At 33.9% G+C, this 144179-nt stretch overlaps 3 protein-coding genes and 3 non-coding genes across 6 annotated transcripts; 4 read left to right on the forward strand and 2 right to left on the reverse strand.

The window, feature by feature from the left end:
* Window positions 1-9586: 9586 nt before the first annotated feature.
* LOC149409574 (uncharacterized) lies at window positions 9587-21170 on the reverse strand. The gene is made up of 9 exons (XM_089649448.1): window positions 20603-21170; window positions 19082-19320; window positions 18230-18406; window positions 16603-16660; window positions 16053-16277; window positions 13512-13670; window positions 11667-11817; window positions 11042-11213; window positions 9587-10186 (listed from the first exon to the last, which is right to left on the reverse strand). The coding sequence occupies exons 1-9, from the start codon at window positions 21168-21170 to the stop codon at window positions 9587-9589; spliced, it is 2349 nt and encodes a 782-aa protein (XP_089505574.1).
* Window positions 21171-22853: 1683 nt separating this feature from the next.
* Window positions 22854-28729, forward strand: LOC149409575 (uncharacterized). The gene is made up of 6 exons (XM_089649613.1): window positions 22854-22994; window positions 23844-23949; window positions 24227-24345; window positions 25217-25371; window positions 27331-27478; window positions 28091-28729. The coding sequence occupies exons 1-6, from the start codon at window positions 22928-22930 to the stop codon at window positions 28246-28248; spliced, it is 753 nt and encodes a 250-aa protein (XP_089505739.1). The 5' UTR covers window positions 22854-22927; the 3' UTR covers window positions 28249-28729.
* Window positions 28730-32934: 4205 nt separating this feature from the next.
* On the reverse strand, window positions 32935-76460 carry LOC149409576 (uncharacterized). Its single transcript, XM_089649730.1, has 6 exons — window positions 76439-76460; window positions 75414-75469; window positions 45844-45981; window positions 34516-34554; window positions 33634-33858; window positions 32935-33214 (listed from the first exon to the last, which is right to left on the reverse strand). The coding sequence occupies exons 2-6, from the start codon at window positions 75426-75428 to the stop codon at window positions 33119-33121; spliced, it is 513 nt and encodes a 170-aa protein (XP_089505856.1). The 5' UTR covers window positions 75429-75469; window positions 76439-76460; the 3' UTR covers window positions 32935-33118.
* A 12240-nt stretch (window positions 76461-88700) lies between these two features.
* LOC149409577 (5S ribosomal RNA) lies at window positions 88701-88819 on the forward strand. The gene has a single exon (XR_016305153.1). It is a non-coding gene; the product is annotated as a 5S ribosomal RNA (ribosomal RNA).
* A 323-nt stretch (window positions 88820-89142) lies between these two features.
* LOC149409578 (5S ribosomal RNA) lies at window positions 89143-89261 on the forward strand. Its single transcript, XR_016305154.1, has one exon. It is a non-coding gene; the product is annotated as a 5S ribosomal RNA (ribosomal RNA).
* Window positions 89262-89584: 323 nt separating this feature from the next.
* LOC149409579 (5S ribosomal RNA) lies at window positions 89585-89703 on the forward strand. The gene has a single exon (XR_016305155.1). It is a non-coding gene; the product is annotated as a 5S ribosomal RNA (ribosomal RNA).
* The last annotated feature ends 54476 nt before the right edge of the window (window positions 89704-144179 follow it).

Here is a 144179-nt window from a genome sequence, read left to right on the forward strand (position 1 = left end):
TGTAGGTTTTCTCATGTAACATGCTTATTGTAGGTTATTATGTGATGTATGTAATTTAAAAAATAAAAAGTTTTTATAAAAAAAAATATTTTTTATTTTTAATATTAACATTTTGTAATTTAAAAAAAATTATATTTTCACAGAAATTCGGATATAACATTGTCATCAACTAATCGGCGCCATTTTAAAAATTTTCTTCTAATAACAATATTATTTGTTAAAAAGCTGAAAATGACCTAAAATCTGTGGAACTTTTTAGTGTAAAAAAACAAAATGGCACTGATTGGCTAAATAGACGACAATGTTACATTTGAATTTCTGTGGAACAACTCAACCCCACCAGTTTCATTGACCCATTCACAGATAAAAAAACGTACAGCATTTTTATTTTTCGCAGATGACAGCTTTTTTCTTATCATCTGTTATTTATTTATTCATTTTTGGGAAATCGACAGTTTACATTTAATCAGTTTGTACATAAGTATTATATAGCCAAAATAAAACCAATTATGGATTTCCTCCTTGTGACTTTACCTTTACTGAGACAGCATAATATGGAATTAGTTATTTAAATTTGTGAGAAAGGAATATGAATTAAAAAATTTATACAAAACAAAAGATTATATAAAACGAAAAATTTACAAAACAATACATTTATAGCCATGGAGAGAGGTTGTAGATATAAATCAAATCACAATAGAGATATAAACAATAGAGACATAAACATTATTCACAAACCATCAGAGAAATATTCTTTTATGGACCTCTTCTATTTGGTAAGTTCGCAACTGAAAATATCAACCTTATATCTGTCTTACTTTGCAGATTTAGATGTTGGGAACTCTGTCAAAAAGTAAGAGGTTCTACTTATAATTGTGTTTATTTACGTTACAAATAAATAGGTTATGTTCCTGCAAATCAACCACTTGCCGTTCCTGCAATCAACCACTTGCCATTGTGCAATCAACCACTTGCCGTTGTGCAATCAACTACTTGCCATTGTGCAATCAACTACTTGCCATTGTGCAATCAACCACTTGCCGTTGTGCAATCAACTACTTGCCATTGTGCAATCAACTACTTGCCATTGTGCAATCAACCACTTGCCATTGTGCAATCAACCACTTGCCATTTGTACAAATCAAATTATTCAGTTTTATTATTGCTGTTCAGACGCAAAAAATTGTCATTACAAAGAAATTTAAATTTAAAGAGTTTTACCGAAATTCACTGTAAAATTTTGGTACCTCGAAGTGGCGAAGTGTAAGAGCTTGCATTGTGCATTATTTAATTCACACTTAACCAACTCATAATAATCCAAAACTAATATTTGAATACGCCAAGTGTCAAACAATTTAGTATTTTTATTGTTAACTTTGTGGGTATCTACCTATACCGAAGCCGCAGTGAGTAGTGTATTGGCCAGTATAGTACCTACTAACATATTGGTTCCGAGTGCGCTGAGATATCTAGGCTGTCCCATTAGCCACATCTGCAAGTAAATAATTACAACTTTTTCTTTCCAAAAACCATTCTTAATATGGATGCTCAGGCATATATTTGTCTCGCAAAGGACGCAGTGAACTTACTGACCAACATGATTATGGATCCCAATAATAAATTCACGAAAGAACATATCGCTAAAATTATTCCTAGAACCAATGACATATTAGGAACAATTGGCCAAATGGCTGTTAAAATGGCGAATCTTGAGGGTGAATTAACAGCTCTTAAAACTGCAACCCCTAATGTGTGCACCCCCTCAGTTTCACAAACTCAGAGTGTCTGTGATATCCTCGCCGAAATCAAAGAACAAAGTTACAGAGATAAAAATTTGATTATTCACAATATTCCGGAGAATACATCGTTATCTCAGACTGAATCAATAAATAGCGACATAGTGTCAGTGAAAAAAATAATTTCAGATTTAGATATGTCAACATTAAATCTTGACTTGAAAATCTACAGATTGGGTCAAAGGCGTGCCGATAAACCAAGAGGAATTAAAATCGAGTTTCCGGAAGCTAAATGGCCGAAAATACTATTAAGCAAGAAACACGCATTAAAAAATAATATACGTATTTACCAAGATCAGTCATTTATGCAGCGGAAACAATTGAGTGACCTAAGAAAAGAATTGGAAAATAGAAAATCTTCTGGTGAAACGGATATCACGATAAAATACATAAATAATAATCCGTCGATAGTCAAATCGAACCCAAAAAACTAAATTCTAAAATAAAAATATTTTATCAAAACGTACGTGGACTAAGAACAAAATTACAGGACCTGAAATCAACCTTACCTACTCTGGATTACGATTCTTACGCTTTCACTGAGACATGGCTGAACAAAAACATTGATACTACGGAATTGGGTTTCTTTGAACACACAGTGTACAGACAAGATAGAAGCAATAGCAATAAAACTAGAGGAGGTGGTGTGTTAATATCCGTAAATAAGAAATTCAACTCAAGAAAACTCAAATGCATCTACACTCATCTGGAACAACTATTCATCATGGTGTCTACCAATAAGGAAAAAATTATTGTTGGCTGCTTATATATACCCCCTTCTTCTGATGCTCAATTATACAAAGACCACTACCTCGAAGCTGAAACAATACGAAGAAAATTTCCAGATGCCACTTTGATATTAACAGGAGACTACAATCTACCTAATGTAACATGGGACACAGAAAACAATAAAACTTCATGCACGGACAACATCAATCATGGTTCCCATGATATAATCGAGATGTCAAATTTTTTAAGTCTCCGGCAGTTAAACTATGTCTACAATGTTAACGCTCGTCTTCTCGATCTAGTGTTTTCCAATTCTTCTTCTGTAAAAGTATCCGCATCTGCTGAAGATATTCTCCCAATCGACAAGTATCACCCTCCTTTAACGATCGAATGCTACAGTTCAAAAATAGAAAAAAATCCATCTCCATCAACAAAATTAAACTTTTTCAAAGCTGATTTTAAGCAAATCACAAATCTTCTATTGTCTACTGACTGGAACTTTCTTGACTTTGAAGAAAACCTAAATGTAATGGTAGACAAATTTTACTTAATTTTAAATAATGCAATTGAATTGTTTGTACCCGTCACTAAAATCACTGTGCACAACTACCCAAAATGGTTTAGCAACGACCTTATTAAAATAATTAGAGACAAAAAAATTGCTCATAAAGTTTATAAATCGTCACGTGATCCTAAAGATTATGTAAAATTTTGTGAACTAAGAAAGACAACTAAAAATATGTCCAAGTTATGTTACAAAAGGTGTATCGAAAACTGCGAAGAATTGGCAGCAGCTAATCCTCAGAACATTTATAAATTTGCGAACATGCTCAATAATAATGACTCTAGTATTCCGTCAAACATGTATTTAGATAATAAAATGGCCGATACCCCCCAAGAAGTCGTCAATCTGTTTGCTGAATTTTTCAGCAAAGTCTATGATACTGCAAACAACTCTCCATTATTCGATACAACTACAGCTAACAATGACAACAAGATCGATTTTAGCCAATGTATATTCAAAGAAAGCGATATTAGAACTAAATTAAAATCCCTTGATATCAATAAATCGGCTGGTCCCGATAACATTCCTCCAATTTTCTTATCAAAATGCTTATCAGTTTTAACATTACCTCTAACTAAACTTTTTAACTTGTCTCTAAAAATTGGTACCTTTCCACAAAAATGGAAAACCAGTTTTCTATTTCCAATCTTTAAGAAAGGAAATAGATCAGATATCTCTAACTATAGACCTATATGTATCCAATCGTCAATCCCTAAACTATTTGAATCTGCTCTGCTTTCTAAACTCTCGCCTGAGATTAACAAAGTTATTTCACATCGTCAACATGGTTTCATGGCAAAAAGATCTACTTTTACAAACTTGATGATCTATCAGGAATACCTATTTAATACAATGCAAAAGCGTCTTCAAACAGACGTAGTGTATACTGACTTTAGTAAGGCATTCGACAAAGTCTCACATAAAATTCTCATACATAAACTTAGTGCCCTTGGAATAACAGGGAATATTTTGAGATGGTTTGAGAGTTATCTGCATAAAAGAAAAATATGTGTTAAACTCAACTCACACTATTCACACCAGTTCGAAGTCTTTACCGGCGTCCCACAGGGGTCTCATTTAGGACCAGTACTATTTTTATTGTTTATCAATGATATAACTACGGTTTTTGATGGAGTCATGATTCTCTTATTTGCAGATGCAGACGCACAGTGTGCGACTTAGTATCTCTTTTCAAAATTTCGAATGGCAGACTGGACGCCATTGATTTGACGAGTCTTATATCGCTCCGTGTACCTACGCGCGACACTCGACAGACCGCTCTATATAATGTTCCCATATCTGCTAACAATTATTTTCAAAACTCACCTATTCAAATACTTCACATACTCGGTAATAAGTATAACTCAATTGATGTTTATCATCACCAATCAGTATACAAACTAAAATACAGTATACTAGAATGTTTGTAACAGATTCATAATTTTTTTTCAAACGCATATTTTATTGTTTCATTAACTAAGCTTTGTTTTGTAAAATTCCCAATCGGGCAAAATAAAGATTGATGATTACAAAGATGGTTTACAACAAACTGTAGTGTTTATCTTTATAATAATAATAACAAACTTACTTGTCTTGTGTGTATTACCTACTTACATTATTGTACTCTTGTAACTACACTATATTTATATAAAATTATCGAACTCATTATCCAAATTCCAATAACACCGTAACTATATACTTGAATTGTATCTACTTAACTACCTACCTATATCTGTTATATTTTTCTCAAGTTTATGTATTAGTTTAACCTATGTTCTGTAAAATATTCAACCGACGTACTTTGTACAATAAACTTTGCTTGCTTATGTTTATAAAATAATAACACCATAACAATAACCCTACACATTGTTATGTAAGTTCATACTCAATTTATTATGCTATGTAATTAAAATATTTTATAATGCTACTGAACAACAAAACCCATAACATGTATATGTAAAAGCCTTCTAGGCGTTAATAAAATGAAATAAATAAAAATCAACTACTTGCCGTTGTGCAATCAACTACTGGCCGTTGTACAAATCAACCACTTGCCAATGCGCAAACTCAACATAATAGCCATCACACGCATCAATCATCAATCAACTTACTGGTATTACCCCATGTTATTACCAACTTCATTTCACCTTGACAACCACTGCTCCACCACATCAGCATAATGGAATTCACGCTGGTACAACAACAGAACCCGGATACTTCTGGCCCTCAACATCACCATCTCTCAACCACAACCAAGAAGCACAGTTCAATTTCTATGGCCCTAGTGATACTTGAGTGCAATCTCAAATGGGTCAAGTTACAGTGAAAGTGTAACTTTAATAACTTCAGTGAAATTACGTCCACTTGGTACTCTACGAAAACACTACGCTCTTCAAACTTAGCTTACAGACCAATGAAATTTTAGAGTCCTTGTCTTTTCATCACTGCATAACCTTGTATGCTTGTCTTTTCATCACCGCATAACCTTGTATGTTTGTCTTTTCATCACTGCATAACCTTGTATGTTTGTCTTTTCATCACTGCATAACCTTGTATGTTTGTCTTTTCATCACTGCATAACCTTGTATGTTTGTCTTTTCATCACTGCATAACCTTGTATGTTTGTCTTTTCATCACTGCATAACCTTGTATGTTTGTCTTTTCATCACTGCATAGCCATATATTTTTTCTTTGTTTTTTTGTTAAATCAACACTGCTTTTCTCTCTCTACTTCCCTCACGACAAGGTGAAGAGGATTTTTTGCGCCTAAAGCTTCATTACCACGTTGCCTTTTACTGGCGGAGGGGAATGTGTTACGTAATACAAGTCACCCTACATAAAAAGGATGCTCACTTTAACCCCACTTCCCCATGCAAACGGTCGCGGCATACGTGACGGACCACCCACAGAGTCCACGGCTCGAGACCCATCGCTGCCCGCCGAGCCGCCAGTCTAATTTTGACCCCGGTCCCCTCAACAGCGTGGCCGCTCGCGGAACAAATTCAGCAATGCTCGCATTGATTGCCGCGCAAATTATGCATTATTAGAAACAGACGTGATCTTGTTCTAGTTTATAATTAATATCACACACCCAAGTCACAAACATGTGCCGACATCTCCACTCCAGCTTCACCGTCGGAGCCTTGCTTCCGGTAAATTCCAAGTGTGACGCAATAACGATTGACCGTTGCGTACCCCGGAGACGCAGTACATCTACGACTCGACACGCCATGTCGCTACCCATCATCAGAACCTGGAAACCTGTAAGCTTCCGTTACACCTCTTTCTTGTGTTCAAATCATTAATACATGTGAAATCCTCGTTTCATCCGGTCGTTACAGAGAGAGAAGGGAGTAGAGATCCAATTCAACCCTGTGTTTTATTTAGAAGATGATTAATATACCTTGTGCCTTTTACTCATGTGTTATTATTGTGATGGCCTTTTCCAAACTCCTGACCGACGGACGAACTAATGAATAAAGGAGTTCCTCACCCCTGATTGTATCCGAGTTCTCATCTGCTTACCCTTTCACTGAGCTAGCCAATTTACAACACGGGTTCAAGTCCCGATGGGTTATAACCATATTATAGCACTGAGCTCTGTGTATTATAGCAAAGTATAAATTAATTAATGTGTCAGTTTTATATTTTAAATACAGTACTAATCCGCAACCTCAAAAACCAGCCAATTGTCCAATTAGTGAAAGTGGCGGATAAGTGCATGCATACTAAATATGCTAAAAATTAAAACAGGTATTTCTTAAAAACCAAAAACACCACTATCGATCTTTCGTAAAGTTAACATTTTTTGGTTTGTGACATTTACGCTTGCAAAAGACTCCATTTTTTAAACATATTCAAACAAAAAATGTGAGAATGAAACAAACAAACGCATGAGACAGTTGCAAGAATACAAAGAAGATTTAACGAAATGTCCTAAAACAACAATTATGAACCCTGGTTAGTGGTAAAATGGTCAGCTCTAATAATAATAATAACTGGATGACTTGTATAGTGCCGTTTTTGTGCAAAATCACCTCAAGGGCGCTGTACAAATTTATAATACATTTCTACAGTGATCTATTTTATTACTAACTATTTATGGAGATAATATACAGTACAATACTTACCTGGTAGGTCACTTGAGATTAACACTTAATTAACATTAACTAATTGTTTATTAGCGAAATTTAGATACAGGATTTAAGACATAATTGGAAAATTGAATATAACTGGACTTTCTCTCAGGAATGGTATATTTAATTTAAGGGTATGACAGCTCTAGCAATATAGACGGAGGTATAGAAACTATATAGCCATAGACATATTGTTCAATGTCAATGCCAAACTATAGACGGAGATATAGTAACTACATATATAGCCATAGACATATTGTTTAATGTCAATGCCAAACTATAGACGGAGATATTTATTTATTTATTAATCTTAAGTTAGCTCACATCTTCGTGTGTGCTAATAGTTTTATAAACATATAAACATGTACATTGTTTGGCAAACATAATCTTTCTTTAAATATTTCAATAAAGTCACAAATAAAGAAACATTAATAATTGAGATAGACATATTTTCTTAATTCATTTTTGAACTTATTAATATTTTCTATCACAGCAATTTCCTTCGGGATTTTGTTATAGAGTTGAACGGCCTGGTACATCAGAGATTTTTGGGTGCTTGTTTTTTTTCTTGTTGGCAATCTAATTTGCTTAGAATTTCTCGTCCCGTGTCCGTGTATCTCGTTATTGTAATTTATTTTTCTTTTCAGTTCCTTAGACATCATCCCTAAGTAAATTTTATGTATAAAAATAAGTACATTCAAATACACAGTTTGCTTCACCGTCAAAATATTCAGCTCCTTTAACATGTCTCTATAGTAACTATATAGCCATAGACATATTGTTCAATGTCAATGCCAAACTATAGATGGAGATATAGTAACTATATAGCCATAGACATATTGTTCAATGTCAATATCAAACTATAGAAAAGTCACAAAGCATAAAATATCTCGGGGTAGTAATTGATGAAAATCTTAGATGGAACCTACATTTTAAAAGTTTCACAGAAAAACTTACAAAACTATGTATGTATACATATTTCTTTAAAAATCTAATAAATGTGCTAAATAAAACGGACATGAAAAAAATCTATTACGCTTTATGTCATTCTCGTATTGAATGTGGAATTATAGGATGGGGATCTGCTGTACCTAAGTATATACATAACCTGAACACAATTCAAAAAGGAATCATAAAGGCCATACTGAAAGTACCCATAAGAACGCCTTCGATTGAAATTTTCAATAGTTTTGATGTACCAAATGTACAACAAATATATGGTAAAAAATATACTATTGAAACTATTCAAAAATACAGAATTCAATGATATAAACAATATTCCAGGTCATAAAACCACATTCGGGCAAAGAAATTATATTTATCTTGCGACGAAACTCCACTACATCCTTCCCCTGATAATAATAATAATAATAACATGGCATTTAAATAGCGCAGTTTTGTGTCATTTCACTTCAAGTGCGCTTAAATATAACAAACTTAAAAACGGTAATTCAGTATTAGTGGTCATGTTTTCAAAATTATTCCTACAGTGTGCCTTACCCAATACAGATCTAATATTATAACACCAAATACACTGTTTATACAAAGTGATGACAAAACTTAGAATAACAATAACAGCAGGACAGGACAAAACAAGAATATTAAAACTAAAACATAATATAAAGCAGGAAGCAGTTTGTGCTCAGAAATGAAAATCTTCTGAGCAGACATTTTAAAAAGATACAATAAGAAAACAAACGAAACCAAAACGAAACAAACAATTACCGGAAGTTTTAGAAAATGGCTTATTATAAAATATTATGTATAAAATATTATGAAAATGATATGAAGCGAATAGAAAATTTGAATGATTACAAATCAAGAATAAAAATCTGGCTGAAAGAGATTAATGAAAAAACTCTGAAAAAAACATTAAAAACGACATAGAAAACTATAAAAAACAGAAATTTGACAATTCCAATTAGTAAAAATAACGACGAGTTATTTAGTTGTTGTATTGAATGGTGGATTACTGAGAGAAACTGTATTAGCCAGTATATATTTATGCAGTTTTCGTGTATTTAAAAGTAGATACATATTGATATACCTAAGAAACTAATAATAATCGGTATTAAATTAATTTATTTAATATCATCTATGGAAATATATAAACATTACTATTTTTTGTGAGTTCCACACAAGAGAACCAACTTCTCTCGAGTATCGAGAGCTAGGGGAAATATGACATCACCAATTGTAGTATGTTGATAGGCTGAAGGGTGTGGGGAATCAAAGAAGATGAGGAAGTACTTGGCTATTCAGATATGGTTACCAAACACGGCTAAGTCCATTTCAAGCAACATTTCGATTCTAAATGATGATCTTTCAACAGGGTCATAATGAAAGCATCTACAACTCTGCTAACATATTTCATTTCCATCATACACGGTAACTCCATCATGAGTTTTTATATGTGCTGACAATTTATTTAAACTATCGCAAGAATAACCACAAATGTTACAAACTTTTTTTTCCTTATCGTGCCGTCTTAGATGCACCTTTAAATTAAAATTAGTAGTTGTTCGGTATTCACAAATCGGACAAGCGTAATTCCGTTCACGCGAATGTATCTTTTTGTGGATACTTAGACGCGTAGAGGTGACGCACTGATAAGGACACATATCGCACTTGTGGGGTTTTTGTCCGGTATGATAACGTATGTGCGATTTTAGATACGATTTACAAGAAGACTTATAATCGCAGAACGTGCATTGAAATGGACGGTCTCCGGAATGCGTTTTTAAATGTTGTGTCAAACGACTGGATTTTAAAGCCACGTACGAACATTCATTGCACGAATATGATTTTTTCACATGTTCAAGATTTTTATGCTTTTTTAACGCTTGGGCACTGTTGGCGATATGATTACACGAATCGCAAGTGATATTTGTGTTAATTGTTGACTCTGAAGACATTTTTGAAATGTCATGAGGTTTCTTGCCGTGTGTTGCGATGTGTATCTGAAAAAAAAAAAAATCTTAAGCAAAAAAGAAAAACATTTTCAGATTTGGAAATCTCCAAATACCAACATTATAATTGGAAAATGTTGCTTGTGCAATGATGGAGGACTTAGCCAGCAGAGGAATTGAACCCACAAAGCTTGGTCAAACCAGTCACGATAAATTATTTTGTGATATTTTTAAGACAGTGTGAAGGTTGACAAATGAAGGAGATGGCAGAAGAAGTTATAAGATGATGTGACCATATCTAATAGGTGAAACCCATAGGCCTGTCATCCTGCAGGTTTACAGAAAACCATTTTTCTTTAAATTCACACTATGATTTTCAAAACATAGGACTCTTCAAGATTCAGTTTCACTTCTTCCTCTCCTTACTTAAAAAAATAATCCAGACAGCATCCCAAAAGATGACACTGCCATGTAAGAATTGTGTTGGGTAAATATAAAAAATAAGACGATTCCCTGTTTTTACTCTCCTATATAGCAATATGCAGAAAAAAAAGCTATGTCCTTCAAATTACCAATGTCCATCTTTCAATTTTTTCATCAGAAGCTTTATGGCATCCAGCTTTGGACATAGACCTTCCTCAAATGTCTTTAGTTTTTCCGATCATCGATTGCATAAAGTGTTCCTACACACAGCACAACCAGAGAAAACGTTGGCTTTTTTAGTTGTTGCCTCATTACTGAGGATTGTGACTCCAACTCCATTAGCCTTGATGAACCAGCATCCTCAACTCCTCACGGTCCTGCGACGCATAGACATCCAATGACTCCAACGCATTGGTGATCTTCCTTATAATGTGGGATTAATATAAAAATAAAAAGTTTTTAAAACAGGTCCAAGTAGTGTACCTTGAGGTATCCCCGGCGCCTGCATTTGTAGGGACAATGTGGGCAGCTAAAGCGCGCTTCTGCATGCCCAAGCCGGTGCTGGGATAGGCCAGACAGGGAGGTGAGACAGGCTCCACACTCCTCACACATGAAGGACTGCTTTCTGAACTTCTTGGGCGGGGGGCGCTTCAATCTGAAGAACATAATCGTTTAATTTTTTTTTTTTGTCTAATGATGTTTTTTTTTATTCACTAGATCGAGCCAGGTCTTCCTCGGGCATCCTCAAATTCTTCAACCATTCATAATATATTCTTCTTACACTCCTTTTTTCATTCATTCGCTTTACATGCCCAAACCATGTCGCTTTCTTAATCTTATTCATGACACTTATACCAGTCTTGCATTCTTTCTGGAACTCCACATTTTTAGCAAAGCCATACATGGTTTCACATACATGCCTCAGGTGTCACTTCCATTCTGTTATCAATGAGCATTTAAAATAAAAATATGACCGGATTCCAAAATTTTGTTTACATTTTTTGCTCCAAATATTGTCAGGAATCACTGGTTAAAGTAAGTCAAGTACATCCTTTAACACCCTGTATATGAATTAATTTTTTGAATAATAAATTGATTTAAATGTTACCTGTGTCTTCCATCAAAGTGTCCAGACTTCAGAAACTTCATATTGCAGACATTGCATGGAGTTAATTTGGTACCATCTTTGTATGCTTTCTTATGCCGAGAAATAAAATCAGTCCACGATGAATCATATCCACATTCTGGACACAGACCAACTGAAAAAAAATAATTAAGAAATTTTGTTATCAATAACAATTATTTGAGTCCGTCTGGCTCCAGACGGTTGGGAGCGATGTGGCGTTCCCCTCCGTTTTTCTCCCTCCCAGTATTTACTTTCCCTGCAGGCAGTTTATTAGAGAAATCTCTTTAGTTGTCGACTGTCTTCCATTGTTGCCCAGTAAAGCTTTAATTTAAAAAATAAATAAATAAAAGATTGACAAATGAAGACAGTGTACTAGTTCCTGTGAGCACATAGGCCATGGGCCCATTGTACTATCTCCTATTTCACATCATTCTTTTGGTAGTAACCCGGTCCCTTTAACCCATTGGCCTCAAACGACGCCGTCCCGGCGTGTGTACGGCGATGTGTCTTAAAATCAAACGACTGAGGGTCTGATGTCTGTCGGCTTAAAAACGAAAAAGGGATACATTATTGACATCTGTGTAAAAATTTTAAATGCCAATCGCTCTGTTGATAATTAAGCATTTATTTCGTAGTAATTGGCAGGACTCCGTTGGTACATTTTTTTCCTGATATTTACGATTGAAATTTTGTTATATTTCAGCTTCATTGAATTTTTTCAAAATGGCATGTGGTTCGGGAATTGACAAGCTTGTTCGTAAAACGCATGGTGGGCGGCTAACAAGAGCCCAAATGACAAAAAAATATATATTATGGTAATAAGTATGAATAATGTACAACTTTTCTTAATCCAATTATAAAAAAATGAAGAAAAAAAAATGGTTTTTGAAAAAAAAAAAATTTCATATCCTCGTTTAATCATATTATTATTTTTTTTAAACAGTGCATATATTTTTTACATACCTTGATTCAATGCACAAGTAAATTAAAAAAGATTGTTTCGTTTGCATGTTTAGTTTAAAAGTTATGTAAGATTTAGTACAACACTGCACTTAAAACTTTTAGTACAAAATTAATTCGGATGTGAAGGCCAATTTTTTAGCCAAACAATTCGGAGGCCAATGGGTTAATATAGTTCACCAGGATTGTCATATTTGGATTTTGATTGTCATTGTGGATATTTGGCTCTTCCTGGTTCCACAATGTGTCTTTCCGGATAGCTCAGCCTTGTTCCCATCAGGGCGGGACATTGGCACCATAGGTGAATTAGAGTCTCTTCATCCTAATCACATTCCTGCATCCATTGGTGTTTTCAACTGCCAACAGCTGCATGTGTCTCCTGAGGTGGCAGTGTCCTGATAATTCCCTCAGTGAATGCACTGTCCATATTAAATAGTTGCCTAGTGGGAAATGTCCATCTCATACAGGATCCCACCGAGAGTCAGCCTGGGTTCTCATTGCCTCGCAAAATCTGGTCCGCCATCAATAGGTTAAGGTGCTCCCATAGCCGCTGTGCCCACATGATGCACAGATGGGGCCTTAAAGAGTCGGCGATGTGTGAATGTGGTGCGGTGCAGACCACCGAACGTGTGGTCAACGAATGACCGCTCCATTCATTTCCCGGCGGGATTGATGCGGTCCACATGGCTACGCCTGAGGCCCTAGACTGGCTCGCAGACCTAGATGTCCCCCTCTGACCCCCCACTATACGAAAGAAGAAGAAGTTGCCTAGTTCGTCTAGGGCCTGCTGCGTTTATGAGTACTTTGAATTATCTCTTTCCAGCTAATAAATAATTAAAATGAAATTATGATTGTTAAATTACATACCAGCATCATTTTCCTGGTCATCTTTTATATCATCTTTTAGAATTGTTCCATCTTCATCAATGTGTTCATTGCAAGAGTCGTCTTGATGGAAATCATCCGCTTGCCAATTATCATCCTCATATTCATCTTTACATTCATGTTTTATTGGGAATTCCGATTCTGTAAAAACCACAATTATCATAAAATATGTAGGAGTTAGTCTACAGGGTTAATAGTATTCCCTGAGGAAAATAATTATCATCTCTGTCATCTCTAGGGATGTTTTTGAGGAAAGAAAGGGGTGAACATGGGTCTGGAGAGAAATACTTCGACAGCCGAGCTGTTGAACTAGAAACGACCCGTTCTCATGTTTCCTCGCTATAACGCCCATGTTGTCCGCAGTAACGTTATGAATTTTATTTCATGTTATCCGCATCCATTACAGCCACAGTCGCTGTGCATACATGATGCACAAATGGAGCCTCAAGGATTCTTAATTATGTGAAAGTGGAAAAATTCAAACAACAAAACAAATTGTAAACGTTCCCTTTGTCACTTTCTCGGAGGCACATCGGTGCTGAACCAAAAGACTCCCGATGCTGTTAACTGACTGAAGATGATATGAAGAAGAAGAAGTTATGATATTACTTTTTACTCCTACACCAAACTCAAGAGCTAGTTCTTTTCATTGGTGTAGAAATACTGAAAAACATATATTTCACTATTTGTTCTTATGCCATTTACTATGTATTACTGTAACAATATTATAAATTAAAATATTTTATAAAAAAATGATGTTATAATATTATGGTATTTATTTATTGGATGATTTCATAGACATATGAATATTAGTAGACCTGCCCTAAGTGATTAAAAGCGTATTATTCCCCACTCCCCATACCGGTTCTATTGGAGCCGGCTGTGCTCCCATATGGCCTCAAGTGAATTTAGAAAACGTGACGTCATCATTCTTGTGCGAACTATGGTCGAGGCATCATCGGTTCATTTTACGAAATAACACGGCAAAATGGTGGCTTGTGCTATGAAAACTTGTAAAAATAGATGTGAAAAAGAGAATAAACCCAATTGTCGTATTACATTCCATATATAAGCATTATTTTACTTTATTTTAAGCATATTCACATCGTATAATATGGATCAGTTGTAGAAACATATACTATCACATCGAGATACGTCTGGACGCGAAACACAAAGCTGGTTGGTTGCTGGGAAGTAAATTATGAAAATTTATAAAAGTATCTTAACTAAATACGTAAACGAAATATTCGACTCTGAAAATAGAAGAAATTTATTTTGCCGAATTTGGACTTCGCAAATTTGTTCATAACGTGGCGAGTAATTTGCGCTCCCATGTAAAAATGTCTATTCATTCAAAAGCAGATTTTACTTTTAAGAACTAAATGGTGATATTATAATGCGAGATGCCTATTTACTGTCAGATTGATTTATTGACGAATCACAGTCAGCTTTCCTCTCTGCGTCCCGCAACTCTTGTTTTAACCCCTCGTCCTTAACTTCTCGTCTATTAATATTCATATGTCTGTGGATGATTTGTATAGCGCCGCTTTTGTGAGATATCACCTCAAGGGCGCTTACATGAGACTGGTTCATGAGAATGAATAAACTATTATTAGTTTATTCATTTTATTTTATTATTTATTTTATTGATGAAATGTTTTATGTATGACTACCACAACATGGGCATTAGCCTAATGTGATAGTCAAAAGAAAATGTTCTGCATCATCTAAATATTTATTAAATAAAAAAATTACCCGCCTTAGAACCAGAGGCGACCCGTGACTGAAAAAAAGCATTTCACTTTTAAAATGTACCTAGTGTGTAATTTAGGTGGAGCAAATTATTTGTAAAATAATTGATTAAATAAAACTGCTATGTCAGCGTTCCCAAAATCATTTTGCGAGTAAAGGATACACAATTTATCATTGAAAATAAAGCGAAACCGTTTTAATTCACCGCGCACGAGTGTGTGACGGTCGCTAACATTGTACATTAGTATTTCTAAGCGAATACATTCTGAATTGGATTACGAATGATCAAAGTGTTGTAAAATTCACTCCCCGTCAAGGCGCTTCGATAATGCACAGGATGAGTTATATATCAGCACTGCTCTAACACATGATTTGACGTTAAGAGTGTTATCTGTCTCTCTCATGTCACCGTTTCAGCTAGGTCGGGCTGTCTCGATACCGTTTCAGTAGTAAAACATGGTTCTGTGCATATCGGGATATGCACGGCCCGCTTACTCTTGTGCGGGAGTCTTGTAATAGAAGATAACTCAAATGGAGCGTACTTTCGTACATAGATGACTGGGGCACAGATAAGTTGTTATGTGAAGACTGAAGACAAGCAGTGCAATGCACAAATGCATGTACCAAGGAACCTCCTCTGCTCAGAACAGACTTTGCCTAGTGAGGCAGGCAAAGAACACCTTGTAATAATAATTAAAAAAAATAAAATAAACGCCCGGGTTGCCAGCAACAAAACTGAAACGAATGAAAATAGAAGCATATTATACTAACCTTCGTTTTTTATTATAATTGCTTTATCTTCAATGTACAATTTTATAACTTCTTCCTTTTCATTTTTCGTAGCATCTCTTTTCCCATCTTCTCTTGATTGAGTGACCATTTTATTCCAATCGCTATTGCAGTAATTCTCATCTGATGGAGGATTTACAAAACTGTCTTTATAATCACCAGCCATCAGAAGGCCTTTATCATCATCAAAATCATAATTAAATGGACCTGAAAATAAGACAATCCATAATGGATCATGTCAAGAGTACTACAAGGCTTTCATTTGGGACCCGTTTTGAATTAAATTTTTTGAAAAACCGTTTCGAAAGCTGTGAGGCTATCATCAACCATAACAATTATTGACATTTTTACAAACAAATAAAATAATAATAAAAAATACCTGTTTTCGGTCTGCTTTTATACAAGAAATCGTTAGTATCTGTCATGGAGTTTGTATCAGCATAATTTTTTATTGCATCTGATAATGATTTCATAAGGTTTTGATCAGGTTTAAAATATTCGCGACATTCTGGAGTGATGTCAACTAAATTGCCTTTCCAAAATGGCATTGGGTTTATTTCAGTTGTGTTGAATTCTGTGTCGTTGAAGTCCTAGACAAAAAACATAAAATTTATTGTTAATATACTACTATATTGTGCTATTTTTTTTGTTCATGTTATTATTTTCAATAATCATATGAATGGCAGCTACGATGCCAATTATCGCAGGTTTAAATGTTCTGGGGTGCAATTTGGTCTCCGCTATAAATGTTCTACACGGACTGTGGTCTCGCCATTGCCTCAGAACATCAGACTTTCCCGTCCTGCTCCAGTCCTTTTCCACGCAGTCTATCCATCTCTTCCTCGGTCTGCCTATGGATTTCTTCCACTGAGGAACCCATTTAGTCAATACTTTCGGTGCCCTATCATCCTTTCCACATTACCAGCCCATCACTGTATTTTGACCTATAGAATCTTATAATGGTTTTTGATCATATTAGCTAATAATGGCAGTAAATACAAGTAGTTTTTAACTAATTATTCATCACGCCCTTTCTTCGCACGGGTACGCAGAGAGGACGGACTGCCAAACAACTTAGTCTTCGCACACACTCTTTGCCTCATTCATATTCATACATCGTCTCATACAAACTCTCCTATTATTTTGACTCTTGACATGGCCCGACTCAAGTATCTAATTCACTTTATCATGCCATGTCTTCCTCGGGCATCCCTGACTTCTGTTACCATTCACATTTGCGTTATATATTCTCCTTACACTTCTTTCTTCGCTCATTTGCTCTACATACCAAAACCATCGAAGCGTCCCTTTCTTAATCTTACTCATAATGCTTACATCAGCCTTGCATTCTTTGCGGATCTCCACATTTCTCACACGATCATACATGGTTCTACCGCACATACGCCTCAAGTATTTCATTTCTACAGCATTCAGTCTACTTTCATCCCTTCTCTGCCAGTTCCATGCCTCACTTAACATACACACATCAGGGTAGGTACCAGCACTCCATTCTGGACTGCTAGCTTCACTTCTTTGGACAATTTGTTTTTAGCACCAACTGCGTTCAGTCCTCTATCAATGGAGTTACCCGAATTTACCCTTCTTTCAATATCTCTGTCAGCCTTCCCATCTCTCGAAAACATATTTTCTAAATACATAAACTCATCCACCTTCTCCAAGATTCTAAAGACGGAAAACCAGTACTGTGACACATGTCCTAATTGGTTCCCCTTCTACCACCTTTTACTGCTCCTTTCGAGCAGACCACACAATCTCGCTTGGGACCTTTTCTTAAAATGTGGAGTTTTCCATTGAGCCTGGTCTCTGATGGAGTGAGAATATTTATTGCCAAGTAGAAGATATTCAAATAAAATGAATGCGTAGTTATTATTATGTATGAAAAACAGAGCAAAAAGCACAACCAATCGTAAGTGGGTACAGTATACAACTGAATAGAATCAAGTGTATACCTGTAAATGGATGCTTTTATTTTTTTAACAATAAATGTATACCTATTGTTTATGTTGCCGCAGCGGCACCATCAGAGTTGATATTTATCAAAAATACATTAATCAAAACAGTATCATTTGACTGCTTACTTTAGGTATAATGTTGTGTATTCGAGAATATAAATATCAAAGGCATCATTAGGCACTTACCTTCCAAAAAGCAGGTTCAGTGAAAGCAAATTCTTCTAGTCTTCGATACAAGTCTTTGTTACTTTCTAAAGGTGTTTTAGAATAATCAACTTCTTCCAAATGTTTCTTTAAAACTTCAATAAGGCCTGCAGTGCTACCAATTTCAGGAATCAATTGGTTTTTCAGGTATCCTTCCAACTGTAAACCAATGTAATAATAATTGAGGTAACTGCAAATGTTCGGGTATATAGTCGATTGTTAACTCTAATAGTTTACTTCCTACCTTCCCGTCCCATAACCTTTGTCACCTGGAGACGGGAAGTATCTTTAGTACCATTTCTGCCGCGCAACTGATCACAGGTTGCTAGGTTGCAATTGATCCAATAAAATTGAATATAAATGAAATAGATCATAGAATCATAGTGTCTGTATGAATGAGTGTAAGTGCAAGCGAGATAGCATGATTGCAGGATGCTATAAAAGGTGATGCATACTAGGATCGTGTCTCTTTTGTTACAAGCAGCTCCCCAATAAATACCAGTACATAGATTACCAAGAGTATCATTATTGTGAACGAACTTCACCCGCTACAATACTCCATACATCACATTTGATGATGGGAACCCAGCATTATAATAGCAGGTGTCCGAACGCTAGTGGTACAAAAGAGAAACTGAAGCTAATTTTTTTTTATCGAAATTCTCAGATCAGAGAAGTAGATTCACCAGTTTCCCACTAGTTAACAGACACCATGTACTGCTTAGATCTTGATTGAATTATAGATTTTGCAGAACTTTTACAAGCATTTGAATGCTAGTGTGGAGAATTGTTAAGCACATCACAGTAAACATCTAACAAAATAAGTTTGTTTACCTGTAAGTCCATAATTTCAGCTTTCAGTCTTTTGATTTCAACTCGCAATTTTAACCTCTCTTTTAATTTGATTTCGTCTATTCTAGAACGTTCTTTCATGAGGCAAATATTTTCTAATTTAATATCTTTGATCTGTTCTTCTAAATCTTCAATTGAAAGTTCTGGGTTTAGTTTCACTTTTCTTTTTGTCTTACTCTCATCAAAGTAAATATATTTTTCAAAATCTGAACTCTCAGAATCTGAAAAATAAAAAAAATACAGTTATTTTTAAACCAAATATAATTTGTAAATAATTTTTAATTTAAATTATTGTATGACAGATTAATCATCCAACAATATTTCTTATTTTAACATTCAAATTTTTATTTAAAGAGAGATTAAATGTGTAACGGCATTCCACGAGAATAATGCATGGCGCAATCTAGAACTTACGAGCTCTTCTGTACATATCGTACCTACTGGAATAAAACGAAGGCGCCATGTATCTATTCGCTACTGCCGGAATGTTCTCGGCTCTACAAGACGCGTGTGTCCTATATAAAAGCCGCGCTATGTCCAGGGCAAGTCAGTTCCATACAAGCATTCATCACTAACTGCGAGGGGTGACAAAACTGTGCCTTGCGTGTCCGCCTAGAAGTGAGGCTACAATCAGCGACTGACTCCACGGTAATTTACAGCTGCACCTAGGCCTTGCGACATCTTCCCTGGCCTACGCCACCGCGCTGAGAGCCCATTCACGATTGCATCATCTGCTGACTAGGTCCACCACACCTTTGGCTCTCTTCACACTGGAAGACCCATGGTTTTCACCACCAATTTACAGGTCCGGTCTCCACCGCAAGCTACCGACATCATCGTCGCAACCACCCCACCACCGTCCATATCCGCTTCTACGGTGTTGACCATCTGGATGATTCGCCGTCAACTACATTCACCAACGCGGTGTCGTGCTTCGGCCTGGGGAATTCGCCACCGATCATGTACACCAACAGCATCGGTCAGGAGTCATCTCTTCAACTTCACTTCAACACTGTGATACTACACACACCTCTTTCATTCGTTTCACATTACCATCCTCAAAAATGTATCTACTGTTTTAGAAATTTCATTCAATAGCGCCATTCCTCTTGTCAAGCCATGAAAACATCTGTTCTCCCGTATGGTATCTTGCAAAATGACTTTGTTGCCCCAAACAACGTGTATATATCCCCTCATAAACAGGAGTTATTCTCAATTATGGAGGTATTAATAAACAGCTTGGAACATATGCTATATACTTACCCTTTTGCAGATCATTTGGGTTAATTTCAACTTCCAAGATTCCATTTAATTCGTTAATTAATTTAATCATGAAAAAAAACTGAATTTCAAAAAGACGTATTTAAAAATATCTTTTTTCAATTTCAATGGAATTTTAATTTCTAAAGTCAAATAATAAGTTTAAAGCAAGTTATTTGTGTCAAGTCTTTCTGCGACACTATAAAAAATAGTTGAGCTAGAAAATTTAAAAAAAATTCTTACCTGATTTGCAAAACACCTTTTTGCCATTTTTATATTCATACGATTTCTTTTTATTCTTTCTTTGTTTCGTCATCAAAACTGTCAACTCCGAATTTCTCAAAATCTTCCTTAATTTTTGCTCTCTTTTCAATTTACGTCTTTCCCTCCTGTCGTGCCTTGATAGTCCAGACCTCTTCAATTTTTTGTCCACTTTTAAATTTTGTAATAATTCTATATCAAGTACTTCAATGTTGCCACTTTTTGAATTATTGTCGAATTCTGAAACGGCAACACTTTTTCCATTTTTGAAATTTGATAATGGAACATCATCTTCACTACTTGATTCAGATTTGATGTAAATTTTGTTAAGCATTTGCAATTTTTTCTTTTTGTGAAATTCATTTCCATCTTGACCGTGCCCTTGCCCTTCTTCATCTTCGCAAGTAACTTCCATCTCAAATGGCTCAAAGTCGTCATTATCTCTGTTAGATTTAGTAGTGTTTTCAATTTTCAAATCTTCACTAACTACTCTTTCTATGGTGCATTTTTCTCTGAAATCTGATTCTTTTTCAGAGCATAATCTAGGCATTATGATTTAGTATTTGCGTTTCTTAGCCAAAAGAAAATAACAGCATCTGCCTGTAACAAAAGGAGTTAACATTATAAAATTACTACGATCCCACGCAACAACTATGGGCCGAACACCCACACGCATGAAATAACCGATGTTTGAATCACTAATGACATTAGCGAACAGTTTACACACTAAATGACAGAGCATAGATTTGATGATATTGAAAAGTATACCAAGATAGTAGAAAACAAATTGAAGGGTGTAATTTGTAACCTAGGAAAATTTGTCTCACTTACAAAAATAAAAGCTTTGGCAGAAATAGTTAAGACAAAAACCAAAAAGCATCTAGCTTTTATAATTTGAGTGACTTCTATCGCTAGAATATATTACACAATTCAAAGAACGGTAAATATTTACCTACGACTACCGTTTTTACTACTACAAAAAATTGCCCCTTTAATAACGCCTGCTCGCGTCCCCTTTAGAGTTATATACCAGTTTTCAAGTAGTTTGTGGGCTACGCTAGGTTTGTATAGACTGGTTTGTGATTTAATTCTACCTAATCCAACCTAACCTAACATGTACGGAATATTTTCTCAAACGGTAGTCGTAGGTAAATAATTACCCAAAGAACAACATAGCGATAGGTTATGTTTTGAATATTTCATTTTCAAAATAATAACAGCGATGTTAGTAAGATAGGAAGTAAAAATAGCACAATGTTTCAAGTAGTTTATTTGTGTAAGATTAAAAAAAGGGTAAATTTTGGATAGGGCCTGACACGCTTATTACGAATAATTTTTAGAAAAAAACTTTATATTCGCCTTAATTACTATAAAAGAAAACTTTTTGCATTTCGGGCGGCGGAAAATTATGCATTTTGATTTTCAATTGCATAAAACCAAAATTCACTTCGCGAATCGATGTGGCGACAACGCGCCGCCATTAGGAACGCACTGTTATGTTGGTATCACTGATGCATTAACAAGAGCTAAATACGACCGTTGCTATCTTCGTGGGATGCCGAGGTTTGTGTAATATGGTTTGTGATACAAAGGAAAGTGCCCCTTAATAACGCCTGCTCGCGTCAAGGCAAGAAAAACATCCCAGTTTTCAACTAGTTTACCGGCTACGCTAGGTTTGTGTAACATGGTTTGTGATACAAATCAATGTATCAGGGATACCAACATAACAGTGACGTACCTAATGGCAGCTGATTGCCGCCGCATCGATTCGCGAAGTGAATTTTGGTTAACGCAATTGAAAATTTAAATTCATAATTTTCCGCCGCCCGAAATGCAAAAAGTTTTCTTTTATAGTAATTAAGGCGAATATAAAGTTTTTTTCTAAAAAATATTCGTAATAAGCGTGTCAGGCCCTATCCAAAAATTACCAAAAAAAGTTTCAAATACCTGGCATTGCTGGAAGTATTACAAAATCTAAAAGAGTTTGAGTTCCAATGTTTTATAAACAACAATTTTTGACGTATGAATCCATAGAGAGATTCATGAGAGATTATAAATGTTGCTATAATAAAATAATAATTATAAAATTTCTTCTATGGTTATCTCATATCAAATGTCAAATGTGTCAAACGTCAAAACAAAACATTCGAAAGTTTACGAACTTTAAATTTAATCCTTTCGTTTGGCGAACATATTAATTATAATATATCTGGTAGTCAGTTACCTTTTAACATATTATTGAGTTATTATTTCATCTTTATAGTAGGTTTAATGATATTTGGTTTTAATCTAGCATTATAGTTTATAATGGAAGTATTAGAAAAAACAATAGAAGAAACCATTTTTTCAAAGAATCCATTCTTACACACCGATGGTAAGTTGTCTGTTACCTTAATACAATGACTATTTGTTTTTTTTGTTATAAATAAAAGAACAGGAAAATAATGGGGTGTTACACATTTCTCAAATGTATCAAATAAAATAAGACTCAGTTTAATAAACTTTAAAATTACATTTTTTTTATCTACAAAAAGGTACCTAACCGCCGCTCTTTCTAGGCGCAGATTATGAAATATGAATGGATACTTAATTACCACAAGAAACAAATATTTAGTTCCATTTTTAAATACTTCCATCTATTTGAATTTATCTTTTGTTTTCTTAAATGAATCTATGAATGAAGTGGAAATTAACCCACTTCCCGACATTCGATCGAGCGGAAACTCGTTAGATGGACTCATCGATGACAATGCATTCTGTCAAATTTTGGTTGCAATCACGCATACACACACAAACATATACGGAATTCTCAGAAATTGGATGATATTACAGCAGTACTACACAATTGTCGGTCCCACCTAATTGGGATTTGGCTCTGTTTTTAGCGCGCTTGACTTCAGTCCCTGGGGTTCAATCCTGAGGTTCAATCCTTAGTCAAACAATTTTTTTTTTAATTACTTCTAAAAATCCCTTGTGAAAAGATCTTGTGCAGTCGCTTTCGATTTTTTAGTACCTATGTTGTGACGACGGCGAAAGGTTTCGTTTCAATCTAAATTTGGACAAATTATTTAAATAACCTACTTTTACCATTTCTCCAAATAAAATGAAAGGAAGTGTAATTTCTTATTTGGGCATTGATAATTTACATGATCTGTGTCTATTAAAAATGCGGCGGTTAGGTAAATATTTGCATACTTTGCATTGTGCTATATTTTGATTCCAGACAAACCTTTTAAAAGAAAACCAGGCCGACCAAAACTTTTTAAAATTAAAAATGAAACTGAACCGAAGCGACCTGTTGGCAGACCCAAATCGAATATATCAAAAGAGTAAGTTTGTCCAAGTCTTATTGCTTATAGTGGGAACAATCAGTACATCCAAGGGTGGGATTTGACCTTCTCCACAAATGCTCTCCATTAGCTGCGAACCCTTGGCATTCACCTTCAGTTCTCCGTTCTTCCCGTCTTGCTCGAATCTTCTTCCACTCAGTCCATCCACCTCTTTCTTAGTCTGCCTTGGGTTGCTTCCACTGGGGCACTCACACATTAGTATTTATCTTACGTAGTATCAGAAAAAACAATTTTAATTTAACATTTGCATTTTAAGGTTATCTGAGTTTTCCTGCGATGTTTGCACCAAGACGTTCTCCTTCAGATCTCAGATTATTCGACACATTCGAAGCCATACCAATGAGAGACCGTATAAATGTACTCTATGCGAAAATGGTATGTATTTAAAAAAAAATCATAACAAATAATTACTCTAAACTCTCAATAAGTACTCTCTCAATCAAGTACGCAAAAATTAAAACAAACACTGTTATCAATCTTTCGATAGAACAAAACTGAGGATAAGTTTTTTCAGAAAATTTGACAATTCATCAAATTTAGAAGTTAGTTTTCAAATTCTATCCTAGTTCTGTTATTATATCATTATAGAAAAATTGCTTCACAGAACTGATATAATAACAGAACTTGAAAATTAACTTTGAAATTTGACGTTGCTAGATTACACAGAGGACTAACAGAAATGACCTAACTAACTAACTAACCATCACACCGTTTCTCCACAGGGGTAGGCAGAGAGGATGGACTGCCAAAAAAACTCGGTCTTGGCACACACTTCTTGCCTCATTCACATTCATACATCGTCTCATACATACTATTCTATTATTCTGACTCTTGACACGGCCCGACTCAAGTATCTGATTCACTTGATCGTGTTATGTCTTCCTCGGGCGTCCCCGACTTCTGCTACCATTCACATTTGCGTGATATATATCTCCTTACACTCCTTTCTTCGCTCATTCGGTCTACATGTCCAAACCATTTAAGCGTCCCTTTCATAATCTTACTCATTACGCTTACATCAGCCTTACGCTCTTTGCGGATCTCCACATTTCTCACACAATCATACATGGTTTTATCACAAATACGCCTCAGGTATCTCATTTCTACAGCATTCAGTCTACTTTCATCTTTCATCTGCCAGTTCCATGCCTCACTTCCATAAATAAGGCCAGCCCTACAGCGAAATGCCTTTATGGTTAGTTTTAACATTAACCGGAGTTTCTAATTACATTTGTTTTTCATTCAGCATTTTTCGATGCCCATCTCCTTAAGAGACACATCCTCAGCCACACGCACAAACTGCCCCATCCTTGTCACCTGTGCGCCAAGCAGTTCTACACCAAGTCAGATTTGGACAAGCACATACAAGTCCACAACGGAGAAAAACCCTATAAATGTTTAGTAAGTATTTTTCTTATTAACACACTTTGGCCGGGAAAGGTAGTTCTACCCGTTCGATCGATTGATGCTTAAGGCCAGGAAGGGTAGTTCTACCTTTTGCGCCGGCCTCATTTCAATGTCAGAAAAGACGGAATTATTCAATGTTTTTACATGAATATTATATACCAATCTCTTTGTAAAGGTCCCAACTATATATACATAATTATGGAATCGTAATGCAAGTCCTGGAATGAGAATCGATTCGAATCTCTTTCTCCATCCGCACCCACTCAACTCCTATGTGCAAGCGAGCGAGAGATGTCGGGCGTATTTAAAGAAAGCGGGTATGGGCAAATACCGATAAGCGGATCGTTATAAACATATTACAAGGTTAATTCAGTTGTATTTCAAATAATATTCGATTATCGTTAAGTACTTTTATAGTTTGGGTATGCAGAGTTACTATGTAGAAATTTTTATTAAAATATTGTAATTATTTTCGAAGATATATCGAGTTAAGGCAACTCGCAATGTCCTTTCAGTATCCGGTGTTCAAAAATAAAATCTGCTTACAAAAAATTAGTCCTTTTTACAATGGCGCTCAAATTGTTTGCTGCGTAAAAAACTTAACCACAAATCCGAAATCCTGTTTCCGACGTTGAATGTTTTGTTAAATTATTTAGTTAGATACTTTACGAATGCGTTATAATTCACTATTTGTGGATGGTTCGGTTAAAAATGAACATTCGGACACTGCAAAGAAAAGTCCCTTAAGGCGATGCACTACGTAGTAATGCAAAATCATGTGTTTTTGGTTTGATAATTTGTTCGCCTAGAAATGTTTCAGATGCTTTAATTAATTACTGCGAGTAGAATACATCTTGGCCTTTGAAATAATCGAGTATTTTTTAGATAAGTCTTTTTATAAGCCTAGAAAAAAAGAATGTATAAGGCCTATGAAAACTGCTTTAAAGTTCAAAATCTCCTACTTACGAACCCATTTTCGATTATGGTTTTATTGTATAATGTGGCAAATTAAGTTATTTATAAAATGATCTGAAAAAAATTAAATATTTATGCCTGAACATCTACAAAATAAAATAAAAGGCACTTTTTGGCCATGTTTTTTTCTTGCATAAATCAAAACAGGCGGATGGTGTTAAGCAGGAATTTAAACCTTATCACCATCTACGTAAGGGGTGTTATTGATAGCGGCTCGATTTAAAATATTACACGACATAGTGCATCGCCTTAATGGACCATATTTTACAGTTACCTTACTTTAGCGAACATTACTTTTATGCGCAGGGTACGGTTATTTCAATGTGGACTCTTCGGCAGTCAGCGTACAAATGATGTTGTAGTTTATTCAAAGCATTATCGAACTCTCCTGGTGTCAAAAAAATTGTCTTGTATTTGCCTCTAGTTGGTCGAAATGATACCCAGATTTTTCGTTAGGGCAAGTCTGTTCTATTGTATTGTCTATGATTTTAACTGTGCTCCAGCTATGAAAGCAGTGATGTATTATACTAGATTAGCCCTGTCTAGTTAAATTCATTTTAAAAATAACGCCACGTAGCGTACGTCACAAATATGGAGATGAACTTAACAACCCAACTCTGTTTAAAATCCTTGTACAAGCGTTCAAACTCGTAAGAGAAACCACAGAGAATTTGTTGTCAGAGGTGTTGTAATATGGACATAATTCAAATTTAAATATTTGGAACTGGGTTATTTTTGTGATTGGAAAAATGAACTTGCCCATCATAGCTGAGAAGCAAAGTAGCTTACTCTAGACCTCTAGACCAACAAAAGGTAAAATGCAATGCACAGTGCCCATTTCGCATTGCGACACAATGCGTGGGCCTTTTCATAAATGTGCACGTGAACCAAACCAAAATTGTGTTGGGGTTATTTTTAAATGAATATGCCGTGTCTAGTCTAATTTAGTCCATGTATGAAAGTGAATTTTTTTTCTAGGTTTGCGAAGAGGGTTTTACACACAGCAAGTCTCTGTTACGCCATAAAAAGGTAGTCCACAGCGGTCTAAATCCTTACCCGTGTGAAGTGTGCGACGATTCCTTTCCACAGCTCGTGGAATTAACACAACACATCAAAACGCATGCAGGTTCGATTAATTCTTAATTAATAAACTTAACCTAACATAACCTAACCTTACCTATCTTAATCTTACCTAACCTTACATTGGACTGTAAAATTTTCTGCAGCTTGTCTGACCTTTATATGCAAACTGAATTTATAATATTAATTTACTATTATTTTTAAAATATGAATACTGCACAAGAGTACCAACTGATCAAAACCATTGGGTCGATGAAATTCCCGATTGGGGTATATTGTGAAACTCAAGAGAAGGTTGGGAAGTATCTGGCTATTCAAGTCAGGTCACCAAATATGTTCGCATATGTTGAACGTTCCAGAGCGGAAGATGCTCTCATTATCGTCCTGGTGAAAGACTACCATTCAGACCAGATAATAGCCAGGTACTTCCCCACCTTCCTCTTCCCATCTCCTTCCTCTCCCCATTACCTTCAGCCTCACATCATACCCCTATTGGGGATGTCATAGTCTCACAAGCGCTAGACCGTTGGGACTCTTGTGCAGAAATCACATAAACAATGACTATTAAAAAAAATAATAATATTTATTTATTGCCTGGAAGGGCTGTCTGCGTTGTCTGTTTTTAGAATACAACCGGTCTGCGTTTGTCTGTTTTTAGAATATAAGCCATTCCAGTGTGAGATATGTGATAAGAAATTTGCCAAATCAAGAAGTCTGAGGGAACACTACGGACTCCATACCGGACTCAAACTCTACAATTGCAAGCTTTGTGGAAAAGGATTTGGATACCCTGGATCATTGAGGAAACATCACTGATAGTCATTAATTCATCTCCATCGTCCATCACCAGTGAGAAACAATAAAGTCAGGTGTTTGACCTCTTCAGTATAGAGCGAGACAAATATATTATGGTAGTATAAAAGCCCATGTATTAGCTTTATCTCTCTCTCTCTCTCTCTCTCACATCCCAGCTCGCTATGTATAAGATTTTCTCACAAGAGTCAATTTATCTTTCTCTGATTCTCTTGAGGAAAATCTTTGGGGATGATGTGTGGAGGGTCTTTTCGAGGAGAGGAATAAGTCAACATGTTGTAGGAGGGAAGAAACACAGAGGCTGGCAAATTGTTCCACAGTTGAGCTGTTGAACTTAAGAACGAGTCGTAGAAACTACCGGTTCTCATGTGACAAACGTCAACAGTGTACAAATGTAGGGCACACGTTTTGCATGATTCCCGATTATGAACCGGTGTCGAAGAGTTCAATGATGCTAGTTCCTCGGAGTATCTTCCGGTGAAAGATATAAGTCGGGCCATGTCAAGAGTCAGTATAATAGTAGAGTATGTATGAGACGATGTATTAATGTGAATGAGGCAAGAAGTGTGTCTCTGCCTACCCCTGCGGAAAATGGCGGGATGGTTTGTTAGTATGACAGCCTTGAAATTTTCGCCTAATAAATAAAATTATATGTACTGACAAGAGATACAAAACAAAATACTACCTTTTTCAATTAAAATCAAAATCTATCAGGTTTACACACCTATAGATGGACTGCATAATTTTACTTATAGATTTGGAAATGTCGATAAATTTAGAAAATCCGTATTATTATTAACCTTTCCCTTACTGTGCTAAAAAAATCCACGCGTTCCGGTGCTGTGTAGTCAATACACATCTAAAAATAAGTGATTTAATATCGGAAAAATATGAATATTCATAGCTAATTGCTTATGTTTATTGTATTTTATATGAAAAGTGATAATAATTGTAACTTAATTGCTGAAAACATGAAAAAACCATCGGCAGATGCTAAAAATACGTGCGAGGGGTCCACATCTAACGACGGTCCGCGACCGACTGGCTGGCGGCTAGCACACACACAGCTATGCGGTCGTTGGTATCGATGGTCTAAATCAAAATACACTGCGGACGTATGGATTTCTCATCTTCCCGCATAGCGAACTAAAGCGGGACATCAATAGCGTGTCATTTCCTCGCACACTCTTCGCGTAGCAGTGTCACGCGGTTGATTGTATTGGTGTATTTATTTCCGATTTTTAACAAAAATCTCTGATTTTTAATTGAATTTGAAAACCATGTAAAATTTTATTTTTTAATTCAGTGCATAAATGTATAGCGGAGGAATACCTAAAATCTAAACCCAGAATTTATTATATTTATAGAGTTATTAAAGTTATTAGAAGCAATGTGTAGTAAATACACACCACAGATAAGGAAAAGTTAATGAAACTAATTCTTAATAAATACTTTGCTGAAATGGTAGAATTTACCACACCATTGTGATTAAATATATTTTTCTATGTTTCTCTATTTTGAAGTGAAACTTCTTTAGGCGCGTAATGGATTAATTATTCGGGGACGGAGTAAAACCGAGTCAGGATCGACACGAAAATGCGGGTACCCCCACCACCGCTCACCGTTCACTGTCCCTCTCTCACCATATGCGCTTGTTGAGGTGGGGGAGCCGCTCACGAACGTTCTCTCTCTTCTCTTCTTTCCTCTCTCTCAGACACCAGCGAACTGCGCCACGCCAAGCATCAGCTGCTTGGTTAGTATACTGCGTCGTGAGTGTAATACGAGTGAAATACGTAATTGATTGTGGTTCATACGGTTTGGTACAGAATTTCAGTGTTAAAAATGAGTAGTGACGAGATAGAGGTGATGAACACATCAGTGGCACAAGAGGAAATATCCCCTGAGAATCACCAAAGAAGAGGAGAGTCTGATTCACACAGTGATGACATTAACATAAGGTAAATATAACCTATAAGAGTTGATAAATATTTCACAATATAGTAGTATTGTTGGAATAGGATTGTTTAATATATTGGCGAGATTATATTAACAGTGAAATATGATGTAGGAATGTCGTTACAATCAAAGCAATGGCCAACAGGCGGTACAGACAGCGGAAAAAAGAATTAAAGCCTCCCAAACCTCAAGCTAAAACGGCAGCAGAACGTTGTAAAGCATACAGAGACCGTCAAAAACTTCGGCAATCTGCGGTAGCTGAAGCTATAACACCTGCTCCAGTTCCATCAAAAAAACGGAAAATCGTTCCAAATTCTACGTGTACTGCGAATTTATATATCGCACTTTAGTTACCATAACCCAATTATCACGACATTAGGAAATGATATTCATGAAATTGACAATGAAAATGGCACATGATTGGTAAATTGTCATTGTAATTTCTTTGTAATTTTTAATTGTAATATTGTTATTTATGTAATATTGTATACTTGTGAATAAATTGAAAATTTTTGGAACTATACATTAATCGAACGTCATTCATCTATAAGAAAATATTAGAAAAAGCAAATCCATGCTTCGTCGTTGAATTATTTAACCTCTAATTTTCAAACTAACCTAAGAGAGAAAATAGAGATGATGAAATGAAAATAGAGAGAGAGGAATACTAGAAGTTTCACTTCTGTCTTGCGTAGGCTTGACACACCCACTTTTTTTTTAAATATTTTCTACTGGTTGCATATTTAATTTGCTTATATTATTTCTTACTTAAAAGAAGTATGTTTTCCATATGTTAAACCACCGTCATCTTTATTCATGCACGGCTGACATAGAAAATGAAGTGACAGTTAAAGAGACCGGTTTTCAGACGTTTGCACTAAGTTTAGCAGGGTAAATTACTAATCCCTGCTACTAACCTATATGTACTACTGTATATACTGACTCAGTGAAAAAGTCCGAATACAGGTCTCTAACTGTGTTTTTATAAAGATGGCGGTGGTTAAAATAATTTGTTATGCTTTGTGACTTTACATTATAGAAATCAATACCATATAGGTACTTGCTATACCATTGTTACTATCGACAACAAATAGTTAACACAACTATATTACATACATTAATTTCACGCAAAAAAAGCACATTAGATAAATAAACAAACAATTTTTCACAAAATAATTTATTTTTTATTTTTGTACGAGTGATGATATACACTTTTTACAATAATTCATTTGCAAATACAATAATATTGTACAGGACACTAATACAATACCTGATTCACTGAACCAAATTTCAAAGACATTGTCTTTCGAAGTAGAAAAATATAAATAATTATTACATTTAAAAATTAAATTACATTTTCAAATAAGTGATTTTTGAGAGGGAGTTATCGTGGATAATACAACATGTTCATAAAAAATATTAGTGCATGAAATGAGCAAAAAAATATTGGACCAAACAAAGCACGGGAGGGGATGGAAAAAAGGCTGTTTGAATATACCAGCGGTCTTAAAAAAGACCCATGTTAACCTGTTGTACGCGGATGTCACAGAAGTTAGGTGGCGAACGGCCGTGCCTCTTACATGGACGTCACAACAGTTGTCTTGCGAACACATATAAATGAAAAAGTGGAAGCTTATATCGAAACGTCGAGTTAAAGGACGGAGGAAACATAAAAGCCAGCAAGTCATTACTCGAGCGAACTGTTAAATACAGTGAGTTTTATAAACGACATATTCGTTACAGAAAAGACATCTGTCGACAAATATATTTAGCTTGTTTCACTGGGATCAATGGCGCTAGTTCTTTAGAGCAAAATATTAAAAAAAACATACATATGTATTTAAATTATTATTTTCTTAAAATAAATAATGATTTCTGAAATCAAAAGTGCAAATTAATGTTCACATTGTATATTGTGATACTTCCTCTAAATCACTTACTTAAAATATTTTAAATATCTCAGAAATATCTTATTGCGAAATTTAAACAAAAAATACTCATAAACTAACATGGCGAAAAAAATCAATGATTGACAGAACACAACATACACCATTTAAATTAAATTATAGATACACATGGATATGATATTCTTATTGTGTTTGGAATATTTGGTTGGTTAAGTTTGCTAGGAACAAACTTTACAACACAAATTCTACTTTATGCAACGCTTGTGTAACTATATATTGAAAACAATATGTTCAATTTAAAATCTGAAGGTGTACAAGGCGTAAGGAAATGTACTAAAAAGGACACTATGTATTCAGTTTGGATGATATATTCTGAGGGAAAAGGTGAGGGAGCTAGTAGGAATATTGATTAACAGGATGGTCTAACACCAATGACAAAACTGGTAAACTTCATTTAAGCGAGTGGGTTACTGTCAAAGTAATAAGGTAAAACATGTTCTGACACTAATGACAGAACTGGGGAACTTTATTAAAGGGACTGGGCTACTATCAAAGGAATAAGGTGTAACATGGTCAGCCACATTGGGGAACCAAGGGACATGGTCTAACACCAATGACAAAGCTGTTGAACTTCATTTAAGGGAGTGGGTTACTGTCAAATCAATAAGTTGAAATATGGTCAGCCACATCGGGGAACCAAGAGGCATGGTCTAACACCAATGACAAAGCTGGTGAACTTTATTAAAGGGACTGGGATACTGTCAAAGGGATAAAGTGAAACCAGGGAGGTGAAAAGGATTAAACACCAAATCTTGGTGAACTTATATAAAAGGACTGGGTTACTGTCAAAGGAATTTGATGAAACCTCTGACCTAGCACAATATGCTTTTAGTCTGAGTGTTTACAAGGGTAATACAGAACATCTCAATAATTCTAATAATAATAATGGGTGCTAAGATATTTCATGAGTGTTCTCCGTTTTTCATGGTCGATAGTTTAGTGTCAAGTGTTTAGTATTTGTAGCCTCCTGTTGGGGGTGAACCGTAGTTGGTGTTTGGCTGTTTGGGCTGCTCTTCGGGGAACTTGGCTTCTCCTTCATATGTAACCTGAAAAAAACACATCAACATTATTAGAAAAACACTGACACAAGGCTTGGTCTAATGATTAATAACTCCAGAAATGTCCTCATTATAGAGTTCAGGTTTGAGTATCGAAGCACTTTGGGAGGAAAATATTGGCTGAAAAGATCTTACAGATGGTTCAGTTGTCCGTTTTTGAACTAGACTGCTGGGACAACTATCTTGGAAATTTCTCAACTTCACTGACTTTCTTTGGGTGACGGCTAGACGGCTTGTTTTATGGCCACCTTTGCGGTTTGAAGCTGTTATTCCAATAAACATCTAGCACTTGTATTAACGGTGGCTTGAGAGAAACTCTCCATCTATGCTGTAGGGGCACCCTAATTTATTTGTCACTGAAATACATCCAGGATGAGAGTATTCTTGGATTTCATTATTATGCTCACCTCTGCGTTGAAACCGTTCTTCCAGTCGGCCGTGTACTTCACGATCTGCAGGCGACCGTCGGGAAGCTGTACCCTGTACTCTCCGCGAGTGATGTCTCCGTCAGAGACAGCGTTGTGGCTGTAGTCATTTCCGTATTCCTGTTCCTTGACTGCGTAGTTGAAGTCGAAGGGCATTCCGGGCTCGTGGTGGTGGTGATCGTCATGATGTTCATGGTGATCATGATTCTGAGGAACAACGAATGTTTACAATTTGACTAAGGTTGGGGAGTTTCGCGAAAATTCTATTGTAACATTATACATACCATGAGACATTATTATTATTATTTTATAGAGCAGATCCTCGAAAAATCGCGGAATTGACTGAATTTTTGACAAATTAGTTCCAATTTTGACCAATGACAATCATCATCACAATTTTCTGTTCAAAATATCATATTAAAGGTTTAACCGTTTCGCTTGTCTGAATAATTCTTCAAGCAAACAGTAGTTCCAATTTTGAAAATGCGCTCTTAAATCACCGCCGGTCTTTAACTGTCAGTGCATTTTCTACAGAACGGCCTTTATTAATAAAAAAACTAGCAGATAAAAACCCGTTACCGCGGGTTTCAACGGTTATTTTTGAAAATAACAGAGGGCACCACTTCCGTTTACAATAATCCCAAACTGTACAGTTATTACAATAATAATATTATCAGATGGCGGTGCGTAAATTCAATGCAAAATCCCTGTTCTGGCGTTCATTGATCCAGAGCTACAGATATACACGACTGAATTAAGTAATAAAATAAATGGTTGGTATTTGTATTTGATCATTAAAATACCTAGGTACTATTTATTATTACTAAATGTAATAAATTATATATTTAATTCAGAAAAACTTACATTAGTAGAAGGTTGAGACGGGGTGTTTGGGTAGGGCACCTGTTGAAAAAGGAAAACAAAAACATTACATAAAAATTGTAGACGCAAAATAAAAATAATGTGCTAGAGAGAGAGGTTCGTAGAAAATGTATAAGGCGATGCACGACGTAGTAATGCAAAATCATGTCTTTTTGGTTTTAAAATTTGTTCGCCTAGAAATGTTTCAGATGCTTTAATTAAATACTGCGAGTAGAATACATCTTGGCCTTTGAAATGATCGAGTATTTTTTAGATAAGTCTTTTTATAAGCTCAGAAAAAAAGAATGTATAAGACCTATGAAAACTGCTTTAAAGTTCAAAATCTCCTACTTAAAAACCCATTTTCGGTTATGATTTTATTGTATAATGTGGCAAATTAAGTTATTTATAAAATGATCGGAAAAAAATTAAATATTTATGCCTGAACATCCACAAAATAAAATAAAAGGCACTTTTTGGCCATGTTTTTTTCTTGCATAAATCAAAACAGGCTGATGGTGTTAAGCGGGAATTTAAACCTTATCGCCATCTACATAAGGTGTGTTATTGATAGCGGCTCGATTAAAAATATTACACGACGTAGTGCATCGCCTTAACAAAGTTGGCTCATACAGGCACATTTCGGAAAATAAGCTCGTGACGTAGGTCGGAGTCCAGTTGGAGTTCGAAAGGAACTTACACTTTTCACTAGGTATAAAATATTATATTTTGTAAATGTAAGTTAATTTCCTCGCATTTATGTTTGTACATACGAGTCGAAATGTTGTTAAAACGGTAAACCTTTATCTATCTAAATAGTATAAAATAAAGTGGCTCTCCAAGTCTGATTCCTTGCTTAGTTTAGAAGAACTAAGCGCACAAACAGACAGACGCGGATAGCGACTTTGTTTTATACTGGTTTGTAAATATATATTTTTTAAATTTTTATTTTTTTATTATACAACATTTGAATATAAACAAATATAAACAAGATAGTATTTCATATTGTAACTTTAAACATTTTTACAATGAGCATAACATTTCTTTTTTAATACATTTATTCTTCAGACTTTCAGGCATTTCATCATACATCTTTAGTCCTTTGTACATTAGGCAGTTCTGTGATTTTGATTTCTTCATATGTGGCAATCTAATTCTATTTACATTTATGGTTTCGTAATTATGAACATCTCTATTAAAAACAATTTCATCTTTAAAATATTTTGGCATTTGGTTGTTCATGACTTTATGCACAAAAATTAACACATTAAATAACAGTCTCTTTTTTATTGGAATCCAATTTAGCTGCTCAATCATTTGATTAATGCTTGCTTATTTGCCTTTTCCCAGTATACATCTCATAACTCTATTCTGTATAACATCTAGTTTGTTCAAATTTCCTTCATTGGCCAAATATAACATAGTAGAGCAATAATCTAAATGTGGAGCAACTATAGTTTTATAAATGAGCTCTGTAGTGTTTCCATTTAGTTTATTTTTTAATCTGCATCTAATATATACTATAGATAAAGATAATTAATGATTAATAATGAGATTAACTAATGGTTGAGTGGTTTAAGACGCCTGTCCCGGCAAGACAAGAGATCCTGGGTTTGATTGATAGTTGTCACAGTTATCTTTTTATTTTTCTGTGTCTTATTCTGTTTCGTGTTACGCTTAGATTTATTATTATCATATTCTCTTCAATAATAACTAAGACTTCAGGTCTCGTTATTTAATTGCAATGTTAATCAAATTACGTACCTATTAGTATTTTCCTAAATTGTGTTAGTTTTTTAATAGGTTAACTTTTTATTAATTTTCTACTTTTAAATCTCTCTTAAAATATTCTATATACCTTTCAATCACACAAATAAATTCATCAACTCTCCTAGTAATTAACAAACCAGTTTTCGTTCTGATATCTACAAATAAAGTGTTGTATACTATATTGAACATTCAAACATTATCATTGACATATTATCCGATAGAAACCTTCTCGCCACATAAAGTATGTAGACTTACATAGTATGATTCGAATCGAGAGCTGTTACTCGTGAAAGATATAACCTTTTACGATACTAAAATTATAATGTATTGCGGTGAGACGACCTTCGATATAGAGCGGTATGTTCCTTGGCACCGGGCCAAGAGGTCGCGGGTTCAAAACCCAGCGTAGCGCATATAAAAACAAATCACATTGACATGAGTTTTTCACATGTACAGTTCAAAAATTAGATTTCATTGCAGAGTGGAACCTGTATGCAGTTTACAGTATCGCCCTCGTAAAATACTGCATAACTATAACTATTTTAATCTACCTCATTAACTTTTACCTAACTTATCTTTCGAAGTCTTTTGGGGGTGATAATCGCAAAAGCTATTTTCAGTGGCGTTCTACAGGGGTTCCCTTTGGAACCAGTGTTATTTTTAGAAACTAATAGTAATAAATTTGGCAGTGTCATAATCCGAAAAGCTATTATCATATTTTCGGTGGCATTCCACAAGGGTCTTATTTGGGACCAGTTTTGATTTTAGAAACTAACTAACCATCACTCTTCTGGTGAAATGGCGTGATAGTTAGTAAGATATTCAGTACACTTTATTATAAAGTAATTTAATTTGATTAAAAGACCCCTGAAGAATATGGACTAGTCTGAATTCTTGATAAATTACTTTCTATTTCAGAAATATTATATTAACATAAAATAATTGCGTCATTATTTTCTGTTGACGAAATAATGACGCAAATGCAAATGGTAGCAGAAGTCTGAGACGCCCGAGTAATACATGTTATGGCACGATCAAGTGGATCAGATACTTGAGTCAGGCCATGTAAAGAGTTAGTTATGACGATGTATGAATGTGAATGAGGCAAGAAGTGTATGCCAAGACCGAGTTATTTGGCGTTCCGTCCTCTCTGTCTACCCCTGCGGGGAAACGATATGGTTAGTTAGTTAGTAATTTTCTGTTAAAGTATTATTTTACCTACTTTAACGCTTGTCTGAATTTTGCACAAAATGAGTCCCAATTTTGAAAACGACAATTAAATTCAAAGTAATATTGAGTTCATTAAAACGTTTAATTGTTCTAAAACTGTCACCGTCTGCAATCGAAAATTCCCAATGATGATAATATTTTTCGCTATTAAGGTTATTTTACTATTACCAATGAAAAGATAAATACACAAATTAAAATTTCACATAAAATACACAGACAGCAAGTACACGGTATTGCAAAAAAAACAAAACAATTAGTACAGTGTGTGTATTTTTCAACAATGGAAAACGTTTTGGCTGAGCGATTTAAGAAATAATGAACAAAAAATAATTGCTAAACTGAAACATAATTAATATCAAATTAACTTATAGTATTTATCACATTTTTTTCCATCTAAGACGTATAGGAGTATTGTGGTCATTTTTTTTTATTTCGGGTGAAATTGATCTAATTTTTGAAATATCGAATTTTTTTTCCACTGGAGCGATTTTTGGCATATTATGCCAAGTTTGCAAAAACGTTTTGTTTAGTTATTAGTCAATGTAAAAAGCCATGATGAAGCTTGAGATAAGCGAAACCCGGTTGGCTGTCATTATTAACTCAAATAAAAAGTGGTGTATTAAAAATTGTGTTTTTTTCATTTAATATATAATGTCACACCCCAAAGTGTTTGCTTCCTTCGAAAAATAAAAAAAAATAATAATGAGTTTACCCGTTTCTTTTGCGCCATTCTATATTATAACATTTTAAGGACAAAACCTTTGTAAATAGTTTTAAGATCGATTGGCATTTAGTAAGCTAAATTTTAAATGTGTCACCGCTCATTAAAGATTCAATGTAAGCAACAGCAACAGTAACCTTAAATAACAATGAACTATCTACAATTATGCGGAGTTCATATTAATTTTATGACTGTATTATTATAGGTCGTTGGTAAAATTAGAATTGATACAAACATTATTGTTAAAATCTCTAATAAGGGTTTACAAATATCTCGATTTATAAGCAGGTTAACTTGAAATTTCAACAATATTAAGTGTATTAAACTCTTATATTTTGCGTTTGTTTCAACATTCATTGTCAACTTGAGTACAATTCTCCCGTCTGGAACATAAATTACAATATTCATGTACGAGCTACTGAAAAAATACAAAATAAATTATTACGTTTTCAATGGGTATTCCAGCAATTTTGTTGAACTACGACACTATTTTAAATTATATGAATATGCTTAAGAGGAAGCTACAAGCCAAAAATGTGTATATTCTTGGTATACATTATATTGTAGGTAATAGGCATTAAAATCGCTTGACACACGGAGTCTAGAAACGTTCGATTTCAAGCAAAAAACTGGTTTTTATTTATTTTGTAAATAATTTTATAATAAAGTTAATCAAGTGAAACTGTCACAGATAATCTTAGCTATAATACTGTATTTTTTAAAAGTTGTTTCTTTTACGCGTTCATACATTTGGAAAATATTTTTTTAGTAGTTTACATTTATATTTTTATTGAGTAATTTTATTTTTTTATTTGTATTCTACTCAAGCGAAACGATAGAAAAACCTTAAATTTATCTAAAACATTTTTTTTGTGTTTATAATGTACACCAATTCGTTATAAAGATTAATCAAAAGAGTGATTTGGCATTAAGCTTCACCTTATGTTCTCGGACAGAAGGATTTTCACTGACTTGGTATTTCTATATAAAATTCTAAATGATGCATTTGATGGTCCAGAATTGCTTGCATTGACAAGCTTTCGGATTCCACTACGTAATACCATTAGAAGCGAGGATTTATTTCAGTGCAGTAATTCTGGGACTAACTACCATAATATGTATTCCTCGTTGCTTTGAATACTAATGGAAAGAAATAATTATACAGAGTCAGTGGTGTCAGAATGTCTTAAATTTATCCCTTAACGAATACAAAAGATTGTTACTGAGGCAGTATAATAAATTCTGTATAATTTTTACCATTCTTTTGTAAAAGCTCCAAAAAGGGCGTTAATAAATAGATGTGCTCTAACAAATGAAGAAAAAATCTTAAGGTGTATCGCTTTCCTGTTAAAAATGGGGCTGCAGCTTGCAGGCCTTAAACGAATGAATTTACGGAGATCGTATTAGTAAAAAAGCCAATGTTTTATTAGAGCGGCGGAACACATGTTTATACAAACATTGATATTAATACTGACGCACTGATATTGTCGCATTCACATGTCGCTTCTTATCTTTCGAAGTCTTTTGCGGGTGATAATCCCAAAAGCTATTTTCATATTTTCAGGGGCGTTATACAGGGGTCCCCTTTGGAACCAGTGTTATTTTTAGAAACTAATTAATACATTTGGGAGTGCCATAAAATAAATGAAGAAAAACATCTTAAGGTATATCGCATTCCTGTTAAAAATGGGACTGCAGGTTGCAGGCCTTCAACGAATGAATTTACAGAGTTCGTATCAGTAAAAAAGCGAATGTTTTATTAGAACGGCGGAGCACGCGTTTATACAAACGTTGATATTAATACTGAAGCACTGATATTGTCACATTCCATCATGATATTTATTAGGAAAAGAACACATGATATAGATTTTTAATTTTTTTTTACATTAACCCCACACAGGAGTGAATGAAATCTTTTGGGATACTGTGTGGAGGTTCTTTTTTAAGGAAAGGAAGGAAAGAAAGTTCTGGGAACGTAAAATATATTAAGATTGAGTAGGAATCTAGGGATTAGTGTGTAAAGGAATGACGGACATATACATATATCCATGGGCACATTGCCTTCCCTTGGACGAGAGATCAGTTGTAGAGGTCGAAATCCGAATATGTAACTAATATTTTATTAGACGCCATTTTTTAACAGGATCATTTTACTCCGTGTTCCATTGATTTCAAATGTTACCTCATTTAACCGAGAATTGTGCAAAATGAGATAAGTTCACTTTTTAAATAATGATAATTGTTTTCTAATTCGATTCTGCCGTGTTTAGATTCTTCAGAAAGGTAAAGTGAAATGACCCGCGCACGAATATGATATTTTGTATGTTTTTTTCTTATCCGACTAATCGTGAGTCGAATAAACGGTTAACCCTTTAGAAGCGTACTTATAATACAAAGTTTTTTTCTTAGAAATACCGCTGCTTTGGGAACTATTTATTTTATAGATAATCTTAGACTTATCCTCAAATATGACAAAGGCCCTGAAGGAGGTTGTTTTCCTGAGAGAAAATTTTATATTAAAAAAAATCGTTCGTTCGGTAGCAAAGTTAATTTAATTTATTTTTTAATTAATTACAATACATAGTGCTTTCAAATTAACATAATAATAAAATAAATAATACTGTTTTTATTCCCAGCTGGCATTTGCAATTCAATTTATCCATATATCATTATTTATCAATTATATCATGTAATCGAATATAAAAAAATAAGATATGAACAAAATGAATCAACGTAATACACACAAGTAGAACAAATACAAAAAAGAGAGAAGAGAGAGAAAAAGGTATTGATACCTGTCTGGAGTAAATAACAAAATTCAACATTAAAAAAACTAAAAAGTAAGTTACAGTTTATGTAGTATAATAAATACTGTTAGCGAAACAATGTTAGAAATTTCTGATATAAATATTAAGCATGGAATCAATAAAAACATCAACGGAACTGAATTTATTTCCAAGCCTATGTAGCCTTTGGACTAGGGAATCAATAAATAAAATAGTTGCTTTTAGATGAATGAACAGAGAACAACACGGGAAGTCTCGTATTACAATTTTGTACTCGGAACTTTATTAGCTTAGTTAAGTCAGGTGCTTCCTTTAAGCCATTAAATAATTTGTATAGAAGTAGCAAATCGCTCATGTTTTTTTTGCAAGATAAATCGGTTAAATATATTCTTTATACAGGGTTTTCCAATAAGAGGTGTTATTTTGATATTCAATCGTAAAAGATCAATGGTTTCGTTGCTTGTGTGGCACGTAGCGCCGTCTTGTTGAAAGTAAACGTTGTCCAGATTAATACCATCAAATTTTGACCATGAAAAATCATTAATCATCTCTTGGTTGCGCAATACATTCACCGTAACTGTTGCTCCAACCTCATTTTCAAAAAAGTAAGGTCCAATGACTCCGCCGGACCATAAACCGCACCAAACAGTCACACGTTGAGAATAGAAAGGCTTTTCAACAATAACTCTTGGGTTTTCAGAGCCCCAGATGCGACAATTTTGCTTGTTGACGAAGCCACCGAGGTGGAAATGGGCCTCATCACTCAAGATGATTTGCATTTGATTCACTCAAGTGAATTTTAATAATTTCAATGCGTTGTTGAAGCGTGTATTGTTCCATTTGTATGAATGGCGTAGTTTCTACTTGTCAAATGTCAAAAAATGACAGCTTCAAAAGTAACATCTACCGAAATAGCGGGCTATTCAAAATAACACCTCTTATTGGAAAACCCTATATTTTAACCGGTAATGGTTATTTCAACTAACATATTATCATTTTGAATCCGTACAGCATCGTTTTTAAAGGAAATTGTTGGAGGTTAGGGCTAGAAAGAGGCGATTACTCATACGATGAACTTGAAGTAAAATGAAATCTTTCTTCTTCAGAAAAACGTAGGAAGGACTTTGACCTAATCTGCATTTTCAAAATTATTAACATTATGATTGACTCACCCACTTTGTTGCAACTCATCCCTTTCAATATCCCTTCCCGTAGACTCAGAAATAATGATTTTAACTCCACTAATTATGGATAACATTCACCAATGTCCGGAATGACAACTGAAGTCAGGACCTTGAATTTTTTGGTGTAGGCCTTAATGATTTTTGTCAGTTATGTATTTTGTCACTATGCAAGTAAGAACTCCATTAAAACCTTGTTTCCTTGTTGACTTGACATTATCTTTATTGTTTATGTGCCCTATTTTTGTCACAGCAGTATTTTTTAACTCTCCTGCATTGTAACATTTCTCCTTGTATTAAGTTCGTTTAATATGTAATGTGTTGAAATTGGACATAGTCCGTTAGTAAATAAATAAATAAATAATGTAGCTTTCTTGTAGTCAATTTAGACCCCAGTAGTAATTCAGGTTTGACTGGGTTAACTCGGAATTCCTAACTTAGCGGCCTGTGTCAAATCGAAAATTGCAAATTGCGCTGAAGGTTTGCTTTACTGGAGACGTGTGATTGTAAACGGTATTCTTGGTATTATTATTGTATTAGATTCTATTTGAAAGACTCACAATAATGACGGAGAAACATAAGAATTTCTTATTACTTACGCAATTTTATCAGACATTATTTGAATGTTAGCTTAAGGCTAAGCAGTAAGCGTTCAAAAAGAAGAAAAAGGTTACTGTAGATGGTTTAAAGGGGAGATATGTCAATACGAATCTTAGATGGACCGCAATAATATTTAAAAGAAAAACTATTATAATTAATGGGCGCAAACAAGTGACTGTCGTGAAAATATTTGATAACAAATGTCTTAGTAGAAATCAATGAATTTTTTTCATATCTATAACATGTTAAATAACGGTACCAGGTGTGTTTTATTAAGGCTTTCGAAGCACGCTTTGTGTTTCAAATAATCTCTTTTAAATTCAGTTAATGAAAAGAGAGATTATCTACAAATATGACATATATATTTTCAGAGCTTTTTATGTTCGGTAGAAATTCGGAATGCAGGGTTTTAAAACAATTAAATGAAAACCGAATTGAAATAAATTGAATTAAATTAATTGTATGACTATCGTCTACGAGTAACAACTGTCAGAAACCTGTTAGACTGACACCCCCAACTAGGGTGTGTTGTTAGGCTCAATGGAATGGAGAAGGAAAGGAGATGAGGAGATGAAGGTTTAGAAGGACCTGGCTGTTCAGATCTGTTCACCAAACACGGCTAATGACAAATCAAGAGCGACGTTTTGATTCTGAACGTTTGTATTTTACCAACGTGATAATGAGATGTCATAGACCCACTTGTTCCAGTCAGCTAAGACACTTATGCTGTATGCACATACAACATGTTGGTATATTTTCATTTGTGCTACGCCGGTATTTGAACCTGCGATCTTTGAACCCAAAGGCAATTGGCTCGTGAGGTACAAATCGATGATAAACAGATCTGTGCCCAAAAAATAATTAATTATGTTTTTTCAGTACCACACAACAAAATAAAAAATCAACAGAAGTCTAAATAATATACCGTTAACACGTGCGTTAGCCTTAAGCCATTCTTATAAGGTCCCACGTAAAAAACTTTAACAGTATAACACTTGCTTAACAATCTTAAAATAGCATCGCAAAAAAGCAGTCGAGAATTATTATTACTGATTCTAGGTCATGATTCATTCATTCAATTTTTTTACTCGTTTTTTATTCAGAATCAATTGAAGCGACTCAGACGGCCTTGAACTATCGACTCGATTCAGTCGAGAGAAAAAATCGTTGAATCGATTGATTGTCTCGTAACTTCCGCTGTGATAATCGACATTGTGTGCATTGTTAAGTTGATATAATCGACTGCCTGTATTGAATTGATTGAGTTTGATCGACAGTTAATTTGTTGGATTGAACAATTGAATCAACAAGTTGCTTCGTTAGTTTTGATGAACTGACGAAAATTGATTTATCGACTTAAATAGTTAATTAAGTAATCATCACGCCGTTTTCCACAAGGGTAGGCAGAGAGGTCGGTCCGTCAAACAACTCGGTCTTGGCATGCATTCTGTTATTTTGACTATTGACACGGCCCGATTCAAATATTGGGTTCACTTTAATTTTTTATAAGTGACTACCGCACAAAAGTCTCCATTGTTCTCAACCATCTGAAGCCAGTAAAACTATAGCATCACAATTGGGGTATGTTGAGAGGCTGAAGGTGGTAACTAGGGGGAGGATATGGGGAAGATGTACGTAGGGAAGTTTCAGATATGGTAACCAAACGTGGCTAAAACCATTTCAAGCAATGTTTCAATTCTGAATGTTATTTGATTGGTCACATCTTACACCATCGCGATTCTGAGAGAGCGAATATATATACTAAATATTATTTGAAATGAATATATTGTGAAATAACACAATAAATAAAATAAAAAAAAATATTTGAACCTGCTGGAATTTAAACCAGGAACTTCGACCACGGAGGCCGTCATTAACTTACAGAAATTGACAAAGGTTTTTCTAAAATTGTGAAAAAAAAAATTTTTAATGACCCATATTTACCCTTTAAAATCGTTGTTTTTAGCAATAAATTGTTAAACATGATTGAAAAAAAAATAAACTGGTCAATTTTTATAAAAAAGTTAATATTTTGGGCTAGGATGAATTTATCACAGTCGGAATAATTTATTTGTCGGACAAGAGGAAGAAGATGAATCGCTCTTTTAGTGTAACAGGCCCGCTCATCTGGAATAGACTTCCCTCAGCTCTTACTAATCTCCAGAATTTGGCTGAATTTAAACGGGATTTAAAAACAAAATTATTTAAAAAATCTTACCATTTATAAATCTTAACTTCTTTTCAATATTTTATAATAAGCAATATTCTAAAACTTCCGGTAATTGTTTGGTTTCGGTTGTCTCCTTATTGTACCTTTTTAAAATGTCTGCTCAGAAAATTCTCATTTCTGAGCACAAACTGCCTCCTGTTTTATATAATGATTTAGTTTTAATATTCTTGTTTTGTCCTGTCCTGTTGTTATTGTTATTCTAAGTTTTGTCATCACTTTGTATAAATAGTATGTTTAGTGTTATAATATTAGATCTGTATTGGGTAAGGCACACTGTAGGAATAATTTTAAGAACATGACTACTAATACTGAATTACCGTTTTTAAGTTTGTTATAGTTAAGCGCACTTGAAGTGAAATGACACTAAACTGCGCTATATAAATGCCATGTTATTATTTTTATTGTAAGAGATGAGGTGAGTTGAGGATTACTATCCATTAATTTACTAAATTCGGTGTATTATGCCATAGTACATTCACACTTATCCTATCTCTGCTGCATCTGGGCTTTGCCTCAAAGAAACTGATAACTGACCTGCAGGTAGTACAAAACTGATCTCTCAGAAATATTCTTGGTCTTCCATGGGACATACATGTCAAGGACATGTATTAAATTTCCGGTATCCTTGCAATCACAGTCCTTCCCAAACTTCCAAATCACGACCACAACTATACAAATTATCCAACAATCAATCCACACTAATATCAAGACATCCACAACCACATTACTCGTAATAACAATAAAATCTGCATTCCTCTAACACACTACAAAATATGGGATAAAATATCTTAACTATATTGTCACCCCACTTACTTTGGTAGGTGTGTTAGTCCCTGGGAATGGCACTGGTGGCGTATCGTAGTTATATCCCCTAGTGGGGGGCAGGTAGCCCTGGGGCGCTGCCAATACAGCCCCTAACACGCTGCAAACCACGGCCAGGCAGACGGACACCTGGAATAAATAGAAATATTTTTTAAATGTTCAGTTGTAACAAACAGTATTTATTTTATTTGGAAATCCAACAGTTTTAGTATTTTACAATGTGTAGTGAAATATGTTTAATCATTAGCAAAAAAATAAGAGGCTTTTTACTGATGTATCTTAATTTATTTGTGAATATACAAGATAAAGGAGTTAAACTAGCCTAAGGGAGGAAGGAAAGGAATAAAAAGGAAAAGGGCATGAATATAGTCGGTATTACATTCGTAATACATATTATTACATTCGTAATACATATTGTGTATGTGTTATTTATTGATTTTGTAATATTTTATCTATGAAGCGCGGTGAATGAATATGTTTTGTTTTGAGTTAGTGTTGCATTGAGGGACTTTTAATGTATGGTTTTGTCTGGTAATACGTATTGTAAGTGTGTAATTTATCGATTTTTGGGTTTGAAAATGTGAGGTGCTGTGTTAAATAAGTCGAATTCTCTGTGCGAAGTGTTAAACATGTATGAAGCGCGGTGAATGAATGTGTTTTGTTTTGAGTTAGTGTTGCATTGAGGGACTTTTGATGTGTGGTTTTGTGTGGTAATATGTATTGTGTGTGTGTTATTTAGTGATTTTCGGTTTGCAAATTTGAGGTGCTGAGTTAAATAAGTCGAATTTAATGTGCGAAGTGTTAAACATGTATGAAGCGCGGTGAATGAATGTGTTTTGTTTTGAATTAGTTTTGTATTGAGGGTCGTTTTTAATCTGTGGTTTTTGTCTAGTTTTAGCCAGTCTATCATAGAGGCGGTAATTTTTTCTACATATATACAGGGTGTGTCAGCACGGACCCGAAAGATTTTATTCAGCGATTCTAGTGCATTTAATCTTGATATTTAATGTCAATTTGCTATCCGATGATAATATTTTTTTTCAGTAAAAAAACAAAGAATGCATTTTTCTGTCACACGTCGCTACTGGATACAGCCTAGCGGGTCACGTGATATGAACTCCCTTTCGTTCCAGCAGAACGACAATACACGGCGCGTGACAGATTTTTTTGTATTATTTTCAATTTTTACAAAATATTGTCGAACGTAAGATGACACTTACATTTTTAACTCCAAACACGTGCTATACACATTGTGCATTAGGTATATTACAAATGTGGAACCCACATACAGGTGCAGAGAATGGTAATACAAATAGATATATAAACAAGTAGTAGTAATGACAAATAAATAGTACAAGTAAGTAGGTAGACGAAATTTTGTTTTTAAAGCAATCCAAAAGACAACAATAACAAATATACATGCAAGAAAGAAATGATATTACTGTATTTTGAAACGTTGGTAAAATAGAAATGGTTTTTAGTAAATAATATATTGTTGGTGGTTATTGATCGGGGATGTTTGTCGTTGATTGCGGGTATCAGTAGTAAATGATTGTGTTTATTGGTTATTATTTGTGGAATTGGGTTTGATTGTAACCATTGATTATTGATTGTGGAATTATATTATAATTGTGGGTGTGGTACCCATTTATACAATTTATTATCTATTAATGAATCGATCTTAGAGCTGTATGTTCCGTTGCCTAAATACTAAATACAATCAACTTAACAACGTGCGTAAATAACACTGTGAACGTTTCAATTTACTATGCTATAAATAAAGATATAATTGTCTTCTAGCTTAGAGCTACAATTAGAGGCGCTACTGGGTACCAATATCTCTTCGAAACTTCTTCCACTATTAGAACGCGATAAGCGGTGCACGTAGATTGGTTTCTGTAGTTTTAAAACAGTGGAACCTATTTTTTCGCTTCATGTCTCATCTAAATATAATACATCAATGACTTCTAGACGTTACACAAATCAATAAAGCCACACGGTTGTTAATCATCGTGATAAATTATAATAGATGGTTTTTGTTACTGCTCGCGCGTTGATGTTTTTTTTCGTACAAATTTGGCTTCGCCTTTCTTTTATCAAATAATTTAATGGAGTATTTAAAAACAGATTAAGATCAGAAAATTGACTGATTTAAAGTAAATATGGACACAAATAAACTGGCACATTACTATGTCTTCGTGTTAAAATTTATAAATTGTATTATAGACAGTCCTGATTTAATTTTAATGAACTTACCTACGAGAACTACCCATTACAAAATCCTGTAAAGACCGGTACCAGGACTTAGGAATTAAGATTTAGGACTTAGGACTTAGAGCTTAGGACTAAGAACTGAAGAATTAGGACTTAGAACTTAGGATTTAGGAAATTGGACTTAGCATTTTAAACACTCGCTTGTATATACATTACAATATGAAGTTAGTAAAGCCTACGCAGAGGTGACGGATCTATTTAACTACGCGTAACGTAGGTACAAGAAGGCTATACTATCAGATATCAAACCTTATTTATTTTATTTTTAAATCCAACAGTTTTAGTATTTTACAACGTGTAGTGAAATATGTTTAATCATTAGCAAACCAATAAGAGGTTTTTACTGATGTATCTTAATTTATTTGTGAATACACAAGATAAAGTCGTTAAACTAGCCTAAGGGGAGGAAAGGGGTAAAAAGGAAAAGGGCATGAATATAGTCGTTGTTGCGTAATACATATTGTGTATGTGTTATTTGTTGATTTTTTATCATTTTATGTATGAAGCGCGGTGAATAAAAATGTTTTGTTTTGAGTTAGTGTTGCATTGAGGGGCTTTTAATGTGTGGTTTTGTCAGGTAATATGTATTGTGTGTGTGTAATTTATTATTTTTTATATTATTATTATTAACTTAAACTATATCTACTTAAAATTTTTGATTGTACTTGTATACTTCCTTTTATTTCCTTCTAGAATCATGTATCCATTTTATGAATTTGGTGTCGATTGCACGATCTAATGTCACATTTAAGTGTTATTTTAAAACATATTTTTTGTATTTTCTTATGCTTGTATTTAAACGTGATATGCAATTATTGTCTATGATATATTTATACTGTTCATCTTGTTCAAATTCTTAAATCTCCGAGAGTTATTCACAGATTGCTTTGAAATTTTAACACAACGTTTCATTAAAATACGCGTTTGGTTTTATATATTATTATTATATAGTTAAAACATGTTATAAAAAAAACAGCGCCATCTATTGGACGTAAAAGCAACACACCCTATCGTTTCTCTATCTGCACAGACCATTTGAGCCACAGCAATGCGTTGGGGGGTAGGGCTAGTACAGGGTTTTCGAATAAGAGGTGTTATTTTGATATTTAATCGTAAAAGATCAATGGTTTCGTTGCTTGTGTGGCACGTAGCGCCGTCTTGTTGAAAGTAATCTATATCAATACCATCCAATTCCGGCCATAAAAAATCATTAATCATCTCTCGATAGCGCAATCCATTCACCGTAACTGTTGCTCCAGCCTCATTTTCGAAAAAGTAAGGTCCAATAACTCTGCCGGACCATAAACCGCACCAAACATTCACACGTTGAGGATAAAGAGGCTTTTCAAAAATAACTCTTGGGTTTTCCGAGCCCCAGATGCGACAATTTTGCTTGTTGACGAAGCCACCGAGGTGTAAATGGGCCTCATCACTCAAGATTCACTCAAGTGAATTTTAATAATTTCAATGCATTGTTGAAGCGTGTATCGTTCCATTTTTATTGATGACGTAGTTTCTACTTGTCAAATGTCAAAAAATGACAGCTTCAAAAGTAAAATCTACCGAAATAGCGGGCTATTCAAAATAACACCTCTTATTGGAAAACCTCTATTAAATAAATATGATATTAAATAAGATATTTAAAACATAAAATAATTCTTGTTTTTTACCTACTGACTGTTATTTAAAAAAAAATGTTCTACATTCATTTTAATGTACGAGATAATCTTCGAAAGAATTGACAAAAAATTATTTAATTTTATTTGTCTGCCATTTACAAATATCTCAAAATAACTGCCTATAGTGATTTCAAACGTAAAATACACCATAATTGTTAGACGATTATAAATTAGCGCTTGCTTACCAATTTTCCCATCAACACAAGGTACCAATTATACAAATTATTGCAAAAGACTGAGGTATATTTCGATAAGTTTTCTAAATACCACAACTTGCCTTATTCATTCGTTTTTTAAGCGATATAAAAATTCTAATAGATCAAATTAATTTTCATTTAATACTAGCGCAGACCCGTGAAAAATCACGGGATATTATTATTATTTTCACTGATTGTATTAAGAATTCAGACAAACGATAAAGTACCTACCTATGGTGTAATATTTTATTTGTCGTTTTTTTCAATTGGTATATCTTTTTCTAATATAATATTTATACATATTTAGTAAGTATTAAAATTTTTTTTTTTTTCTAGTTATTCGCTAAATATATATTTTTGTTTTCTTCTAGTTACTCGCTAAATATCTTTGATTTTTTTCTAATTACACGCTAAATATTTTATTTTTGAAGATAATATCTGTACATTTGTTATGCCAAAACGTTAATATATGAAATTCCCTCGATAGTACAAAATCGCAAAGTAAGCTCCAAAAATTATTAAAAACACCACAGACATAAGAATTAATAGACGAGAAGATAATGGCGAGGGGTAAAATCAACTGTTGAAGAACGAAGGGAGTAAGGCTGACTGTGATTCGTCAATAAATCAATCTGACAGTAAATAGGCATCTCGCATTATAATATCACCATTTACTTCTTAAAAGTAAAACCTGCTTTTGAATGAATAGACATTTTTACATGGGAGCGCAAATTACTCGCCACGTTATGAACAAATTTGCGAAGTCCAAATTCGGCAAAAAAATTCGGTTCTATTTTCAGAGTCGAATATTTCGTTTAAGTATTTAGTTAAGACACTTTTATAAATGTTCATAATTTACTTCCCAGCAACCAACCAGCTTTGTGTTTCGCGTCCAGACGTTTCTCGATGTGATAGTATATGTTTCTAAAACTGATCTATATTATACGATGTGAATATGCTTAAAATAAAGTAAAATAATGCTTATATATGGAATGTAATACGACAATTGGGTTTATTCTCTTTTTCACATCTATTTTTACAAGTTTTCATAGTACAAGTCAACATTTTGCCGTGTTATTTCGTAAAATGAACCGATGATGCCTCAACCATAGTTCGCACAAGAATGATGACGTCACGTTTTCAAATTTCACTTGAGGCCATACGCGAGCACAGCCGGCTCCAATGGAACCGGTATGGGGAGTGGGGATAATACGCTTTTAATCACTTAGGGCAGGTCTACTTATATTCATATATGTCTATGAAAAACACGTTTGGTTCTGTTATTTAATGTGTTATACACATGAAAAAAATCACAGTTTATCTTTAAATGCAACTAAAGCATTTTTCGAGAGATATTTGAACCGTGTTTTATTAAATATTTTCACCATTTTCGCTTAATTGTTTTTAAATATCTAACATTTGTATTTATATATCTCCCTTTAAAACAATATTTGAAGGTTTACTACGGGCCCTTAAGGCGATATAAGACTAATAACAGGAGTTTTCTCGACGCTCACATTTAACTTATTTCTGATTATGTATTATGTATTATTATTTATGTATTACTAAAATCTCCAATATTTCTAGAGGGATCCTACAAAAATACAGAAGTATTAAAATCATAATTTAAGAATTACTGAAAAAATGGCCAAAAAATTCCACTAATATCAAATAAGTATGGTTGACTATTTGATACCTGTGATTTATAACAATTTTAACGAAAACTTTAACTTAAAAAATAATGAGGAACCCTGCCCTAAACTGACAAAAAAGTGGTTAATAAATGAACAAAACGTTTATCTATCCTAAACATTTTATTTGGTATTAATATTTCGACTTAAGCTAATGTGTATTATGTTATAATATTAAATGGTAGAAACTACAGACAAGCTGATTGTCACAGCTTTGTGGGACTATCCATATCTTATATTGTATTAAATGAAATTATATTCAATTCAATAAATAAATACAAAAAATTGGTTTAGAAAAAAACCTTTCCCCTCTTTAATACAACTCTTAACCTATCACATTTCAAGTGTATTTATTTCACTTGAATATTAGCTTCACTTTTCTAAGAACCTTTCGTAATAATCCGTTTTCCCATCATTACAGCGGCTCCGCGGTATTTTTGCAATAAGTGATTTTTTTCTCCACAGTTATTATTTTAATTTACGAAAGTTTTATTGCTTTGTTTAGCACGAGACCCGACTTGTCTGGAGCGCGTGTTGTATAGTTCTGCCAACAATAAGTTTGGTACAACCATACAATAAAGAAGACCACAAGAAATTTTATTCGATTTTAGTGTGTTTCTGACCGTTACTTGCCTATTTAAACAATGCTAAATGGGCTAGGACCAAAAGGAACGAAGTCAGTTCTGACATTGGGTTCAATTTTTAATCAATATAGAACGCATTTCTAGTGGTATTTTTCAAATCTGTGGGTGCCATTTACTAAGTTAAAAAAAATGGATTTTTTCAACTTTTAATTAATCGGAAAACGGAATACCGGAACGATTTTGCCTAACACTTTTTGAAAATGTTAACTAACTAACTAACTAACCATTACGCCGTTTCCCCGCAGGGGTAGGCAGAGAGGACGGACCGCCAAACAACTCGGTCTTGGCACACACTCCTTGCCTCATTCACATTCATACATCGTCTTATACATACTCTTCTATTATTCTGACTCTTGACACGGCCCGACTCGAGTATCTGATTCACTTGATCGTGCCATGTCTTCCTCGGGCGACCCCGACTTCTGCTACCATTCACATTTGCATCATATATCCTCCTTACACTCCTATCTTCGCTCATTCGCTCTACATGCCCAAACCATCTAAGCGTCCCTTTCTTAATCTTACTCATTACGCTTACATCAGCCTTGCACTCTTTGCGGATCTCCACATTCCTCACACGATCAAACATGGTTTTACCACACATACGCCTCAGGGATCTCATTTCAACAGCATTTAATCTACTTTCATCCTTTCTTTGCCAGTTCCATGCCTCACTTCCATACATCAAGGTAGGTACCAGCACTCCGTTGTGGACTGCTAACTTCGCTTCTTTGGACAGTTATATAAAATGTTGAATTAATATAACAGATATTTGTTGAATGTTGAATGTATAAATGTTGAATTAATATAACAGATATTTTATTTTTTGAATAACTTAATGAGTGTAATATTTAATTATTAAAGACAATATTAGCGATTTTTAGACGAAAATTTGAATTTTGCTATCATACATAAAGATAGCAGCCAATAAAAATGTGCGGTGAGAAAATGAAGACAATTTTGGTAGTTCTTATTCGAAGTTTGGTACAGTTAAATATGAAAGAATTAGATAGGGTCCCATTAGCTCAAGGAGAGGGTCCTGTGTTCAAGTCCTAGATGTGACAGTATTTTTTCTGATTTTTCTGTTTCTAATTAGCAAATTATTGTCTTTAATAATTGAGTACAATAGATGTTTGATTTATGTATGTTTAATAATACATATAACATATTTATAATATGTATAACATATTATTAGAAAATATTATAAGTTAAATTTTAATGATTTCATTATGCTCCGTCATACAGTTTTGTGTAAAATTTTGAAATGGAGAAAAATTGTCGAAGATACTCTCAGAATCACCCTGGTTAATTTGTAAATATAATAATAATGTAAAGACATGATGCTAAAATGGTTTTATTTTTAAAACCATTTACAAAATAAATAAATTACCTATTCAAAATCTGTTTTATACCGAGGGACGAATCACGTTTTTCCTCACGCTCATTAAAGAACATAAATATTTATTATTAAAATAAATACCGGAAAGTTCCATTATGTCCTGTGCGTGCGAACCGTATCAAAAATTTCTCTAATAAACAATAAACAGTCTTAATCTCAAAGGTAATTATGGTACTATATATTATCTGCCTGTGCGAAATATAACCAAATAAGAATAATAACACTTGTAGAAATGTATTACAAATTGTACAGAGCCCTTTAGGTGATTTTGCACAAAAACGGCGATGGACAAATCATCCAAATATTATTATTATTATCTGTTTAAAATTATGTAAGCAGTTCTAAAGAAGTTATGTCAATACTATTATTTTAATGCATTGAATTTAATGCCTCTGAAACAAATATATTTTACCATCTAATTTAACCATCTAATTTTACCATCTAATTTTACCATCTAATTTTACCATCTAATTTAACCATCTAATTGAATTCAACCATTCATTTGACATAAATACTGGTTTTAAAATTTTACACACTAATGTTAGTAGTTTTCAGTTAGACCTTTTAGAAATATTAGAAATTAGGAAAAATGTCAAGTGAAATTTAAATATTATTAATAATCAAACTAATTTTGTGAATAACCCTGTCTCAAACATATTTCCATTGTAATTTTTTGTCTATGATCTTCTAAGCACCTCCCCTTTCCACCTCTCACCCCTCCCCTCAACCCCCCCCCCACACTACTTCCTTTTCTACCCACACCTGTCTCTATATACTTGACAATTTAGTTTTTAGTACATTAATTGTCCTGATGAAGAGAACATCGTTCTCGAAACATGTTGACTTTATATAAAAAATAAAGATTATCGTGGTAAAAACAAAGTGTTTTAATTATTTTATTAAATATATTTTAATTTACGCATTCAAAAATCAGGATAACCTTGCACATATAAACTCGGAACGATTCACAAAATCCTCATTAAAACGTGCAATTCACCAACCTACAACTAAATCATCTTTTGGACAAAGAAATTTTCCATATTTCTCTATTAAATTATTTAAAAACCTCTTTCTTGCATTAAAAACCATTAAATAAACAACGGACTTCAAAAGAGGTATTAAGATATGGATTTTGGACATGAGAAGGAAAAATAAAGATACAATGTTTCAACATAACAAGGATTAACGCTGTGTTGTGTTTTTTGTTAGTTTTCCTATTATAATATTTTAGCACACTTAAAAAAAATCTACCTAATTTACAATTCACACATAAAACCATGTACAATGTGAACATAGAACGGGGTACCCCAGTAAGAACACATTCTTTTCAACATTTTAGTAAAATAATAAATTATCTATGTTTTCTCGTTGGCAGGACTATAATAGTTAATGTCATAGTTGGGTCATTAAATACTGGAATGAACTTTAATACAATTAAATAATTAGTATCAAATCTTAGCCAATGCACCTGTAACACTTATTGCCATATCATAATTAGAAAAATGGAGGTGACTTTTTTATCTACACAAACAATTAAAATAGCAGCAGTAATGACTTTAAAATAACAGAAGCATTAATAATTCAAACTGACATGACATTTTGAAATAAGTATTGATTTTTTTAAGTATCACTTTAAATTATTGGTAGTCAGGTTAAAGACGGGACTGCAGGCCCTTAACGAATGTATTAATAGATGTTCTGGCAACTTTGAGTAAAATACAAATCTATTATCAGAATGTCGGAAGACGTGTTCCTAAACATTCTAATACTTTCGATATTTCATTATTGAAAATTATCAAAGAAAATGCAGGTGCATAAACATGTGTTTCGATATATTAAGAATATACTAGTTTATCAGAAAACGGCCTGCAATCCCGTTTTTAATCGAAATACCAAGAATTCGGAGAGATTCTTAATAAATTAGCAATTGTCATTTTGCCGTGTTGATTGGCATATTCAGAAATTATCTAATTAGTCTTTAAAATTTGTGAGTTTTTACGTGATGTTGATTTTCAACACAAGTTTCTTAAATGATTGGATTATTTATATAGCGCCGTTTTCGTGAGAAAATCACCTCAAGGGCGTTTCAATGTTAATACCGCGCAAACGTCCCAACTGCTCCCGACCGTTTGGAACCAGTGAGATATCACAAGGATATCCCCGATTAAGATATGTTTTGAGGCTGAAGGTAGCGAAGAGGCAAGAAATATTGGAGAGTAGAATGCTGGGAAGTATCTGGCTATTCAGAGCTGGTCACCAAAGACGGCTAAAGCCATTTCAAATAACGTCAATCAAATGAAACTGTCACAGATAATCTTAGCTATAATACACTATTTTTAAAAAATTCTTTACTTTACGTGTTCATACATTTCTATTAAAAAAAATTTTTTTTTAGTTGTTTACATTTATATTTTTTATTCACTAATTTAATTTTTTTATTTCTATTCCACTCAAGCGAAACGATAGGAAAGCCTTCAATTTATCCAAAGCATATTTTTTAGTATTCATAATGTACACCAATTTGTTATAAAGATTAATCAAAATAGTGATTTAGCATTAAGCTTCTCATTAATCATTCATCGATCACATTGTGAATATCTACCATACTAGAACATACCACAATTTTTTTGATGTTGATATAAATACAAATATACCCGAGTTAAATACGTTCAGTATCGCCTTGGCGAAAAACCACCATTCAAAATTGAAATGTTATTTGAAATGACTTTAACCGTGTTTGGTGGCCAGACCTGAATGACCAGGTAGGAACTTCCTCACATTCCTCTTCCCTACTGCCTTAAAACGTACCCCGATCTGCAATGCCATAGTCTCACTGGCTCCAGAAGATTGAGAACAGGTTGGACTTTCGTGCAGAACTCACAAAAAAAAACTTGATAAAGCTTGAATTTCTCCTACTACCATCATTGTAGTGAGACAATTTTGCTTATGTAATGGTGGAGGAATTAGAGTTATTGCAGCTTGGAACCCGACACACTTGTTCACTTAACTACTGTCTGGTCACATTATAATGTTGTATATTAATCTATTATATCTGTGTACTACTTTAATATGATTTATTCGTAATTCGTGTCTAAGAGAAATGAACTTGTGCGTACATATTTCATGTTTTAACTTTGAACCTTGCTCATAAACCCTTTTTATTTATCCCTGTTATGATATTTTTTCGATCTTCAAAGATAGATCCTGCAATGTTTGGACAGAGTATTGGCACATTGCTAATCAATCCAAGGGAGCCTGCTATGCCTCAATACAACGGACTATCCCATCAAAACCGTGCTTTCAACAATTTACCATTTTTTTCAAAAAATTCCGTTCCCTCTCACCTTTTCAAAACCCTTTTTTTTAATTGTCCATCTCTAAACAAATATCTTCTCTTCTATCAAGCCTTATTTAAAGTTGTCTCTCCTCGTTTAACATCTTCTAAGTCTGCACTCGACTCAAATCTTCAATTATGAAATTTGTCCACTTTCAAATTAGTGAGCGTTCAAATATGGTTTTAAAGGCAGATATGTACAATTAAGCGAACATGGTAAAAATATTCAATAAAACACCACTCGCTTAAAATAGAGCAAACATCTCTCGATAAATGCTTTGTTGCACTTAAATATACACTGTGATTATTTTTCATATCTGTAACATATTAAATAACAGAACAAAACTTCTTTTAAATAATTTTAGGAACTTACTTTGCGTTTTTTTTCTATCGAGGGAATTTCATATACTTAACGTTTCGGCATAACAAATGTATAGATGATTTTATCTTCGAAAATAACCCTTTTTTTTGGAACTTAAAAACTGAAAGAGTTAATAAGGCACATGTTGTAAATCAGTAGAAATTGGGAATGAAATAAAAAAAAATAAAACTAATGTATAACTCGCTCTCTATAATTTGAAATTTTGGCCTAAAACACCCTTAAAGCTTTCAACTTTTAGACTTCTGGGTCCCAAACCTAAGAGCTATCCACTCTGCAACAGTGAAGTTCGACAAGAAAATACAATTATTATTTATAGCATGTATATGAGAAAACCTTTACAGATGGAAAGGTACAATTTACTTTCACAGTTGGGGCGTTTGTAGAAAGGAATTTGCAATATCGCCACTCGACACGTTATCGCTATAAATCATCGATAATATTGATTGCTTTAAAGGTAAGTAGTCATTTTCGCAATAGGTGACGATGTGACTATGATTTCGATCGCATGACTCATGGCGTAGTGAAATATTCTCCATATTCATCAGCCTTAGACTCGTGTAACCCTCTCGTATTAATCTTGTGAAGTTTGATGACAGAGGATCAAGTCTCGGAATGAACCGCCATTAAGTTTGAGGTTAGAAACTAATTTTGAAAACTTTGAAACTGTAATGTCTTTTATTCCTCAGTTGAATGTATTAATTGTAGGAGTCTTCATCATGATTACAATCGATTTATTAACGTGAATAATTACAAATAAGTCTTTGAATTATTCTGTCGAAGCTGATACAAGACTGAACTATCGCACCTAAGATCGGCTAGGCTCGGGATCTAGTCGGGACCGTTCGTAGCTCGGCTTGCGCACGCGCCGCTCTACTTCACAGACAGTACCATCTGTGGCTAGTTATTAGAACTATTTTCGATAATATTACTAGAGGATTTGTGTTTGAGTCCCAGTTGCGACCGCTAGTTTTTTTACTGTCCATATGTCTGTTTTTATTTGAGAGATTATAAGCAAGCTAAGAAATTATTGAACATCGATGGAAAGGCCCGAATACACTATTATAGTCACAATTGATTTCATACACTTTATTTTGCCCTTTTAACTGCTTGATTATTTAATTGCTAGTTGGGAGCGGCTCAGTGCGTTGTGTGGCTTAGTCCAGATTGGACGTAGCCAATGATTAGATATATTAAAAGTTAATTAAATAAAAGTATTTGTCGCTCATCATAGACCAAGTATTGATTTGTCTAGCAACGCAATTTCGCATGTATTGGCCATTCGTACAAATGTAATTTGAGAATGCGCCCATAGTTTTTATCTTCCACGCGCTCAATTAATTACTTTGTATCCAAATTTCCATTTCACATGGAAGATTCTTCATCCTTTCTCATATTTTATCCATCGACCTATCGCCTGGATAAGACGCCTCCAAGCGTCACTGTCCTGCGCTACTTCCACGGCCTCCGTCCATTGCAGGACCAGCCTCTCCTAGAACACCCTTTGGAGGTTCTCTTAAACACTACCTGGGGCGCCACACTGAATGTACTCCATTTGGAATCTCACTCATTTCAATTTTTAGTGAAATTAGTTGTGCTGATCAAAAATTCATCAAAGTTTTTTAGGATGATTCGAATGTTCAGCATAGTATCCTGTATAGAATCATCAATTAACAACAAGTCATCAATATTAAACACCACTAATTAATGAGGACTGCAATGAATATATTATTATTTATTCACGAAGGCTCTTAAGACTATGTTAATGGTGTTTAATGGTTGATAGTTAGGTTTTTTGTGTTTGTAAGTGCCGACTTATACACGGTGTAATAGTGTAAAATCATTATTCATAATCCGTTACGTTCAATGTAATTTCGTTGCCACCGTGTCATTTTTCATACTGTAATTTATGGTAAATTCATACAATCTTCCATCATTTTGCGTTTCTCTAACACCGTATAATTGTATAATACAACAGATAAGCAATCTCTATTGGAAGAGATTTCAGAAATATTTATAATGTTTGTTCATGATCTGAGGAGATATTTCACGATATGAAAATTAGCAAAGTGTTCATTGTGTCAGATTAGCACTTTTATTTAGAACTAGCTGTACCCCGCCACGCGTTGCTGTGGTCAGTCTGTCTGTGCTGATACAGAAACAATACATTTAACAGATATAGAATACTAGCTAACGTGTACTCTGCGTTGTTCCACTTTTCTCTAAATTCTCAAAATGATGATGAAAACCCTATCAAAATCCGTTGCTTAGTTTAAAAGAACTAAGCGCACAAACAGACCAACGCGGATTCCGACTTTATTTTAGTATTAGCTTACGTGTACCCGTCGTCGCTCGGGGAATTATAAATTGTTTAGTGTAATGTTTTAAGGTTGTGAGGCCTTTTTAAGAAGCACAATTCAGTAGTACATTATTTTGATGTATCTCGTATGGTTTAGCTAGCGCTAGAAATGTAAGTGCCGGAAAATATTTTTTTTAAGACTTGATTACAAAACATCGACTTTTCTCTATTTTCTATAAATATAATTTGCATGTATTATATTTATAAATCTTTCGGAAGAAATTTTCTAAGTGATAGTGAAACCCCTATCGAAATTCGGCGGGTAGTTTAGAAGAACTAAGCGCACAAACAGACAGACGCGGATGACGACTTTATTTTATACTATTCGGAAATCTATATGAACTGCGTATTTGGTTATGATGTGAACCACGAATATTTTTTGAAGTTTATTATTCATACAGTTTTGATGGTCTTTCAATTATTTGTCAAAAAAATTATATCACAAATAATATTAACAATATCTGTTTTTGATAGGCAATCATATATATAAAAGACGGTTCCATGATAACTCAACACAGTGACAATTCAACACACTTTTAAAAAGTGATATAAAGTCATTAGAAACGATGAAAAAATTTATTTTTTTAACCTAACCTAACCTAACCCAACCTACTTAACCCAATTAGTAAAGTTTTTGTTTCATCACTTTCTATGACTTTATATAACTTTTTAAAGATGTGATGAATTATCCGGTCACCATAAAAGACAATGTTCGTATGTGTGTACACCATGAACTCAAAAAACAACTGGACCAATTTCACTGAAAATTTCAACGTGTGTTCTTATTAGTACCAGGAAAATTTAGAGAGTGGTTTTTGTATTGGATGGGGATCTGCCTCAAACATCCACATGAAGCAGCCTATTAAAACTCAAAAAGCAATAATAAAAACAATCCTGAAAGTACCCATAAGAACTCCATCAAAAAACATTTTTAAAAATTTTAAAGTGTTCAGTATAACTATACTCAAAAAATGCTCTAATCAAATTTACATAAAATTATGAGTACCCTGCTGACCAACACAACTACATTACAAGGAAGAAATCCTCAAAACTACTGAACATCCCAAAATGAAATACGTCTTTTGGCCAGAAAAATCATCATTTCCATGCTACAAAACTATATAATGCCCTCCCAATTGAACTCAAAAACACAACGGAGACACAAAAGTTTAAAAACGACATCAAATTATGGCTAAGTAAACATGAAGATGAGGAAATCAATAAAATTATGAACTGAACAAATATGAAGACAATTTCATAATTTTTTTTTTGTAGAATTAACAAGGAAATCACGATCTACACCTATACAAAAACCTACAGTCCGCCTCGGAACAGGAATACCTAGTGAGGAGGACTGCGAATAATATACTTAACTTTGTAATTATAATTGTCGTTAATAAAAATAAAAAAAAAATGGTAGGAGAAATCGGAGATGCTCGAGGAATACTTATCGCATTACCTCTGCACACTGGAATGAGATGCGGATTTGAATCGAAGTTGATATAATGTAATTTTTAACAGTAACAATATTGTGTAATGGCGAATAGTAAAAACAATCGGGTACGCCCGAGAACGAAATGAATCAAAAAATGATTTGTGGAAAAATGAGGCGTTCATAATGAACAAAGACAGAGGTATGATGTGGAAGTGAATGGTGGAAGAAGTTGGGTAGGTCCGAATCGTTAACTTCATTTTATTTAAGTTTATTGGGGAAACAAACAGTTTAGTTACTCCAAACCATTCATAAACCCGAGCAACACCGGGTACATGTAAGCTAGTATTTTGTAAATGCTTTCAGCTTTACAATTTTTTTACTAGTTTAGTATAAAATAAAATAAGCCCGCTTTGTTCAAATAAGGTTTTAAAGATACATTTTTTTTTTAAAGTATAAATTTGTTTTATTTTATTTTTTTTCCATTATTTATGGCTTTCACCCTTCAAGGGTGTTCTTGGCCATCAGTTAAAATTATTGAGAAATGAAAGGTGAATTTAAATATTAATTTTATTTAAATAGGCAAATTTCAAAATTATAATGAAAATTGGAGTCGAGTTCAGACTTAGAAGAGATGAGATGTTGAATGGAGGGGAGGCAATTTTAGATAAGGCTTGATAGAAGAGAGGATATTTGTTTAGAGAGTGACAACCAAAAAATATGTGATCTAAAGTTCCCACTTCTAGACCACAGAATGTACAATCTGGGGAGTCAAGGACGTGAATTTTAAAAAGGTGGGAAGGAACGGAACAATGTCCGATCCTCATTCGAATGAGTGAAGAAATTTCTTTTTTGGAAAAATGAGGAAATTGCTGAAACCACGGTTTTGATGGAATAGTCCTTTGTATTGAGGCATAGCAGGCTCCCTTGGATTGACTAGCAATGTGCCAATACTCCGACCAAACATTGCGGGATCTATCTTTGATGATGGAAAAAATGTCAGATAGTGGAATGTGGTTACGAGGATTTTAAAGAAGCTAAATTTCCTTACTTATAGTACGAACCTATTTATTAAGCCTGACTTGTGTTGAAAAATGAGTAATTTTGTGAGGATCAGTCTTGGCCCATCCGACTGCTAGTCAAGCGTACCACCCACTAAGCTATTGACCACTTACTTTTAAAAATGTTTACGATAAAAAATATTTGACATAAGAAAACTTGATAACAAAATATTAGTTTATTTATTTTACATCGAAAAGTTTTACGATCGCTGTGTGAATTGTAATAATTACAGTTTATATCGTTCATGATTGCAGTGGGAAGTGAACCCGATACCTCTGCACTCTTGAAGTTGTTGCGTAACCCTTACTGTTTATCACTTGGATACCATACAGTCGCAGGCGTGAGAAAAGATACTGCTTGGTGTGGATGGTCGCTTGTTACGTTTTGTTAATTAGAGCGGGTGCCCAGGTTTATGTTGTGAGGTTTATTTATACACGCCTTCTGCGTGGCGGGCCGGATCGGGAGAGATTGATTGAGGGAGACATTTTGACCTCTCCAGCCGGACTTTCTCGACCCATCGCCTTGCACCACATTGGAAAGGATGGATAGATACATACGTCACTCCTGGTCACATTGACATTCAGGTTCCTACCCACCGTTTTCCTTTTACTAAAAATACCCTCCACACAGCCTCCCCAATTATCGCATGGGATTTTTTTACCTCAGACCCCGCTGTGTGAATCTAATTAAAAAAAAATTGACAAGTGCATTATTAAATTAAATGATCAATTTTTCACGATAGATGGGTACCAACGTTTGTGTGCTTTCAGACAAATAAGACACTGGAGGTCCTGCACTTTTACTCTGGGTCCTTTGAACCTACCTAAAATTTATAATAACTACATATACACTGAGAAAAATTACTGACAAATTGGGATTGCAGGCCCTTAACGAATGAACTGATAGGTTTCCTATTAAAAATTTAGTAAAATACGAACATATCACGAACGAAACACTTGTATATACACAAATAATCTTTTCGCATTTCATCATTGTATATTATCAAGGCAAATGCGGGTGCATGAACATGTTTTCTGATATGTTAGGAATTTACTAAAACTTTATCAGGAAACGGCCTGCAAACCCGTTTTTAACCGGATTAACAATAATTCAAAGAGAGTTTTAATAAATTGGCAATACTCATATTTCTCCGTGTAGGGTAATTTTTAAAAGAAATCATGGACTGGTTCTGGGTCTTGAACAGATCTATGTTGTAGAATAAATCATGGACTGAATCTGGGTCTTGAAAAGATCTATGCTGTAGAATAAATCATTGACTGATTCTGGGTCTTTAACAGATCTATGTTGTAGAATAAATCAAGGACTGATTCTGGGTCTTGAACAGATCTATGTTGTAGAATAAATCATGGACTGAATCAGGGTCTTGAACAAATCTATGTTGTAGAATAAATCATGGATTGATTCTGGGTCTTGAATAGATCTATGTTGTAGAATAAATCATGGAATGATTCTGGGTCTTGAACAGATCTATGTTGTAGAATAAATCATGGACTGAATCAGGGTCTTAGACAGATCTATGTTGTAGAATAAATCATGCACTGAATTAGGGTCTTAAACAGATCTATGTTGAAGAATAAATCATGGATTGATTCTGCGTCTTGAACAGATCTATGTTGTAGAATAAGTCATGGAATGATTCTGGGTCTTGGACAAAACTATGTTGTAGAATAAATCTGAGTAGTTATTTTCAAGAACAACTTGTTCACATTGAGCTGTAAATCGTTTACAAATTTATTGATGTGCACGCACTCGTTGTACCTTCGGCTTTGGCACCAATAGTGAAGGGATTATTAATACCAGTTATTTAAAGCGTCTTCTATTGAAATACCAGCAGTTAAATTGGCATTTACACTAGGGCCGGCGCTGTTCAGGCGCAATTGGAGCAGTCGGCTCCGGGCGCTGACTTGCCAAGGCTCCACGGAGCCAAGGATCCCAGACGCTGTTAATACCTAATAATAACTCAGCGCCCTTGAGGTTCTTACCAGCGCCAAGCGCCGTTCACTACATAAAACTATACTGTATCTCCTTTACTACTATGGTCAGACATATTAAGCAGATTTAGAAAGAGAGAAAACCAAAACTCTCTTTGCGTTTAAAAGTATAACCTCACACCTTTCCTTATAATTTAAAAAAAGAGTTTATAAATCAGAAGAAATTGCCGATTTAATAAATATTTATAAATAATACATTTATATTTATATTACATATAAAATGAAAATAAGACAATAATCTTTACAACACGTTTGTTGAATTGAATGCGTTTTTTAATTCAACAAACTTATAGAATGATAAATGCAGTTTACAGATAAAAAACATCGGTAAGCGGTTTTAAAAATAAGCCATGTTTGCGGTCTAAATTTGAATATTTGTCCGTTTGTAAAATCATAATCCGAAAGAGTATTTCATCTGCCTTCAAAATCAATATTTCACTTTGGATACGTCCAAAAACAGTGCTTCTATTTGAAATTGAATGTAAACTGGGAATATTCAGATGGTATGATACTATGTTGTCACAAATTATCTAGATATTTAATAATTTATTAGGCTTTTACAAAAATAGGTAACAAGTAATACAGTTGTGTTAGGTACATATTTTACAATAAACAATGATTTATGATTGTATTACAGTATATTAAAATTAATAGTGTGGTTTACGGAAAGCAAAATAGGTATTAAGAAACATAGAAATATAAAAATAAAAGTGTATTCACTACGGAATCGTAAATTCATACATCTCAGTAAAGTGATTAAAAAGATTTCGTTTTATAACTAATACGGAATCTTTGAGCATGTCTACAATATTCCCAAATTTATTGCCAAAATGATGTAGTCTATTTATAGGTGTATGAGCTTCATAGTTGGTTTTAAAGTTGTCACAGAAAAATGTAGCACTTTGCCTCGTATTTCTGGTCGGTACGTAAAATTTTATTTTGGCGAGAATTTCAGGGTTGTTAATGCAATTATTAATAATTTAGTACAAGGTCAGAGATGATCCGCCTATCTGACAGCGTTATTAGGTTAATGATTGTTTCTTTATTTTTCCCCTATAGATTACAAAACTTCTGGACTGATTTCGCTGAAAATGTTGTTCTTATTAGTCCAGGAGTGTATAGAGGGTGTTTTGAACTGCAGAAGAAGTCGGGGACGCCCAGGAAAGACTTTATGCATTATATCTGCACGGGAAAGAGAAGCGGAATTGAATTAAAATCGATATTACGTAGATTTTCCAAAGTAACAATTTAATAACTGACCGGTCGGTGACTGAGTTGACATAGCGTTTGGGTCCCACACAGGCGTAGTGTGTGTTTAATTCCTCGGCTGGCTAAGTCCTCCATCACAACACAAGCAACATTTTCCAATTACTGTGGTGGTAGTAGGAGATTGTAAAATATTCTCAGGTTATTCATAACCCGGGAATGTTTGTATTTCTTTATACAAATTAAGAAAAAAAAATACAGTAGTAGGTAGAACATGTCGGGGACTCCCGGGGAAGACATTCTATTTCTTCTTATTAATATATAACTTATTATTTCTGCACTAGAATGAGATGTGTAGTCGATATAATTAGTTTTTAACAGTTAAAATGTGGATTTCGTGATTTTACGTGAATTGAACAATACAGGGTTTTCCAACAAGAGGTGTTATTTTGAAAAGCCCGCTATTTCGGTAGATGTTACTTTTGAAGCTGTCATTTTATGACATTTAACAAGTAGAAACTACGACATTAATAAAAATGGAACAATACACGCTTAAACAACGCATGGAAATTATTAAAATTCACTTGAGTGAATCAAATGCTAATCATCTTGAGTGATGAGGCCCATTTCCACCTCGGTGGCTTCGTCAACAAGCAAAATTGTCGCATCTGGGGCTCGGAAAACCCAAGAGTTATTGTTGAAAAGCCTCTCTATTCTCAACGTGTGAGTGTTTGGTGGTGGTTTATAGTCCGGCGGAGTCATTGGACCTTACTTTTTTGAAAATGAGGCTGGAGCAACAGTTACGGTGAATGGATTGCACTATCGAGAGATGATTAATGATTATCTATGGCCAAAATTGGATGGTATTGATCTGAAAAACGTTTACTTTCAACAAGACGACGCTACGTGCCACACAAGCAACGAAACCATTGATCTTTTACAATTGAATATCAAAATAACACCTCTTATTGGAAAATCCTGTATAATATAAAAGACATGAATCAAAAAGTTTAATGTGTGTACGTTATTAACGAAAAAAGAGGTGTGAAGACAATGTATCTCTTGGAAGTAAATGGTTAAAGACGTCAAAGACGACTGAGGAAGACATGGCACGATCAAGTGAAACAAATAATAATTATAACGCAACCATTTCCATTTTAAAAATGCACCCACTAGAATTTAGAACCTTAAAACTTAACCCCAAACCATGCATTCTTCCCAGAGTAACGCCGGGTTCATATCAGATAAATTATTTTGTAATAAGGTTTAAAGAATAAAATTATCAAATATTTAGACATTTCTAGTGGTTTTTCTTTCGACTCTAGAAGCTGGCGTATAGGAGATGTATATTAATTTTATTTACGATAATCCTCATTACAGCAGAATGTGTGCATTCATCTTTTGCCCAGTGAAAGGTAATTTTACTTCCGTGGTAATTAGCGAAACATGTCGCCAAGTTTTTTTCCCATTAGAACTTACGCAACGTAGCCTCAATTTTAAATTAATATATTTTCTGGTCGACAGTTCATAATAAACCAGGTTATTATTATTACAGAATGTGATGAATTGACAGGTCAACAGAGAGCAGCAGAAACAGGTCAACACAACGCAGACCAAACCAAATGCAGGTCACATTAATTCATAATAAAATACTCTAATGTCTCTATTGAAACTTTCAGAAAGAAGAATAAGCTCAGATTTAATACTGTTACAAAGAATACTACATTTTAAAATTGACTGTCCCGAATTACTTCAATGTATCAATATCCATTTTCCCAAAAAATCATGCCGACATTTCTTACCTTTTTACTTCAATAACACCAGGACACTAGCTTACCAAAATTCTCCGATTCCGAGACTTCACAATCTCGGAAACAAATATTCTGATCTGGGTGATATATTTCATTTGAAAACTAATCAGTATAAATGTTGTATATTCTATCACTTTTATTCTTCTAGACACAAATAGACCTATGTACCCATATAACTTCTCCGCTTCTACTATTTTGTTTTGTTGAATCTTTTAAATTAAATTATATGCGTGAGGATTCATTTTTGCCATTATGTTTACATTCTTCTTTACTGTATTAATTTTTAAGTATTTAATCTGATACAAAATGCTTGTATTTTTTTTAAAGAAAAGCCCACTAGGGCGTGTAATAAATAAATAAATAATAACGACGACCATTATAAATATATGATACACTGAAGAGATAAAGAGCTAGAAACGTGTCGTAGGCGTATTCGTGCGACCGAAATAATCTAAATATTCCTTACTTTTGTTTTTATTTCCTTACTTCCCAAACTACGATAACTTTCGAGGCTACACTATATTTATTTACGATGATCGTATTCGATTTGTGTAATTTTACATTAACTTTACATTTTTTTTTACATTAACTTTTCTAACTCGTTAGATATAAGCGTAATGATTAAGATTAAGAAAATGCTTAGATGGTTTAAGCATGTATTTAGAGTGAATGAACAAAGAAAGGAGTGAATAGTAGAAGTCTGGGAAGCCCGGAGAAGACACAACACGAGTGATCCAGCCACTTGAGTCGGGCCACGTCAGAAGTCGGAATAACAGAAGAGTATGTATGAATTTGAATGAGCAAGAAGTGTGCTAATACAGGGTTGTTTGGCGTTCCGTCATCTCTGCCTACTCCTACAGGGAAACAGCCTTATTGTTAAATGGTTAGTTAGTTAGACATTTTGACCGGGAACATTTTAACTGGGGACATTTTAACTGGGGACATTTTAAGAGGAAGCTACAAGCCAAAAATGTGTGTATTCTAGATATACCTTATATTGTAGGTAATATGCATTAAAATCGCTTGACAAACAGAGTCTAGAAACGTTCGATTTCAAGCAAAAAACTGGCTTTTATTTATTTTGTAAATAATTTTATAAGAAAGCAAAAAAGTTAATGAAGTGAAACTGTCACAGATAATTTTAGCTATAATACTGTATTTTTTAAATTTGTTTCCTTTACGCGTTTATACATTTCTGATGAAAAAATATTTTTTTTAGTAGTTTGCATTTATATTTTTTACTGAGTAATTTATTATTTTATTTGTATTCTACTCAAGCGAAGCGATAGGAAAACCTTCAATTTATCTAAAACATATATTTTGGTATTCATAATGTTCACCAATTCGTTATAAAGATTAATCAATTAAGCTTCGCCAAGGAATATTTTGACAAGGAACATTGTTACCACTAGAACCGTAAGTGGACGACATTAGTGTTCCTTTTAATAGTTACAGATCGCATTTCTAGGAAAAATCATATCTGTTCTATGATAACCAATAAGAAATGATATATTTCACTTGCGTTGAGATAACCGCTTGGTCTATTTTGTAATGTTACATGAGCTGTACCTATCAATGAAAGTGAAAGAGATGAAACGGGATGACATGAAGTAATTGATGTGATTGAGGAACGCGTCAGCGGAGATTCTTTTTAGTCACGGCGAAAGCGAAAGCAAGATCGTAAAGACTATGTGAAGAAGCAGTCGACTTAAAATTAGTTTGAATTAAATTTTAAACTAAAAATTAAGAATAATGGACAGAAGAGACATCTTTGGTCAGTTTTGTATAGAATTTGATCTGCAGGTGAGTGATAATGAATTACAGTCATCTTTGCATTAATCAGATGGATTCATCCGAATTATATCGTTTGTCAAAAGAGGTCGATTTAAGACTAAAATGATTAAAATATTTTTTGTCACAATAATGTGACAGTACTTTGGAATTACAATGTGTTGATTCTTTTACTATTCTAAATTCCTAAATTTCTCCTGAGAGCTGGTGGTGACAGATTATTATTTCATACTGCGATTGCAAATATTATTGTGTCGATCACCAGTCCGCTGCCGAATTTGAAGATTAAGGAGCTAAACTCAATGCGAGTGATATTTCTGGCGAGTCTTCTGTTTTTATGTAATTGGTGGCTGGATTATAAGTTGTTACTTCTCCTGCAGAGTGAATTTAATAATCAACCAATTTTTTTTCATAGGGAATTAATTTCCCTGATGGTCTGTGTGACTACAAGCCAGATCATCACCACTATGTTTGATTCGTAATTAATGCTTTGGATGCATTTGACACATCAACGATTTTATTTATTTTTTGAATACCCCAAACTAGGCAAATGTCCGTATCATGGTGGTAACTTAGAAAAAATAAGAATATGTAAAATATGCAATAATACAATGATATGACATATGAACGATGTATTCAAAAGTTCTTAAAAATAAAAAGTTTTCTAAATCACATTGTAATATTGATTTATTTATTTATTTAATGTCTGTCTATATGTGCACTTAGTTTTTCTAAACTACGCCATGTATTTTGATAGCGTCTTCATTATCATTTAGAGAATTTTTTCCGGAAGGTTTATACATATAAAACATGTATATTATATTTTTAGAAAGTAGAGAAAAATCGATGTTTTGAGATACATCAAGTCGTAAAAAAATATTTTCATTGCTAACGCTGGTTAAGCCTTATGAGGTACATCAACATAATGTTCTACGGAATTGTGTAGCTCAAAAAGGCCTACAAAAAAGTCAACACTTGTATATTTATATCTCCTAAGGAATACCCCCAGCAATACCGGTTACATGACAGCTTGTTATAAATATACCAAAAACTTTGTCCAATGCTTTCCCGGCCTATTGTGTATTGAATCGTGTTTGCAAGTGGTAATTTAATGAACAACATTGATTGTTGGTCCATTGTCTTTATTGTTGCAGCAGATGCTGCAACAATAATCAGCGAGCTTGCAATGGGTAGGAAAACAGCGTTTTTATCCGATTTTCTAACAAAATAGACAATGTATTTTTTAGTTTTAGAAAAGAAATTGACAGGCAAGGCAGAAATTTATATTTGAATACCGGTTAGAAGCCGGGTGAACAAATAAATGTCAGGCTCCGATTGCTAAGACCTCCATCATTGCAGAAGCAACAATAAAAATCCCATAGAAGTAGAAATGATCATACTGTTTCAAATGTCAGATAATGAATTTTACTAGCCTGTCCGAGAACTGAGTTTAATAGGTTTTATGTAAACTGGCGATATTTTTGCCTTAGTTAAAAATTAAGTTGTTGACAATTTTTTTGGTTATTTGTTTTTGGGGTGTTATGCCGTGTTGCGTTAACTCCTTCTTTAGCCAACGTTTCGGACAGCATTGCAGTGTCCATCATCAGGGCAGATGTGTTATTTTGCATAAACGTTGGCTAAAGAAGGAGTTAGCGCAACACGGCATAACACCCCAAAAACAAATAACAAAAATACTTTTGGCCGTGAAAATCTTAAATAATATAAATGTTGATTTACTTTCATGTTATCACCATTAGATAAAAAAAATCAGTATGTACGAATATAACTGTGATGATTATACTGCGGTTTCATTATCAATGATTACACACCATTGGTAACCTTTATGCTATGTTAGCTGATATTTTTATATGCCTCTATTGAGTATTAATTGACCAATTTACAAGTGAATATTTTTACGAGGTTACTACATAACAGGTTTTTATTTATATTTTCTCTTCATTTCTTTAACTACCTTTGTGCTAATGTATATCCTTTTATTTTGTTTACTTATATATTCTTTTGTCTTATCTCCTTTTATAATCTTTTATTTTTTCTTTTCTATCTTTGTTATTTATTGTATTATGAGTGTCAATAACTATTTTGTATGTAAATGGCACTTGCACCGTTAATTCTAAATAAATAACTATTAATATATAAAAATTCAGCCTGCCTATGTTTGCGCTCTCAAAACTCGTAAAGTAATGGACCGATATAGCTGAACATTTTAACGTTTGTTCTTATTAGTGACAAGAGTGTTAGAGAGTGGTTTGAATTGTAGGAGAAGTCGGGGACGCCCGAGGAATATTTAACGCAATGTCTGCACTAGAATGAGATACGAAGTCAAAAAAGGTCGATGTAATGTATTTTTTTAACAGTAACATTGTGGTATACAATACATTGAATGGAGTAAAAAGTCGAGAAAGAGATTAGAATTAGCCAAGCATTGCGGGGTTCATTTGTAAATAATATTAATTTATCATTAAAAATTGGTGGTAGGAATACCTACTAATTAAATCGTGTTTAAATTTGAATGCGTAAAAACACCATAAATATTATTTTTAGTCATTTACGGTTCATCTGCTTTTACGTTAATGTTTTAAACATGTTTTATCAATTAACAATCAAGATAAAAGTTAAATCAATTTTATTTTGAACTCTTGGTTTTGAACTCGCGATCTCTTGACCCAGATCAAGGATGTTTCGTTTCCAGTACAGAGATTGTAATGATTTTAGATTATGGAGACTGTAGAATAATACACGATCTGTTTTCCGACATACCACAATCTATGCATAGTGTGGAAGATTTAAAGTTAATTTTTCTGATTCTGATTAAAAATTTGTAATTTTTAAAACCGCACATTCCAACTGGCTACAACGTCATTATGACATAGAAAACGTAAGAGGGCTGTCACGAACGTCAACGCTGTCGAATTCACGAACGAAAACAAACGTGGCGTTTATACAGCAAACAGATAATTTTACATTTTAAATTAAAAAAATATTCTTTACACATAAAAATAAATTTAAAATACTTTCATTGGTGTAATTTTTTTGGGAACAAATAAAAATGTATTTTTTATGGTTCACTAAATTCTGACTGTAAATATATATTAATTTATTTATTTATTTTGTAAGAAACAAACAGCTTTTATATAATATACAATGATAGACATAAATATACAAGTAAACTGAAGTCAAGCCACAGAAGTTCCTTATGTTAAAGTTCATTGGAAATGAAGTTTTAATATCTTAAAATTAATTTGGTGTTAAAGGAAGAGGAAAATAGGAAGAGGATAGGAGATGCTCCCGATACATTTCACACTCTCATATTTAATCGATCGTACGCATTACTTCATATCGATATTTCTTTAGGTTATTACAAAAAATGTCAATGCTGTAAAATTTTGTATTATATTGTGCACATATACGAGGAATTGGGGAATTTTTTCGAATGTTTGTTCTACACGAGGGTAGATAAAATAAATCAGATTGTCGGGTTGATCTAGACGAAATATGAAGATTTATTAAATTGGTAAATTCTGGTGAGTCTATTATTTAGGATTTTAAATAATAAGATTTGATCAAAAATTAGACGTCGTGTTTGGAGGGAGTTAAAATTATGAAATTTAATGGATTCGGTATTATTTGAGAAGTGTAAGTTTAGTAATTATATGTAATTAAGAAAGTAGTTATAGCCCTAGTCTAAAGATAGTATTTACAGGCCTTAGTCGTAAGTCACTAGATATAAGTCTTAGATGTAATTCACTAGTTTTAAGTGAGTAGTTCTTGTGTTAATTATTTAAGAAATATATTTGTAAATCACCGTTCAGGTGATTTTTTTACGAAAACGGCGATAAATAAATTAGCCAAATATTATTATTGGGTGCAGTTGGTAATCTTGTACAGTATTTTTACTGACATTTTACTCTTGCCCACTACTCTTGTGAGGTATTCACATTAAAAAAAATGTATTTACCTATTTCAGACGATTAAGATGTTCATTCAAATTATTCAATAAATAATTTTTCTACTAAAAAATTACTGAAAACTATGAATATTGTTCATCACTAAAAATTTATGAATATCGTTAGTGGTATTATGTATCATCCCCGAATAGAGTATGCATATGCAGTGAGGCAGAAAAAATTGCATACAAATATCAGAATAGTTATGTAAAAATATTATATTTTTAATTTTAAACCGAAATTTTCTATGAAATCATAAGATTTACCGCCAAGCCGTTGTGGGTTCAATTCCACTGTCAACTACTCCACCATGACAAAAGCAACATTGACTTATAATAGAATTATTTGTCTTGTTCTGTTTCATGTTTCGTTTAATTTTTTTAGTATTATTTTATTCAATTATATGAAAAAACGGCTCAATTAAATACTCAGTCATTTGAATTAACTTCCCAGCCTTTTTACACATACGGGATTGTAATTATTATCACCCTTGTTTAAGCGTTGAAATGAATGAAAATAAACAACGGATAAAAACCATGATTTGTGTCTTTGGTAATGAGTTCCTTGTGTTTTTGCTACCTCTAGCGCTAACAATGGCTGAAGCGTTAAAAGAATTAGCATTACAAAGAAAGGAAAAGTAACTATTAGAATCATCCGTTTAGTTTCTAGTTACTGCGCTGAGTAAAGTGTACAAGGTCTTATTTATTTACTAAGATATAATATATCCATCGAACGATTGGTATCGTATGCACACATTTAACATATTATTTAATTAAAACCATTCCTCAAAATATTAATATGGAAACATATGAAACAGCTAACTGCGGTTTAATGCCAATTAATCTCCATTGATTTCATCGTTTATCCTATATTTTTAGGTTCTATTAATTTGGCAGTTTATGGACAGTGATCGCTCAAAATGTTTTTGCAAACTTTTGGCATAAAATGCCAGAAATCGCTCGAGTGGTAGTTTTATTATTACGTGCTCTGTTCCTCAACGTAAAGCTAATGTTTAACCTTTTTGATAACAACATACTTAATTTAATAAAATTATTATACGCGAGATTATTTACTCCTGTAAAAATACATTGGATGTAGTGAAAATTAATTTTATTTGTATTTTTGAATTTCACGGGACAGTCTGAATTCTTGACACATCAGTTCCGATTTTGAAAAAGACAATTATTAAAGTAATTTTCTGTTACGTAGGTACTTTGTTACTTGAACGCACTTAAATTCAAAGCAAATCATAGATACAACCGTAATTTGCGCTTTTGATAATAGTACGACAAATTAATCATCAATTTACAGTAGGTGAGCAATTGTTACTCTTGTTCAGTGAACTGTAATTTGAATTTAAGTTGGAATTATGAGTGAATTTATTTGAAAATGGAACTGATTGTGTCAATAATTCTGAATAGTTATAAATAACCTACCAACAGTGTAATATTTTAATAGAAAATGATTAAAAATTTATTTTAAAAATTGGAAATTTTTCACCACAAAATTGTTTTTATTCTATATTTAAAATTTGATTTTTCTGTTGTTTAAATTTTTTGGGGCTCATCTTGACAAGTAAAGTCAGATTAAGCTACTTAACCAGATTTACTAAGATAATATGGTTTTACAAAATAATTATAATCTCGATACTACTATTAAAACTTAACGTGAAATAACTATTTTCTATTAACCTTTAGTACTAATGGGTATAAATAATGAATACCAAAATAATGCTTTGGATAAATTTAAGTTTTTCGTATCGTTTCGCTTGAGTAGAATTAAAATATAATTGTTAATTACTCAAAAAATATATAAGCTTAAACCACTATAAAATAAATATTATTTATCAGTAATGTATAAGGAAAAACTATTTCTATTTAATGACTAAGATTCTCTGTGACAGTTTCCCTTGTCAACCATTTTTCTTTCTTAAAAATATATTCATAAAATAAATAAATAAAAACCACCTTTGCGCTAAAATTAACCGTTCCAGTCTCTTTTTGCCAGACAATTTTTATGCCTATTACCTACAATAGTTACCAGTGTATTAAGTCATTGTATTAACTAGATAAACCAGACAAACTTACTACAGACTAGACAAATAAACGTGAACTATCTTTTCATTAAGTATTTAAGAAAAAACTTTTAAAAAATTCTATTTAAATTCACTCACAAATCGACCGTTTCCAGCATCTTTTTCCCAGGCGATTTTTATGCCTATTACCAACAGTAGTGTTAGCATTATTACCAACAAGTAATTGTATTATAGTAGTTTTATGGTGTGGGGTGTATTAATGGTAATACAATAAATTTGAAAAGGACTTACCTTGCAAGAAGTCATTTTGAAATATTCCTTTTTTTTCTTGAAATCACTGGACACTTCTGTAAATACGAAAAAAATGTTGAATTTTTTATTTAGATCGTACACTAAATTTATCAATTTGAGGCGAGTCGTTCTACGATATGAATATACTAGTAAATTATCCTTGACTTGTTTTTTAACACCTTTTTAAATAGTAAGCCATAAACGTTACAATTATTACAAGAAGGTGTGATATCTAAAATCAATTATTTGTTTTTGGTTTTAAAATGTACACAAATATTTTGATGTTCAGTCATTAATCAAACTTAATGATTCAATTTGAATGATTGATGAATTTAAAGTTATCTGCAATTATTGTTTTACGGATTTATACAAATCTTTTCTAATCTCTAAATAGTATTAAACAAATTCGCTGTCTGTGTCTGTCTGTTTGTGCGCTCATTTCTTCTAAACTACGCAACGGATTGATAAAGTTTTCACAATCATTTGGAGAATTTCTCCAAAAAATTTTTTATTACCTAATACACGGATATTATATTTGTGGAAAGTAAAAAAGTCAAGATATTTATTTAAAAGTAGCACAAAGAATTTTTTTAACGAATTTTGTTTTACAATAGGGCTCAAATATTCAAAAATAATTAAAATTCTATGTAGCTATTTGCCAATGATTTTTTAAATTTTAATTGTAATCCCAATTCGTATATAACGAGTATTTTCATATGAATTTTCCCACATTATATTTTGTGAATGTGCAAATTCACAATGAATTGAAATAGGTGTGGGTGTATTGATTAATCAATATAATCATAAAAATAAAACGAACGTATCAATCATTATTCACATTTCGATTAATTCGTAAGTCCAATTAAAATGGAATTTAAACAAACGATTTTTTTCATAATTTTTCCTCAAATATCAATAATTTACTGACGTTAAAACGACTAATCAATTATGTTTAAAGTTTCCCGCCGTTTAAGTATCAATTTTTAGGTTATGTATCGTAGTACTAATATTGAGTAGGGACCGACCTTCGCGCACTCGACACGAACGTTGAATTGAGACTGATTATGGAAAGAAGATCGCGTCCTTATATACCCAGTGGCTTTCCGATCTGCATTCACCCGAGGTTGCAGTCGACCAATGGGAGGATTTCCCGCTTTTTCCCAATTTTATGTTCATTTGTTTTTGTTTTTATGGGAGATGCTTTGATGTGGGCTTGCGTGTTTTGGGGAGAAGAAAATGTGAAAACTAAGTATTTTATCATCATGTCGTTTATCCTGAGGTACCCCTCAGAAAGGATAGACAATCACAGAACTCTATCATACATTTTTGTTGTTTGTTTTTGGGGTGTTATGCCGTGTTGCGCTAACTCCTTCTTTAGCCGACGTTTCGGACAGCGTTGCAGTGTCCATCATCAGGGCAGATCCGGTAGATCCGAAGATGTGTAAATTTTGGTTGTCGAGTTTGTGCTTATTTGTTTGTGGCCTGGGCCCGTCCAAACTCAAAACTCGACAACCAAAATTTACACATCTTCGGATCTACCGGATCTGCCCTGATGATGGACACTGCTACGCTGTCCGAAACGTCGGCTAAAGAAGGAGTTAGCGCAAAACGGCATAACACCCCAAAAACAAACAACAAAAATGGCTTTTGCCGTGAGAATCTTAAAAACTTACCTCTATCATACATCGTCAATTTGTCTTTTATCTTCCTTCTATATGATTAAAAAAAATTATAGTTCGCTGTACCAATATGGATTAAAATATATAGAACAACCCCTGCGTTAGGGATGAGAGAGTGAATTATTGACAAATCAGTTCCAATTTTGAAAATAATAAATTAAATAATTTTATCACAAGTCTGAATAAAATCACGCATCAGTTCCGATTTTGTAAACGACACTTAAATTCAAACCGAATTCGATTTCATTGAACCAGAGTTTCTTTATATATTTTTTTAAATGTGAATACCACAGAATAGTCCCGACTGATCCCAATTGACTGGAGTCACTGATACCATGCGATCCCCAATTGGAGTATCTTTTGAGGCTGAAGGTATTGGGGAGGGGAAGGAGATGGGATAGAGGAAGGTTGCCATTCAGATCTGGTCACCATTTCAAGTTTTAGTTCTGGATTGCGATCTTACACCAGGGCGATACTGAGAGTATTTTCCACTCTGGAACATGTCGGAAGTATACTATATATTATTTTTAATGAACAACTTGTGAAATAATACAAATTCATCAAATAAAATTTACTTGCGCACGCCGGGATTTGAACCCGAGATTTTCGGATTGCTAGTCGAGAGCCTTACCCCTTAGACCATGCAGGTCGTCATCAGTTACGCAGGACTTAAGTATTTTATTTACTTGGTAGTTTAAATGTTAATGTAATAATTATATAACTATTTTTTAATTATACAACAACAAACATTCCCGAGTTATGAATAACCTGGAAATCTAGTTTTTCTGAGATTTTCATTTAAAATTGTTGGAATAACTTTTACTGTTTAAGGCGATGCATTACGTAGTAATGCAAAATCACGGGTTTTTGGTTTGAAAATTTGGTCGCCTAGAAATGTTTCAGATGCTTTGATTAAATAATGCGAGTAGAATACATCTCGGCCTTTGAAAGAATCGAGTATTTTTAGAAGTCTTTTTATAAGCCCAGAAAAAAATAATGTACAAGGCCTATGAAAACTGTTTAAGGTTCAAAATCTCCTACTTACAAACCCATTTTCGGTTATGGTTTTATTATAATGTGTAAATTAAGTTATTTATAAAATGATCGAAAAACATTTAAATATTTGTGCCTGAACATCCACAAAATAAAATAAAAGGCACTTTTTGGCCATCTTTTTTCTTGCATAAATCAAAAAAGGTAGATGGTGTTAAGCGGAAATTTAAGCCTTATCGCCATCTACGTAAGGTGTGTTATTGATAGCGGCTCGATTTAAAATATTACACAACGTAGTGCATCGCCGTAATGATAATTTTTAAGCTATTATATATTTATTTTAATTAAATCAGAATAAGTAACTTTGTTTATATGATTATTTTCAATAACAATTGAATGCTGTTGATATTAGATCCCTGAGGCGCATGTGTGGTAAAACCATGTATGATCGTGTGAGGAATTTGGAGATCCGCAAAGAGTGCAAGGCTGATGTAAGCGTAATGAGTAAGATTAAGAAAGGGACGCTTAGATGGTTTGTGCATGTAGAGCGAATGAGCGAAGAAAGGAGTGTAAGGAGGATATATGAGGAAGACATGGCACGATCGAGTGAATCAGATTCTTGAGGCGGGGCATGTCAAGTTTCAGAATAATAGAAGAGTATGTATGAGACGATGTATGAATGTGAATGAGGCAAGGAGTGTGTGCCAAGACCGAATTGTTTGGTGATCCGTCCTCTCTGCCTACCCCTGCGGGGAAACGGCGTGATGGTTAGTTAGTTAGTTCAATAATATTACTATCAACGCGCGGAGAAAACTCACCGATAAAAAATGATGCTTATTTATTTAAGAATCTCTTCAAATTATTCGTTATCCGGTTAAAACGGGATTGCAGGCCCTTAACAAATGAATTGATAGGTTTCTTGATAAAATATTAGCTATGCACGTGTTTTTGATAACAATGTCGCATTTTATATAATTAAAAAAATGCTGGTGCGTGAATACTTGTTCCGATATTATACAATTTAATTTAATTTAATTTCAACGCTCTGGTGGGCTTTTACATAACAAGTTTTTTACATAACAAGCTTTTACATGACATAACATACAGAAACATTTTTAAATGGCAAAAGATGGACTGTAAAAATAAAAATAAAAGTAAACATAATATGAAAGGTAGGTAGGTGAATAGATAAGTTAAGGTAGAGTTAATTCATTGCAATAAAAGAGAAATAAACTAGTAGGTATGTTAACAATTAGAAAATTACATGTGAATGGCTAAATGTGATACATGACAAAATTTATTTATTTATTTATTTGTTTGTTCTCATCTTGACGGCTTTTACATGCAAGGTAAATCGTACAGGAGCATTATAACAAGTATATAGCATCATAAGAAGTATAAAACTCGAAAAAATATTATTACGAATTTACTAAAACTTTATCGGAATTTGGCCCGTTGCCCGTTTTTAATAAAGTTTCTTCATCGGGATATTCATTCATAAGTATACTGACAATATAAATATTTTAAATATAAGTTAAAAAATGTCGCAGCCAAGTGGGGGAGTAGTAATACCCAAAATTACTATCCTCATTATATTAGCTTAAATACTTGACATATAATTTAGTATTTTACGTATTCCTGCCAAATACATAAGTTACCATTAATAATTGACTGAATAATTGGGATATCTATAGTTTAAAATAAGACCGAAAGGTCGTCAGAAGACCCACTTGGTGACAAACGTTTAGTTTGGCATCTTTGCCTGTCAAGCCTGTCAAGGTCATTTCATAAAAGTTTTCCTGTCCTAAAGAGTCCTTAATTCATCAGTCTTTTAAAATAAATATTAACTCCACTTTTGCCACTATTATATGTATTATCATAATAAATCTAATAAATTTAATAACTTGTAATGGAGGGTACAGTGTTTTTACTATAGTGTCCTCTGCTTGCAAAGACGCAAAGATGCCAGGAAAGTATGTATTTCTATTTAAAATGTTTGTAAATAATAAAATTAGATAGAGCCTAGGAACTCATCATAAATTGTACATCGCCCTTCAGGTGATTTTCCACTTAAAAGGCGCTATATAAATGATCCAATTATTACTAAAACAATGGACAAATTAGTACATACCGATCAAATATAACAATACGCGGTGGGATAAGTTAGTTATTATTGTAAAAATGATGAATATTTTATAACGAAAACTTTTACAAATTAAAACAACAGAATCAAAGAGCATACCTAAATAAATATTTAAAAAAATAGAAATTCAGTTATCAATGTGCAAATAAATTTAAGAAATGGCTATTCAATAAAAATATTTAATTGGTTATTAACATGTTTTCAATTTAAGGTGAAATTTTTTAAACGTTTTTCATGTGACAGCCTACTTGGTCGAGGGGTAAGGCTCTCGACTAGCAAGTCGCGAAGTAAGTTTTATTTGATTAATTTGTGTTATTTCACAAATTACTCATTTAAAATGATACTTTGCAAGTGCGCCCTACTGTCAAATTTGGCAGCCATCTCTGGTCCGGAGCCCCAAAATACCTGAAAAAAACCCTTGACTCTGTGCAGAAACGGGCGGTCCGTTTGATAGATTCCCCAATCTTAACAAACGGACTGCAATCTTTAGAGCACAGGCGTCAGGTAGGTATGCTGTCCTTGTTCTATCGGTATTACAATGGAAGATGCTCTGAGGAACTAGCGTCATTGATCCCTTCGGCACCGGTGCGTAGTCGGGATACACGCCAAACGCGCGCCCAACATTTGTACACAGTTGACACTTGTCACATGAGAACGGGTCGCTTCTACGATTCGTTCTTAAGTTCAACAGCTCGGCTGTGGAACGAACTGCCGGCCTCTGTGTTTCCTCCCTCCTACAACATGGGACTCTTCAAGACCCATGTTCACTACTTCCTCTCCACAAAAAGACCCTCCACACAGCATTCCCAAAGATGACATAAGCCCTGAGGGAAATTATTTTCTTCAGGGCCTCTTGTGTGGAGTTAACATATTTTTTTTTTTTTTTTTAATAATTTGTCGCACTTTCCAGAGTGGAATGTATCGCGTCTCAGTATCGCCCTGGTGCAAGATCACCATTCGGTATTGAAACGTTGCTTGAAATGGGTTTAGCCGTGTTTGGTGACCAGATCTGAATAGCCACCTTCCTCTTAAACATCTCCTTCCCCTCCCCACTACCTTCAATTGGGGATGCCATAGTCTCACTGGTTCCACACGGTTGGGAGCAGTTGGGACTCTTGTACGGTTTCACATAACAAAATCCACAGCATCCAGCCTACTTTCATTCTTATTCTGCCAGTTTCATGCCTCACTGCCATACATCAGGGTTGGTACCAACACTCCATTGTTGAATGTAAAATAAGGAACATAATAACGGACTTATTCCAATAGTTTAATAGTTTCACAAATGAATATCCAATTATATGGTTATTACCAGCAGGCATTATTATATTGGTTTTCTAGATCAATTTGATAATTTAAACTATTAAAAAATATCAAATTAATCGCCAAAATAGGCGTAAACCGGTAAAGGTCAAAAATAAAATAACGTGGAAAAATTAAAAAAAAATAATATTAATTTAAGAATATACATAATATTAAATTAATACCAATGTCACAAGTTCGTGAGTTGGGTGTAATATTAGATGAAAACTTGTCATTCATTGCACACATCAACTATATAACCAATAAGGCTTTAAAGATGCTTGGCATCCTTTGCAGAACTTGTAACTAATTTTAAGTCCTTAGATTGTACGAGAACCTTCTATATTTCATTAGTCAGAAGTCAAGTGGAATATAATTCACCTATTTGGTCCCCTTTATATAAAGTTCACTCTAACCGACATAATTAAATACATTAATTATGTCGGTTTGATGAATCAATTCCATCTAATAACACTGTCTGATATGAGTAATGTCAGACCTGGTTGTGTTACACTGAGTAATTAACAACTTAATTGATAGTCCTGCCATAGTTGCCACTATTAAATTCCATGTGCTGGCTAGGTAAACAAAGCAAAATATAACATTCTTCTGCAATACACACACAATCAAGTATTAGACACACTCACTAACCTATTGTATGCACGATCTGGGCAACAAGTTTGGGGGTACTATTGATATATTTAATGACACAATTAAAGAATTAAGCGTAATCTATACCAGCAATTTGTTGGATACTACATATAAGAATAACTATGGTAATGTAGTTTTAGTGATTAGTCTTATATGTTCTTGTTTCTATATTATTTTATGTTACTGTTACATGTTTTACTAATATTTTTTTTTGTATTCAGTTTTATCAGTTTATTCGATAGCTCATTCTGTTTTTAAAATCCACGTAAAAGCCCGGCTAGGCGTTAAAACAAATAAAATAATGGGATTCCACCACGAATAAGGAACTCCAGTGAAAAATATTATGGCTTTAAAAATATATATTCATATAGGTCAAAAAACGCTGATTCAGAATATATACCTAAGTTTTATTACATATTATTTAAATACATAGATTTAATAAATCTTTAATTGAAAATTAATAAAATGTTATCCCTTCAAAACTTCCTGCTTGGTTGGCATCACTGTATCGGCTGTTTTTAGAGGCACGCCGCAGATCTACGCGCGTTGGCATCACTGCATCGGCTGTTTTTAGATGCACGCCGCAGATCTACGCGCGTTGGCATCACTGCATCGGCTGTTTTTAGAGGCAAGCCGCAGATCTACGCATGTTGGCATCACTGCATCGACAGTTTCTGTCAGAAAACATCGTGTTTGTTGTCAGAATTATTGACTAATAAATTCGCTATTTTTGAATGTACACCAAAATGAATGACTTGTTTAGAAAGTAGATGAAAGTGTGTTTTAGATTTTAATATTACGAACGGACAACTGCATTTACAAATTTAAAAAATCTGATTTCAATTTTCATTATTTCATTTCATTTCTTATTTTTTCACCGCACATTTTTTATTGGCAACCAACCATCTTTATGTATGATCGCAAGATTCTTGCGATCGCAAGGATTTTGCGATCATAAGACAATGTTGGTAGTTCTAATTCGAAGTATGATACAGTTAAAAGTGACCGAAGAGGATAGGGTCCTATTAGCTCAGTGGTAGAGCGGTGCCCCGGCAAGGCAAGGGTTCTGGGTTCGAGTCCTTGATGTGACCGTATCCTTTTCTGATTTTTCTGTTTCAGATTTTCGTTTAGAAATCTCTAACACTGTCTTCAATAATTAAATATTACAATTTGAGGTTTTACTCAATAAAGTTGTTCCAAAAAATAAATAAATAATAAATTATGTTCATTATCCTGACGAAGAAACTACTGTAGTTATTTATTTTTGTGATATTATGCCGTGTTGCTCTACAATGCTTTTTGCCGTGAAAATATCAAATCACATATAAGAAACCATTAGTTTTGAAACTTGTCGATTATTTTGCTTACATGGTGGTGTGCACAATGTTTTTTTTTATGATTTTTTTTTTTTTTTTGACGATCGATGGTCCCAGAAATAATAACCTCCAGGGCCTTGTTTATTGTTCTCTTCTGCACCACACCCCACAAAAATTAGTTCTAGTACCTTATTGGGATGCCATTAAACCCATATCCAATACTAAATTCAGATATAAATAGATTTTCAAGAGATGACGGAACGTGTCCTAGTACGAATGACATTTTGATTTATATTAATGGTATTATTAACATACACGACTAGCCTTTGAGTTAATTAGTAATTCTAGGGTCAATATCATTGAGCAAAAGAAACTAGCACATGAATGCCATCTGTGTATTTAACAAAACATTTCACTTTGCTAATTTTAATGTACAAAAATGCAGGCTCGTGCGCTGCCGATAGTGAAATTAGCCAGAAACAACAAATCATTCTCATGTACAGGGATTTCCAATAAGAGGTGTTATTTTGAATAGCCCGTTATTTCGGTAGATGTTACTTTTGAAGCTGTCATTTTTTAACATTTGACAAGTAAAAACTACGCCATTAATATAAATGGAACGATATACGCTTCGACAACGTATTGAAATTATTAAAATTCACTTAAGTGAATCAAATGAGTGATGAGGCCCATTTCCACCTCGGTGGCTTCATTAACAAGCAAAATTGTCGCATCTGGGGGTCGGAAAACCCAAGAGTTATTGTTGAAAAGACTCTTTTTCTTCAACGTGTGACTGTTTCGTGCGGTTTACGGTCCAGCGGAGTCATTGAACCTTACTTTTTCGAAAATGAGGCTGGAGCAACAGTTACAGTGAATGGATTGCGCTATCGAGAGATGATTAATGATTTTTTATGGCCGGAATTGGATGATATTGGTCTGGACAAAGTTTACTTTCAAAAAGATGGCGCTAGATGCTACAAAAGCAACTAAATCATTGATATTTTACGATTGAATATCAAAATAACACCTCTTATTGGAAAACCGTGTATATCTCTATCGGCGTATTTAAAAAAATATGACGCAATTGCTTCATTATTATTGATTAATAATACTTATGAGAAACTCTTGCCCCTGCCGTGTAATACAGATCTTCAAGTTATCTTTGATAATGGTAAGTTATCTATAAATTATCTTTGAGTTTTCTTTAAGTTGTCTTTAAGATATATGTAAGTTATTTTACATATGACAAACTCTTCCCCGGATAAGTGTTATGGATCCTTAAGTCATCGTTGAGTTATTTTTAAGTTATCCTTGATTAATCTATATTATGTTGATTTTAAGTTCTCTTCAAGTTTTCTTTGAGTTATATTTGTGTTATCTTTAAATTATTTTAAGCGTTATTCTAATTTCATTAAATTATTATATTACATTCCGCAAAAAAATATTTTATCTGTATTTTATGTTTCACATCTGTTTCTTGAGATTCGTTAATATTGTCTTCAATAATTAAATATACCAATCTGAGGTTTTACCCACTAAGTTATCCCAAAAATAAGATTTTTTTATTGTAGGTAGTAATAGTAAGAATTGAATGATATTTAAAAAATTAATATAACAGAGTGATAACTCAAAGATAACTCAAATATTACTCAAAGATAACTCAAAGATAACTCAAGGATTACTCAAAGATAACTCAAAGATATCTAAAAGATAACTCATTTGAGAGTCGATAATATGGTCTTTAATGATTCAAAAAATATCATTACATGTTACGACTCCTTTTACAACAATCGAGTCTTAGTCATTCTAGTGCATTCCTTCCCACCTACTATGTACTAATGCTTTTTCATCACGCTATTCGTGTATACCTCAACTGCAAGTCTCTGAATGTGTAGGCAGAGAGGGCATAGCACCATCTATGGTTCTGCAAAGACTTGCGATGTCATTTAGTAATCGTATTGAAAATATATAATATGTCCGTAAGAAAATTATTTGTTTATATATTACATATTACAGAGATGAAACAATATACGGGAATAAGATACTTCATGTTGTGTACCTATGATATGTTTCCTTGTAATGTCTGCTAAGTGGTATGTTTATGACTTGTGTAGTTTATAAGTGTGTGTGTGACGTGTGTAATGTATGTGTGAGTGTTTGTGTGTGTGTGTGTCTGTATGTATGCGCATTGAACAGTTTAAAGTATTGACATGATGCCACGTTTGAATTTGGGCAGTGAATCTGAAAATATGTCAATGTTAGAGTTAAGACAATTATTATTTAGAGTATGAAGAACTCGGTTATTTGGCGAATTAGATGCTGCATTTGTTTTATAATTAATCGTGTGAAATAGCACTGTATGTCGTGTACGTCTCAAAGGTATGTTAAAGTTAATAAGGGACAGAAGTTTAGTACAGTCAATGTCATTGTTCAAATAAAAAAAAGTCCCAAATGCTCCCAACCATCTGGAGCTGGTGATTCTATGGCATCCACGATTGGGGTATCTTATGAGGCTGAAGGTAGTGGGGAGGTGAATGAAATGGAAAATATGAAAGTGCGGGAGTGCCTGGCTATTCAGATCTGGTCACCAATCACGGCTAAAGCTATTTCAAGACAAGTTTTAATTCTGAATGGTGGTCTTACACCAGGGCGATACTGAGAGTATCTTCCACACTGGAACGTGACTAAATATTATTTTTAATTAATAATTCGTGTAATAACTCCAAAACATAAAATATACTTGCTTACGCATTTACTTGTGAAGAATTTGTTTTTTTCATTTTCACTGACAATAAACTATAATTTTTTGTTGTTACTCATGTAAAAAATCAATACAGTTTGTAATGTGTTTGTTTAATTTTGTAAATGATAAGTTCTTAATAATTCTGGATACAGTCGCCATCTATGGATTGTTTGAATAATTGATTATTAGAAATAGTGTGAATCTGCACTAACGTTCTAGAGCTCTAACCCTGTCGATAAACAGTTGCTTCTTTTTCATTGTGTATTTCCGAATCTGTCAATGGTTTAGTATTTTAACCTATAAAGGGACTGTTACCAGTCAAAAAGTGTTCTTTCCTTCAGAAATTTATTACAGTAAACAGTGTTTATTTGTACAAGGGTCGGGCCCGTCATCAATAAATTGTTATTGTCAACGTTGATATTATAAAAAGCATGTTTTGTGATTCAAAATAAAAAAACGCTCCAAGTGTTTCCAGTAAAGTCCATAAACCAAAAAAATATACAGTGTTAAGAAACGAAAACATCGCTCTGCTCAAATCGACATTCTTGTTTTGTTTGTTGTTCTAGAAGAAATGTTGAAAAAAATAGAAATTCAGTTATCAATGTGCAAATAAATTTAAGAAATGGCTATTCAATAAAAATATTTAATTGGTTATTAACATGTTTTCAATTTAAGGTGAAATTTTTTAAACGTTTTTCATGTGACAGCCTACTTGGTCGAGGGGTAAGGCTCTCGACTAGCAAGTCGCGAAGTAAGTTTTATTTGATTAATTTGTGTTATTTCACAAATTACTCATTTAAAATGATACTTTGCAAGTGCGCCCTACTGTCAAATTTGGCAGCCATCTCTGGTCCGGAGCCCCAAAATACCTGAAAAAAACCCTTGACTCTGTGCAGAAACGGGCGGTCCGTTTGATAGATTCCCCAATCTTAACAAACGGACTGCAATCTTTAGAGCACAGGCGTCAGGTAGGTATGCTGTCCTTGTTCTATCGGTATTACAATGGAAGATGCTCTGAGGAACTAGCGTCATTGATCCCTTCGGCACCGGTGCGTAGTCGGGATACACGCCAAACGCGCGCCCAACATTTGTACACAGTTGACACTTGTCACATGAGAACGGGTCGCTTCTACGATTCGTTCTTAAGTTCAACAGCTCGGCTGTGGAACGAACTGCCGGCCTCTGTGTTTCCTCCCTCCTACAACATGGGACTCTTCAAGACCCATGTTCACTACTTCCTCTCCACAAAAAGACCCTCCACACAGCATTCCCAAAGATGACATAAGCCCTGAGGGAAATTATTTTCTTCAGGGCCTCTTGTGTGGAGTTAACATATTTTTTTTTTTTTTTTTAATAATTTGTCGCACTTTCCAGAGTGGAATGTATCGCGTCTCAGTATCGCCCTGGTGCAAGATCACCATTCGGTATTGAAACGTTGCTTGAAATGGGTTTAGCCGTGTTTGGTGACCAGATCTGAATAGCCACCTTCCTCTTAAACATCTCCTTCCCCTCCCCACTACCTTCAATTGGGGATGCCATAGTCTCACTGGTTCCACACGGTTGGGAGCAGTTGGGACTCTTGTACGGTTTCACATAACAAAATCCACAGCATCCAGCCTACTTTCATTCTTATTCTGCCAGTTTCATGCCTCACTGCCATACATCAGGGTTGGTACCAACACTCCATTGTTGAATGTAAAATAAGGAACATAATAACGGACTTATTCCAATAGTTTAATAGTTTCACAAATGAATATCCAATTATATGGTTATTACCAGCAGGCATTATTATATTGGTTTTCTAGATCAATTTGATAATTTAAACTATTAAAAAATATCAAATTAATCGCCAAAATAGGCGTAAACCGGTAAAGGTCAAAAATAAAATAACGTGGAAAAATTAAAAAAAATGGGTGTGTCAAGCCTACGCAAGACAGAAGTGAAACTTCTAGTATTCTTCTCTCTCTCTCTTTTCATTTCATTCTCTCTTTTTTTCTGTCTATTGACATATTTATAAGTAGCATGTGATAAAAAAAATTAAAAGTTATAAAAAAAGAAAAAAAAAATTAGTTAAAGCGGGGATCGAACCTCGGTTCTTCACGACCACAGTCGTGCGCTCTGCCTGTAGACAGCGAAGATGAGTTAGGAGAGTGAGTTAAACTAGGTATATAATATTAGCTAGGCTCCTATAGCGAAATGATCCCGTTTTTTCGTCACGGTCATGAGTCGGTTTTACTCCGGTCCTCGAAATTGCATGACGCGCGTAAAGAAGTTTCACTTCAAAAAATTCCTGCAAAGTTATGGATGTAATTACGATCTTTTTCAAGCGCGTATGTAATGATTATTTTTATCAACGTCGCATACACCTTGCTAATGTTTTCAGTATTATTAGGGCTTTTTTATACTAATTTTCATATATTTATTGGCAGGTAGAGTAGAAATTAATATTGTTTAGCGTTTGCCAACGACCATACCATGTTGAACACACCGGTTCTCGTCCGATCACCGAAGTTAAGCAACATTGGGCGCGGTCAGTACTTGGATGGGTGACCGCTTGGGAACACCGCGTGCCGTTGGCCCATTTTTTATGGTAATTTCATGTTTTTTTTTATTTTTTTATCGTTACTATCATTAATAATATCATAAAATTCTTTAACTTTTCAAGTATGCTACAGGCCTAAAATATTACTTAGTGGATTGATATTATGGTCAACCATTGAAAAAAAAAATTCCTGCAAAGTTATGGATGTAATTACGATCTTTTTCAAGCGCGTATGTAATGATTATTTTTATCAACGTCGCACACACCTTGCTAATGTTTTCAGTATTATTAGGGCTTTTTTATACTAATTTTCATATATTTATTGGCAGGTAGAATAGAAATTAATATTGTTTAGCGTTTGCCAACGACCATACCATGTTGAACACACCGGTTCTCGTCCGATCACCGAAGTTAAGCAACATTGGGCGCGGTCAGTACTTGGATGGGTGACCGCTTGGGAACACCGCGTGCCGTTGGCCCATTTTTTATGGTAATTTCATGTTTTTTTTTATTTTTTTATCGTTACTATCATTAATAATATCATAAAATTCTTTAACTTTTCAAGTATGCTACAGGCCTAAAATATTACTTAGTGGATTGATATTATGGTCAACCATTGAAAAAAAAAATTCCTGCAAAGTTATGGATGTAATTACGATCTTTTTCAAGCGCGTATGTAATGATTATTTTTATCAACGTCGCACACACCTTGCTAATGTTTTCAGTATTATTAGTGCTTTTTTATACTAATTTTCATATATTTATTGGCAGGTAGAATAGAAATTAATATTGTTTAGCGTTTGCCAACGACCATACCATGTTGAACACACCGGTTCTCGTCCGATCACCGAAGTTAAGCAACATTGGGCGCGGTCAGTACTTGGATGGGTGACCGCTTGGGAACACCGCGTGCCGTTGGCCCATTTTTTATGGTAATTTTATGTTTTTTTTTTATTTTTTTATCGTTAACATCATAAAAAATTTTATATCATTCTTTAACTTTTCAAGTATGCTACAGGCCTAAAATATTACTTAGTGGATTGATATTATGGTCAACCATTGAAAAAAAAAAAGGCGTTAAAAACAAAAAAATAATGTGCGATGGCCGAGAATCGAACTCGGATCAACTGCTTGGAAAGCAACTACGCTGACCATTACACCACCAACGCCAGTTGTCGAGATGAGCTAAGAAGCATTTATATTTTACTTCAAAACTTTGACTAGATCAAATGAACTTTAATCGGTCCCGCATTTTCGTTTCGGTCATGAGTTGGTTTTACTCCGGTACTCGAAATTGCATGACGCGGGTAAAGAAGTTTCACTTCAAAAAAATAATATTAATTTAAGAATATACATAATATTAAATTAATACCAATGTCACAAGTTCGTGAGTTGGGTGTAATATTAGATGAAAACTTGTCATTCATTGCACACATCAACTATATAACCAATAAGGCTTTAAAGATGCTTGGCATCCTTTGCAGAACTTGTAACTAATTTTAAGTCCTTAGATTGTACGAGAACCTTCTATATTTCATTAGTCAGAAGTCAAGTGGAATATAATTCACCTATTTGGTCCCCTTTATATAAAGTTCACTCTAACCGACATAATTAAATACATTAATTATGTCGGTTTGATGAATCAATTCCATCTAATAACACTGTCTGATATGAGTAATGTCAGACCTGGTTGTGTTACACTGAGTAATTAACAACTTAATTGATAGTCCTGCCATAGTTGCCACTATTAAATTCCATGTGCTGGCTAGGTAAACAAAGCAAAATATAACATTCTTCTGCAATACACACACAATCAAGTATTAGACACACTCACTAACCTATTGTATGCACGATCTGGGCAACAAGTTTGGGGGTACTATTGATATATTTAATGACACAATTAAAGAATTAAGCGTAATCTATACCAGCAATTTGTTGGATACTACATATAAGAATAACTATGGTAATGTAGTTTTAGTGATTAGTCTTATATGTTCTTGTTTCTATATTATTTTATGTTACTGTTACATGTTTTACTAATATTTTTTTTTGTATTCAGTTTTATCAGTTTATTCGATAGCTCATTCTGTTTTTAAAATCCACGTAAAAGCCCGGCTAGGCGTTAAAACAAATAAAATAATGGGATTCCACCACGAATAAGGAACTCCAGTGAAAAATATTATGGCTTTAAAAATATATATTCATATAGGTCAAAAAACGCTGATTCAGAATATATACCTAAGTTTTATTACATATTATTTAAATACATAGATTTAATAAATCTTTAATTGAAAATTAATAAAATGTTATCCCTTCAAAACTTCCTGCTTGGTTGGCATCACTGTATCGGCTGTTTTTAAATTTTCATCCAGTTCACTCCATTTCCCTGTGGAGGAAGAATCAATCCTCAGTCAAATCAAAAAAAATACTCTTTGTTTTTTATGTTTTGATTTTTATTATACGTGTTGCAGCCCTATGCATTAAATGTCAGTGCCTTAGATTGCAATTGTGCACGTATTAACGATGTAATACTGCATTCTGCACCGAGTGCACACAGAGCAGTAGGTTGCTACCTCACTAAGGCTGCACATCTCACCTGGTCTAAATATTAACTAGAGGAAAGGAGGCTTTACAGAATACCAAACTGTTTTTAATTAATAAATTAGCAAATATTTGTACAAAACGAGGACCTCAGCATTACTCTGTTTCTTCTTATTTCGTATGATGAGGGGTCAGAAGGGAACGTCTAGGTCAGAGAGCCAGTCCAGGGCCCTGTGAACCTCATCAGTCCCGCTGGGGAATGAATGCAGCGGGCATCCGTTGATCACACATTCGGTAGTCTGCACCGCATCACATTCACACAGGAGGACCTTATCCTATTGATGGCGGACCAGAATTCACGAGGCAATGAGAATCCTGGCTGTATCTCAGTGGGATGGTGTACGAGATGGGCATTTCTCACGTCGGCCGCTTGCCACTCAAGTTTCAACCTATATTATGGAGTGAGAGGCAATTGGAGGAGCCTTTCAGAAGGGTTTTGAAGACTTAAGGCGAAGCTTAATGCTAAATCACTATTTGATCTTTATAACAAATTGGTGTACATTATGAATACCAAAAAATATGCTTTAGATAAATTGAAGGTTATACTATCGCTTCGCTTGAGTAGAATACAAATAATAAAATAGATTACTCAATAAAAAATATAAATGTAAACTACTAAAAATTAACATTTTTTCAATAGAAATGTACGAACGCGTAAAGGAAACAATTTTTTAAAAATACAGTATAATGGCTAAAAAATAACTAAAAACAGTTTTTGGCTTGAAATCGAACGTTTCTGGACTCCCTTTGTCAAGCGATTTTAATGCCTATTACAATATAAGGTATACCAAGAATTTACACATTTTTAGCTTTAAGCTTCCTCTGAAAGCTGCATGCAGGGTGAGAGACGATATCATGGTGCAAAGGTATTACACTTTTTTGCATTGCCCTCTTGTATTCCCTCAATTCTTCTTTATTCTGTCACTGAGGTCTAGGTCTGTTTCAAATTTTTCTTTGAGAGTCTCTAAGATTGTCTTCAATGAATAAATAGCTTCTATGGTGTATATACAGTATACCACTAAGTCCCATTTCCCCCCCAGGTACACGTTCAAGGTATGCACTATCCGATATGCACACTGAATGCAAATGCCAATAACAGGAAGCTAGCAGATGCAGTTAATTGTAAATTTTGAGATTTGGTATGGTTTGGTTGTAATTAACTTTGCAAATAAGGCCTTGGGATGATCCGTCTTTCGCTAGTTTATTTGTTTAACATGCAGATTCTGTTTGCGATTGCGACCGGTCTAACTAAGTTTTATTTTGTTAATTTATTTCCATTTATTGTATGGTTGAATAAATTTATTAATGTATACTATAAACATTGAAGAATAAGATAATACAAAAAAAAATCTACAGAATACTACACAAAAAAAATAAAATAAAAACGGTTTCAACTGGGAATCGAACCGAAAAAATCGTAAAAAGTTTTTAAGGAAAAGTTATTCTAGTATAAAAATATGATATTTACAGTTCATTGTACATTTACCTCAGCGTTTCCCAAACTTTTTTGCCCCGTAGACCACTTGCCAAAAAATATTTTTTCCTTAGACCCCCTGCCTGCTGAATATTGAATTTTCCTAAAACTATTAACGTCCCATGTGATAATCATTTATTTTTTTCGTAAAAAGTTTCCCTTCCCTTGCCTGTCCAACAACCGGGTGGCGGTACCTATAGTTCCTCTGTCTTACTCTACACTATGCAGACAGGGGCGCCCTTGTAAAATATTACATATGAGAGTATGGAATGTATCGGGAGCATCTTCTATTCTCTTCCTATTGTCCTCTTCCTCTCCCCTTCCCTTAACACCAAATTAATTTTAAGACAATAAAACTTCATTTCTTCAATGAACTTTAACATAAGAAACTTTTGTGGTTTGACTTCAGTTAACTTGTATATTTATATCTATCATTGTATATTATATAAAAGCTGTTTGTTTCTTACAAAATAAATAAATTACACCAAATGAAAATGGAGCAGGATAAGCAACGGGAATTTCTTTCTGTAGCTGGCCCTACAGAACTGCCCCTTAAGTTCTTTGTTAGCGCTTATTCCGATCAGTTCTTATTGTCACATGATATACGATTCTTCAACGTTCCATTACCATAGTCAAAATGTCCTCAAACTTAGCTTTGAAGTCTGTGTGAAGTGAATTTAAATGTTGAACGTCATTATTAGCCTGGACGTTTTTCATAAACAAGTTAGGGAACTAGGAAAATTCGCGGCTTCCAATGTGCAATGGTTTGCTTGAATATATTAATTCTGACTAGAAAAGAAACGTAGACTTTATTTATATACCTCAATTAACATCTTTACAAAATATAAAAATACAAAAATCAAAAAAGTAATTTCTCAGTCTATTATATTTGTGTTAGGTCTATTGTGTCATTTACGGAACTCCTAAATGTTGACTTGAGGTAAATGGGGTCCGCTCGTATGTACCCCCATTTGAATCTCGTGGACCCCCAATTTTTTTTCTCGCTGACATAGACCCCCAGCAAGACAATATCGACCCCTGGGGGTCCATATAGACCACGGTGGGAACCAGACACATTTGCAATCACTGCATCACAGCTAAGGCGACATAAGACATAAAATGCTGCGAATTTGCTCGACGCTCACATTTCAATTATTTCTGATGAACGCATTACTGCAGTCTCATTTTTTTCTAGACGGTTCCCTACATATGTAAGATATTTATAATTACGATTTATTTTATTTAAACGGTTTGAAAATTTTATAAAACGTTTTTCAACTATAAAATTGGCGGCAAGCACCAGTTTTTATTTTTTAGGTCGATGTATTAGTAACTTCCCGAGAGATCCCTCTAGAAACATTTTAGATTTAGTAACACGTTCATCAGAAATCATTAAAATAAACACCACGGAAATATCGATTTTTCTAGGCCTGCTAGGGCAAAGTTGGCCGTAGGTGCGTCCATTGTTTTTACGACATCTTATTACTTGCATCGTTACGATTCAAGTTCATATTGGAGATTTGGTAGGGCAAATTCAACCGTAGGTATGTCCAGTACACAAGGGCAGCGCGGCGCTTATTTTTGTGTACGGCTGCTTCACTTACGTCGTTAGGATTCTGGCTATATTTCAGGGTATTGTCTCGTGTTCATATTTAGTGATTGATACGTATGTCAATAACATTCTTATACTCAATATCCAAATTCTGTATACGGAGAACAGGAGTGTACAATTGTGATTCCGTGTTGCAGTTAACGCAATAATACTTTAGATAATTTCTCGATGTTGTTTTGAGAGGTATGTAGGAAATCTCATCTAAAAATGTGTGATATTGAATCATTGAATGCTCTCTGACAATCAATACATTGTAACAAAATGTTCTGCAATTCAAGAAGCTGTTATTTCCTAAGCTAGAAATGATCTCAAACACAATCTCATTGTACTATTTGCAACATTGTTACATCGACGCTAAGGCATTCTTCGTTACTTCAATCTTACAGAGATAAGAAAACACCTTCATGAGAAGTTGTGCCAATAATATGCAATATATATTTCGAATACGTACCTAATGGAATTTATTATTAGTTACAAAAATCAATCGTTTAAAAAACTAAACGGCATGATGGTAAGTTAGTTAGTCTCTCCAAATTAACGATAATATTAATTAAAAAATGTTAAAAATTATGTATAAACTAGGTAGAAATAGTTCGCTCATACGTCGTATAATATATTTAAATTCATCCATAATATATGTATAATTTACTTTCTATTGTAGCCATCACTTTGTGGGTATACACAATTATAAAGTAACTTTGTTTAGATATCACTTTATTCTGTACATAACTTAATTATTTAGTTATTTATTAACTTAGTTATTTTTCTGCAATTGTTTTAAATCGTCGCCTGCACTATTTTCATGTAAAATTTGGTAAATATTTTTTTTATATATTTGTATGTAAAAGCCTTAATAGGCGCGAAATAAATAAATATATAAGCCAACCGGTTTCAGTTGCGCTTGAACCTTCCTCAGGGTCTGACGTATGTTTCTTTCCGGTTTATATTCTTCTTTTCTGTTCTTCTTCAACGCTCTGGAAGTATATTAAAATAGGTCATTTTTTAATGAGTCCCAACTGCTCCCAACCGTCTGGAGCCAGTGAGACTATGGCATCCCCAATTCGGGTATATTGTAAAGTTGACAGTAGCGGGAAGGGGGAGGAGATCTGGTCACCAAACACGGCCAAAACAATTTTGTTTTTCTTTGTTCAGTGTTTTTATTGGTTTTTACAGTTTTTAGGCCTGTTAAAACCATCAAGCTAGGCACATGCCCGTGTTATAGATTTTCTGTGCGTACCTACCTAGATTTGTTTATTCTTTATATCGGTAAAAAAAAACTATATAAACATAAAAACTGCAGTCTTTTTTGAAATTTTATGTTCTACATAATTGGTATCAATAAAATTTTCATGAAATTCCACTGGAAACGAGGTATTGATAAAAAACCAAACCTAGTCGCGAAAAAACTTGTTTTTTCAAAAATATACGCACCTTTACGACTTTCTACCTCGGTACCTATTAGAGATAGAAGAAATTTGTTTTTTACAAAAGTTGTAGGTTATTTTATGTTCTATTGTACTTGTTAAGATATTTTAGCCGAAATTTGCATTTGAAATGAGATATTTGGAAAAAACTAGATTTTGGCCTGATTTTGGCCGGTTTTTTCAAAATGGCGGCTCGAGCACAGGTGCGCCAAGGTCGGAAACTCAGATTTTACATCAGGGGATCAGTTTATATAACATATAAAAAAAATTGGGACTACCGGAATTACTTCGATCGCGACCCCCTTTTTGGCGCTAATTGCACTGGCCTATAAGTTGTTTAATAGAATTTGAAAAAATCATAAAAATTTCAACATTCATTTGCGGGTTCTGTGAAAGTCCTATTCAAGTTCTGTTACTATATAATTATAGACCAGTTACTTGACATAACATAAATAATAACAGAACTTCAAAAGAACTTTCACAGAACTAGAAAATTAACTGAAATTTGAAGAACTGTTCAATTTTTCTGAAACAGACCATCCTTAATAAAGCTAATTGGAGAGGAATATAATACTGATAAATCAAAACAAAATATGAAACAGAACAAAACACAGAAAACATAAAGATGACGTGAAACAAAAACCAAAAAATACTTGCAGAACTTAATAATTATATTATTAAATTTGATTTTAATTAAATTTTCAAAAAAATTTAATGGTGTTCTAGGAATTAAACACCAAAACAATAAATAAAAAGATTCGTTTTCCTCTTAAAAACGAGACTTGAGGCCTATAACGAATGCTTTGACAGCCACGAGTATGTTATGAGGAAGTCGGGACACGTGTTCTTACAAATAATAATATTTTCGCATCTCGTCCATTACATTTAATCGGACAAGCCACCTGCGTGACCACGTGTTCAGATATATTCTAAATGGTGACCGGATAAATCATCAAAATGATAATTCATCACATCTTTAAAAAGTTATATAAAGTCATGGAAAGTGATGAAACAAAAACTTTATTAACTGGGTTAAGTAGGTTAGGTTAGGTTAGGTTAGTTTAGGTTTAATTTATTTTTTTCGTCTTTTCTAATGACTTTATATCACTTTTTAAATGTGTGTTGAATTGTCACTGTGTTGAGTTAATATTTTATTAAGAAATGGTTATGCAGTCACGTTTTTAACCGTATCTTGATGAAAAAAACCGTACTCAATTTTTCTTTTAGATTTGTTAGTATTAATTTCTACTTCAATTATATATTACATTACAGGTATAACCTTTAAAAATTAAAGAGAAGTTGTTACACAAAACATTTAATAAATCTTTTTTTCTATTTTAAAAAGTATCCTCCGCCTTTTCTTGAAGAGTGAAAACGTGACAGAATTAACCTGTGCATGAACACACCATGGCATACTTTCCTATCTCGATTCGAAATGAACTCAAATCGATTGACTTATTGATAGCCCCTGAAACCTTGACGCTAGTGAACCTCTTCTATCTCTCACCCGTTATGAGATTGCGGATCTTCGAGTTTAAATCGTGTAGGATATGGACGAACGATGAAATAAGGTGTGAACTTATGACTACTTACAAAGAATTTGTTGCAATTTTTAAAGAAAGAAGTTTTTATAGGTTACAAATAACATGACAATATTTGAATACTTGCTACTACCATTATTTTAATGGGAATATTTAACAACAATTAATTTATGATTTACGATTTACGATTTACGATTTACGATTTACGATTTACGATTTACGATTTACGATTTACGATTTACTTTTTACTATTAACGAATAACGATAATTTACGATTCACGATTTACGATTTACGATTTACGATTTACGATTTACGATTTACGATTTACGATTTACGATTTACGATTTACGATTTACGATTTACGATTTACGATTTACGATTTACGATTTACGATTTACGATTTACGATTTACGATTTACGATTTACGATTTACGATTTACGATTTACGATTTACGATTTACGATTTACGATTTGCGATTTACGATTTACGATTTACGATTTACGATTTACGATTTACGATTTACGATTTACGATTTACGATTTACGATTTACGATTTACGATTTACGATTTACGATTTACGATTTACGATTTACTTTTTACTATTTACGATTAACGATAATTTACGATTCACGATCTTAATTTTGATGCCAGAAGAATCAATGATGATTGTTATTCGCAAAACATTCCGTTCATTCAACTGCAGAGCATACACACCATTTCAAACGAACGATCTAGTGGAATTTTGCAAACATAGTATCTGATATCGGTTTATTACTTTAAATTCTAGATGTAAAATGTGAAATAAATATAAAAATATCAAAAAATTAAGTTATGGTTTTGCCAATTAGATACCTAATAATAAATAAATCTTTCATCGTTCTTAAAGATCTTGATTAACGAGACATTCCCCCATTAGACGTGTTATTATGTAGACATCTGAGGTGTTACAAATTATCGATTACCTGATGCATCATCTCAGTAATCCGCTGGATTGAATTGTGCATTGTAATACAAAATGTTGCAATATGGCTGAGACCGGAATTGCAATGATTAATTAAATTGATACGATTTTGATAACTTTAACAATGGGAAATTTAGTAATGGGAAAGGATTTCAAAATTACTGATGAATATTTGAAGTTAAGGACGATTTGAAGAGACTCGTATTATAAGGTTGAGGAAACACAGATGCCAGCAAATCATTCCAAAGCTGTAGAAATGACACATGCTTGAAGCCGTGCATGTGTATTTTCGTGTTAAATAAAATATTAATATCAGAATTGAAAAGTAAACTTTAAGGAATGGAAGGAGAGAAAGTTCTGGGATGGAATATAGAATAATGGTAGTAGGAGATTTTCAAACATTGTTGGGTTATTCGTAACCTGGGAATGTTTGTCTTTCTTTTTATTAATTTTTTTTTTAAATTTTAAAATACGGATGCCAGCAAATCATTCCAAAGCTGTAGAAATGACACATGCTTGAAGCCGTGCATGTGTATTTTCGTGTTAAATAAAATATTAATATCAGAATTGAAAAGTAAACTTTAAGGAATGGAAGGAGAGAAAGTTCTGGGATGGAATATAGAATACTGGTAGTAGGAGATTTTCAAACATTGTTGGGTTATTCGTAACCTGGGAATGTTTGTCTTTCTTTTTATTATTATTTTTTTTTAATTTTAAAATACAGATGCCAGCAAATCATTCCAAAGCTGTAGAAATGACACATGCTTGAAGCCGTGCATGTGTATTTTCGTGTTAAATAAAATATTAATATCAGAATTGAAAAGTAAACTTTAAGGAATGGAAGAAGAGAAAGTTCTGGGATGGAATATAGAATAATGGTAGTAGGAGATTTTCAAACATTGTTGGGTTATTCGTAACCTGGGAATGTTTGTCTTTCTTTTTATTAAAATTTTTTTTTAATTTTAAGAGGTGTTATTTTGATATTCAATCTTAAAAGATCAATAGTTTTGTCAATTATTATGAGGCGATCCTATTTTAGTATGGAATCGTGTCTTAATATTCAAGTTACCCGAAACAGACAATTTAAATTTGACCAATCAGAGGGCCTACACCGTCCAGACGCTGGGACAATAATACTATAAGATTTTCTCGATAGAAAAAAATCACAAAGCTCCAAAAATTATTACAAACACGTTTTGTTCTGTTATTTAATATGTTATAGGCATAAAAAAATGTATCTGTCTATGGAGTCGTGTTTTATGAAATATTTTCAACATTTTCGCTTAATTATTATTGTTTTTTTTTTAATATTTGCGAGCTCCCTCTAACATTCGTATTTACATATCTCTCTTTCAAACCGTGTTTATACTACGGGGCATTAAAAATTCTCAGGATACTTATCAATTCATTCGTTAATGGCCTATAATCCCATTTTTAACAGAATTACGAATAACATCTAAAGAGATTCTTAATAAATTATCAACATTTTTTACCATCAGCGGGACTTAAATCTACTCCTCTCTTTTGGCTTCCCGTACTTGCAAACATAACCCCGCCAAACATCAGGCGAGGCGAGAAATTGCAACAATGAGGGAATACAAGAAGGCGCTGCAAAAAAGCGCAATACCTTTGAACGAAGATGTCGTCTCCCACCCGGCATGCCGATTGAAGTCCTGAAAGCACTTCTGGGTGGAAGGAGAGAGGCTCCTCCGATTACCTCTCACCCCAGAAGATAGGTGGAAACTTGAGTGGCAAACGGCCAACGTGGAAAATGCCCATCTTATACAGGACCCCACCGAGAGACAGCCTGAGTTTTCATTGCCTCGCAAAACCTGGTCCGCCATCAATAGGTTAAGGTGCTCCCATAGCCGTTGTGCCCACATGATGCACAGATGGGGCTTTAAAGAGTCGGCGATGTGTGAATGTGGTGCGGTGCAGACCACCGAACATGTGGTCAACGAATGCCCGCTCCATTCATTCCCCGGCGGGATTTTTGACGTCCACATGGCGACGCCTGAGGCCATAGACTGGCTCGCAGACCTAGATGTCCCCCTCTGACCCCCTCACCATACGATAGAAGAAGAAGAAGAAGAACAGAATTACGAATAACTTGAAGAGATTCTTAATAAATTATCAATATTTTTTATCAAGAAGTTTTCACCGTGCAGAACAAGGCATGGGTTATCGATCATATTCACTTTTATTTCGTTATTTCGTTCGGCTTCGACTCATGTGAACAAAACTTCACGTGCGTCCCTCATTCTCTGTAATGCTACGTATACATACGTGAGCCGAACTACCGAACTGAACCTCAACTTATGGGAAAGGAATGAAGCAATCACAAAAGGCGCGAAACGCCGCTCGCCTTTTCCGTAATTCGTGGCTCAGTTCGCGTCCCGGTTCGCAAATGTATACTTACCATTAGATTCATCCTACCGTACGTTTAGTGCTATTTTATATTGTACGGTTCGCATGATTCAATCCATTGTTAACCGACAAATTTCCGTATCAAATAATGCATTGAAGAAATGCAGGCATGCTGCCTGAGTCCGTTTTTCAGATAATACAATGGAGCCGTCTCGAAGGTATTTGATGCATTGATTGATTATCTGTTTTCCGGTGGCGGAAAATAGCGAAACTCCCGTTCAAAGTTGTTCATCTTGGCAGCATTACAACTAGTACTTTTTCGGTGATTCTTTCGTAAGACGGCGTGTGAAATGAATTTTTCGTATAATCTGTCTTCATTCTTCGTATAATCCCTTCCCTAAGCCCCTTCCTTTATCCGCCTCTCAACGTCTTCCTATCAAATTTATTTATTTTATTATTTGGGGTATTTTGAAAAGGTATATAGGGGTAAGAATTGAAACGTTGCTAAACATAGACAGTTACTCCCCACCTTCCTCTCCTGCATCTCCTTCCCTTCCTCGCTTCCTCCAGACTCACAACATACCCCGATTGGGGATGCCATAGTCTCACTGGCAACTGGGAGCAGTTGGGACTCTTTGTGAGGTAATCACATAAAACAATTACATATTTTCGTAATTAACGTTAAATTGTTTTAATGTCAATTCTAATATTATCTATCCAAATATCTTCATTGCTTTGTACATCAACGACTTATGAGTCTTATTGTAATTGGGGCAATCCTCTCAGGGCGTCGACTTGCCAAGGCACCAAAGAGCCAAGCAAAGTTCTTATTTCCATGTAACCAAGGAACTTAGGCGCTGATAAAATTTACCACGTAACATGGCGCCCTTGAGGTTTTTACTAGCACCAGGCACAGACAAGTATAGACGCATATCACGTAGTACAAACACGTGGTGTTAGTCAGTTCGTTTTTGATGCGAAGTAGTAGATTCCGGTTATTCACAGCAACTCCCAGTTTATAATTTATCCAAAAAATAATCTTGTAGTCCAATGCAAAACAGGCTCACGCTGCTGGTCTCCAAAAGGGTCTCTCTTAACCAATGAGGATCGGCAGATGCCATCCGATTCCATCAATCCAATGGTCAATGCTCCATATGCAAAGCTGATGCTTACTCAGGAGTGGCGAATGTGTTCGTCGAACCTCAGCCAAGAGGAATGCCCGCTGATCTGGGCTGGTGATCAAAGAATGGCGACTGCTTCCAATGCTAATCACTTATCCTAGCTCCCTCAGGTTTGGCAACTCTCCAAGTCACAATTCTAGGTCTGTCAATTTGACCAATAGAAAAATGACAATGTGTAGGTACTTAAAGGTACATATCTTATATGTAACACACATGGAAAAATACATTACTAATAAATCAATAAATTATTAAAAAAAAACAGTTACATCTCCAGATAGTATAAAACAAAGTAGCTATCAGCATCTGTATGTTCGTGGGCTTAGTTCTTCTAAACTATGCAACGGATTTTGATAGGGTTTTACTTATCATTTAGAAAATTTCTCCTGAAAGGTTTATCCCATATAAAACATGAATATTAAATTTATAGAAAGTAGAGAAAAGTTGAGCAACGCCAAGTACTCGTTAGCTAGTATGTATTAAAAAGATGATAAAACGCTTATTATTATTATTATTAAAATAAGTTTTAAAAGAGTGGGTATTTAAAAAAAAATATTAATTATGCTAAACTAACTATTTACACTATCTATACTCTTGTAGGGTAAATTATAGGGAGTTTACATCTCCCGAAAATAATGACAACATTACTTTTACCTACATTTATGTGAGACAGGTATCACTGTAAGCCTGCGCACGATACCTCGCACGGCAAATAATTTATTCTATCTCCAGTGGTCTAGCCGCCGGTTTAGCCCTAAAATCTCCTCTTACGTACGCGATCTGTTTTTGTTCATAAAATTATTGTAACGTGAGTTTTGTTAAAATAAAAACTAAATTGGAAATATCCGAATTCACATTTTTACACACCGAGAGTAATCAAGCAACCTTGGATTCTGCGGATTGGAGAACAACAGAATAATTCATCCAACAAACCATTTAAATTGGCGATAATCACAATCCCCCAAACTCTAATTTATACAATTTCAAACTTCATCTAATTGCAAATCCGTCGAATTTGTACATAAAATTGTCAACCCTTTTATTTAGATCAAAATAATGATTTGTTTAAAAAATGTAAGAAACATAATTTTAATTGAAAGAAAAAAAATTCTTTGTTTAAAAATAATGACTATGATTTATGTAATTTATTGTATGATTATTTATGAGTTTCAATTAAATAATCACATCCTTTGCAGTCACATCCGTTGTGCGTATCTAAGTGTTTATGATGCATAAATGGGACTCGAAGGATTCTGAATTATGTGAATGTGGACATATTGAAACAATAGTTGTATATATTATCGTAGAAGAATGTCCCCTTTATAAGGTCCCCTATGACACATCTGTGCTGAGTAACCTCTTATTTTATTTTTACATAATCCCCACACAGGAGTTTGTTTAGAGAAAGGAAGGAGAGTAAGTTCTGGGAAGGCATGAAAGTTGCGACGGAATCTAGCGATCTGTGTTTCAAGGAGAGACGGACGTATGAATATATCCCTCCCACCAGTTGGAGAGGTCAAAAGGTCTCCCCAATCCAGCCTCTCCCGATCTGGCAAACCACGCAGCTGGTGGGCGGACCCATCCTGAATACACCTTACCCGAATAACCAGGGCACCCCTGCTAAGTAATCAAACGTAGCAAACCACTTGGGGTGACCTGCAGCAGAGGAAGTACCCAAACAAGCCTCCCAAATTGACAACTCGCAACTAACTTGACAGCTTAGTTGCAACAGTCATGCGCTCTGACGGAATAAAAAGGTAACAAACACGGCTACCATCTTAACAGGATTGACCGGTCATCGAATATACCAACAAAATTAACGAGAGACGAAATGCATTCGATACGCTCAGTCGATTAGTTACCTAGTCATCTCCTTGCCCTTGACGAAAATCTTTATAAAATAAGACACATAGAAATAATTCATATATTTGTTGTAAATTTATCGACTTGGGAAGCGGTATGAGAATCGACGCCCCAGGAACCATTAATTGTATATCCAAGATTTCTGCCATAGGTCACCTCAAGTGATTCGCGATGTTTGGTGACTTACAAAGGCTGCCCGGATTCAAGGGGTGTGGATTATCCAGGATTTGAAGAGACTGGTTGAGGGAGATCTTGTTACCTCTCTAGACGACTTATTGCCTTTCACAGCAGTGGGAGGGATGAATTTAAAGGCATGTCACTAATGGATACATTAACCCCCTAGATTCCTGCCCACCCTTCACACCTTTTCGTTCCCAAATCTTCCTCTCCTTCCTTTATTAAAAAAAAAACCACACAACATCTACAAAGATGTCAAAGGTCCTAAGAGAAATTATTTTCCTCACGGCCTCCACTATGGGCCGAATGTAATTAGTAATATATTTTTAGGCTACCTTGTTAACATTAAATAAGTACAATTTGTATAGATACACCACTTCATAATTATTACTGTACAAACAATATACCACCTATTGAATGCACTCCATATTATTATCTCTGACATTTTAATGGTACAGAGTTGAAAATATCATTGCAAGTTGTAATTCTAAGACAGAACTGTAAAATGAAATAAACTTGCGTAACTTTGCACTAACCAATGATTTAAGGAGAGCTTTTCACAGAGATCCTACATAGAACCGATCATTAAAATGAGACACTTGCATGACAACTTTGTATTCATTTTTAATATTTAATATGTTTAGTTTTTGATTTCAAAATCCATCGATCGATGGAAAGTAATTTATTTATTTATTTAATATTCATGGTAGGTATAAATCTATTATAAACAATAATTGCATGTACGTATTTCTAATATTGATTTTTTTCAAATCTTTTTTTTTTTTTTTTTTTATTTATTTCATATATATCCCGTTAAACTACAGTTAAGTAGTTTGTCAAACAGGATTTTTATTACAACTTTTTACAGATTACAACTTAGACCTTAATTTATACAATAACAATAAACTTACACATTAAATCGCCTAATACAAATTATTTCTACCTAGTAGCCACGTTTTCAGCAAATATCTGACTCTATTTGGAAATTCGCATTTCTTAATATTACCAGGTAGCATATTATATATTTTAGGCACATTATACTCAAGGGTTCGCTGTCCGTATTTATTATTATGTTTAGGTACAAGCATGCCTTCATTCTTTGTGAACCTAGTTTTTTTTTTTTTTTTTTTTTATAGTGAATACCTCACAAGAGTCCCAACTGTTTCCGTCTGGAGCCAGTGAGACTATGGCATCCCCAATTGGGGGATGTTGTGAGGCTGAAGGTAAGTGGGGAAGGGAAAGAGGAAGGTGGGGAAGTACCTGGCTATTCAGATCTAGTCACTAAACACGGCTAAAGCCATTTGGAGCAACGTTTCAATTCTGAATGGTGGTCTTACACCAGGGCGATACTGGTAGTATCTTCCACTCTGGAACGTGCCGCAAATATACTATATATTATTTTTAATTAATTAATTGTGAAATAACACAAATTAATCAAATAAAATTTATTTGCGCACGCCGCGTTCGAACCCGCGACCTTCGGAATAGCAGTCCAATGCGTTACCACTGGACTATGCCGGCCGTCAAATAGTATTGTGCCCATGTTCAACTTTCCTCTTATACTCAGAGTCAGATATGTGCTGAATTAATATTTTATACCACAATAAGGCCTGCACCGGCAAAACTGTTAAATTTTGATACAAAAGTGAAATGTTTCGTCTTTGCGAAAAAATATTTTTTTTAACTAGTAATTTAACGATAGAATTTTGTATTGATTGTGCGTAATTTAAATTTGTTTTGCAAGAATGTCCCCAAGTGGTTATTCCATATCTTAAAGTTGATTCCGCGAGTGACATGTAAATAATTCTTAAGGTATTCACAGGAACGAAACACTTCAATTTGTATATTCTACCCACTATCGCCCGCAGCCGTTTACAAATTTTGTGTATTTGTATGTCCCATTTAAAGTAGCAATCAACAGTCACGCCCAAATAAACATATTCGTTTACTAGCTCAATCGTTTCGCATGAGCAGGGCTGCACAATATTTTGATGGATGCAGGTAAAGTTATGAGAAATTATTTCAGGCATGATGGAAACTTTTGCATGTGGAGATCTTATGTGCATGAGTTTAGTTTTTTTTTGTATTTATAATTAATCCTACGTCATGACACCATTTAATCAGAGATATAAAGTCTTCTTGCATATATTTAATCGCAGTATATAATTGTTCATCCGATATGACCAGTGCCGTGTCGTCAGCATATACAAAGTGTTTAACATGTGAGAATAGTTTACTCATTATTGATACAAATATTATATAGAGGGTGGGTCCCAAAATTGACCCCTGCGGGACACCGGCGTACATTTTTTTTTCCCACTCAGTTTTTCAAATATTTTTACACAGATATGTCTATTAGATCAATGGAAATATAGGCAGCCCTGATTTACCGAGCCTAACCACCTTCAAAATTCCAATTAGAACTGCTCGATCGAAAATTCTTCTTAATTGCAACAATAATATCAGGACTGAGTGATTTAGATACTTGCTAGAAAGTGTAAATTTACATGGAATATAGTTACAAGAAGGCTGTAATAACATACCTTAAAAATAGTAATTATTATTAAGGTTAGCATTAAACGATTCTGCACGGGTCACATATAATTTTAATAGAAAATTTTACTTCATGATTACTATTCCACTATTTTATTATTATCATATCACATGTTTGTAAAAGCTATTTTATTATGTACATAGTACTGTTTTGTTATGTACAATGTACATATCACTATTTTATTAACTACATATCAGTTTTAAAAAAGAGCTATTTTATTATGTACATATTACTACCTTATTATGTACATATCACTATTTTGTTATGTACATATTGTATACTGACCGTTATTACTGATAACGAAAAATATAATATATTTTATTAGTCAAATATATTATAAATATTACAGTAACTTCACTTTTTTGTCGTTTCGTATACAAATAATCAATAAAAAATTTACAAAGTTTAGTAATTTTTCTCAAATAGCAGACGGAACTTTACGTTTCAAAGAGGTCGACATTTTAATTGATTTTCTTGTTAACTTATTGATTTCAATATAAAGCGTGGTGCCTTCTCTTTCTATCACCGTTCAGATCATATTTCTAACCACGACTGTAAGGGAGACAACGATTCCTATAAGCTGTTCCGAAAGCAAAAAAATGACTCTTCGGGTAATAGCTGTTGATTCACAAAACCGAACAAACTAGCTTCAGGAGTTAACAGGAATAGGAATAATTTGACCAGGTTTTAAATAAATTATCAATATTTTATATCAGTAAGTTTTCTCCGTGTATGAAGTGAATTAATTATGAAAGCAAGTAGCTCTTTTAATAACCCGAGTCTCTGAGAGACCACACTATAGAGAGGCATCATTTGAGATGTCACAATAAGACGGAACTATCATATGGTGTACTTTATAAGCACCAATTATAATTGTTGGCCGCATTGATAAAGAGCTTACGCATAATTATGAGGAATAGACTGTAAAGTAAATAGCTCTCGTGGGCAGTTGTTGATTCCAGTAAAATGTTGTATTCATTATGATGTATTTATAATTAGTAGGTAAAATGATACTTGTATAATTTCCATAGTGCCAATTTTGTGAAATATCACCTAAAGAGTGCTGATGAGTGATTCTATATCATAATCATAATTTAAGTCTATTAAATCAGGATTTCGTTTAGGTTTTTTTTCTTCCTTTTTATAGAGACGGTTAACGTAGGGTTCCCGTGAGCACTTACGACATAAGCCCATTGTGTTATCTCCCATTTTACCTCATTCATTCCTTTAAAAGTATTCCGGTCCATTAAATGAAGGGCTATCATTGGATATGTGGCTACGTCTTCTGGTTCTTCAATGTGTCTTCCCAGGTATCTCAGCCTTGTTCCCACCAGGGCGGGATGTTGGCAACAAAGGTGAATTAGAGTCTCTTCATCCTCTTCACATTTCCTGCATCTGTTTTCCAATCACAACAACTGCGTGTGTCTCCTGAGATGCCAGTGTCCCGTTAGTAGTCCTACCAGTTCCCTCAGTGAGTTTCTGTCCATTTTGAGTGTCTGATTCGCCTTGGGTCTGGTCCGTTTGTGAGAATTTTGGATTGCCTCATTCCGGGTGCCCTTTCCCGTTTAGGTATAGGTTTTTACCGTCCCCCAAAATTTTGAGAATTCACTTGCAATAATTATATTTTTTAAATTTTTCTGGCTTTCACTGTTCAAATTATTTCAAATTTTGGAGAGAGGGAAGCCGAATTTATACATAATATGTGTATTTATTTGATTGAAATGGGCAAATTTCATAAAAATGTTGAAGATTGGAGTCGAGTTCAGACTTAGAAGAGATGAGATGTTGAACGGGGGAGAGGCAATTTTGAATGAGGCTTCGTAGAAGAGAGGATATTTGTTTAGAGAGGGACAACCAAAAAAGATATTATCTAAAGATCCCACTTCTGGATCAACGAATGTACAAGCTGCAAGCCGGGACAGCATCTTAAATTATCCATTCGGCTATTGGGACCTAGTTATTAAACGTCATATTTGTCGATCTCATATTTCATAATTAATTAACTAATTAACTAACCATCACGCTGTTTCTTCTGCAGGGGTAGGCAGAGAGGACGGACCGCCAAACAACTCGGTCTTGGCACACACTCTTGCCTCATTCACATTCATACATACTCTTCTATTATTCTGACTCTTGACATGGCCCGACTCAAGTATCTGATTCGCTTGTTCGTGTCATGTCTTCCTCGGGCGTCCCCGGCTTCTGCTACCATTCACATTTGCATCGTATATTTTCCCTACACTCCTTTCTTCGCTCATTCGCTCTACATGCTCGAACCATCTAAGCGTCTCTTTCTTGATCTTACTCATTACGCTTACATTAGACTTGCACTCTTTTGATTTCCACATTCTTCACTCGATCATACATGTTTTTTACCACACATACGCCTCAGGGATCGCATTTCAACAGCATTCAATCTACTTTCATCCTTTTTTTGCCAGTTGCATGCCTCACTTCCAAACATCAGGACAGGTACCAGCACTCCATTGTGGACTGCTAACTTCGCTTCTTTGGACAATTTTTTGTTAGCGCCAACTGCGTTCAGTCCTCCATTAATGGAGTTGCCTGTATTTACCCTTCTTTCAATATCTCTGTCAGCCTTCCCATCTCTCATAAACATACTTCTTTAATACACAAACTTCATAATTAAAATACAAATTCACCTTCTAATGAAAGTCAGAAACATTTAAAAAAACACTTTTTGTGTTTTTTTAAAAATTGCGGATTTGTAATGAGATAAAAACAACTTTATTTTCTAACTCAAAAAAATGACATCAAATCCACAATCAGAGACTTTCAGGTAAGTTGCTTCCATCCACGAAGGTATGTATGAATATCACAACACAGTATTAGCTAGATAGGAACATCACTCTGATGAATGTTTCACCGAGTTTTACAAATGGCCTGTCTGCCACCATTATTCAAACGATATGCTAAGTATCTTCTTACCACTTATTAACTCACACTGAGATTATATAGGTGTGGAGTTTTGTATGCAAGAAGTTATCACAACTATCCCAATTATGCGACACAAGAATGAATATGCTTAAATTGTCTGACAGAAAGAAGTTCATTAACTTCATATTTCTATATAAAATTCTAAATTATGCATTTGATTGTCTTGAATTGGTGATGATCTGGCTTGTAAAACACACAGACCATCAGGGAATAATTAATTCCCTATGAAAAATGGGTTGATTACAAAATTCACTCTGCAGAAAAAGTAACAAATTATAATCCAGCTCACAAATCATAACTCACCAAAATATATCACTCGCATTGAGTTTGCAGCGATCCCTTTATCTCCAAATTCGGCAGCGGACGGCAATCGGCACAATAACACTTGACTCTACTCAAGAGAGTAGAATTTAGAATAATATTAAATTGACACATTGTAATTCTAAAAGTACTGCCACATACTTGTGACAAAAATATTTAAAACTTTAAGTCATAAATCGACCAAACAGGAATAGTGGTGCCCTCTTTTCAAATAATATAATTCGGATGAATCCAGCTGATTAATGCATAGATGACTGTAATTCATTATCACTTTACCTGCAGAGCAAAATCTATGAGAGAATTCCCAGATAGGTCTATCCTGTCCACTATTTTTAATTTTAAGTTAACTAAGTTTTTGTTTACTGCTTCTCCAAGAATTGCTTGCATTGTTTTGGATTTCACTTGTTACCGTTGGATTAAGTGGCAACAAATAAAAGTAAGGATGGGTTTATTATCTAGAAATAAAAAAATATTAAAGAATACTAAAAATGTATTACTACAAAAAAGACATAATAAAAAAGAAATGCATCCTACTATATAATCTGTCTGGCGAAGGGCTTGCATAGGTAACATGAAGGTGTGATACCAGTTCGTTTATAATTTATCCAAATAGTAGTTGTAGTCCAGTTCAAAAGAGCCTCACGCTGCTGGTCTCCAAAAGGGTCCCTCTTAACCAATGAGGATCGGCAGATGCCATCCGATTCCATCAATCCAATGGTCAATGCTCCATATGCAAAGCTGATTCTCACTCAGGAGTGGTGAATATGTTCGTTGAACCTCAGCCAAGAGGAATGCCCGCTACTCTGGGCTGGTGATCAAAGAATGGCGACTGCTTCCAATGCAAATCACAGATCCTTGCTCCCTCAGGTTTGGCAACTCTCCAAGTCAGAATTCCAGGGCTGTCAATTTGACCAATAGCAAAATGATAATGTGTAAGTATTTAAAGGTTCCACACACCAAGACCATAGATGCGATTTAAGTAAAGCGATGCACACATACCTTGTTACAAATCTTATATGTAACACACTTTTTGTAAAACTTTTTTTTATTGCCTTTGTTAAAAGCCAATTTAAGTACAATTCTCCAGAAAGAACACAAAATGAAAATTCTTACGTTATCCAAGTCTTAAAGGGGGCATTCCAGCAATTTTCTTAAACGTAATGCTATTTTAAATTAAATGAATTTGCTCAAATTGTCGGATAGAAGGATCTTGACTGATTAGTATTTCAATATATATACAATTCTAAATTATGCAATTGATAGTCCAGAAAACTAGAAGTAGGAATTTATTTCAATGCAGAAATTCTGTGACTAACTACCATGTGTATTTCTCATGGCCCAGAATGCTAATTGAGGGGAAAAATTAAGCCGATTCCATTGACATCTCTAATTTATCACTAAATAAATTCAAAGGATTGTTACTGATACAGTTCTGTTATGTACAATAAATAAAATGTGAGCGTCGAGCAAACCCCCGTTATTGGAGTATTATGTCGCCTTCATAAATAAATATTTTTTTTGTACATTATTTGATTCAATCCTATTACAATACACATGAAATAACACAAAATATAACAAAAATATAACAAAAATATACAAAGCTTTAAATGAAATATTTTTCAATAACCGATATTTTAGAGTTCTTGCCTAAAATGACTTTTGAAATCTTTAAGGCCAATGTTGAAAATGTCAAGAGACCTAGATGTATCATTTAGCAGTACCATACCTCTTGTCATGCTATGCTGGGCCAGAACGTCCGTTCTTCCGTGTGGAATACAGAGCAAGTCGTGGCGTCGACACTGACGGTAGTTGTTCAGTACAAACAATTTATAGCATTCCAAGAGGTATGGGCTGTCAATGTAATAGTTCATGATTTTAAAAGCTGTCACTTGAAGGGTCCCATTTCTCCTAGATTGAAGACTTTGTAGTGCCTTTCGAAGAGCAAATCAATGTGATGCATAAATCGTGGGTATTCACAATGCGTTCTCATATAAAGATATCTTAGAATTTGTTATAATTATTCTATGTATTTTTGATATTAATTTTACTTCGGTATTTATGCAAAATATCCTCTTAATATCGTCTTTGTTATTACGCGTTTATTTCGAGTGGTTTAACTCAAGTGACTGACACTACAGTTGCAGTTTGGTGCAACTATGAAGTAGCGTATATTTGCATACAAATATGCAGAAGTTTTGTTCAAGTGTCTTGAGAGGAAACTCCAAAGAGCATTGTGAAATCTCATGGGATTTTATGCAATGATTTATGAATGATTATTAGGTCTTGAACATGTGCGACAGGTTGCCCACAGAGAAAACATACTGATATAAAATGCTGTTAATTTATTAAAAATCTGGTCAATTATTCGATTTCCTCTTAAAAATGGGACTGCGGGCCTACAACGAAAGTCAATAGCAAATGTTTTGTGAAGACGGCGGAACACGTGTTCATACAGATACTGATATTGATACTGACATACTTAAATAGTAGCATTCCTTCATGACATATATTAGGAAAAGAACACGTGTTCTCGATATATTCTGAATGACTAATATTTATCAGGAAGTTCTATGCTGTCACTTTAACGGGATAATTTTTCTCCGTGCGTTCATTAAATGATAAGATATATATATTCTGCCGTCATAAACAAAAAGGCAGATGGGAATTTACAAAGGTCAAATTCTGATGTACTTTTTATAACAATAGGTGAAAGGTCTCGTTTATTAGAATGTGACTATTGCAAATTCGTAGCTGCCTTTTTGCTTATGATTGCACACGGAGAAAAATTCATTTTTGTCCTCGCGATCAATTAACAGACCATTATTAATAAAACATCAAATTAAGGCGATGCCATACGTAGTAATGCAAAATCATGTGTTTTTGGTTTGAAAATTTGGTCGCCTAGAAATGTTTCAGAATTAAATACTGCGAGTAGAATACATGGCCTTTGAAATTATCTAGTATTTTTTAGATAAGTCTTTTTATAAGCGCAGAAAAAATAATGTAAAGGCCTATGAAAACAGCTTTAAAGTTCAAAATCTCCTACTTAAGAACCCATTTTCGGTTATAATTTTGCAAATGTATAATGTGGCAAATTAAGTTATTTATAAAATGATCGAAAAAAAATTAAATATTTATACCTGAACATCCACAAAATAAAATAAAAGGCACTTTTTGGCCATGTTTTTTTCTTGCATAAATCAAAACAGGCGGATTGTGTTAACGGGAATTAAAACCTTATCGCCATCTACGTAAGGGTTGTTATTGATAGCGTCTCAATTTAAAATATTACACGGTGTAGTTCATCGCCTTAAGAATGTTTTATCAATTTGCCATGATCATAAAAGAAGTAGATTATTTTAATTATATTCATTTTAAAAATTGGAACTGATTCCGAGAAGCGAATAAGTATCAACTACTTATAAATGAGTCTATTTTCGTGGAATACTACATTTGATCACTCTGCAGCAATTATTGTCAGTGCGAAAGTAGGTACCTACCTAAAATAAAATATTTATAAAAGAAAATAATTTTAAATGTACTTTTGATTTGAGACTATTCCGAGATTTTTCACGGGTCTGCGCTTGTTTATTTATAATCTTAGAACTTATTACAAAAAAATAGTGAGAAATTTACATAACCGCCAATTTCAAATATAGAATGGAACATTTTCTAAGTTCAACATTTTAAATTAATATTATTATCTATTATTTAACTGGTTCGAACGCGCAACGTTTAGAATGTGACCGAACGCTACGGCTAATTGATAGTTAAGCTCACAGTCTGATCACGACTTGTGACGTAATCAGGCATGCATTGCATCTCCATAGAAATAATATATTATTGTGTTATTTGTAAACGCTGCTATCTTTGTTCAACTATTGTGGCTCAGAGGAAAAACATCGCATGTCATATTTGACAAATTTTACAAGACAGCTTAAACAGTATTTTTGTATATCTATTTGAATTTTAGTTTTGTTTCTTTGATTAAATGAATAAATGAATGAGTGAGTAAGTGAATGAATGAATAAATAAATCAATGAATGATTGGATCAATAAACGAATGAATTAGTGATTAATACATTTATGAATAAATGAATGAATACTGATTCCTGAATTTATATTGAAATAATAAATGAATGAATGAATAAATAATAAATGAATGAATAGATTAAAGAATAAATGAATTAATGAATTCATGAAATAATAAATGAATGAATAAATAAATAATAAATGAATGAATAGATTAAAGAATAAATGAATTAATGAATTCATGAACAAAATAATGAATAAATGAATTAATTAATGAATAAAATAATAATAAATTAATCAATAAATGAATGAGTTAGTGATAAATACATGAATGCATAAATGAATGAATACATTAAATAATAAATTAATGAATGAATAAATAAATAATGAATAAATGAATGAATTAATAGATGAAAGAATAGATGAATGAATGAATAAATGAATGAATAAATGAATTAATGAATGAATAAATGAATTAATAAATTAATCAATAAATAAATGAATTAGTGATTAATACATTAATGAATAAATGAATGAATACATCAAATAATAAATGAATAAATAAATAATGAATAAATGAATGAATGTATAGATGAATGAATAAATGAATGAATAAATGAATGAATAAATTAATGAATAGATGAATTAATAAATTAATCAAAGATTACATGAATTAATGAATGAATGAATTAAGACGATGCACTACGTCGTGTGATATTTTAAATTGAGCCGCTATCAATAACAACCCTTACGTAGATGGTAGATGGTTTAAATTCCCGCTTTATTCCCGATTATCCGCCTGTTTTGATTTATGCAAGAAAAAAACATGGTCAAAAAGTGCCTTTTATTTTATTTTGTGGATGTTCAGTTAAATAACTTAATTTTCCACACTATACAATAAAATCATAACCGAAAATGGGTTCGTAAGCAGGAGATTTTGAACTTTAAAGCAGTTTTCATAGTCCTTTACATTATTTTTTCTGGGCTTATAAAAAGACTTATCTAAAAAGTACTCGATTATTTCAAAGGCCAAGATGTATTCTACTCGCAGTATTTAATTAAAGCATCTGAAACATTTGTAGGCGAACAAATTTTCAAACCAAAAACACATGATTTAGCATTACTATATGTATGGCATCGCCTTAAATGGATTCTTGGAGGCGGAAATTAACCCACTTCCTGACATGAAGTGAAACTCGGAAGATTGACTCGTTGTCGATGACAATGCATTCTGTAAACCTTTGGTGGCACTACCGCACGCGCGCACAAATGTATTTCTCTGAAATTGGATGATATTAAAAATTTTACAGCATTTAATATACGAAATAAATCTCGGTACTATCCAATTAGAATTTTGACCAAGTGATAGCTCGTTTTTAGTTAGTTCACTAATTTTAATTAGTACCTGGGGAGGAAAGTTCAATCCTCTGTCAAACACAAAAAATGTTTATTTGCCATCTTTAGACCACAGGCGTCAGGTAGGAATGCTGTCCTTGTTCTACTGGTGTTTTAATGGAAGGTATTCCCAGGAACTAGCTTCTTTAATCCTTTTGGCACCGGTGCATACTCAGGAAACACGCCAAACCCGTGCCCTTCATTTTTGAAATTGTCCACATGAGAACTGGTCGTTTCTACGACTAGTTCTTGAGTTCAACAGCTTGTCTGTAGAATTATTTGTCGTCCTCTGTGTTTCCACTGACACGCAACATGGGTATCTTCAAGACCCATGTTGACTCCTTCCTCTTCTCAAAAATATCCTCCACACCGTATCCCCAAAGATGGAATTGGCCCAGAAAAGCTGTTTTCCTCGGGGTCTCCTGTATGGAAAATGAAAAAAAGACAAAGAGTGACTTTTTATTGCATTTCATTTTTATCATCGTAATTCCAATAATATTTCGCAATAAATAATAATAATAATATATATTTCAGCTGGACAGAGCGGTGTGTGGAATGCTCTTCCTGCCATAAAAGTTTACATAGTTAATACATAAAAAGAAAATGAATAAAGAAATAAATAAAAATAAAAATAATAAATAGAAAAATACAGTGTGTGGCAAGCCTACGCACGACAGAAGTGAAACTTTTATTATTCTTCTCTCTCTCTTTTCATTTCGTTATCTCTTTTTTTTCTATCTATTGACATATTTATAAGAAGCAAATGATAAAAAAAAATAAAAGTTATAAAAATATGGGATTCGAACCCGGGTCCTGCATAACGAGTGTCGAACGCTCTGCCTCTAGACCGCGAGGAGAGATATTACGCGCGACGCGGCGTTATCGGCCTTGATTAGTAATTTTAATGATTCAAAATAAAAATAATCAAAATACCGAGCGACTCTACCGGCTCGATTTGTAAGCTATATTTCAACCAAAATATCATATAGGTATCGTAAATTAAAGTAAATGTAAATTAACAAATTTATGTAATTTTTTAGTTCATTTATTACAAATCGTTAATAAATAAAAATAATTAATCAAAATACCGAGCGACTCTACCGGCTCGATTTTTAAGCTATATGTATTTCGACCAAAATATCATATAGGTACCGTAAAGTAAATTAACAAATTTATCTAATTTTTTACTACATTATTACAAATCGTTGATAAAAAAAATTAAAAATTATAAAAATATGGGATTCGAACCCGGGTCCTGCATAACGAGTGTCGAACGCTCTGCCTCTAGACCGCGGTTATTACGTATTCGACCAAAATATCATATAGTCAAAATATCTAAAAGCCGCAGCACGAGAGCATTTTATGACTTTAAAAAAAAATATTATTAAAAACATCACAAAAAGAAAAAAAAATAGTTAAAGCGGGGATCGAACCTCGGTTCTTCACGACGACAATCGGGCGCTCTGCCTCTTGACCGCGAAGCTGAGTTTGGAGAGTGACCTAAAGTAGGTATATAATATTGGCTAGGCTCCTATAGCGAAATGATCACGGTTTTTCATGACGGTCATGAGTTGGTTTTACTACGGTCCTCGAAATTGCATAACGCGCGTAAAGAAGTTTCACTTCAAAAATGAGTACATTGATGAGCACATTAGGACTTTATGGTGGCTTGAGTGAAATTCTCCATCTCTGGTGTAGAGGCGCTCCCTGCCACTGGGCAACGGCCTGGACAAGAGTGTTGTCCGATCTCTGGTAGCGCTGACTCGTCCCGGCTATTCTGTGGCGCATCAAAGCAGCGAACCCATGCACCCTTCATTCGGTGAACATCTGTGAGGCGCTGCATCGCCAGGGGAGGCCAAATAGGTCTCTGTATGCGAGGTTGTACTGTACTAGGAGTGTGTTCATGACGCCTTGTGTGTATGTCGTCCATAGCTCGCTAGTGTAGAAGCTCATACAATATGCTTGGAAAAGTTGCTTCTTCACCGGAGGACTGCATTTATTGAATCTTCTGGCAAGCATGTTAGCTCGCACACTCAGTACTCTTCTTTGACGTTCTATGTCTTTTTTATCATTTAGGTCATCGGTGATGACATGCCCCAAATATATGATTTCGCTGCAAATTTTCAGGTTGGCCCCGCCGAGACGTATGGGTGGAATGACAGTGGGACCTGTATTTGCTTTAAATATCAGCATGGATGACTTGTAGCAATACTTGTATTATAATTATTAAGGCGTTATACATTAGGTCCTTAATAATAAATGTATTTTACATTTCAAACACCTGATAAACAACCGCTTACCTCACAAAATGATTGTTTATCGGCTGTGTAAAATTAACACGTTTAGTAGTAAGGCTTTCAAAACACAAGTGCCTTTTGCAAGTGTGACTGTGTACCTTCATACCTACTTCTTAATAAAATCTATTCTGTCTTCCCTTGAGAAATGGTCTGTTTCTGCTACAAAGACGGATATTTCAAAAAAATATTGAAGGTGCTTTCTCTATGTTGACAAAAAAACTTTCTCACATTTCATACATTTTTATTTTTTTCACCTACACAGACTATTTTACTGTTTCTAATGTTTTAAATGCAATTGCTAGCTTTTTCCTACTTATTTTTACTTTTAAATACAACTTTACTCTATACATATGATAAGTTTTTATGGGTTACTCCATCTCAATAAGAAATCTCACACTAAAGTTTGTTCAATTTTTTTTGAATTTATTTATTTAACGCCCAGAGGGTTTTTACATGGATGGTAGTATAATTTTGATTTTACAGATACTTTGAAACATAAAAAATAAGAATAAAATTACATTTGATAAAAGCTATGCAACAAGTCATACAAACACAAGAAACAAAAACAGAAAATTACAGCTATTTGTAGGTTTACATGATGTGTTTAGGAGTATTGTTGAAATAAATGTTTTAAATGATCCACAAAACTTGCCAAGTTGGTATTGAATATGTCAACATCACCCAAGTAATGATTTCCCATGGTGTGAAGTCGTTGTATCGGAGAGTGGGCAATGTAGTTACGCTTATGTGTGCTGCTGTAGAATATTGTATTTTGTCGTGTTGTTACTGTGGGTGTATGTATGTTTATAAGTTGCAGGAGTTCACAACAGTCGAATTTAGAGTTAAGTATTTTGAATAAGAACGTTAAATCGTTTATTTTACGTCTATCTTCTAATGTGTGTAATTTTAGAGTATTTAATAAGAAATTGTAAAAAATATATGTATGAAATATTTTATATCTACATTATTTTGTATTTTTATTAAGCCCTGATTTGTTTACAAAATATATTTATTTATTGGATAATTTGTATAGCGCCGCTTTTGTGAGATATCACCTCAGGGGCGCTTTGCAGTTGATGCAGGTATTACAAAAAATATAAATATCACAAAAATAAATTGAAGTTAAGTTAAGTAAAATGAAGTATAGGAACAGGTGACACGAAGATAGAAGATGGAGACTCAGAAGCAAGAATCCTAGGTGGTGAAGAAACTGGGCCAGCTGCTGCAGCGAGAGAGTAAACCGCATCCACCAACAATACCAGCATGAGGTTCGTCATCCGTCCAGGTATGTATCTGCTGCTAATAAAGCGCTGACACACTATCCTATCACAGATACCAGACCTTGGCAGCACCGCTGTGACGTTCTACGAAGATAGAAGATGGAGACTCTGCAGCAAGAATCCTAGGTGGTGAAGGAACTGGACCAGCTGCTGCAGCAAGAGAGTCCACCGCGTCCAACAACAGCGTCCAGGTATGTGTCTCTGCTGCTAATAATAAAGCGCTGACACCTCACATAGATAAGAGACCCTGGCAGCACCGCTGTGACGTTCGGCAAGTCCATCATTTATCTCCATGTTATCCTGTTCCTGGTAATTGTTGAAGTGGTGCGTTCTGCCCGCAATAAAAATCGAAATTACCCAGGGCTTAGTAAAAATCTTGCCAGGGTCCAAACTTCCCCAGTTTCTGAAAATTACGTTGAAAACATCTGGAGTGCATTTACCGATCGCCGTTCGTTTCGAATGTCCAATATTTTTGAGCATATTTCCGATTATTCACTTTTAAAACACTGCACTCAAATCACATATTATGAAGTTCTAATAATTATAAAGTTTATTTTTATTTAAGTTTAAATGTTGATTGATTGATTTTAAAAATAATTTCAAAGGGATGTTGCCTAATTTCCCTTGAAAATACTAAGAAAACCCAAAGCGGTTGTAGGACGCGTTAGGACGCGTCCTGCTGCCACGAAGGGCGCTATATATGTAATTATACTGCTACCCGGCTCAGAACAGATATTGTCTAGAGAGTCGGGTATCGCGGTATCTTAAAAAAAAAAAAAAAAAAAAAAATCAAATAAAATTTTCTGGTGCACGCTGGGATTTGAACCCGCGATCTCCGGAATGCTAGTCGAGAACGTTACCGCTCGACCACGGAGGCCATCTTATTGCCTTTGTCTTCAGATCTTAACAGCCAGATTCTTCCCAATCTTCAACCTTTTCAATCGCAGTTTTATACTCTTATTTCTAGTATAAATACAGCACAAAATGATCAACTACCCGGAACTAATGCTACTATGGCACCCCTAATTGGAGCATTTTGTGAGAATAAAGGGAGTGAGAAGATGAGCAAGAGATTCAACTATTTCTTATGTTTTCTATGTTTAATATATATATATATATTTTAAAAAAAAATTATTTTGCTATAACTCTCTTATTTTCTTAATTATATTATGTTTCTAAAATTTATCATCTAGGTTAATAACTGCTTGTTAATTATGATGTACCTCAATTGATGAAATTTTACACCTTATAAACCATAATGACGTCACTCCTTAAAAGGAAGCTACAAGCCAAAAATGTGTATATTCTTAGTATACCTTATATCGTAGGTAATAAGCATTAAAATTGCTTGACAAACGGAGTCTAGAAACGTTCGATTTCAAGCAAAAAACTGGTTTTTATTTATTTTGTAAATCATTTTATAAGAAAGCAAAAAAGTTAATCAAGTGAAACTGTCACAGATAATCTTAGCTATAATACTGTATTTTTTAAAGTTTTTTCCTTTATGCGTTCATACATTTCTATTGAGAAAATTTTTAGTAGTTTACATTCATAAGTTTTATTTTGTAATTTATTTTTTATTTGTATTCTACTCAAGCGAAGCGATAGGAAAACCTTCAATTTATCTAAAGCATATTTTTTGGTATTCATAATGTACACCAATTCGTTATAAAGATTAATCAAAATAGTGATTTGGCGCTAAGCTTCGCCTTGACTCAAACACGATAAATAATTTCTTAATAAGTTGGGCAGTTTCGTTAAAAATATATACTTTTTTTGCAATCAACTTGTAAATTATTTTTATAAGTTTGTTTATTTATTTTAAAATCCATATGTCTTGGGAAGTGCTTGGATTTCATTTTTAATGCAACGTTTTGTTTCTTGGTGGTATTTAACCAGGGCGATACTGAGAGTATCTTCACGTTAATACAATGTAATGATTACAATCTTGTTCAGTCATAAACACGTCATAAATTACTTCAGCTTAAAAAAATGTCATAAATATCTCAATATAAAAGAATCACGTATTTTAACAAAACTATGTCATTGTTTCTTAAAAGGAAAAATTCTCTAACAAGTCAATACCGGAAAATGTTTTAATAAAGGATTCTCGGCGCTGCATAATAGGGGAACAAGTAAAATTCTTCCATTTTAAGTTTGCATTTAAAATATTACAAATATCGACATTGTTGTGCATTGAGTTGTGAGCGAACTAATATTAGCGATTTAAAATGCATCTGTGTACAGGGTACTCCAGTAAAAAATAAACATACAATGTTTTTTTATAAAGAAGTCTGTGCGGGCGGCATGGGCTTAATTTATATAAAAATCTACAGTTTTATTCCGAAACTGTAAATTCTGAAGTTTGTAATATTAAAATCTGAAAGAGTATTTAATCTGCTTTCAAATCCAGTACATCATTTTTGTACGGTGACCGGATAAATCATCAAAATGATAATTCATCCCATCTTTAAAAAGTTATATAAAGTCATGAAAAGTGATGAAACCAAAACTTTATTAACTGGGTTAAGTAGGTTAGGTTAGTTTAGGTTTAAATTATTTTTTTCATCTTTTTTAATGACTTTATATCACTTTTTAAAAGTGTGTTGAATTGTCACTGTGTTGACTTTTCATGGAACCATTTTGTACACACTAAAAACAGCGAATCAATAAGATTTTTTCACAAATTTCTGGTAATAAATCATAATTTTTTTCAAATAATACAACTATTTAAAATCCGCGTATATCTGCGGTGTTTCTCTAGAAACAGCCGATGCAGTAATGTCAAACAAACAGGACCTTTTAAAGAAATACTAGTTATTTTAATATTTAAATAACGATTTATTAATTCTATGTACGTATGTAAACATTACTAGTTTAACCTCATACAAACACTACTTAATTAAAACTGTCTGTCAGCGCTTCTCAGATTGACTATAATCAAATACAGTTTTAAAGTATTAATTTCTTAACACTCATTACATAATATCCGGGATTTATAATATGTTGTATTGTATTTATAATAACCTACTCATTGTACTTTTTTATGTTGATACTAATATTTATATTGTTCTCTTTTAGGTATTTTATATTTATATATTTTTTTATCTATGTATATTCTGTTTTCATATGTAAAACAATTGTTATTCTTTTGTAAAAGCCGCTATAATCGGCGATAATAAATTTAAAAAAAACTTATATTAGCAGAATGGGCATTTATTGTCAACATGAAAAAATATTTTTATAGTGATTAATTTTTGGGGTATTATGCCGTGTTGCGCTACCTTCTTCTTTAGCCAACGTTTCGCACAGCATTAGTGTCCAACATCAAGGCAGATGTGTTAATGTGGCAGATATGCCAAGGAAGGAGGTAAGCCTTTCTATGTATTATTATTTTGACTTTTATTTTTTTATTTTTATGTGACACCTCACAAGAGTGTCCCTGCCTGTGCAGTGTACAGACAGGGGAACTATGTCACCACCCGGTTGGGCGGCGTTGTGAGGCGGAATTAGGTAGGGGCTGTAGGAAGGGATTTGTTAATGCGGGCCTTGAAGAGGCTCGGATTATAGGAGGGAGGAAAAACAGATGCCGGTAGCTCGTTCCACATACGAGCCGACTTACACAAAAACGAGTCGTAAAAACGGCCCGTTCTCATGAAGCCAACGTCAACCGTGAACGGGTGTTCAGTTCGTGTCAGTAGAGTTTCGCGCACGTGCACCGGTGCATCAGGAATCAATGCTGCTAGCTCCTTGGAGCAGGCTCCATTGAAATACCTATAGAACAGACACAGCATGCCTACATTGCGTCTATGCATTAGAGAAGGCAATCGGTCTGTTAACAACGGATTGTCAATCAGACGGATCGCTCTCCTTTGCACAGATTCAAGCAGGTTTATTAAGTATTTTGGGGCACCAGCCCAAAGGTGGCTCCCAAATTCAATAGTTCGGCGGACTTAAACTTGACTAATTCTAATTATTTTATTTATTAATTTAAAATATGGAATATATTTCATTGCACTACCCCTGCATACATTCTGAAATAAACTGTTATTATTATTCGTATAGAACAAGTATTATTTGCCTTTCTGATGTTTTTTCCTGGTCACTCTGTAGAATCTAGGTATGTACATTTGTCAATACTGGTATTATGATTATAGTGTATAACCAAATACGGAAGTATGCCGAGAATGGTGAATGGTACAATTTAATTGGTAGGTTGTGTATGAAGGTTTGACATAGTGCATCTTATGAACGTGAACGAATCGGCTGGGTTTTAAACGATAGTCCATTTTATTTAAAAATATATTTTACCAAGAAAACGTTTCTTCTATATTTATACTAGATTATTCCTATTGAATACATTGATTATGTCAGTTTGATTAATCATTTGCATCTAATATCACTGTTTGACAGGATAATTATGTCAGACCTCGTTGTGTTTCGCAGAGTAATTAACAACTTAATTGACAGTCCTGGCATCGTTGCCACTATTAAATTCCATGTGCCGACTAGGAACACAAAACAAAATCTAACATTCTTCTGTAATATCTACATACACAACCAACTATCAGACACACTCACAAACCAATAGGATGCTTGACCTGGGCAACAAATTAGGGGGTAATATTGATATATTTCCTGACTCCATTGAGCGTAATCTATACCAGCCATAGACTAAATACATACCAGCGCTTTGTTGAATCCCAAAAAATATAGTAGCGTTGGTAATGTAGTTATTTGTTTTATATGTAGTATTGTTCTAGTTTCTATATTATTTTATGTTTCTGTTACATGTTTTACTAAAATATTTTTTCGTGTTCAGTTTATCAGTTTACTGTTATATCACGCTTTAAAAAATTTGTGTAAATTTGTCGATAGCTTACAAGATATATTTTGTTCTTAAAATCCATGTAAAAGCCCGGCTGGGCTTAACCGAATAAAATAAAATTTATACAGATTTTTCTCACTTGCTTGAGAAAAATCCAGTTGCAAAATCACAAAAATCCACTCAAACGTAAAATACATTGATTTGCAAAAATTTAAAAAAACTCATTCAAATGACAAATAGTGCAAAGAGAGACAGAGACACAAATAGAGACACAAATAATATATTATTGATGAAAATGTCTACTTCAGCACACTCCATCTTATTACATAGTCGACACAATTTGACTTTTAAACAATTTTTTTTTCGGTAATGAATGAATGCTAATCTTAAAAGTAGAAATTAACCCACTTCCCGACATCTAATCGAGCTGAAACTCGGCCGATAAACTCGTTGTTGCTTATAAAACATTCGATCTTTAAAATTAAATTTATTTTCGATGAATTTTGGTAGCAATCACGCATATACACACGGAACTATACGCTTTTACTTGAAATTGGATAACATTACAGCATTTTAATATGCGAAAACAAGTGTTCAATTCCTGGGGAGGTAAGTTCAATCTTCAATCAAATCAAAAAACAAATTTATATATTTTTTAAAAGTCACAATATTTGACCACACACAACTCCGTGAAATTTAAAACTATGTTTAGCTAACCGAACCTCCAATTCTACAAATGCAAGAAAAAGCTATCTACAAGTAGTTCTACATGAAGCATCGTCTTTGCGCATCTCGGGTGATCTTTTGCTATAGTTCAGATACTAGTTACCAGATTATAATATCGATGGAGCCATAAATCCATATATATATAGAGATTACAGCATCCCGCGGTGAACACTAAAAGAAATTAGTACATCTTATGCTATTAATCGTAATGTAGGGTGTTTCGGAATAATATTGTATAATTTTGCTAATAAGCTCAGTCTTAGGAGAAGAAAATATCTGATAAATAAAATGAGGTTACATTTTAGACTTGGGTCGATCGTGTAGTACCCGATCATTTTAACCCGGTCTCGATCCACCAATGATATATTGAGTTACTTAAAAAAAGATTCGATCATTTTATTGATGAGCTGTCCGCTCAGTTAGCACTTAAATCTAGGTGAGGCTTAGTGCAAAAGAATCGCATTGTAAAAAAAAAAGTTACAAAAATATCGTTTCTCAAAAAAATTATATCGGGCTAAGTCACCAGGAATACCTAAAGCAACCTTTCAAAGATAAGGTACTTTCAAAAGGCCTACCACCCATCTGAATGTACCCCATCTCTCAAAGATCGGGTACTTTTGAAAATACCTACTACCTACCTTAAAGCATCCTATCGAAGATCGGTACTTTCGAAAGGTATAACTACTATCTATCTGTAAGCACTCTATCAAAGATCGGGTACCTTTGACCTTCCAAAGGTACTTACTAGCTAGCTGTACACTTTATCAAAGATCAGGTACCTTGAAAGGTATACCTAATAACTACCTGTAAGTACCCTATCAAAGATCGGGTACCTTTGGAAGGTCTACTTACTAGCTACCTGTAACATCTTATCAAAGATCAGGTACCTTAAAAGGTTTACCTACCACCTACCTGTAAGCACCTTATCAAAGATCGGGTATTTTCGAAAGGTCTACCAACTACCTACCTGTAACACCTTATCAACATAAGGTACTTTCGAAAGGTCTATCTACTATCTACCCAGGTCGAAAGTACCTTTAAAGTACCCTTTCAAAGATACGTAATTTTTGACTTCGACCAATACGGCGTTCAGCAGAGGCGCATTGATAAATCTATGGCATGCGTCTCCCCAAAGTATCTTTCCTAAAATACGCTACTACCTACTACCCTGCGGCGGCTCTTCGATATAATATATCTATGGCATTTTTCCGGCAAAGATCGATTCTTTCGACCCGATCACTTGGCCAATGGGTCGCGATCGACCCGGGTGTAATATATTTCTCATCTCATCTTACTTACAATTTACTCGGGTCGGGGACCCATATCTCTGACGTCCCTCACCTGTCCCTATTCCCTGTTCCGAACGACTTTCAAGAATATCTGTGTCTACAAATACATAAAAACGTGTCCTATTTAAAACAATTTGCCTTTGCTTAGTGTTTAGTTACAAAATGGACTTTTGGCAATCTGGTTGGAGTTTGAAGAGAAATATTCCAACCACTCTGTTCCATTCATGTCCTTTAGTCGTTCATATATATCTCATGCAACATGCCACTAACTTGTGAACCGTGAGGCATTCTCTCCGTTACATCGGCGTTCAATTACTCGTTATAAACCCGGTGCTTTCGAGAGCGTCACAGTTACCAATATTGTATCATTTGTATAATACGTGGCATTCCAATAAGAGGTGTTATTTCGAATAGCCCACTATTTCGGTAGATGTTACCTTTAAAACTGTCATTTTTTGACATTTGACAAGTAGAAACTACGCCATTAATAAAAATGGAACGATACACGCTTCAACAACGCATTGAAATTATTAAAATTCACTTGAGTGAATCAAATGCAAATGACATATCTGTAAAGTGATTCTTCATATGTTGTGTCTGTATGTTGCTTCTGTGAAATGTTTTGTAAATGTTTTCTTCATACATTGTGTCTGCACATTGGGTTGGGTTGGGTCTAATTTTTCTGTACAAACTCTTTTTTTTTTTTTTTTACTCTTCTATTTCAAAATTACCAATTGGCGATCCCTTAATGAGTTTAATAACTCATGGGAATACAACATCGTTTGTTGTATGATTAAAAAAAAAAAACAGCTGCTATCGCTATACAAATCTCAAGTACACCTAACAGTTTTTGGGAACCACCTCAGAATACTTGATTCTGTGCAAAAGAGGGCGGTCCGTCTGATCCATTGTTAACAGACCGATTTCCATATATCATGCGCAGACTCATTTTGAGTCTGTTTTACAGTTATTTTATTGGAGTCTGCTCTAAAAAGCTAGCAGCATTGATGGAGTACACGAGCGTAACACTCGTTCACAGTTGACGTTAGCTTCATGAGAACGGGCCGCTTCGAATCGTTTTTGTCTAGCGGCATCTGTTTTTCCTCCTTCATATAATCCGGGCCTCTTCTACAGCCCCTTCCTTAACCCGCTTACAACCCTGCCCAACCGGATGGCACCATAGCTCCCATGCCTTTAAATTATACAGGGGTTTTCTTTTGTCGTTTTCCAGAGAAAATCACTCAAGGGCGCTTGACAACTTAATTTATACTAGAACTACAAAATCTCTAAAAACATTAAACCTATCTTAAAGTTTTTTCTTAATTGTAGAGTATTGTATTTTTCAGTTTAATAGGATCCTATTGTCAGAGCCTGTTTGGTCTCACTTCCCTTTTTCTTTCGTTTTCAGAAACCAAACAATCATTGCAATAATTTTATATCCGTGTCGTGCAGTCATTAGCTAATATCTCTCTTTAACAACATATTCTATATAATTTATTGATGGCTCCAATATTATCATTTGCTTTACGGTCTAATATGATCCAAGTCACACAGAGGTCCCAATCGGAACTTTAGCTGGTCATAAATACGTAGCCAAATCTCATACAAATGATTACGCTTTGTTGTAGGGATATGCATTTAAATTATATTTATCAAAATATATGACAAAAATTATTTAAAGGTTTCTAAAATTTTGCATTATTATTTTTGTTAGTACTTATTAAAAGGTAATGTTGATGTATTTACACTTGAATTGCAGCGTTATCTCCACGCTTTATATTTTTTACGTAGATACTTTAATCTTTATCGACGTTTATATTTTTGTTTATTCTTATATTTAATTAATAAAATAGATTTGTAAAATTGCAAATTATTGTGCATTAGGAACAATTGTTTCCTTGTTTGGCTATCAACACAAACTTCGTGGTAGAACATGGTAAATATGTTAAAATATAGTAATGCTAAAACACACTTAAAGAGGTTGATAATGGTAAAATTTGGTAACACCGCCGAGGAAGGTAAAAACTTGCTTTTAAACAAGGTTTTACACGTTAAAACATGGTTAAATATGATTTAGGATGTTAAGATATAGAGAAACGGTTCCATGATAACTCAACACAGTGACAATTCAACACACTTTTAAAAAGTGATATAAAGTCATTAGAAACGATGATTTTTTTAAAATCTAACCTAACCTACTTAACCCAGTTCATAAAGTTTTTGTTTCATCACTTTCCATGAATTTATATAACTTTTTAAAAATGTGATGATTTTTCCGGTCACCAGAGAAACATGCGTAGAGACGACAATAATGGTGAAAGAATAGCAGAATATGGTAACACTCTGTACAACTTGTCGAAATAATTTTGAATACGCCAAAACATGGTGAAAAGTGGTTAAATAATATGATAAAATAAATAACATTATTTATTTTATTTTTATGATATTGATTACATTTTATGCTTTTGACTGTCCAACTAGGAGCAATTCCCGTTTTAGGACAGTCAAATTTACAGGTTTCAAGTTATCCTAGACAAATACAGGATTTAAGAAGAGATAAAATAAGTATGTTAAAACGAAGATACATAAAAAATACATAAAAAGATACATAAAGGCGTTCGTGATAAATACTTATCAAATTACATTTTTAGTAACATTTCGGAATCAGTCCTGCCTAGATCCAACAACCATTTTGTCACTCTTGTACCGAAGGATGACAATTCACACAGTTTCAGCTGAGAGGGGATTTTATTAAAAATTTTAGGACCAAGATATGAGAACAGTTTTTGATAAGCCGCTCTGTTGCTTGTTGGAAAGGAAAGGTCATGTCTTCCCTTACTTCTGGTTTGTTGTTTGTGTTCGGCTGTTTTCATTTTGTTTTTATTTTTATGAACATGGATTACTATTTTTTTATATAGCACTGTCGGACATCTAGTACATTAAATTCCTAGAAGAGAGCGTCGCTCGAATATCTGAAAGGTTTCTTCATAATAACACGTAAAATTTACTATTGTACCACTGTCACATAACCCTTCAGTACATTCATCACTTTTGTTCAATTGGAAATGTTTTCTGTATTTCAGATGCGCTATAAACATCTTATTTTTTAATTTTACTTAAAAACAAGTACTGTTTTAGAAAAAAGATAAAATTATCTATCCAGTGTAAGCATTTAAAAAAAACATTACGTTTTCCAAATAATAAAATTTTAATATCAAACGTGAAAAATTTTCAACTGAGAGAAATTGAGGAACTCGATATTTCGAAAACATATTCGTTTTGTTTGAGGAATTTGTAAGAAAACGGTAACTCAACTTCTTCTTTTTTATACATTTTTTTGAGTTAAACCGATTGATTATTTTTATGGTCTTATTAATGGCATCCAGTATTTTGAGGCAAACTGAAGAGGATTATTATTTTTTTTATAACTTTTAGTCTCCTTCAACGGAAGCAATCTTCCGAACAGGCCTTCCATTGAGATGCTTGGTGTAACTTTAAGTGACCAGCTCAGGTACGGGGGCTCCATCGAAGCCAGAGTAAAGTTGGCCTCTCAGAAGCTGGGCGTACTGTACAGGGCCCGCAGATACTTTAATAGTACACAACTGCTGACCCTGTACAAATCGCAAGTGCGCCCTACTGTCGAATTCGGCAGCCATCTCTGGTCCGGAGCCCCAAAATACCTGAAAAAAACCCTTGACTCTGTGCAGAAACGGGCGGTTCATTTGATAGATTCCCCAATCTTAACAGACGGACTGCAATCTTTAGAGCACAGGCGTCAGGTAGGTATGCTGTCTTTGTTCTATCGGTATTACAATGGAAGACGCTCTGAGGAACTAGCGTCATTGATCCCTTCGGCCCCGGTGCGTAGTCGGGATACACGCCAAACGCGCGCCCAACATTTGTACACGGTTGACATTTGTCACATGAGAACGGGTCGCTTCTACGATTCGTTCTTAAGTTCAACAGCTCGGCTGTGGAATGAACTGCCGGCCTCTGTGTTTCCTCCCTCCTACAACATGGGACTCTTCAAGACCCATGTTCACTCCTTCCTCTCCACAAAAAGACCCTCCACACAGCATCCCCAAAGATGAGATAGGCCCTGAGGGAAATTATTTTCTTCAGGGCCTCCTGTGTGGGGTTAATATAAAAAAAAAATAACATCAAAAAATTACGTATTTCGACTTATATCGACGATAGAAAAAAAGATAAAAATACTTAATAAATATGGACGCCCGGTCATATTTGACCCAAAACGCTGAAGGGGTTCACCCTTCATAATGTAACATAGCACTGAAGAAGGAGATAAAACTAATAAATGTAAATAAATCATGATACAGAACAATACACAGACAAATAGAAAAGATAACTAGGAATCGAACTCAAGAACTGTTGTCTTACCGGGACAGGGGTCTTAAACCATTCAATTTTTCATTAATAGGTATTATCTTCTTCTTCAATAAATTTAATAATTTTAATGATCAAATTTAATTTTTGTCCATATTTCATATCGTTTTGTACTCCTGTGCGGCACCGCGATTCCACGAGATAAATGGTTCTGGCATTTGGGTTTATGGGTCCAATTTAAAGCATAATGGAGGTACAATGATGATGAACGATCCCGAGCGATCACCTTTATATGGCGTGATTAATACGACTGAAATGTGGCAATTTCCACATGTACAACACATTTCATTGTCCTAATAAGGTTATGATTTCCCATCACTGGGTTCTGCAGACTGCTTATTAGTGGATATTATAAATCGGGAGGGTCGTATTTTTATTTTGCAAACACTAAATCTACATTTTCTGAAAACAATAACCACTGGAGAACGGTTTTTAATTTTAATTCAGATAGAGTGTTTCACAGCAAAGAAACTGATATAATTATTTTATATTCTAGGATAATTTTTACTCAGATAAATAAAGTATTAATCACTGTTTTTTGTCCAGAAAATGAAGATAAAATAACGATAATGATGGTATTTTTATTTTTTGTTTATATTGACCAAAAACTTTTCTATAACCATTTAAAATGTGCCATTTTCGATTTGCCGCCAAATCGACAAGTTCATTTTTATTTTTGAATTCAGTGGCGTAAACGTTACGTCGGGCAACGTCGGGGATAGCCATCTTACTGGCGATTTCTATGTCGTAATGAAGTTGTAGCCAGTTGGAACCGTTTCGGAATGTGCAATTTTGGATAGTTTTACAAAATCAATGATTAAGAATAAATAAATAAAATTAGTACGATCATCAGAATCAGCAAAATAAATTTTCAATCTTCCACACATTTTTAACGGTATTCACCACTTGTGAACACACCCCATTAGGTGCTCTCGATGCGTTTTGGACCTTCCCAGCACTTAAGACACACATCCAATTTCTAAATACTCCGCAATTGCCAATTTGTCCGGACGGAAAAGTTTACACACTCAGAAATATTCCTAGATCCTTTTGGAGATGGACAGTTCTGTTTTTTTTTCTTATTAAAATGTATCCCTATAAATGTAAATAAATCCCTGGTTTCGAATTCATAGCTTACTGGTTCAAAGCACAGTCGCCCGGTAGGAACCTAAACTCTGAAGATTGGTTCTTCACAAGGGCGATACTAAGAGTGTAATGTAAATTAAGTTAAATGTACCTATACTGTAAGTGTCTTGTTGTATTCGTACAAACAGGTCTCTAACTCGTCGTGGAAGGAGTTATTAGTAAATGGTTCTTTTAGATTAATCAGGGATTTATTAATACTCTGCGTATTATAATGGTGACTCGATAGTCGACCTAACTAGAAGTTGGCTAATTGGAATCTGAAACAGTAAGTTTCTCTGAGAGCCTTCCCACTGGCCCTGGCGACTACTGGCCACTGGCTCCATCTTGTGGACTTCCACGCAAACTCTATGCCCACTGCCTTCTGTGCGTGCATCTATGAAGCTCTTACTTCCCAACACTTATAATACAGATAATTGGTGACTGGTAACTCATCAAAATGACAATTAGATACCTTTAAAAAGTGACATAAAATCATAAAAATACTGAAACTAAACCTAGGTAAAATGTGTTAGGTTTATTCGTTAGTTTTTAATTCATTATAGTTTGCGGAATCCATCAAACGGACCACCCATTTCTGCAGAGTTACTACAGAACAAAAAAATACTCTGAATAAATATAATCGACTCGTAATATAGACATATTAAATACAGAATGGTACCAACTTTATCATTGTCTGGATTTGAAAAGAGTCAGTTATTTATAATTTTCTTACACATAAAATACCAGTTTTGAAAATGTCTCACTCTTAAGTTCCCTCTACACGCTCAATCGTATTTGCATAAACTCTGATTTGCACAAGTAAACGTGCACGTTAAGACGGCAAATGGCTTGCATACAATGATTGCGTTAGGTTTGTACTAACCGGTAATCTTGCACTCATTGACAGTAGACTGGAGCGACATTGCAAAAATCAATTGTCAGTAATGTAATAACAGAAAAAAGACGCGTTATATCATCTATATAATATATATCCACAGAATATCAATTAACTGTGGCATTTGATCATAAAATTACGACAGAAAGTATAAAATAATACTAGAAGGAGAAACAAGTACATAAAAAATATTATCAATAAGTATGAGAAGACTTACGTTATATTAGTAATGATTTAGAAGATATGTTAGTATAGCCTTCTTGTACTTAGCTTCTTTGCAGTTAACAGATCCGCTACATCTGCGTACCTATTACCTGCGCTAATCTAGGTACAAGCGAGTGTGTGAAATGTTCAGTCTTAGAATTGTTACAATTAAACAGGGTTAAAGAACGAATAGCTCTTATGGGTACATGAAATTCAATGAGGTTAATTAAATCAAGGCTGTCTACAATACCATTTACAATTTTGAACATAAATATTAATCGGATATAATGTGTGTATTTACCCGGCAATCTGTTGGTTTATGAATGCGAAAATCATTTAGCATTTTAGCATTTTTATCACGAAATCAGTCAAAAAATGTTTGAAAACGACTGAAAATATTATGTTCTTAAAATTTCAGTTACTTTATTGAACGTTTATACGTCTTATAAAAAACTATGTTTGCATAATATTGAATTAAGGCGATGCACTACGTAGTAATGCAAAATCATGTGTTTTTGGTTTGAAAATTTGGTCGCCTAGAAATGTTTCAGATGCTTTAATTAAATACCGCGAGTAGAATACCTCTTGGCATTTGAAATAATCGAGTATTTTATAGATAAGTCTTTTAATGAGCCCAGAAAAAAATAATGCATAAGGACCATGAAAACTGCTTTAAAGTTCAAAATTTTCTACTTACGAACACATTTTCGGCTATGATTTTATTGAATAATGTGGCAAATGAAGTTCTTTATAAAATGATCGGGAAAAAAATAAATATTTATGCCTGAACATCCACAAAATAAAATAAAAGACACTTTTTGGCCATGTTTTTTTCATGCATAAATCAAAACAGGCAGATGGTGTTAAGCGGGAATTTAAACCTTATCGCCATCTACGTAAAGGGTGTTATTGATAGCGGATCGATTTAAAATATTACACGACGTAGTGCATCGCCTTAAACGAGAATTTCTGAACACAGGGGAGGCAAACCTGATAACATCGTGCGATTGATTTCTTTTCTATCACTATTTTCGCTAAAGACCGAGAGTAAATCTGTGTGATTATTTTATATTTACAAGTGTTATTTATATCTATAAGTGAACGTTTAATAATTTACTATACAGATTTTTATAAAAAATAGATATTATTTGCGCATACAAGTCGTTGCGTGTAGACGGACCTTTATGCACAGGGAAAAATGCGAATATTGTCTGGTGTTGATTGCTAGGATTAATTAAATAACTTTTCAACGGACGTTAATGTATAAACTGTATACGCACATTATATTAATAACCTAACAAATGTTCTTTGATAATAAAACCGGCAAATTAATGTGAGACACGCAACTAAACATAGAAGTACCATTTACGATATAATAAATAGCTTAAATTAAATAACAATTAAGAGAAATGTCTAAGTTCATATGAAAAACGATTAAATTGATTAAAAACTACTGACCCGCTTAGAGTTACCATGTCAAAAGTTAATTATGTTTTTGAAACTTCTTGATAACTTACGATCGCTGTCACCAATTAATCCATAGCGGACGCTAAGCTATTAAACAACATTGCAATCATTAGCGAAAGTCTTTGTAAAGATTGGACAAAAGAAATTAAGCAAACATTTGGAATTTTTAACAAATTTTTGTGGTAAATATGATTTAAGGTTTTGAGGGCCAAAAGTATTTTTGTTATTTGTTTTTGGGGTGTTATGCCGTGTTGTGCTTACTCCTTCTTTAGCCAACGTTTCGGATAGCATGATGTTGGACACTGAAATGCTGTCCGAAACGTTGGCTAAAGAAGGAGTTAGCGTAACACGGCATAACACCCCAAAAACAAATAACAATTTTTTTGTGGTATTTAAACATTGATGACAGTAAATCACTCTTAGACGAGAAATGTGAAGCAGGAAACAAATAAAATAAAATATTTACCCATGTTGGGAGTAAATATATAAGTACATGTTTTGTATCGTCTCTTTTCTTGTTTTTCTCCCTTTCTTTCCTTGTACTTGTAATCATTTACTGTTTATTTTTACGTGTGTGACTGGATAAAGTATATTTATGTATTATTTTTGTAACGATAAACTAATGTTTATAAGACAATGTTTTTTATGCATAGCGCAAAGGATAACCAGTTATTATAAGCAATAATTAGTCGCTTGAAATATCAATACAAATTGAAAATATCTCCCGAGTAAAAATAAGCCGACGTAGCTCAGTGGTCCAGAGCACCTGACCGGACATCGGAAGGTGCGGGTTCTATTCCCGTCGGCGGCATTTATATCATAATATCTCTTTTTTAAATTTAAAGTTTATTAATGACACGCTTAAATACGTGCTGTCATGATAACTCCAAACAATGACAACTCAGCACACGTTTAAAAAGTAATAAAAGTCATTAATAGTGATGAAATAAATTAACCTATTTAGCTTACTTGTTGTTTCGACATTTTTATGACTTTTTATCACTTTTTAAAGGTAAGTAGAATTACCATGTTGATGAGTTTTCCAGTCACCCATAAAAAATAACCTACTGTATATTTGTTTTTTTTTTCAATATAAAATTTAGTAATTACACGCTTATACGTCTATTCAAGTGTAATTCCGTCCATGAGTGATTCTAACTAACTAACCATCACGCTGTTTCACCGCAGGGGTAGGCAGAGAGGACGGACCGCCAAACAACTCGGTCACACCACACACTTCTTGCCACATTCACATTCATACATCGTATCATACATACTCTTCTATTATTATGACTCTCGACATGGCTCGACTCGAGTATCTGATTCACTTGGTCGTGCCATGTCTTTCTCGAGCATCCCCGACTTCTGCTACCATTCACATTTGCATCGTATATTCTCCTTACACTCCTTTCTTCGCTCATTCGCTCTACATGCCCAAACCATCTAAGCGTCACTTTCTTGATCTTACTCATTACTCTTATATCAGCCTTGCACTTTGCGGATCTCCACATTCCTCACACGATCATACATGGTTTTACCACACATACGCCTCAGGGATCTCATTTCAACAGCATTCAATCTACTTTCATCCTTTCTTTACCAGTTTCATCCCTCACTTCCATACATCAAGGTAGGTACCAGCACTTCGTTGTGGACTGCTAACTTCGCTTCTTTGGACAATTTTTTGTTAGCGCCAACTGCGTTCAGTCCTCCATTAATGGAGTTACCTGCATTTACCCTTCTTTCAATATTTTTTTTTTTTTTTTTTTTTTTTTAATTTTTAAAAAGAAAGACAAACATTCCCGGGTTACGAATAACCCAACAATGTTTGAAAATCTCCTACTACCACCACAGAAAGCCGAAAATGTTGCTTGTGTTGTGATGGAGGACTTAGCCAGCCGAGGAATCGAACACGCGACGCTCGGGTGAGACCCAAGCGCTATGCCCACCCAACCACTGTCAGCCTTCCCATATCTCTAGAACATACTTCCTAAATACAAAAACTCATCCACCTGCTCCAAGTATTCCTCATTCACAACTATATTGCACACTGTTTTCGTACTCTCTTTCTCAAACACCATTACTTTAGACTTACTTACATTCATCATTAACTCATTCTTCATGCATACTTCGTTCATCCTAGACACGATAGACTGCAGATCATCCATACTATTAGCAATCATCAACATACAACAGGAAACATACTTTCAGATTACTCAAATTCGCGCCCAATCCCACCTCTTTCAATTCTTGCATAGATACAACAATGTAAAATTCACGTATGTGTAATTTTGTCCGAGACACCCCTTTATACAAACATGTAAACTATGTGTTTAATAAAGACCGTGTCACTTTTTTATTATTTCTAATACAGAATTAATTTGCACCTATGTAACGACAGCATAATTGCAAAAAATATATATTAATGACCTTGCAAGAATAGTTAGTTCCTAATGCCAGTGTAATTTTAATTCGCTTGCAAACATTTAAAGTGAATTCAGATGCTCAAACTTTTTCTTTTTTTATTGCAGATAATGGATCCGTACTTTAAAGTAATTTCCTCTATTTCATGGTTTCACTCTGCCAACATGTTAAGGACAAAGGTTGAAATTTAAAAAAATTTTACACACGCACGAGTAAGAATGAATTTAGAACTATTTATTGTTTAAAACTGGACTCAGACGGCAGAACCATTTGGCCCCGAACAATTTTGCTGAATCCATTTGGACACTACGAATTAGGAGGCAACATACAGCCGAGCCGATGAGCCTAGTCAGTTTGCAAAATCGAAACTTGGTAGGTTGTCAAATATTTAAAATGGCTAGTGGTTATGTTTCTGGTGCCTAGAGAACTTCACGCGCGACACTGGTGTCAAGCCACTGGCTCGGCTGTGCCATATAATATGACGGAGCCTAGCCACGGTTGTTTGGCTCGGCGTGGTGGATTTTGAATTTGCCAAATATCAAACAGAGGCTGCCGAGCCACGTCAAGCCACGTCAACTTTCCCTACACACTACCCGTCTTACTCAAAATAGATAATACGGAGGGATAAAAACGGGTTAGTAAAAAACGTTACCATGCGTCCTGCTTACACAGTCCATAATACGGCAGTATTCGTGGCTGACAGATTTTTAAACTGTCCGACCCCCTGGATTATTGACGTATTATCGTAGTAAGACGGAGATCGCAGACATTATTAAAAATCTGGTTGATTTGACAAATATCGATCGGTCACGCAGTTAAAATGTAAAAAAAGCAGTAAAAATCCATTTGCAGCACTATCAGATGAATATTTTAAATCGATTTACCAAAGCAAATACGGAACGCATAAAAAAAGGCGGAATTTCAAAACAATTCAAAATATACTGGGTCTATGACATCGCAAATGTCATCCAACGAAATGTGAAGTTAGCAACTAAACGCGAAATGCGAAAATGGCCACGTTTTTGAGGATTGCAACAAAGTGGTGGCAGTCTATGAAAATCTTGCATGAATATTATTATTAGTAAAGAAGAGCAGTTTACAGCCAATTCACCGTATAGTGGGTGGTTTATTTATGAGCGTATAGCTATACCAATACTGCAGATTTTTACTAGGGAATCTTTATAAGTAAGACTGTATGAGTTTTGGCTTGGCGCGGGGCTATTTGACCAAAAGCTCCTCCTATTACAAGGCCGGGGAGACTCATTGAAAACAGCCTCCTAACTTGATTGTGATCTAGAAGGTTTTGATTTGACTAGTTGGCTCTGCTATGTGTGTCCAGCTTTAAACTAAGATTTTTATTTATAAGGTTAGGTGCTTAATATAAATGATGCCATTTAATTTTATATGAAATCGTGTTGGTATTTAATCACCGTTACGATTTACGAACACCTAATATCATTATTTTATTAAATAAATAAAACATGGATCCTTTTGCTTTTTGAAAGATGATTTTTTAATTTTGGGCATCTGATTGATGAGGTGTCTAAATAATTCATTTGATTCCATCTGCATTTTTGATAGGTGTTGAAAACAGAAGGTTGTTTTCGTGAAAGAAAATCATACAAGCATTCCAAGGATTTTATAATGTAATTAATGTAAATAAATAAATATTATTATTTGTAAATTTACCAACTGGTGATTATTTACAAATCATCGTAAAACTCTCGGTCAGAGGTTTCCAACCTTATCTGGGCTCACCGCCCACTTTCCAAGTATATTTTTCTTCAACGCCCCCCCACAAAAAAGGATGACAGTAAAAATGGAAAAATGGATGCTTGCAACCATAATTAATTTGTCACCCTAATTATGTAACATTACGATCCACTGGTTAAAAGAGTGGTAGTTTTTTAAAATTATTTTTTTATATTTTTAATAATAACAAAAAGAAACACGAATTTCGAATAAATATAATACAGTTATCAATTACATAATATAAGTATTTGATGTACCCCCATAAATAGGCAGGGCTTTTGTGTATGGGGGGGTGTTATTTTATTGGTTTAAATTTGATATCATTCAGTTCAAGTGTTCAGAATACTTTTAAAGGTGGCTTTTAAATTCTTTATTTTAATTTAATTTTATATTATAGAAACAAACAGTGTATGATTTACAGAGATGAAACAATAAACAGGAATAAGATATTTCATGTTGGGTACGTATGATATGTTTCATTGTAATATCTGCTAAGTGGTATGTTTTTTCCTTAATTAGCAGGTGATGTGTGTTGTGTATAGGTGTGTGTGTGTGACATGTATGACGTGTGTAATGTATGTGTGAGTGTTTGTGTGTGTGTGTGAGTGTTAGGGTGTGTGTGTGAGTGTTTGTGTGTGTGGGTGTGTCTGTATATATTTGGATTGAATAGTTTAAATTATTGACATGATGCCACGTTTGAATTTGGGCAGTGAATCCGAAAAAATGTCAATGTTAGAGTTCAGACAAATATTATTTAGAGTATGAAGAGCTCGGATAATTGGCGAAAATCTTTTATATCTATATTCATACTTGGATTTTTTTCTGGTAATGAGTTAAAACATTTAACTCCCAGATATTTATGATTGAATTGTCCTATTTTTACATTTAGGAGTACGAAGTATTGACGTTTGTCTAAGATTTCTGTTATTTTTAAAAGGTGCAATTTTATTTTGAATATATAATTTTTTAAATTTGTAATGTTGCATGGTAGAAGTAAAGTGCACTTAATTTTCCGATCTTAAATTGTTTGAATAATTTTTTTTTAAAACATATATTTGGATATCACTTGAAAGCGGACATTAACTCTCTTCCCGACATACGATCGAGTCGAAACTCCGCGGATAGACTCGTTATTGATAACAATGCATTTTTTTTGTTTTTTTAATACGTATTTATAATAAATCGATGTTACAATATACGAAAAAAATGTTGGTCCTGCCCGATCGGCATTTGGTAGAGTTGTCGACTACAGTTCCTGGGTAGGATATTTCAATCCTTAGTTAACCCAAAATTATTCTTATTTTTTTAAAGTCAATTTAAGACATTTGAAAATAGATGTGTTTGTAAAACTTTGTTTTTTACTGTTTATTTTCTTTACCGAACATTGCGGGTTCGAACTTCTACTATGTAGTTTAGTTCTTCATCATTGCACAAGTCACATTTTCCGCTTACAACGATGGAAGTGGGTGGATTTTCAATATCCTGAGAATATATGCAACTCGGGTATTTCTAAATTTAAAAAAAACTTTATTTTATTCGATTTATTCGTTGAATGATTGAAAGTAAATAAATATTCTTTTTTTTATTGTACTAATGTCACAAAAATGAAGTGACAGTTTTTTTACTATATATTTTCACAAAATGAATGGGTTTTCCAACTATCGAATTCTTTCAAAATTATCGACGTTTCGAGTCAAAATATTTCGTTAAGTTCTTTCGTAAATATTTTCATATTTGATATTAAACTTTTATTAATTAGAAACTTCAATGTTTATTTTAATTTTATACATCTCAAAGATAATTCTATCACGTTTCTAAAATATTATTTGTTTTTAAGATAACTTAAAAAATAAAATACTTGTAGCACATTTAAGATACTTAGGAAGTAATCCAAAAATCCATGAAATTGGACCGTATGTTTGGGACTTTAAAATAATATTAAAATCACGATCAGTTAAATGATTTGGTGGTTGATATGTGTAGTGTATTCTCTTACATTACTATAAACCCCGTAGATAATTCAACACTTTTTGGTAGTGATCTACTTTTGATGTAATTTAAAGTTTTCCGTTTCATAAAATTCGTGTAACACGTATTACAATCATATTTAAACAGCGGAGAGATCAAAGACCAAAGACTAACAAAAAATACAATTTCCAATTTAGGCACCAACCTATATTTCCACTCGCTCGAATTCCCATGCACACAATGTTACCAATAATCCATAAATAATAATGTCAGTACCCGGGGAGTGAACCAATAACCTTTTGCATGCAAAGCGGACGCAATAACCGCAATGCCGCCAAGCCATCGATAGAGAATGCAAAAGGTGGACCTTTTGCTTGCAAATATTATTTTTACACACTAAAATAGAAAAAAATCAGTATTGCGTACTTTACACGACACTTATTTCTATACCAATTCCCATATGGAAACCATATTGAAAACCGTATGGAAAAACTGCGCTTTGTACACGATTTTTTTTTTGTATAGTGAAGTAGATGCTGACATTGAACGCAATGATATTTATACAAAAAATAGTAAACAACCTGTTACCAATTAATATTAAAACAAAATTATACACAACAAGGACATTTACAGACAAAACACAAGGACATGCAATGAAATCAGACTACCAAAAAAATTAATCCGTAAAAAACCAAAAAAAAATTTTTTACACTATAATACAATTATTTTTAAAGGGATGTATTAAAAAAATTTTTTTTTTTTGGTTTTACTGAGGATCAAACCTTCCTCCCCAAGAACTGACACTTAACTGCTGTGAACTTTAAAAATGCCTTGTAAAAAGTAAAAATTATTATTTTTTCAGTTTTCGATTTTACTGAGTATTGCATCTTCCTCCCCAGGGACTGAAGGCAACCGCGCTAACAACTTAGCCAAATCTCGATCAAGTGGGATAGACATTTATACCGTATATTAACTGCTGTAATGTTATCAGATTTCAGAAAAAATGCGTATTTGTCTAGATGTGTACGTGATTGCCATCAAATGCATTGTTATCGTAAAACGAGTCGAAAACACGAGTGGAATTTGAATACATGTATTTAAAAATTTTGCAAGTTCTTCCAACTTACAAATACGGCTAAAGTCATTCCAGGCAACGCCAACATATCAATTGTGATTAGTTCCTCTTACCAGGGCGATGCTGATTGATTTTTTCAGTTGATGTAATTCTAGATTTGCAATTTATGTGTAGAATTTTTTTAATCTTGAGTACCGTCTTGTAATTTACTATGCCATTGGCTAAAATAAACATGTGTGCTTGTATATTACTTACGTTCAAAAACTGATTTTAACTATTAAGTCAACCTAGATTACCACTATTAATGAAGATTGGTGTGCACGAAAACAAAGAGACGTGATTTTAATTAAATAACCAAAAATTACCAAAATTAATTACGTTTCTAATTTAAAAACTAATTACAATGGGTGTAAGTTTGTTACAGTATTGCATAAATAGTCTTAATCTCAAGTGACTTACCAGGTAAGCACGGTACTATACATTATCTGCCTGTACAAATATAAATAAATAATAATAACAAAATATGTACATTCTAGCATCACTTTCTTAAATCAAATGCATTGTACATATAGCTTTGTATTAGTAATCGACAAACCGGTGGATGCAATCTATTAGACATAAATTGATTATACTTTTTAATTATTGAAGACAATATTAGCCAGATTATATTAGACAGATTCCTAAACGAAAGTTTGAAACAGAAAAATCAGAACAAGATAGAGCCACATCTAGGACCTGAACCCAGGACTTTTGCCTTGACTTTTGCCTTGACTTTTGCCTTGACTTTTGCCTTGACTTTTGCATTGACTTTTGCCTTGACTTTTGACTTTACCGCTCTATCAACTGAGCTAATGACCATATCTCCTTCGATCATATTTAACTGTAGGTATCGTACTTCGAATAAGAACTGCCAAAATTGTCTCCGTTTTCTCACAGCACACTTATATTGGCTGCTATCTTTAAACCTTAATTCGAACTAAATGTTTATTTATTTATTGTTTCTTTAGATTGTATCTTTTATATAATGTAATCTAGACAGTTTCTTAGATAAATAAATCATATTTTTTATTTTAAAATGCGATATCTATTGACTTTTTCTGCAAGTCAAGAATGAATATTTTATTTTTGGATTAACTTAATATAGATACGGATAACTAACCAACTATCACGCCGTTTCCCGCAGGGGTAGGCAGAGAGGACGGACCGCCAAACAACTCGGTCTTGGCACACACTCCCCGCCTCATTCTCATTCATACATACTATCTTATTATTGTGACTCTTGACATGGCCCAACTCAAGTATCTTACTCGGACAACCCCGACTTGTTCTACCATTCGCATTCGTTTTCTTAATCTCGCTAATAACGGTTACATCAGCCTTGCATTATTAACCCATACATAACTGTGAGAGGATATTCTGTCAGCGCTTTATTAGCAGCAGACATATACCTGGACGGATGATGAACCTCGTGCTGGCACTGTTGGTGGACGCGGTGGACTCTTTCGATGCAGCAGCTGGACCAGTTTCTTCACCACCTAGGATTCTTGCTGCAGAGTCTCCATCTTCTATCTTCGTGTCACCTTTTCCTGTACTTCATTTTAATTAACTTAACATCACTTTATTTTTGTAATACCTGCATCAACTGTAAAGCGCCCCTGAGGTGATATCTCACAAAAGCGGCGCTATACAAATTGTCAAAATTAAAAAAATACTAACAATGAGTTTAAATTAATTAATTACAAAGGCCTACAAAGCTGCACTGAAAAAGGACCTTGCTACGATCGACTATGGCGTCCAATAATTATTATTTTGAGGAGGACAATGAGGTAAATTTTTGCAAAACCAGTGATCTTCAAAAATGGATTGAGAACAAAACACACATTTATAATAAAGATTGCAACAAGGAACAATTAAATATTGTACAACTGAACTTAAGGTCCGTTTACAAATACTGGGACACTCTTAACATTTATCTTAATACCTGCTGGAAACATATACATATTTTGATGTTATGTGAAACAGCAATTACAAATGACCTTACTTGTCTCTACGAAGTTCCTGGTTTCAAAGCTTATAACTATTGTAGAACAAAAAAAACATTAGGTGGTATATTGCTCTATGTTAGAGATGAAATCACTTTTCTACAAAAATCACTAGAAACAAAATATTTTGAAAGTATATTTGGCATCATAACTTTACCCAATAATATAACAATGAACATTTTAGCAATATACCGCCCTCCAAATCATAGCAAATCATTGTTTCTGAATGAAATCTCATCCATCTTATCAAATATTATTAACCCCATGGAAAATATGTTGTTTCTTGGAGATGTTAATTTAGATTTATTAAACCCTCAACACCCAGTTATTATGTCTTACGAAAACATATTATCTAGCCATCATTTTATAAAGTGTATCAACGATGTGACAAGGGAAGCATTAATAACCGGAAATGTTACACGCACATGCATAGATCACATTTTTATAAGGTTCAACAGCAGGCAGCAACAAGCTGACGTATTTTCTTCTTGTATTTGTGATTTTACTATAGCGGATCACTTCGCGACAGCTCTTAACATCACGTATAGTAGCGCAATTACAAAAACCAAACATCGCGGGGAAAGTATTTCAATAATATCCCAAAAACGAATTGATAAAAACATACGTAGTTTTAATTGGAACGCCCTGCTTGCTGAAGAAAAGTGCGTTGACATATACAATAAACTCAAAAACATTTTTAACAACCTATATGAAAAAAGTAAAATCACTTTTTATCCAGAACCCAAAAAAAGACCACATGCAATAAAATTATGGATAACGGATGATATTTTGGAAAAAATTAAAATAAGAGACTCCATGTACAGAAGATGGAAAAATTCACCTACTAATAAAACCTACGAAAAACAATACAAATCAACTCGAAATACTGTTTCCAAATTAATCATAAAAAGTAAAACTACGTATTTTAATGAAACATTTAAAAGCTATTTCAGCAATTCTAAAAAAACTTGGGATCAAATTAATAAATTATTGGGACGTAAAACAAAAACAAACTGCGATGAAATTATCTCAAAGTACATGTTGAATAATAGCGGGCAAACAGAGGAAATCATTGTAAATAGATTCGCTGAGCAGTTTACCAATAGTATCAGCTCGATGTTACACAAATGTGACTACAAAGCGTCCAACATAGCCCCCGTT

This window comes from Hesperophylax consimilis, chromosome 30 (genome assembly GCF_061612785.1).
Source record: "Hesperophylax consimilis isolate HC1 chromosome 30, BYU_Hcon_1.0, whole genome shotgun sequence".
In the NCBI taxonomy this organism is placed as follows: domain Eukaryota; kingdom Metazoa; phylum Arthropoda; class Insecta; order Trichoptera; family Limnephilidae; genus Hesperophylax; species Hesperophylax consimilis.

Excerpts from the sequence above, each read along its gene's own strand:
- LOC149409574 (XM_089649448.1), bottom strand. The coding sequence starts at position 21,170 with ATGCCTAGATTATGCTCTGAAAAAGAATCAGATTTCAGAGAAAAATGC. Across the intron at positions 18,407-19,081 it reads CTGAAATTATGGACTTACAG|TTGGAAGGATACCTGAAAAA; the intron begins GTAAACAAACTT and ends ATTGGTTTACAG. Across the intron at positions 11,214-11,666 it reads CACTTTGATGGAAGACACAG|ATTGAAGCGCCCCCCGCCCA; the intron begins GTAACATTTAAA and ends TATGTTCTTCAG.
- LOC149409575 (XM_089649613.1), top strand. The coding sequence starts at position 22,928 with ATGGAAGTATTAGAAAAAACAATAGAAGAAACCATTTTTTCAAAGAAT. Across the intron at positions 22,995-23,843 it reads TCCATTCTTACACACCGATG|ACAAACCTTTTAAAAGAAAA; the intron begins GTAAGTTGTCTG and ends TTTTGATTCCAG. Across the intron at positions 24,346-25,216 it reads ATGTACTCTATGCGAAAATG|CATTTTTCGATGCCCATCTC; the intron begins GTATGTATTTAA and ends TTTTTCATTCAG.
- LOC149409576 (XM_089649730.1), bottom strand. Across the intron at positions 34,555-45,843 it reads GGACTAACACACCTACCAAA|GTGCCCTACCCAAACACCCC; the intron begins GTAAGTGGGGTG and ends CTTTTTCAACAG. Across the intron at positions 33,859-34,515 it reads CGTCTCAACCTTCTACTAAT|AATCATGATCACCATGAACA; the intron begins GTAAGTTTTTCT and ends GTTGTTCCTCAG.